The sequence below is a fragment of the Erpetoichthys calabaricus genome, chromosome 3 (assembly GCF_900747795.2).
Source record: "Erpetoichthys calabaricus chromosome 3, fErpCal1.3, whole genome shotgun sequence".
Lineage (NCBI taxonomy): Eukaryota > Metazoa > Chordata > Cladistia > Polypteriformes > Polypteridae > Erpetoichthys > Erpetoichthys calabaricus.
Genome location: NC_041396.2, coordinates 211,506,301 through 211,610,091, shown reverse-complemented (window position 1 = coordinate 211,610,091; position 103,791 = coordinate 211,506,301). Strand labels below are relative to the sequence as shown.

At 38.3% G+C, this 103,791-nt stretch overlaps 2 protein-coding genes across 4 annotated transcripts; both read right to left on the bottom strand.

The window, feature by feature from the left end:
- Positions 1-1,823: 1,823 nt before the first annotated feature.
- On the bottom strand, positions 1,824-61,406 carry fbxo25 (F-box protein 25). 3 transcript variants are annotated; one of them, XM_028797758.2, is made up of 11 exons: positions 61,299-61,406; positions 60,750-60,881; positions 34,893-34,996; positions 34,299-34,348; positions 34,114-34,206; positions 24,498-24,591; positions 19,686-19,870; positions 14,530-14,712; positions 14,083-14,226; positions 3,647-3,673; positions 1,824-3,138 (listed from the first exon to the last, which is right to left on the bottom strand). In XM_028797758.2, the coding sequence occupies exons 2-11, from the start codon at positions 60,872-60,874 to the stop codon at positions 3,049-3,051; spliced, it is 1,095 nt and encodes a 364-aa protein (XP_028653591.1). In that variant the 5' UTR covers positions 60,875-60,881; positions 61,299-61,406; the 3' UTR covers positions 1,824-3,048. The 3 variants fall into 3 exon arrangements, with proteins under 3 accessions (XP_028653591.1, XP_028653590.1, XP_028653593.1); XM_028797757.2 differs by having other exon boundaries at positions 61,233-61,395; XM_028797760.2 differs by lacking the exon at positions 3,647-3,673 and having other exon boundaries at positions 61,233-61,395.
- A 3,955-nt stretch (positions 61,407-65,361) lies between these two features.
- Positions 65,362-95,693, bottom strand: LOC127527101 (uncharacterized). Its single transcript, XM_051924734.1, has 2 exons — positions 94,806-95,693; positions 65,362-65,631 (listed from the first exon to the last, which is right to left on the bottom strand). The coding sequence occupies exons 1-2, from the start codon at positions 95,691-95,693 to the stop codon at positions 65,362-65,364; spliced, it is 1,158 nt and encodes a 385-aa protein (XP_051780694.1).
- Between the last annotated feature and the right edge of the window lie 8,098 nt (positions 95,694-103,791).

The window sequence follows — 103,791 nt, the reverse complement described above, 5'->3', positions numbered from 1 at the left end:
CTAGTCATTCATACAAGATCACATCCATGACGTACAACATACAAGCCCTTTGAATGTACAGGATAGGGGGAGACGGCCTGGCCTCCTCGGCTCTGACTCCTCACTAGTCCTGATGTTTACAGGATAAGCCCCCCACAATCATGTAGAGGGAAGAGCTGCTTAAAAATACAAATAATTTTATTCCCATTATTTGCTTTGCCAATTCCAAACCATCAGATAATTCTACTCTTCTAACATTTCTCCAGGTTTTTCTCTGAAGCTTTGCTTGTGGTTTGATTCACCAGCCAACAGCACTTCATTTCAAACCATTTCTGGCTTATCTAACTGCATATTTCAGATTCTGACTGAAGTCAAAAGTTTAGGAAAGAGTTTCCTTCTGACAGGCCTTCCATACCGATCATTTCTATGCAAGTAAAACTAGAATGGGGTCCCCAACTCCGGTCCTGGAGGGCCGCAGTGGCTGCAGGTTTTCATTCTAACCAATTTCTTAATTAGTGACCTGTTTTGCTGCTACTGAAGTTCTTTTGAATTCATGTTAACTGACCTGCTCTTGAACGCTCAGAAATCCTTATTTGTTTTTTTCCTTAATTAGCAGACAAATAATAAGGAAATACAAAATTAGCCAAATATGACCAGTAAAACCAGTGTCCTTCATACAATAACTGAAAATAAAGGTGAAGGTCTCAGGAATGCTGGTCTGCTCAAATCCCCAAAATATTTTAACAGTGCTCTTAGAAAAGAGAAAAATCAACAATTTTGGAAATGTCTGCTATTGCATAAGGAGAGCAGCAACAAGCCATGGAATTAAAAACGGGTTTTATTAACAAGACTTGGCATCTAATTAAGCAACTGGTTGGAGTGAGAGGCCCTGACATAGGTGGTCTTCTGTTGGCTCACTCACTTCACGTTTCATTTCTGCTTAAGGAAAGAAATGAATCAATTCAGAGGAATGATGAAGAAGTTCAGGGGAACAAATCTTAAAAGACAAGTAGATTGTAATTAATTAAAAAAAAGTTAATTAGCAGTGTAATTTAGAAAGGGGTTACAATGAAAACCTGCAGCCACGGTGGTCCTCTAGGACTGGAGTTGGGGACCCCTGAACTAGACAACTGCACACAAGATACACATGAGTCCATCGGATACAGTATGACTTAGATAGGACCTATTATTTACTAGTTTTGAAAAGAATAGTTCTTTTAAAAATGAAATGAAATATTTAAAGATATTGCAGTCTTCTCCAAAATTATCACATATCCCACTTTCAAGCTTTAAGGACTGTTATGAGGAAAAATGGGAAACATTTTATACACAATGGTCAGCACTGCTGCAGTGGTTTGCACCCCAATCCAGGCCCTGTCACTGTACCCACAATTTGGATCGTGCCTTCATGGGCCCCATCTTGAGAACGGGCATGTTAGATGGACTGGTATGAGCGTGCTGTGCCATGGGCTTGTGCCCACTGCTGCAGAGATAAGCTTGTCTAATGTTAATTATCAGGTGCAGGAAAGCAAGGGATGAATTAATGGGCAGATGGATGGATGATATCCGCTGATTTCTCATTCAGGTCGGATTTGTGTCAGAATAAACTTAATGCCATGTGACCCTGAAAGCATCTTTAGTTATGAGGGGGGAAAAAAGTTGCTCAACTAAACACGACATTTACAAAGAAGATATGACAGATTTTCACATAATTAAAGCTCATTTTTAAAAAACTGGTTAAATTGATTATTTTTTCATCATCTTTAACAGACGATTATTTTCGGCAATTTACATTCTCTCTCACTTGCTGAACGTATAGTGAATCTATTAAAGACAAGACAGAATTTGCAAAGAGGTACCTTTAATATTGTTTATAAAGAATAGAGTTAAATTTCCAAGGTGCTACAAGTCTCAAGCTCTCCTCACATACACAATATGTAATAATATTAAGAAAAAAGGAATGGACAAAAACATAAGAACCAAAGTAAATAATGACTGGATATACAAACAAAAAGGGGAAAAATAAAAATCACCTTTCACAGAGGCATACACACCACAGTACAATATTGTGACCACCATTTGGGGTCAGTTACACACGGTTAGGCAAAACTGTGGAGGCAGCATCAACATTTGACTAATAATGACAACATACAGTACAGCCATCATGACCACTATGTGCACACTTATGTATAACAATGTAATATCTCAATAGATCATATTTCAAAATAAATGTCTTTGTCTTACAAAAGATCTGAACACATCTGTAGACTTTTGCAGTTTTCAAACCCATGCCAAACGTCCCCACTTTCCCAGTTTAAATAATGTTTTACTTTGGTCATCAGAGCAGAACGAGGCCACGTCTGGGGTAGGGGTAACGTGGTCTCCTGCAAATCCCACTGCAGTGTTTCAACGTCCTTGTTATTTCGAAGCATACCAGGAATGGTTTTAATGCTTTAAGGTTTGCTTGCTATCGTTGCATTTTAAGTGGTTGGAATGCTGCTTAAAATAAATTACACAATAAACATATTACACAAAGGAAAATGAACAATGCTTTGTTTAAGGGTTTTTCTGCTCAACCGTAAGATAATAAAATAATAATATTACAATTTCATCTGAACACATCTGGTAAATGTACAAGTTTAGCATCTGAATGATTTACATTATCACAACAAAATACACAGTTGGGGGAAAAAAAAAGAATGAAAATTAAACCTTTTAAATATGACTATACTTCAGTCTAAGTGCACTCATATACAAGATTTTGCTCGGCCCAAGCTTTGCTAGAACTTTACAATGGTCAAGTCATCCATTTCCACACAGTAACCACTGATGCCCCCTTCAGTTCTGTACAAGAAGTTCTGGACTAATCTTCCTCTGCCTGTTCTACGACTTACTCTTACCATCACACTGCATGATTTTCATCTACAGTTTTTTGGAAAAGTCAGACTTATTGCACAGGTTACAAAACAAGCAACCAAAATAAAAAAAAAAATAAAAAATAAAAAAAAGTCGGACTCAAAATCATCAGCCAAACCCATGTATAGGCACAGAAAGGAACGCCAGCTCGGCCTAAAATTTAAAAAGGTCAATGAACTGCTGAGGAGAAACGGACATAAAACAGTTGCCTGGATCATTTGCAGTGCAAGGGTGTCCCGAATCCTAGAAAAGAAATATAAAATGTATCAACCATCTGTTAAGGGACATAAAAAAAAAAAAAAAAAGAGGTTTTTAATTACACAAAAAAAATAAAGTTGCTGAGAATGCACTGAAGCAGAGCAAGATAAATTACACTTTCAAAATGAAAAAGAGTCAGCTATACATACAGTGTCCATTCTGGAGACAACTGCGTACTGCTTTAATAAACATGCATGCATCCTCGAGTTAAAAAATTGATCTTAACGAAGAAAATGTTAGGCATCCAGAAAATGTGCATCATATTAGTAGCTCTTGCAAACACAGTGCTATTAATTAATAATTTCCGAACACACATATTTCATATTTGGCTGCCCCTTTGATTCACCTGCTTTTGCTGCCTAGACACAAAAGTCAATACAGTGTCTGCCTTTTAAAGACACTTAAGCAGGGCTAAAGAACAAACAGACTACTGTACTTTGAATGCTTACAAAAGTGGAAAACAGGAAAATTGCCAGGAAAATGTATGAAGTACCTTGAAGAATAAAGCAAGCTGGTGGTCCTTTTGAGGTGTCAGGAAAGAAGGATCAGAAGAAAGGGGAAGCATGGAGGGAAAACATGAGAGGTTAAGATTAGCAGGGGAGGGAAGATTCTGTTACTACTGCAGATAAGCAGAACATGCAAAGGAGGTGCCAGTGTGACTACATGACTTGAGCAGCTGAGGCTGGACAACAAAAGAGAACTCGCTGAACTTCTCCTAACATCACACACGGCCCCAGTGCAGGGTTGGCCTCTCTCTTTTAGACAATGAAGTACACACGAGTCAGACTATCTGAAACTGCGCCACTTGATAATCTCGGTGTAAGCACATGTAGCAGGGTAGACCAGCACTACCTTCTGTAGCAGTGCCCAGTCAACAGAGAAATATATTCCTCTAACTCAGGCCCCTAATTCAAGTACTGGAGGGCCCAGGAGGCCGGAGGTCGTCTTTCTAACAAGCTATACATTGCCAGGCCCACTTAATCCAATTTTAAAGTTGTAGGCTACAGCCTATCGTGGCAGGAAGCAACCCTGGAGTACTCAGCACAGACTACAATCATGCATACACACTGGACCAGCACTGAGAGTCCAATTAATCCACCTCAGGTGTCCTTGGAATGTGGCAGGAATGTTAGAAACGCCCCACGCAGAGACAGGGTGAACATGTGCAACCTCTATGCAGACAGCGTGGAGCGTCTTCTGGAGCCAAGAGGCAGAAGCAATTACCACTGCCCTACAAAGTCGTCCTTTGTTTTGAAACAAATATCATTCGAACAGGAAATGAAATACGACATTCAGACAGACACCTACATCAGCTCTGTCTGTAGTCCGAGAATGGTAAGAGCCCACCACCCTATGAGCACATGTTAAGACTTTGCAAAGCTGCTTGCTGCAGTCATATTTTGAAAACAAAACTTAAATCAAGCTTTACTTCTTTTTTTTTTGGCTTATTTGACTAAAAAGTAATATGTAACGGGCAAGGCAGCCATCAGTGGCACAGCTAATTTGATAACATTTTCATGTACATGTGGTCATTCATCATTAATTAAACTGAACCTAAGCAGTAAATAGTTAGTAGTATTGTCCCATGTGCAGTACAGTAAAATTCTTACTTGCATGCTCAATCAACATGCAGTACATTTCCAATCTCTGGCGTCACGTTAAACACAAAATAAAATGTTAAAATAAATAACTTCATTTTACTAAACAGAGATCACTTATCAGCTTACTTGATGCACTCTTTACTCCTCTTTCTATGCTCCCATTTACCAGAATTTTATTTCCATTATCGCCTTACATAAAATACATTTTCATCTCATTATTTTACAGTAATTTCATAATCTCAGCACCACAGCCATATTTGGCTCACAGTATCAGAGTCCTGGGCTTAAACCACAGCCCAGGGAATGGTCCGTGTGGAGTTCACATGTTCGTGTTACGTCTGTGTGGGGTTTCCAGCCAGAAACCAAAGACATCCAGGTTAGGTGAACCGAGCGAGACCTCTACACTTGCCACAAATGAGTGAGTTTGAGTGCCCTGCAATGGACTGGGCTTCAGGTCTGGTTCTTGCCTTCTGACCAAGCTCCCTAAATTGGATAAGATTAGAAAATGGATGAATGAATAAGATTTATCGGGAAATAAAATTACACAAAATAAAATGAACAGATTCTCATTTACTACAATCTGTGAAGAATAAAAAAAATGTAGTTTCCACAAGTAAAATATAAACAGTTCTGACTAAAGTAGAAAGAGAACAGACCACCAAATTAAATGACATGTTAATTATCAGCAAGAATTGGTTCCTAGTTAACGAGGCATCAATTAAAACGTGTAGATACTGCAGCCCCTCAGGAGCAGCATGGGAGACCTCTGCTCTAACGTGTCCAAAATTTGCTCTTCTGTCTCTTCTCAGCAATTACATTACTTGAGGTAGCATTTACGAGACACGCAAAGCAGCTCAATGACTTCTGATTTGCAGGAATATCTACTTCAGTATCTCCTAGACTAACAAAAACTTCAGCCTTATCAAGAATAAGCCCAGAACCACTAGAAAGTTTCTTCCTCATTACCTGTAGTACTAGGGTGTTGTACCGTGTTAGCCATTATAGATGTAGTGAGAAGTCAAGCAAAATGACTCCTTGCATATTGTAATCTTTTTAGTTAGCCAATAAAAGGTGTCATTTTGCATGATTCCTCATTACCTATAACGTAAGAACATATGGAAGTACGATGAAGCAGCTTTCATTTCAAACTCATTCATTTCTAGCCGCCCCAATTTTAATAATGGTACATGTAAAACTGCTAACACGGCACCAGTTCCTTAAGCACTTCAAGTTCCCTCCACAATCAGATATAAAAGGGGGCTGTTCAGAACTTAAATTCTTTGATTAAATCGAAAGAAGTCTAAAATATATTTGTTTTGAGGAAATAACAAGGATCTCAAATCTAACGATTTCAAGCACTTTAAATAAGTATGCTCCTGAAAGTGTCCCTTTAACACTAGAATTACCAGAGTCTATGAAAAAACTCGTAGATCCAGCCCACCTTAAAACCGTTCTCAGCTCTCTTTTGTCTTCTAAATGTGCCGATTAACACGAGCAGCACGCAGCCGGCTATTCCATCTGGGAGTGACTGATGTGCTGGAGTTTTAGAGTGGAAATAATAGATTGTTATTTGGAACACACGCAGTTCATGTGTGTTCTGTTTCTACAGTAATCTGTGTAAACACATTTTTAAAACAGAAACGTTTTTCATATTTTAGTAGTAAATGACAAAATGTAGGCATAAACTATATAATGTACGAAGCCTAAAGACCAAAGATCAAGTAAACACTTTCACAAAAGGTTCAAGGATGATTCAACAGCTTCCGTGGCGTAGCGGTAGTATTTGCTGACTTGTAATCAAGAGTCCCCGGTTCGATCCCCACTCACTGCTATATTTGCCGTTTTCAGTAGTCAGCTGCTCCTTTTGTTAATATTATACAGTACACACATACATTTGGTTTGCGTCTGTAACACACGGTGTGAATTTATAGGACTTGTAAAAGTTACCGTTTTTTTTACTTTTATTCTCTCTAAATCACGATCACGATACATACTACCTCACAAACCCCAGGGATCTGACTCTGTTATTTTTTATTTGAAACGGAATAACTGGAGATGTGAGTGGTGTTTTGAGACAATGGAACTGGACATTCTCTCATCTGGAGGGATAAAAACTGACACACAAATGCTGGCGAATCTGCCTTCTTCGTATCTCACCGTCACTTGATTTTTTTTATTCAGTTTTATTGAGTGTTCCTGCTCATGCTGAATTAGTGTGCACCTTATGGTGTATGATGTCAAAAAAATCTATGTATTATGTGTGGTCAGTTTTTCAAAACATTTTTTGGGTACTGTTTTCAAACAACTACTCAATAGCACTCTGCACATGTCATTTAAAATAAAAAAAAGAAATTAAAAGACAGAAAAACACCCATCATCCATAACAAACCGTTCAGTCTTAGGTTTATTATCACAATAAGCATGAATAACTCTTTGGCTCAATTTGTGACGACCACATCTTATACACATCCAATTTGAATCTATCCCCAACCATCTGAATCCATATCCCATATCTCACATAAGGCATACGGAAAGACCTTTGGCAGATGGTAATTGTAATATTCATGAATATCTCCACTAGATATTCCTTACAAAATCTAAAACCTGAATGGCCAGTTCAGATCCAGATTGTTCACTACATTCGCTACGAGCAATTAACAGAACTAACTTTCTACCTGACTGACTAGACTATAAGGCCTGAGGTCCGATGAGACTGTTACAATGTCAATCATTAGTCTAAGTCTAGAAACTGTGCTCTAAATAGAATTAGGGACCTCTTTGCCCTCATATTTAGTGTACATTGTGCACCAGTAGTTCTTAGCCTTCCTGAAGCTGCAATCATTAAGTGCAGTAGCACTACAATCCTCCCCTTGGCAGGTTGCTGCATTAAAGTGGAAATACTCTGGTGATGCTGTCTCACTAAGTTTGTAAATGTAGCCACTCAATTTCTGACAAAGTAGCTTTTCATTGTTTGTACAATTTAACTTGGTACCTCGCAACCACACACTGCTGCTAGTTTTACTTAAGAGGCTTTTATTCCTTTCCTTAATTATGCCATGTGTGTGTGTACACAGGGGAAAAAGGGCAAAGGCCATTCCCATACTAAAAAACAGAAGATAAGAGACTAAGACTTTACTAATTATGCTTAATGCTGCATATTTTATATTATAGAGATAGTAATGTGAAGTGGCTAAAAGTTGAGGTTTTTAATACATTGAAATATTAAATATTAATATAATGAAAAGGCTATCACTTCAAAAATTATGTCTGTGTCTATATGTGCTTGAGCGTTACGATGCAAGTCCTTGGTTGGAGATGACAGCATTAGCAAGGATAGAAACTTGCTGATTTGTGGCAAAACTGCTTTATAGAGATAATAGCTTCCAATTTTTTTTGTGTCAAATATACTTTCTTTTTTTTTATATATAAATAACATACAACTCTTCTTCCATTTCACTTCATTCCATGTAATATTATACTGGCCTGCAAAGCATTACTTCTTAAATGTCAGCCTTGCTTGGAGAAAGTCATGTGCTGAACACATCAGATTTTTAAACATAAACTTTAATTTAAACTTTCCAAATTAGTATTTAAAACATTTTTTCAAGACAATTGAATGTTGCACCTGTCTGATTTGTTCTTTCTTTTTTTCACCATTGGTGTGTTTATGTATCATACATTGTAAATGTGGATAGAAATAAAAATCTTGAAACTATAATGCCGGTGTGCAGTGTACTCAAGCACCACTACCATCCAAATGTAATGATTTGGGGTTTAACCCCTTTGACTCTTGATAAGATCTTAAACCACATGTTTATATGATCACCTTCAACCTATGTACCTCGAGTCTGAATGGTCCAGTTATGAACCTAAAGTTCAGAGAGGCAAAAAAGACGTTTGAGGGAGACACTTGGGGAAAATTGGAGGAACAGCTACCCTTTGTAGCACTTGGGATCTTAACACTAGTTGAAACAGGTCTGCACAAGGTATTCTACAGTTAGTACCTTTTACTTACTGTTATATATTTCTTCCTGTAACTCTTTCTTTGAATAGTTTTCATTTTTAATAGCGTTTAGCACAGATTAACTTTATGTGAAAGTGGATGCCATTTGCTATGACACATGTGACCATATGAATACGGCAAGTCATGACCAAGAGATAGTAGACACATACTGTTCATTGAAACCCATGTGTTGGATAGTGTGCGGTTAGTCAGCACAAAAATGATGAAAGTATTATTCCAAATAGGTGACAGTTGCTATGAAAAGTAAATATTTTAGTTGTTCCAACTGCATCACTGAGCATTAAGCTTACAACAGCTGCTATGGTATGCAACAGTAGTGGCAAGCAGCTTCATCTGTTTGTTTTTTTTTCCTCCACTTCAGAAGAAAATGCAACAAAAAAAACTAAAAACTATTAGTAATCAATGCTGTGTCCTTATAGTGGCAAACACAACATTTATTGTTTTGCTGAATATCACCAGGTTACTTTGCTTGTCACTTTAAATGATGCTGGAGTTCACTCAGAATGATTATAAACATATATATATATATATATATATATATATATATATATATATATATATAATATACAGCTACAAGGATGGACATGTAGCAATTTGCATTCACTGCCTTAGCCAATGAGAATTAAGCGCATGCCAAATTTCAAACTTTGTGACTGGAAAATGATTTTTTCTTTAAATCATGCTACAGTATGGATTACAATACCATCTGAACTGCCTCCATCACTTGCAGAACCCTCTCTGAGCTATTAGTTACTAGTTATATCTGCAGTTCCTAAATGTATCCACTAGATGGAGTCTGCAGACATTCTGTGTCCAACATGCAACTACCAATGCCTCCTCCTCCTCCTCGTACCACAACACTACATTAGTATGGCTTTTTGCACATATTTTTTTTTCTGTTTCATTATTATTATGAATTTTTCAGGAAAGCCTGTCAAATTTTCCTAATGCATATACGTACAAGGGCTATCTGTGGCTATGCATGAATGGGGTTTTTGCCTATTCTTCACATTGTCTGATTTTTAAAGAATTTATTTGCAAATTATGGTGGAAAATAAGTATTTAGTCAATAACAAACAAGCAAGATTTCTGGCTCTCACAGACCTGTAACTTCTTCTGTAAGAGGCTCCTCTGTCCTCCACTCGTTACCTGTATTAATGGCACCTGTTTGAACTCGTTATCAATATAAAAGACACCTGTCCACAACCTCAAACAGTCACACTCCAAACTCCACTATGGCCAAGACCAAAGAGCTGTCAAAGGACACCAGAAACAAAATTGTAGACCTGCACCAGGCTGGGAAGACTGAATCTACAATAGGTAAGCAGCTTGATGTGAAGAAATCAACTGTGGGAGCAATTATTAGAAAATGGAAGACATACAAGACCACTGATAATCTCCCTCGATCTGGGGCTCCACACAAGATCTCATCCCGTGGGGTCAAAATGATCACAAGAACGGTAAGCAAAAATCCCAGAACCACACGGGGGGACCTAGTGAATGACCTGCAGACAGCTGGGACCAAAGTAACAAAGGCTACCATCAGTAACACACTACGCCGCCAGGGACTCAAATCCTGCAGTGCCAGACCTTTCCCCCTGCTTAAGCCAGTACACGTGCAGGCCCGTCTGAAGTTTGCTAGAGAGCATTTGGATTGTCCAGAAGAGGATTGGGAGAATGTCATATGGTCAGATGAAACCAAAATAGAACTTTTTGGTAAAAACTCTACTTGTCGTGTTTGGAGGAGAAAGAATGCTGAGTTGCATCCAAAGAACACCATACCTACTGTAAAGCATGGGGGTGGAAACATCATGCTTATGGGCTGTTTTTCTGCAAAGGGACCAAGACGACTGATCCGTGTAAAGGAAAGAATGAATGGGGCCATGTATCATCAGATTTTGAGTGAAAACCTCCTTCCATCAGCAAGGGCATTGAAGATGAAACGTGGCTGGGTCTTTCAGCATGACAATGATCCCAAACACACCGCCCGGGTAACGAAGGAGTGGCTTCGTAAGAAGCATTTCAAGGTCCTGGAGTGGCCTAGCCAGTCTCCAGATCTCAACCCCATAGAAAATCTTTGGAGGGAGATGAAAGTCCGTGTTGCCCAGCGACAGCCCCAAAACATCACTGCTCTAGAGGAGAACTGCAAGGATGAATGGGCCAAAATACCAGCAACAGTGTGTGAAAACCTTGTGAAGACTTACAGAAAACGTATGACCTCTGTCATTGCCACCAAAGGGTATATAACAAAGTATTGAGATGAACTTTTGTTATTGACCAAATACTTTTTTCCCCACCATAATTTGCAAATAAATTCGTCAAAAATCAGACAATGTGATTTTCTGGATTTTTTTTTCTCATTTTGTCTGTCATACTTGAGGTATACCTATGATGAAAATTACAGGCCTCTCTCATCTTTTTAAGTGGGAGAACTTGCACAATTGGTGGCTGACTAAATATTTTTTTGCCCCACTGTATTATTATTTTATATACAGTATGTGTATATATATATATATATATATATATATATATATATATATATGTATAAATGTGTGCATGTATATATGTACAGTACTGTGCAAAAGTATTAGGCAGGTGTGAAAAAATGCTATAAACAAAGAATGCTTTCAGAAATATAAATAATGATTGTTATCAATTTACAAAATGCAAAGTGAGCGAACAAAAGAAAAATCTAAATCAAATCAATATTTGGTGTTCCTACCTTTTGCCTTCAAACCAACATCAATTCTTATAGGTACACTTGCACAAAGTCAGGGATTTTGTAGGATTCTAGTCAGGTGTATGATCAACCAATTATACCAAACAGGTGCTAATGATCATCAATGTCACACGTAGGTTGAAACACAGTCATTAAGTGAAACAGAAACAGCTGTGTAGGAGGCTTAAAACTGGGTGAGGAACAGCCAAACTCTGCTACCAAGGTGAGGTTGTGGAAGACAGTTTCATGTCATGGCAAGATTGAGCACAGCAACAAGACACAAGGTAGTTATACTGCATCAGCAAGGTCTCTCCCAGACAAAGATTTCAAAGCAGACTGGGGTTTCAAGATGTGCTGTTCAAGCTCTTTTGAAGAAGCACAAAGAAACGGGCAACGTTGAGGATTGTAGATGCAGTGGTCAGCCAAGGAAACTTAGTGCAGCAGATGAAAGACACATCAAGCTTATTACCCTTCGAAATCGAAGATGTCCAGCAGTGCCATCAGCTCAGAACTGGCAGAAACCAGTGGGACCCAGGTACACCCATCTACTGTCCGGAGAAGTCTGGCCAGAAGTGGTCTTCATGGAAGAGTTGCAGCCAAAAAGCCATACCTCCGACGTGGAAACAAGGCCAAACGATTCAAGTATGCACGAAAACATTGAAACTGGGGTGCAGAAAAATGGCAGCAGGTGCTCTGGACTGATGAGTCAAAATTTGAAATATTTGGCTGTAGCAGAAGGTAGTTTGTTCATCAAAGGACTGGAGAGCGGTACAATAATGAATGTCTGCAGGCAACAGTGAAGCATGGTGGAGGTTTCTTGAACGTTTGGGGTTGCGTTTCTGCAAATGGAGTTGGAGATTTGGTCAGGATTAATGGTGTTCTCAATGCTAAGAAATACAGGCAGAAACTTATCCATCATGCAATACCATCAGGGAGGCATATGATTGGCCCCAAATTTATTCTGCAGCAGGACAACGACCCCAAACATACAGCCAAAGTCATTAACAACTATCTTCAGCGTAAAGAAGAACAAGAAGTCCTGGAAGTGATGGTATGGCCCCCACAGAGTCCTGATCTCAACATCATCGAGTGTGTCTGGGATTACATGAAGAGACAGAAGGATGTGAGGAAGCCTACATCCACAGAAGATCTGTGGTGAGTTCTCCAAGATGTTTAGAACAACCTACCAGCCGAGTTCCCTCAAAAACTGTGTGCAAGTGTACCTACAAGAATTGATGCTGTTTTGAAGGCAAAGAAAGGGTGGTCACACCAAATATTGATTTGATTTAGATTTCTCTTTTGTTCATTCACTGCATTTTGTTGATTGATGAAAATAAATGATTAACACTTCCATTTTTGAAAGCATTCTTTGTTTACAGCATTTTTTCACACCTGCCTAAAACTTTTGCACAGTACTGTATATACAGTAGATCCATTTCACACTTGTTAAGGTTTTAAGAGGGACTATTACATGAGAAGACTGCTTTCTACAGTTATACAAATCAAACATGAAACATTATAGTTACATCAGAAAAAAGTGCCATCTGTGTGCTTTTGTAGCTGATAAAGTTTGTAGTAATTAAATAATTGTAAGGGTGCACGGTGGCACAGCAGTTAGCACTGTTTTCTCATGGATCCAGTACCCTAGGTTAAAATTTTGCACTTCCTTTCTGTCCACAGGGATTCTGCACATTCTCTCTGGGTCTAAGTGGGTTTTCACTTGGTATTCTTGCTTTTGTTTTTCTCACATGCAAAACTGGTTTCGTTTGCATACCGAGTATAGATGTGCATGATAAAGGGTCCTGCAATGGACGGACTACATGCCTGTCCTGTGCTGCCGAGATAAACTCCAGCTGCCATGGCTTTCAACTGGATTAAGTGGGATTGAAAATGATCTATTACATAAATGAATGATCTAACTATCACAAATGAATGACTTCTATACAAGTAAAGTTAAACAGAGATTCTGTAATACCTTCAGTGGTGGTTCAAAAGTGAAATGTACAGAAAAGAGCAAGTAGAAAAAAAAGTTTCATCTTAGTTTAAAATCTGCTCAAAAATATAATTTCCAAATTCTTAACCATATAATTCAAAACCTGTATAAGAATAGATAGATAGATAGATAGATAGATAGATAGATAGATAGATAGATAGATACTTTATTAATCCCATGGGGAAATTCACAGTATGAACAATATTACAAAGTAAATGCTAACTGCTTAGAATAATCTCGTATCTGTGTAGATTCTTCAGCACCAGTGTTATAACCCAGGTTCGACTCTCCCTTCCTACTGCATTGTAAACTAATGCTCTCATATTTAACAATGATGTTTAACTTTTTTGCTACTTTACTGATGTACCTATTGTTTACTGTATTTTCCACATCTATTATATATACCTGCTTTGCTTGATTTTTTTTTCTAGTAGTGCCTACTACCTACTATCAAACTTTGTGTAAAGACTTTATATTACGACATTTAAAAAAAAAATAAAAAATATTTACATAGAAATATACTGAATAATAAATGGTCAATTTCCTTTTATGATATGTGCAAGCATTCAACAAAAAGGAAAAAATGCATTACCTTCCAGAACAAAATGCTACAATGTCTGCAGAACTGCAATGTATCACCATACTGCTCCTTCTTTGGAAAGTATTTCTGAAGTGTGAAGTACATTAATTTCCAGTCCACAAGGCCCTTTTCTGATAAAACCAGATGCCTACAGAGCTAAAGCAACAAAATATATATAAAAAAAGTACATTGTCATAGCACAATTTAATCTAGAACAAATTCCTTTAAACAGCTAGGAAGAGTGAAAATACTTATGTTTTTATACTAAATTATGATTCATTTTTAAATTATATTAATTGGCTCAGAGGTGTTCCAAACTCCTGACAAACCTCTATGACTACACTCTCTCCTGATGGAGATTCAGGTATTATTTGGCATAGAGATACAGTTAAAAAATGTGCATAAAAAACAAAAGTCATACAGAAAAAAAAATTTAAAGCAAATAATTGTAAATCTTACCTGCTTTTCAGCAAAATGATAATGGCAAAGCTTTTTCCATAGTTGTCTGTCTTCACTGAGCATGTGCAAAGTTGATGTCACCTGACCCAGGTTAACAATATCCCAACCGTCAGAAAATTTGTACAAAATATTGTTTTGCATGTGGAGTGGAAGATCACTGAGTGTTACTCCATTGTTCACCTGCTGTAAACAAAACATCAGTTTCCATTTTTTTTAACATGACTCATTAAGTACATTTATTACATTTCTAATGGTACACTTCTTGCATGCACAGGGCAGATTCAGACCTTTGTAATGTTACTTTTTTTGTCATTTCCATACTAATGCAAGCTAGTGTATAAACATTTTCTTCACTTGAAAATATGTCAGTTTCAAAAGGTATTTTATTGTTCTGTTTCAAGTGACTAATGAGTTTTTAATGAGTATTATTTATAAGAGATAAGTACTCTGCAACATACATGTTCAAGACCAAGGTGGGACTAACATTTATGCATACAAGTTACTCCCTTTAACAAAATGTACTGTTCTTCTAACACAGATAACCATCAAATGCTTGACAGTTTTACCCCTTACCCAGCACAAGTGTCCAAAAAATGTGACAATTAGCCATGGTACCTTCGTGCCACATACACTAAACCACCTTTTTGTGTTTGCGCATGGTGTTCATCATGGGTTACCCATTAACATATACAGAACTCATTGCAATTCACCACAGTCATGTTTTTCCAGATTACAAAGTCATCGACTGGACAAATTGGCAAACAATGGAAAGATTAATCTGCAAATTCTTGAAACTCAAAGTCTACCTCCCAGGTTGTATTGTTAGGACTACTTTAAGGGACTGTAGTCATTCTGTACCAGAGGTTGCTGCAGTTGCCAAAGTGGTTGGGTTCAGAGAAGCATCAACTGTGATAAAATATGATGCGTAGTATAGAATGTACTGGGGTACACTATCTAATATATTTTTAGTCCCTTATTCACCATATACTATTTCTTCAATTAGCAATTTGTCATTTTTCACATACCCCAACTTACTCTCCAGAGAGCTCTGTGGTCTAAGCGCAAGGACAACTATTTGTAAAGCGCCTTTGGAGCAATTGCAGGTTAAAGGCCTTGCTCAGGAGCCCAACATAGTGGCACTCCTTCTGTTACTGCCAGGATTTGAACTGGCAACCCAGATCATTTCAAATTGGCATCAAAAGGGAGCAACTGAGTAACAGTGGAGTTGTAGACTGGAGAGGAGTGTTTACATATAAGGGTACAGCAGGACTGCACTTCACAATCTCTCCAGAAATGCCAAGGACAAAATGAATCTTTATCCAAAGACATTTCATTCTGGAATTTTCATAGTCCTGTTTTGGACACAGAACTTCGCAAAGAGGAAGGCTTGAAGGCATTCCCATTTGTGGTTTTCTAGGAGACATGCTGACAAGGTCTGGCTATTATGCAGCCTGGTAAAATAAAGCTAATAACTTCAGTGATTACAGATGAAGCTCCTCTACCTTTTGAACAAACTATTGTTATTTTCTTTCAAGTGTGACACATTAGGTAGCAGAAAGCTGTGTCTTAAACAACTCAATCTTCTGCTCTCCTAATCAGGTGCATGCTTGTGTGACATGATAATAAAACTGCAAAGTACTCTCTCTTCGAAAAGTAGAAAGACATAAGGCATGTACTGGACAGAAATGTGGAGTGCACATTTCAAAGGGTTAATGACTTTTGCATCATGAAATAGTAACATATTCTGAAAAGAACAGCAACAGCTATTACAATTACACAAACTCACATTTTTGTTTTTTTAAGTAATCCATATGGCATATAAGTAACTGAGGCTGCCTCAATGATCCAAGATACAGTCATATGTAAAAGTTTGGGAACCCCTCTTAATTCTTTGGATTTTTGTTGATCATTGGCTGAGCTTTCAAAGTAGCAACTTCCTTTTAATATATGACATGCCTTATGTAAACAGTAGTATTTCAGTAGTGACATTAAGTTTATTGGATTAACAGAAAATATGCAATATGCATCATAACTAAATTAAATTAGACAGGTGCATACATTTGGGCACCCCAGCAGACATATTACATCAATACTTAGTTGAGCCTCCTTTTGCAAATATAACAGCCTCTAGATGCCTCCTATAGCCTTTGATGAGTGTCTGGATTCTGGATGGAGGTATTTTTGACCATTCTTCCATACAAAATCTCTCCAGTTCAGTTAAATTTGATGGCTGCCGAGCATGGACAGCCTCCTTCAAATCATCCCATAGATTTTCGATGATATTCAAGTTGGGAGACTGTGACGGCCATTCCAGAACATTGTACTTCTCCCTCTGCATGAATGCCTTTGTAGATTTCAAACTGTGTTTTGGGTCATTGTCTTGTTGGAATATCCAACCCCTGCGTAACTTCAACTTTGTGACTGATGGTTGAATATTATCCTGAAGAATTTGTTGATATTGGGTTGAATTCATCCGACCCTCAATTTTAACAAGAGCCCCAGTCCCTGAACTAGCCACACGGCTCCACAGCATGATGGAACCTCCACCAAATTTGACAGTAGGTAGCAGGTGTTTTTCTTGGAATGTGGTGTTCTTCCACCATGCAAAGTGCTTTTTGTTATGACAAAATAACTCAATTTGTGTCTCATCACTCCAAAGCACTTTGTTCCAAAATGAATCTGGCTTGTCTAAATGATCATTTGCATACAACAAGCGACTCTGTTTGTGGCGCGAGTACAGAAAGGGCTTCTTTCTCATCACCCTGCCCTACAGATTGTTCTTTCTGCACATTGCGCTGAATTGTAGAACGATGTACAGATACACCATTTGCAGCAAGATGTTCTTGCAGGTCTCTGGAGGTAATCTGTGGGTTGTCTGTAAGCATTCTCACAATCCTGCGCATATGCCACTTCTGTATTTTTCTTGGTCTGCCAGACCTGGGTTTAATAGCAACTGTGCCTGTGGCCTTCCATTTCATGATTACAATCCTTACAGTTGAAACTGACAGTTTAAAACTCTGAGATAGCTTTTTGTAGCCTTCCCCTAAACCATGAGACTGAACAATCTTTGTTTGCATATCTTTTGAGAGTTCCTTTGAGGATCCAATGCTGTCACTCTTCAGAGGAGAGTCAAAGGGTAGCACAACTTGCAACTGACCACCTTAAATACCTTTTCTCATGATTGGACACACCTGTCTATGAAGTTCAAGGCTTAATGAGCTAATCCAACCAATTTGGTGTTGAAAGTAATCAGTATTGAGCAGTTACATGCATTCAAATCAGCAAAATTACAAAGGGACCCAAATTTTTGCACAACCAGGTTTTCACATTTGATTTAATTTCATACAACTAAAAACTGCTTCACTAAAAATCTTTGTTCGGAAAACACCCCAGTACTCAGATATTCCTAGGAAATGAAAGACATACCACTGTTATCTTTTTTGTTGAAAGTAGAGTAAATTATTATGCAGGCTGAGAGGGGTTCTCAAACTTTTTCATATGACTGTAGGACTGGGTGATAATACAATAACATTATTGTTACTGTGGAATAACTATTCAATAATCATGTGATGTGTGCTTTTTTTGATCATTTTTTTAGTCTATGAGGCTGCAGAATACAAACTGTTTTAACCCAATTCACTTTACACTGTAAAGCTTTGATTCTGCCCACATAATGACAGTATATGCCCCTGGATAAACAAAACTGTGAAAAAGAGGTTGTGTTATTTTACATGATGCGACAGCCAACAGATGGACAAATATGAAGAAAAAAAAAATTAGCCTAAGTAAGAGAAGACAATAAAAAGATCTGTCAGTTTAAGAAACAGAAAATATAGCACTTCTCAAATGAAGTTAATGGCACAAAAGACCATTGCTAAATTACTAAAGACAGCATCTATACTGAAAGCATTGGTGGAAAAGCGAACTGGTGAAATGCTGTCTGTGTCATAAATGGAGCAGATTATCGTACGTCACCTCAATCAAGCATTGCAGCAAGTATGACAGAAATGGCATCTTCTGCTCTCTTCCTTGCCCACCTCTTTCCAGCCCAGACAACCATAAACTCATTAATAATGATGTGCCACGCAAACGGACAGCCCCAGACCCAGGTAGAAATAACGGGTCCACTGGGACAAAAGATGTTTCATGTGGACAGACAGACATGGTAATCTCAGAAGGTAAATTTCTTATCATTTGCGAATGTGCCTTGAAAGACTTTAATTACTTTAATTTTACACAACAATCCTCTATGCTCTGTGTTGTAAAATATGTAGTTGGTATTCCATAAGAAAGTGGGTCTCTACTACAGTATACATGAGGAGACAGTTTGCACTGGATAACAGAAAGTCTCATCAACACCTACAGGAAATGTTATGTTAAATACTGCTAAAGGTAAATATGTTAAGTATAAGAATACTATGTCACTTTTCTATTTCTTTTGTTTGTTCATATGTATATTAATTTTTATTTATTTGTATAAAAAATACAAGTTTTGATGGACCCTTCTATGGATGTGTGCATTCTATTGCATTGCATTGTATTTTAATTGAAATTTCACACTTCAATTGATGAGTAACTACACCATTATTTACTGTATGTTGTAACAATTATCACTATTGTCCAAAAACATTTCATTTCTCATGTTAACGGTTTGAAGTTCTACTCCACTGTGGAATTTTCACAAATCACCCTTTCCTAGAGTAACTCTTTCCAGGCAAGTGGTGCCCGCGCACCCCTGCCACCTACTCCTCTCTGATAGTGTTTTAAACACAGCTGGTAATATTGCAAACCCTTGTACAGAGCAGCACAAAAAAAAAAAAAAAAAAAAAGTTACCTTGAAGTCAAATATATGACTTGCACCAGGATTTTGCAGCACTTTGCCAGAAGGACTTCAAAATCTAGATTTAAAGATTTATGCTTACTTATTTTGTTTATACTCACTAATATTCAGTTCTCTTAAGTTATTTGGTGCTGTGTATCATATGATAACACTAAGACTATTAATTTCTTCTGGGTTCAGAATACTATTCAAACTTAAGATTGCACTCACCCTTTCAGTCACAATGTTTAAATAAACATTAAGCCATAACACAACCATAACACTTCTTTTTTAACTTTACACTTTTTTAAAATAGGAAAATAAAGTAAATAAATACCTTAGGTATCTGTAGGTTATTTAGCTGTTGTTGCCAATTCAGTATTGTTTCCAAACGACAAATCCAAATATTGATGTTGCCCACTAACACAGATTTGCCCACTTCTCTGATGAGAATACAAAGAGTAGAACCCAGGTCTTGTAAGAGGTCTTTAATTAGTCTTGGGTTTTGCTGATCATCTAGAACTAAAACAGCCAAAAATTAAACTCTTACAAGTTTTCAAAATTATTGTTAATATTGGATTAGATAAGATTAGTTAAATTTTATTAACCCTAAGGAGAAATGTAGATGCTAACAGCAGCAGAAACATAAAAACAACAAAGATACAGACACGCAGGACAAATAATACAATCCATTAATCAAGGTGGCATTGTGGTAGTGCTACAGTCTCGCAGTAAAGAGATCATGAGTTCGTTTCTCGGGTGCTCCCTGCGTGGTAGCACTTTGAGTAGTGAAAAAAGTGCTACAAAAATATAATGAATTGATTTATTGATTATAATTATTAATAATAACTATATATTGTGCAGAAATTGCAAAATTAACTCAAAGACAATAGGAATCTAGTCTGAGACATCAGGAAGAAGCTCTGAATTGCCGATAGCAGTGGGCAGAAAAGATCGCCAGTGGTGCTTCTTAGCACACCACGGTGGAATAAGCCTGTGTCTAAAAGTGCTTCAAGAGAGCGTCTTCTGGCAGGGATGTGCAGCTACTGACTGGAAGGTTTCCAGTAGCTTGCTGCATATTATCAAGAGACTGGAGTCTCCTCAGGAAGTACACATATAGTGCCACTGTATTGTCAGACCAGCCCACTTTGCTGTATACGGGAACCCCCTGGTATCTGTAGCTCTGCACCACTTCTACATCCCCTCCTTTAAGGTGATTGGCCTCGGAAGGTATTGGCATGGGGGATGTATACTACCAACTCTTTTGTCTTGCTGATGTTAAGTTGTGGTGGTTCTCCCTGCACCGCAAGACAAAGTCTGATGCAGATCTCCTGTACTGTGACTCATCTCAATTATTAATGCAGCCAATGATGGAGGAGTCTTCTGAGAATTTCTGTAGGTTACAAGCACTGGTATTATACATGAAGTCCATTGTGTAGAGAGTGTGGGAGACAAGACAGTTCCCTGTGGTACTCCAGTATCACACACCACCATTTCTGACACACCGTCTCTAAGCCTCATAAACTGCTGTCTGTTGGTCAGGTAGTCCATAATGAAGGAGACTGGCGTGGTGGAGCTGTATCACGACTAGCTTCTCAAAGGTCTTCATGATGAAAGTAAGAGCACCTGACTTGAAGTCATTAGTGTCACTGGAGTGCTCTTTCTTTGGGACTGTGACTAGGGAATCCATTCCCGAAGGGGTTTATCCATTCCCGGGAATTCGGAAATCCCACATGTCATTCCCGGGTATCCTGGGCTCCCGGGAATGACACAGTGCACGGGCATCTCACATGTGAACGGTTTTAGAACGAGCAAGACTTATTTTTAATAAAACTACTGCAATATGTTGACACCAATAAAAGACTAACCTTAACTACAAGCAGTTCATGCTGTCATATAAGTACATGTATCTAGTTATTTGCGATAACAACAGCATAGAAAGCACAACGTGTCGAGCGTGTGGTCGTCCAGCCGAGAGCGCACCTTCGTGCAGAGTACGCCAGCCGCTGAGAAAGCACGCTCTGCCTCCACGGAAGTAGGCGGCACAGTCATCAAATACTGATACACTTGTTCTAAACAATGCCAGTGCTTGCCATTGCTCTGAAACACCGGCATTTCAGCTTTTACTGATGCATCCAGTTTCTTAGCAAAGATAATGCGGATGCAACAGACTGACGCATTGCAATTTCAAGTTCCTGTTCAAAGCTGTCAACAGCACAGACGTCAATGAACTCTGCCCCGTCCCGGCATTTGTGAGCTGCAGAGTGCAGACTCCTCCCAGTCCACTGTGCTCAGTCAGTGCAGCTGGTCTGTTGTTGACTGAATTAATCGGCAACACACTACACCGTGGGCCAAAAAACGGTACCACTTAATTATTTTCAACTATAACTCTGTTATTTCTTGATACACTTTTACACGCTATATATGTGAGCTTGGCCGTTCCCATTTTCCCGGGAATTACAGCAGTTTCATTCCCAGGAATGCGGGAATGAAAAATGTCCAAAGAGCCCGGGAATGGATTCCCTAACTGTGACAACACAGGATATTTTTCACAGCTGTAAAACCTCCTGTAAGCTCAAGGAAAAGAGAGAAACCAGGTGCTAAAGGACACCACAGAGCTGATTTCCCCCAGCTCTCTCCTCACCTGACCATCTGAAACGAACAGTCAAGAACGTGGAAGGAAGTTGGAGACCACAGGTGTAGGGGAAGTCGTGCTGAGTAGAGGTAACAGTTGGGATTCCGGAACCTCCACAGCTTACACAGACGCTAGCAGTGTTACGGGAGAGCTAGATTGACAAGAATGAGTCAATCCTGTTGAACACTGCAAAAAATGAAATCTTAACAATCCAGACAATCTTGAAAAGAAATAATAGATCTTGTTTTTTTATTTTAAGAATAACTGACTTGAGTAGATTTGTATGTGTAAGATATATAATCTCATTTTTAGAAAATTTAACAAGTTAAACTTTCTCACTATATTGGCAGATAATTTTGCTTGATTCTAATACCTTTTTCTTGTTTTTTATTTATTTTTTCAGACTGATTTTTTGCAGTGAAGTATACTGGTTCAGTTCATTAGATCTTTTCTTGTTTCCTTCCTCTACAGGTTTTATTTACAGCCTGCTTGCAGCTAGTGATAGTACTCATCCAGTACTCATCCAGTTCCACACTTCCTTCACATTGATCGGCTGTAACTTGTGCTGAAGTTTGTCTCTGTAGTTTGCACTACCCACACAGAGCTAATTCCTCAGCTTTGACTGCACCTGCTTGATTTCCTTCTTATCTCCAGTCCTAAAGAAAGACTCTCTTATCATTCAGTAGGGCTTTTAGGTATTTTGTGAACCATGGTTTGTTGGTGAGAAAACAGTGCACTGCCTTAGTGGGAAACAGTTTCTCTACACAAAACTTGATGTAGTCTGTATATAGTGGCTGAGTTCCTCAATGTCCTCATTGTGGAAGTAAAATGCCACCACAACAGCATGTGAAAACTCTCTTGGTATATAACACTAATTATCACTAGAATCCCTGGAGCCTGCGAAAATATTCATGCAAAAAATGCCAGGCCACCTTAATTTTACTCGCACCTCCTCATCACTGCGTTAATTGTGCACCAATATCGTCTTTGTTTTGCAATTGTGTCAATCAGCCGCAGGCAGGCAGCCTACTATCCCATCCCCCACCAAGGAAACTGAAGTCAGACACAAAATACTCACAGCTGAAGTCTTTATCTGGGAGTGAGGTGTCTGGAATTGTATAGGAAAATAATTTGTTCTTATTTGAAATAGATATATATCACACACTGACTGCAACATGTAAACTGAACAGTTTCTCTTTCTTTATTCTTTTATTCTTGAATAAAACCACACTTGTTTTGTTATACCTTTTGTGGAAGTGTTTATTTGCTATTTGGACTTCAGTCTTCATACATTAGATACTTCATGTGAACATTTTATTACTATAACCATATGAAAAACTTTTCTGTTTTAGTTATGTGTTCAACATTTCTTGTCTCGCATTTCCTGTCATCCTACATTTACACAGATCATTGTAGACACAAAAAACACATGGAATGTATGTATTTCAAATAGTGCTATATTATTTTCCTATACAATTCCAGTTGTGAGAATTTTGTGTCTGACTTCAGCTGCCTTGCTAAGGGGGATGGGTGAGAAGGCTGTCTGCCTGTGGCCAACAGACACATTTCCAAAACAAAGGCGATATCGGTGCGCAATTAACGCAGTAATGAGGAGGTGCGATTAAAATGAAGGTGGCCTGGCATTACAAATATTTTCGCAGGCTTCAGGGATTGTAGTGTTAAAAGATACAGTATAAAATATATGTTCCATGCATCACATGATATGGACTTAATTGCATACAAATTATTAAGAACATGTCCACTAATAATCATTAACTTGTAAAACAGATGTGCTAAATGCATACTACCACTTGTTGCACTGTTAAAATAAATATTATCAGGACCGGAGTAGCTAAACTTCAATCTTTGGTTTTATTACTTCAAGATAAAACTCTTGCTGATGTTGTCCACTAACATAGATTCACATATTTCTCTGAGAAGTACACAAAGAGTAGAACCTAGTTTTTCTCAACATTCAAGTAAATTAGGTTCTTGAAACCCAAATGAAAGAGAGAGAGGGATTAGGAGCTGGTGCTGACTGCCTTATAAATACTTTAGTTAAAAAAAAATATATATATATATACAATCTCAAAGCAGTTGTAGAACTGATACATAAAAATGTGCATAAGGGGTAAAGAGGAGTAAAATATGTGGATACACATTAAAGATGATTTGTAAGACAATGCTGTACCCAAAGCCACTTTGTATTTATAAATGCTTAAACTGTTATCTGGTAAATTATTAAAAATGAAATGCACTGTAAGAAAAATTTAAATACCAAAAAATTTTAAATACTGGCACTCCGTTCATGATTGGTTCCCACCTTTTACATTGTCCACAAAGGCGTTGGCTTCCAGTAACTATGACTGAGTAAGTGGGTCAGAAAATGGGTGAAAATTGGCAGGATAATTTATTTATAATATTACAATTTCTGACTTTAAAATATTTTTTTATTCATTTTCTCATTAATAATCAATGTTTTAAGTTTTTACATAATTGAACATAAAAGCTTACCTTTCCGAACTATTTTTTCCAAAATATTAAAATAGTTTTTTTGGGCAGCTCCGCTCAGGGATGTCAACTGGGATTTTGCTATGAGCTGTAAAAGCTGAAAAAGGGAACACATGAAAAAGCAGAAGATTGCTATCTTTAAATAAATATAAAAAAATATGTAAACTAAGTAGAAAGTTATATTGTATATGACGTGCTATTATATTAATACACACTGAAATGTTCTGCATAGCCTTCCCAATGACACCCACCCAAACTCGATAGGTCTTACTGAAATCCCAACCTACATCAACAGTTTTCACCTTTTTCTAAGGAGCAACCACATCAGCTGAAAAATATAAATACTCCAGCATATCTCCTGTCTACTCTTCAGTCTCTTCTCAGTGGGCCATACCTGTTAAAACATCCATTGGTGACTCCCAAACAATAGTCTTACACAAAAATACACAAACAGCTTCAACTGGCTTGTCTCAGTTTAGAGTATACACTCCACATATGGATTATATCACGATTCATCCTACTACAAAGTTTCCCTCACAACCCATATAGAAATCTAATTTTGGGTCTTGCACTGTTTGCACCCTCCCAATGTTGTTTTGTCCCCACAACCCACATTTCGTCATCAAAAGGTATTAGGAGAACATACTCAAATGGGGCTAAAAAAGTACCATCACTCACAAATATGCCACAGCAACTGTTATATTCTACGTTACAAAACGGTCCAATAACATCAATGAATATCACAAACATTAGTGGATACAAAAGGCCAATATTAAAATTACTTAACTTTATATCAGATATGCAAATATAACTCTTGCATTGCTAACAACAAAAGTGAAATTAGAGCTATATAATTTAACTCAAAACAAGGACTAGCTGTGGATGGGGATTAAGTCTATAACTGACCACAATATTACAGTCACACACCTGCCATTTTTAGGGTAGTCATTAGACATTAGTCATTAGAATTTCCCATTGGGATTAATAAAGTATCTATCTATCTATCTATCTATCTAGACATACTGAACATGTTTGTATAATACATAAGCATAATCACATTTTTGCAGTTAAGCAGAATATAGCCATTGTGGAAAATAATATAGAAAAGAATGCACATTCCTGGTGAACAAAATTCTAACTATGGCTACAAACGTACTCAAGCCCATTTTGAACACATTGATTGCTTGCCCTTCTGCAGTATGGAACCCTGTACTATCCATTGGGAAGCATGCGGAGACAGGAAAAGAAACTTAACGTTTGTCTTGTGGTACAGCAAGAACAACCCGGTTAACATACAACTAAAGGCACAAACCTTACTTTCTGAGAGAATAGATGTGACAATGTGTGGACATCTAATGTAGATTTCAGTGTGAGAACACAATTCTCATGGTCAGATGATAATAAATGTAGTTTACTCTCATGGCATTAATATCTTTTATAAAGCAGCATTAAAGGTGTACAGACCTTTAACAAAACACGCCTTTTACATACATATTTTTTAAACATTTAAAATGAAAGAATAAAATTAATACAACTTAAAAACTACAAAGTCTGCCAAATTTACCTGATGAATTAAAAATACTAGGCAGTTGCAATGAACCCAAAGCATAGAGTTACAAACTCTGTGTTTTGCCACTGAGATTAATGAGCAAAGAACACTTCCCCATTTAAAAGTTATGTTTCTTTTATTCCCTAGAAATTAGTGTTAGTAAGGTTAGGCAACTACTACGCTTCACTGAATAGCCACACTACATTAAAATGTCTCTCATTTATTACTAGTGTCTTAGTTTCTGTTTACTCGTTGTCCTAGCATTAGAAACCGTCAGTATTTTTTACATTTTGACTAACAAACCAGTCAGTTAAAGCATCTGTCCATTTTCTGTATAGTTTACGGTCATGGAAGGAACCTTACAAGCATCCACAGTTATGCATATAGGACTTTGGAATGTAAAAGGACTGGAAACACAGAGTTGCAGCAAGAAATACTGAGGCAAGATTCAAACTAATCAGCTACTTGGTTTATCAACACTGGCGATTGCTCCATTTGTTAATACCAAAATAAAGCACAAGTTCGCTTTGCAATTTACGAAGATCAACGTCAGACTATTGAAGAGATTTCTGAATTGACCTGTGTGTCTTGGAGTTCTTGCCACCTTCCCTACTCGTCTGATCTTGCTCAGTGTGACTTTTTCTTGTTCTCACATATGAAAAATGAACTCAGAGGAAAGGGTTTTTGTACCGTGGAGGAAGTCAAAGAAAAATCACTGCAGGCATTGGACAACATTCCTCTTCAGCAATTCCAAAAATGTTTCCATCAGTGGGAAAACCATTGGGACAAGTGTGTTCATTCACAGGGAGAATACTTTGAAGGAAACTAAAGTTTCAGTAAGTACAACTAATTAAACCAAATCCCCACCCCCACCCCCAATTACGGTCACTTTTGGGTAGGTACCCCCTAGTACTTCAGTCACATAATGTAGACATGAAAACACTTTTATTCATAGTTCCCCCACTTCAGGACACCGTAATGTTTGGGACGACTAGCATCACATTTATTTGTGATTACTCAGGTCTGTATCACTGCTTCATTCGTGCAGGCATAAGACACCTAGGATTGCTTCTACCCTTTGGAAACTATAGTTGCCATTGTTCAATACAAGGACAAAAGTTGTGCCAATGAAAGTCAAAGAAGTCATTATGAGGCTTTAAAATAAGAATAAATCCTTTAGAGACACTGGTAAAACCTGCGGATTACCAAAATCCAGTGTCAGGAATGTCATTAAGAAGAAAGAACACAGGGGGTGAGCTCAGTAATCGGAAGGGGTCTGGTAGGGCAAGGAAGACTTCAACTGTTGATGATAAAAGAATCCTCACTATGGTTTGAAAAACTCCAAATGCCTGTACGACAGAACAGAAACACTCCTCACGAAGCAGATATGTATGTGTCAGATACTACCATCTGCAAAAGACTTCATGAACAGAAATGCAAAGGCTACACTTCAAGATTCAAACCACTAGTTGGCCACAAAAATAGGATGGCCAGATTACTTTGCAAAAAAGTACTTAAAAGAGCCTGCAGAATTCTGGAAAAAGGGTTTGTGGACAGACAAGACAAAGATGAACCTGAACCAGAGTAATGGCAAGAGCAAATTGTGAGGACAAAGATTAGCTGCCCAGGATCCAAAGCATTCCACCTCATCTATTAATCATGGTGGGGTGGGGGGAGAGTTATGGCTTGGGCATGTATACTGGCACACTTAACTTCATTGATGATGTAACTGTTGAGGTGTACAGAAACATCTCATCTGATCAACCTCCAAACTCATTGGATGGCTCTTCATCCTACAACAAGATAATGATCCCAAGGAAACGCAGGAGTTTTTCAAAGCTAAACTTGGCTCCATTTTGAGGCCTCACAGAGCATCACCAGAGAAGATACTCAGCACCTGCATAGAAGGGATATGCAACAACATACTAAATATGACTACTTTAATGTATGTGCATCCCATTGCTATATCTTAAACATTATCAGGGCTCCAGACTGTGACTAAAATGGTTGCAAATGCATCTAAAAACAGGCTTTGTCAATTTTCATTTGTACTTAAGAGTATCAATTATTTCATTCACCAGGGGTGAACTAACTATACTGTAACAGATGCAAAAGAACATTTCTTTATTTTATTTATAAATACTTTATTTTTCAGCCATTAACATATGTGTCAGTATGGGCTCCCCTTTGAATATCTGTGAGCCGCATAAATGCTGGTTTATACACTTCACGCATCTGTGTTGGGGCGAGGAATACACAGCAAAAACAACATTAAATGTGCTAAAAATTCTGATTAAAAGCCAATTCTGAGACAAGTCCTACAACAGTTTGAGGGAAGCATTTGTGACAATGCAGGTCCGCTCCATGCTCCCATCCGACTGCTGGGAGCCCTGAACACAACACCGTCGGTAATGTCACATAGATGAGCTGACATATGAGGACAATTCTCAAATGAAGCCAAGGGATATTTCCAAAAGTGCCAATGTGCTTTTATTTCAAAACAACTAACAGTGTCCAAACAAAAAGTGCAGTGCATCACAGTTTCAATAAATATTCCATAAAAACAGTGCAAAGTGGGTATAAAAACAATTACCAATAAATAAATCCATTAAAATCCGAGGTTAAAATCAGAAGTTAAAATGCAGTCTCTCATATTACGATCTCAGCCCACCTCCGTCTCTCATTCTCCCCGGCTCACCCATTGCTCCCGCAGCCGGCAGAGACCCAACAGCCACAAGCTCCTTTCGGCCGACCTCCGTCTTGGCTTCCTTAAGGACATCACTGCCAGACAGTCAGAGGTCGGCTCTCCTCCCTTCATCCTTTGCACTCACGCAGTCGCTCTTTAGATCCCTCGGGAGGACACCTGCCTTGCTCACCCCACTCCAACAGAACATTCAGTAGGGTGAACTAGCCCCTAGAGTGCTACCAACAAACATTCCTTTGTGGGGCCCCAGGTAATGCTGTCTCCTCCTTATAGGTGGCCGGATCATATGTTCCACGACTGCTTTTCCTGTCCTTAAACCTCCTTTTCCTGTTCTTTGATTTTCACCTCGATCGATCTATCCATCCCCCTTTCCTGGTGCCGACACGTATATATACACATCCCCCACGCCTCCGTGGGCACAGCGCCTTAATCATGCGCCGCAGGAAGCCAATGAAGCAATTGAGGATGATCACACCCATACGTGCAGGTGCGACTCACTCCAACTACCTCATTAACTCCCAGCGGTCGTGCAATCGCGCCCACGGAGAACGAAACGGCTATACGGATTTAAAACCTTGCCTTTTTTTTTTGAAGCCACGGACCCGCTATACCACAGTCTTACTGACAAAAGAGCTTTATTGCACATATTTTCACAGTATTCTACATCTTAATGCTTGTTCTGCCTATTTCAGCAGCTCAATATGAATGTGGCTTTTCAGTACAGAGCAGAATAAAATCAAAAGTGTGAAACTCAATGTCTCAACCTTTAGTCACAATCAGCAAAGAAGGCCCATCACTTAACCAGTTTCCTAAGACCTGTGTAAAATGCTGGCTCACTTCAAACAAGACTAAAAGAAGACCAATTTACACAGGATTGCCCTCTGACACCAATACTCTGATGGTCAATGATACAGACTCAGAGCCCAAGTATAGTTCTTAATGATAGTAAACATATTTCTTAATGATAGTACATAGTCTGAAAGTTACCCAAATCATCAAAACAGACATAAAAGCTCTAGGGAAGGATGCACTGCACAGGAGAAGGAAAAGAATTATGTGCACACACATGGAGGTTAGAAAGGTAAGGGACTGTAACATTAATATTCTACACATTTGATTGTTTGGCACCTTAATCAAACCCGTCGACTCCTATTTTTTTTTCTTTTAGGAGCCAATAGTTCCTTATGGTGATATTTTTTGTTTGGAGCACGGATTATGCAGTACTGAAATGGTGTGGACCATGTACAAAAAGTGCTATCATCTCTATGTGGTGTGACGGCAATGTATGCAAATACCCTTAAATTAAAAGTCTGCAATGTGCACTTTAGTCATGTCTGAATTGTTTGATTTATAATTTTAAACTGTGGAGTAGAGGGATAAAATCAAGGAAAAAAATGTGTATTTACATTATGGAGGGCACTGTGTTAGCAGCATGAAGACAGCAATTCATTTTGATGACAAACCTCAGATTTGTCGACGCTGATACATGCAACACTCATTATTCATGGCCACATTTTCTCTGCATTGTGCCAAATTAAGTTGATGTTTTGGATACATCTCATGAATAATAACCTGTAATTACACCTAATCTACTCTAGTCAGCGTAAGAAAGATAATTAATATAATCATTTGCTAGTTATGAAACTAACTAAATACTATGAAAGTATTTTATTTAGAAATCTGATCAAATAAATTGTATTTTTAAATATTAATTAAGCAGAGTTAAGAGTCTGGTTTTGTTCTTAGTAGGCCCCAACCAAAAACACTGAGGTCCAATATATCAGGCCGAATGGGGGTCTGTACCAATGTACCAGTAGAACCTTCACCGATATTACGGCTAGAGCTGCAACAACTAATAGGCATTACCGATTATAATCGATTAGAAACGTTGGCAATGATCACTTTCATCAATTAGTTAATTACGTCATTAGGACAAGTATGTGGTGCCTCCCAATTGCGTCACTAGTTCATTCAGTTGTGAACACATTTGAAAAAAGGTAGACGGTAAGCAAGAGGCAGAAAAGACAACCCAGATGTTAAAAGCATTTTACTCTGAATGCACACAAAAAAAGGTTGGGAATTGTAAAATATGTAGATCTGATCTCATATGGCACAAGAGCACAAATATTTGAGCAGGAAACATATGGTTACAGGCTCTGTGGAGGAGGAAGACTTGCCATCATCCCAGTAAGCTGAATGTTACTTCAGCATTATGTGATAGAAATACAAAATGCAGTGTTTGCTAGGCTAAGCATAACGACATGAATTTTAGTTTGAAGTGAGGAATAATTGAAGTGAATCCTACAGCACATCAACCGCGAGTGAAAGGTGTATCACTCATTCCAACCCAAAAGGCAGGAACAAGGTGGGAAAATAAACACTTTTGCAGAGGTATAATGAAACAAGTGTGCTTTTATTCAAGAATAAAACTGAATAATAAAAAATTCAAGTGACAACAAAAAATACTAAGAAGACATGATTCACCAGCGTTTGTGTGTTTGGTTATACCCCTTCAGCAATATCTTTTACAGGTTGAAAAACTTTATACCGGCTGTTACAAAGCGTAAATGCCATATGGTAGTCTGATAGCGGTCACAGGACATTGTATTTTTGGTTGTCGGTACAACAAATAGTTCTGAGCAGGAGTCAGCCACAGCACCAACTGTGAGTATTGCTGCTCTTGTGAAATGAATGGAGATAAACGGCATCAACTCAGAGAGGGAGAGGCAAGTTCGTTGTACCATGTGAACGTTACTGACAGAATAAAAATGAATAATAAAAAAAAAAAAAAACAAGCGCTAAATTTTACAAGTAGCCAAAATTTGCATCAGGTGTTACAGACTCAAATCAAATGTATGTTTTTATTATATTATAGTAATAATAATAGCAGCAGCTCAATACTCGGAGCACCGAGACTCAAACCCGGTACCTTTGGGTTATAAGGCAGCAGTTCTTACCTCTGCGCCATTCGAGAACTTTTCCCGTACTAGCATAGCAACCCTAGTCAATAAAATGCATGTTAACCTGTGCTCTTTGTTGATTTCACTGCATGTTTTCATATCACAGACTATTAAGTCTTTGTCCAATACAATAACTGAAATTATTAAAACTATTAACTTTCAAAATTGCCCTCAAATAGCTGTGAGTTTAGTTGAAGTTGTCAAACAAAGGAAAGTTTCTCCATGTACATCAAAGAACACCCTGCCTTATACATTCTGTAAGATGTAATGTGTAAAGAAAATCTGTTTTTAAGTGGCCATAATTACATATTGACTGTTCCTTCCTAAACTTTTATAAGCTGTGAGAAAAGCTGTCAAACCAGTTATGTGACTCATCTGCTTGCAAGTGTTGAGACTGCTAAAGTTCATCTAGCCACATAGCTTCAAAACTAAGATAGAAAGCTCAGACTCTATTTTAATCACAAAATGTAGTAAATAATTATGTTGTTCATTATTTGTGAGAAGACAATGATAAATACATTTTGTCTTTAGATATTTTATATTTATGGGTGGTAAGCTAGTGAAGTGATTAGCAGTGCCACTTCACAGACTCAAATTGCACTGATGGTAGACTACAGTATCTACACATTCTTTCACTGCAGCTACTCCCGTGTTTTTTCCACATCCTCAAAGATGCACATTTTAGATTGAATAGATTGTGAGTGAGTGCAGATGTATGTGTGTGTGGACCCTGTGATGGGCTGGTGTTCCTGTTTTGAGCGCAGTCCAGCTGGACAGGTCCCAGCCCCTGTCAACCTGAGTTGTATTAAGCAGATCTCACAGATTAGGTCATTCTAATTAAGTAAAGTTATATTATTTCACTGGAATTACGATTCAGCTTGTTTTCAAGGGGGGATCTTGTATTTTCTTTAAATCCATCAGAAAACAGAGTTAAAAAAAATATTATGTACTACTATAGTATTCCATATTTATGAACAACCAATGTTTTTCTCCTTAATTTAAAAAAAAAAAACTGTTCTGCTAAAATCTGCAGATTTTGCTTTTTTGTTTTCTACAAATGACTATTTGTGTCTAAGTATTTCAAACAGTCACTGGTTCAGGCAGTTTGTAGAAATTTCACAACTTATTTTGTCACATTTACTGTGGTATTTTATAAAATTTCAGCAGGTAAAAAAAAATTATATTCCAGTCTTTCTAATGTTTGGATTTCTCCACTACAAATTGTCATTGGTGGATTGGAAATATGGAGTCTTTCACTTGTTCACTTGGAAACAGAGAAATAGATAATGGGAGTTAAAGGACAGTAAATCTCATATTTCAGAATGTCTCAGACAGCCAAGAAAAGATGAACAAATTGCACATGTATTACTAGGGGGTGGAAGGAATATGTGTTCTGTACAAAAAACTGTGCTTCACCAAAAGGCGGTATAATGGGGGAACTTGATTCCATGCAGTTCCTCTGGTTATTAATTGAGGTTTCTTAATTTACAACTTTTAACAGTCCCTATTACTCACATAAATGCTAGAGTACTGTCATATCCTGCTACTTTTGGAAGTTGTTTTTTTACTTTGCACAGATAAATTAGCATGTCACTACAGTTACGTAATTCAACTTGCACTTATTCTGTAGCTCTTCTTCGATGCTTGTCATTTACAATTTCTCAAATATACCTTAAGATACTCCCAATATCTATCACTAATGATTTTTTTGTTTTTGTTGTACTGCTAAGTTCGAGTCTACAGCTGTACTGTAATCTTGTTTGCTCTGTACAGTGCCACATGAAGATACCTGATAGATAGCGCTATATAAAAGAAGGGATTATACACGGAGAGTTGCCTTAATGGATTATTTTGTGGTTAGACTGCAATTGTCTGCGCCACTGTCCTTTTGACAACCACTGGAAAATATAAAGATCTTTATCGTTCAGAAAATGTTTCTGTTTTAATTCTGAAGTCTCCGTGATGAAGATTTTTTTTTTTTTTTACTCTAATTTTGATAAACTGTTTTCAGAATCCCATTCATTTAAAATTGTCAGTTTTACTTATTTAATACAGAAAACGGAGTTACTGATGAAAATATAATGAAAAAAAAAATTGATGACTGCTTTTGTGCTCCACTCCTTTCAGGCTAACATAGATTTATTAACACCAACTTCAAACAGACAACTGAGCCCTCATTTATTATTTGCCATATCAGCATTATGCTCCATAATATAACAGTTAATACAACTTTCCAAATAAGAAAAGCATTTCCTCTTTATCAAGCTCTTTACAAGATAATTTAATATTCTTTCATCAGCCATATCTGATATTCGATCACATTTGTATAACGGACCAGTGTACAGTAACTCGTACACTAAAACAAAGAAAAAAAATGTAAAGATATTCTCTAATGCAAAGTCTTACTTTAACAACATAGTTGAACCTTCGCACATCTTGTATGGCGCTGGAGAAATCCAAACGATTGAACGCTTCCCCTAATGTGCAATAACCATGTCTCTGAAATCAATAAACAATCAGACATGAAATCTTAAAAACAGATGTGGGTTAGGCTGTGATTTTTTTATTAGTTATTTCATTTGTTTACTTACTTCTCTGGTACTTTCCTTCTGAACATAAATCCATTTTTCTTGAAAGAAAACTTGAAATAAAGCAGAATCAAAATATATCAAGCTTTTTTTCCAAAAGAAAGAGTGTGAAGTATTAATACAATTATTCTGCAACAGGAAAGAGGAAGTCAACTATACTTGTAGTCACTTAAGTTAATATTTCTGGTGACATCATAGACGTCCTTACAAATTTGACAATTAATTGAGGTATGAGGTATTTTTGTGTGGTAATTCACAGTAAGGCATGATCTAAAGAAAACATCCTACTAATCCTAAATGATTAGTCTAAACCCTTATAGATATTGCTTTTAGACAATAATATATTTTATTTCATTCAACTAAAATGTAAAAATTTTAACATAGAGAGGAATATCTCTATATAGTTAAACAGCAGGCACTAAAATGCAGAGGCATCTTCTGCTCTAGAACTGTAAACCTTAAAAAAAACTTGTGTTGTACAGAAATGTTATAGCACATACACTAACAAAAATCAAACTCTGAGAAAGGATAGAGATAAAGACTGCAAAAGGTAAAAGACTGTAATATCTAAGCATGTGTACATAAAAATATGCTTACACTGTGATTTTGTATTATTGTTGAAGTGGTCCTTTTTTCGTTTTTTGGCTTCAATTTTGCAATCTTCAGCAGAAAACAAATTTTCTTTATTTTCAACTTGCAGCCTGCCACAAAATAATGAAAAGTAATTTCACTCAAGTATCATACTAACAACAGATTACAGTTTGGCAACGCTGCTATTGCATAAAATGACAAATGCAAAAAGATGCTATTTATTTCTGCAAATACTGAAATACTGAATAGAAACATTTATAATGTGATGTGTTCTTGGTGCGACACAGTTCTCATACACACCCATGATAATATACTATAAAATAATGTTTATACAGAGATTAAAAGCTGCCAGCCTCAAATTGTTGTGATTGTATTAAATGTAATAAGCATGCTGGTATGGCCAAGAAATGCTCAGTATGCCTGAAGCGCACACTATCACATGTCTGTATTTGAATTTTTCAAGAAGGATGCTGACATTTATTCAAGTGTTCAACTTGCAAATGGAAATGTCTGCTTAGGTACTAGCTGTGTCATATAATTGGTAAGGCATGTTAAAGGTCAACCAAATTAGCCCAATACTTGCCCACACCGCATCAACCATGAAGTGGAAACTGCTTCTATGTAGGGAAATAACAAACCATATTATATCTAGATCTATAAGACTCAAGTAGGCTCACAGTTTCTGTTTAAAGAGAATGTCCTATAGAAATAAATTAGCTAGGTAGCTAATGCTACCCAGCCTACTTCTGAGCAATTTAACAAAACACAGACAAAATTGTCCAGGATAGCATTAAAGTTACTAATGGCAACATGTGCAGCTGTGAATCACTTTTCACTCTGGAAAACTTTAAAACCACTACCCCAATCTACTTTTTAAGTTAGAAGGTAGAACTGATGTCAGTAAGGTGTGAAGTTGTGCTTGCTGGGAAAAGGATGTGCAAACCACTAGAATGGTTCTCAGCAAGTGAAAATCCCATATAAGACCACAGTGCCATTAGATAAGGCCCTGGACAAGGCAATTAGAAGCTGCAGGAGGGCATTAAGATCTGCAAAGTTACTGGGTTACTTGGTAGGGCAAAAAGGCAGAGGCACCAATTCTGAAATCAGATTGAAACAGTCTGGTGAGAAACATGCAATGTTCTTCCAAAATGCTAGGTGTGAAGTGACCCAAAAGGTCACTTGGTGAAAGGTGAAAGAGATTCCCAACTTTGTATATAGAGCACGGCTAGGCAAACTTTTTTGACAATGGGCCAAATTGTCAGACCTAGATTGTCAATATACAGTGGCCAATATGTTAAATCTAGGTGTGATTATGAACCCAAGCAATACAGTGCATATATTAATGACAAATATTAATTTTAAAAATTGTTGCTCCAAGCAGGGACTGCATTCTGAAACGTTTTAGTAAAAGCTATTAAGAGCAATGCTTAAACATCAGTAATCACAAAGAGAGTAAAGTGACTTCATTATGATATTGTTCTGTTCATTAACATGAAACTGCTTACTTCTGTACAAATGTTTTATATCAACTGATTCTATATTTGCTTTTAGCAATTTTCATTTGTAAAAAGACCTGCACACTCCTGAAGGTTTATAATATGGAAATGTCTTTTTCTTCAAGAAAACAAAGCATATATTTAAGGAAGTCCTAGAAAAGTTACAGAATACTTGTGAAGATAATTTTTTTGTACAATATTGAGAATGACACGTTTTCTGATGGAATGAATGCTTGATTTGCAATTACTGCTTACAGCAGGGGTGCCCATACTTTTTCAGCTTGAGAGCTACTTCTAAAATGACCAGGTCAAAATGATCTACCTACATTAAAAATGCTAATTTTATATATATATATATTATATATATATATATATATATATATATATATTATATATATATATATTAGAGTATACTTTATATATAAAATGCATGTTGGCGTACCTTGCATAACTGCATGAACCCTTATGGCACAATAACATTTATGATCACTACTTTACTCTCTGATGATTTGCACTAAATGGAGTCAGCAAGGGTTGCACAGTCCAGACAGTAGCTGCTGGTAGCCAGTCTCAAGCAGGCTTTCAAATGATCATCAGTCATGGTGGAATAGTATTTGGACTTAATAATCTTCATGTGGGAAAAGGACTGACTCACATAAATAAGTAGAGCCAAATAATGCAGTCAAGGAGGTAGCACATTTCCTTATGTTTGGGTACTTTTCCTCTGTGAGTAAGTTCCAAAACTGTCCATAAGCCCTGGACTTCAGCTGAATGTCAGCCTGTAGTGTCAAAATCTCATCCTACACTGTAGACAAGTTTTAGGTGAAACAGTGTTACAATTTTTAATGTGAGTGAATCAACCTCAACATCTTCCCTGAAAGGATAGCACATAAATGTAATGATTGGCTCGAGTAAAGCAAAGTCTTGACACCACCTGTCAAAGTCTGACAGACAATTTTCAATCTGCTCTGTGTAGCGCAGACTGTCAAGTTGCGCACACTCCTTCCATTGCGTCTCCAGCTCTGACACATGGTTTTGGACGTTCCCCAAATCATGGCACTGCAGCTTTGAGAATAGAGGTTGCATTTTTCATTTGAAAGAATTAACCAAGCTAATCATATTGGCCATGGTTTTGTCTTTTCCTTGCAGCTGTAAATTAAGCTCACTCAAAATGTTGGTCAGATTGGTACAAAAATGTCAAGTCTAGCAGCCACTGATTGTCATTAAGTTGCAAGTTGCTTGTGTTCTCCTTTATCTCCGGCCAGAGGTCTAGAAATCTCTGTAGAAATTTCGCCCTAGCCATCTGCCTCAACGAAGGCCTTTTTTATCATCTCTCCATCTTGGAAGGACTTTTTATGCTTAATGATGGAGTGACTCACCCGGAACGATGCTTTCTGCCTTTGCTTTTGAATTCAACCGAGTGAAAAATGACTGCTGTCCGATTAACTGCGATTTTAGTTCCCTCACCTTTCTCTTTCTCAGCTCGCTTTTCAGAGGGAAGTTAGTGTCATAGTTTTTATGAATAGTTTGAAAGCGCCTTTACACATTTTCCTTTCTTTAGAATAGCAATGAAAAGATTTACAGATCAGACAAACGCACTTCGATTGTGACATTGTGTGATTGTGACATTGTAACACATCCACAATAGGTGCCCAGTCGTTTTGTTATGTAATGACATATGAATGTCGCATAGGAATCAACTGCCCTGAATGTATAGCTATGGCAAATTATGGCTATTCTCTTTGCTGACCAAAGAGACGTGGCAATGCTTTGCTTAAGATCTTCATAAAGCCTAGGTACAATGACTTCACTCATTTGCTTTTCTTTTGGTATAGTATTAAGAAGTTCCAAAACCTGTTATCATTTGTCGAAAGCTATCATTGTCAAAAACAGCGTAGCGTATCATATCTTTACAGATTAAAACTGCTATGGATTGTTATTTGTTTTTGTTATTTTTTGGGCCCGAGATAAATTTTGTTTGGAGTTAAACACTGTCTAGAGTGTAGATTGTTTAGGTACTACTCATTTGGATGTGGACTGAGACATTTCTGGATGATGTCAAGATAAGTGATTTCTCATATTTGTTGTGTTATCACAATGCTTACTTAATTCCCGAGTTGCACAGCTTACATATGGCTTTGCTTTTATGCAACTGTGCTTTACCAGCACACTGCTTCATTCTAAAGTAAGTCCACATATCCGATTTAAGGGTTGAAGATGCTGATTTCAGTTAAGGACGACACAAGTTTGTGCGAAGTACAAGTAGTAAAGCTCTCTTTCCATAGAAAGCCTTGACAAGTGCATTAGTGACATTTACTGGATCAAATGCCAAAAATGAACATAAGCAAAAATCTGCATACAGTAAAGGAACAGAATAGAGATCCACTAGATTGATCTTGAGAATTGAAGAATCTATATTGAATCATTTCAATAAAAAATAACGATTAATCGTAAACATCAAAATTTTTACCCAGGCCTAGTGTATACAATATATGCTTTTTTTCTAAAAAATAAAAAAATTCCAACTGCTACACTTGTTGAGAGATTATGTGCCAAACAGTAAAATTTTGCAATGCTATGGAAAACAACATCTAATCTTGGTAATAATAATAATAATAGTTAGGGTTTTATTTATGTAGTGCCTTTCATACACTCAAGGACACTTTACAATTCAATACACACATTAACAAGACAGTAGAAATTACATACACGAAAAAGAATAAAACCCATTGAAAAGATATATGTTTTTAATAGAAGTTTGAAATTAATAATAGATTTTTCCTCGCAAAGGCTGAGAGGGAGAGAATTCCAAATTTTAGGGGCTATCATTCTGAAAGCTCTGCCACCCAGAGTTAATAAACTGTATTTAGGTATAGTGAGTAATTTAGCGTCCGATGATCGTAATGCACGGGCAGGAGTGTAAGGAAGCAGCACCTCCGACAGATAATGAGGGGCTAACCCATGAAGGGTTTTAAAGGTGAGAATAATAATTTTATATTTGATTCTTGAAGAAACTGGTAACCAATGTAAATCATAGGACAGGAGTGATGTGAGCAGATTTTTTAGTGTGTGTAAGTAAACAAGCAGCAGAATTCTGAACATATTGTAATATATTGATATATTTAGTCGGGAGGCCATAAAACAAAGCATTGCAATAGTCCAGATGGGTAGTGATGAAAGCATGAATGAGTGTTTCAGTATCTTTCACACTGAGGAAAGAATGCAGATGAGCAATGTTGCGAAGATGAAAAAATCTGTCTGTACTATTGAGCGAATGTGTGATTGAAAAGTAAGAAGCTGATCAAAGATGATACCCAAATTACGGACTGATGCTGAGGGTTGAACCAGGAATTAATGTCAATTTTTAGCCCACGAAGGGTAGAGAGGACAGATTTCGTACCAACTAATAAGATTTCTGTTTTATCAGGATTGAGCTGTAAAAAATGATCTGTCATCCAATGATTGATTTCCTGAATGCAATCAGTCAACACAACAGGTAATAATAATAATAATAATAATTCTTTACATTTATATAGCGCTTTTCTCACTACTCAAAGCGCTCAGGTGAAGATGTTGCAGTTGCATCAACACTTACATAAAGTTGTGTGTCATCGACATAGCAGTGGAAGCTCAGACCATACCGATGAATAATCTCACCTAATGGGAGCATACAGATGTTAAAGAGGATTGGACCTAGAACTGACCCTTGAGGGATACCTTGTGCGAGTGAAGTAGTGGCAAATTTGTATTCCCTAACGAAGACGTAATACTGGCGATCACTGAGGTATGATGTGAACCAAGAAAAAGCAGCACCAGAGATACCAATAGCTGAAAGTCTGGACAGTAAAATGCTATGGTTAACTGTATCAAACGCTGCGCTCAAGTCAAGACAAACTAGAATAGCGGTCATCCCAGTATCTGCGGTTATAAGTAAGTCATTGGCTACCTTAAGTAAAGCAGTTTCAGTGCTATGTAGGGCTCTGAATCCAGATTGAAAAAGCTCAAGCAGGTTATGCAAATTTAAATAATCATTGAGTTGAGCAGCAACAACCTTTTCTAAGATCTTAGTCATAAACGGAAGATTAGAAATTGGGCGATAAAATTTTAGCTGTATGGGATCTGAGCCAGGTTTTTTTAAAACAGGGGTTACAGCAGCAGTTTTTAAATCACTTGAAACAACACAGGTGTGGAAACTACAGTTGATAAAGTGAGAAATGGGGGCAGAAAGTTTGTCAGTGCAAGCCTTAATCAGTCAAGTAGGGGCAGGATCTAGGTGGCTGGTAGATTGATTTAATTTAGATATTACTTCAGCAATATAAGTTGTTGTTGTGGGGTTAAATTTTGAGAAATAAACTGTAGATTTAGAAGTATAATCAGTCGACAGAGATGAGGAATGGTTAGTAGAGAAACTTTGATATATGGTCATAATTTTTGACTGAAAATCGTCTGAAAAATAGATTACAGTGCTCAACAGAGAAATAAGGATTTTTAACAGCAGGTTGACAAAGTCTGTTAACTGTATTAAAAAGAGATCTAGGGCGACAAGTACCAAAGTCAATATGAGTGGAATAGTACTTTGAACATGCCGCCGATAAGGCACATCTGTATTCCTTCAGATGTTCAGTGTAAGGCAGGGCGTGAAGAGCCAGACCAGTCTTCTTCCAGAGCCTTTCCAAGCGGCGAACAGTTTGTTTCATGGTACACAGTTCTGTTGTAAACCATGGAGATAGCCGGGTAGTAGGAACAACCAAGGATTTAACAGGTGCATAATGATCCAAAATTTGTGACAATGTGGAATTATATAGAGATATAATCTGCATAGGGCAAGTCAACCCAGAAACATCATGGAGACAGGAAGCACCAATAGACATAGAAAAGGATAACAGATCAATGTTCTTGATATTACAATAGGTTATTTTAGATTTTAGACTTATTTTAGGGATGGAATAAGTGAAGCTAAATTCAGTCAGCTTGTGATTGGACATACCAATAACAGTACCGGATGTACAGACATTCTGCAGACCAGTGGAACATACAAGATCCAGAATATGGCCCTTAGTATGGGTTGAAAAACCTACATGCTGCACAAAACTGAAACAATCCAGTACTGAACGTAGCTCACAAGCAGATGGACAGTCAGAATCCACATGAATATTAAGGTCACCAAGTAAAGTAACAGCAGTAGACATGCCACAGACAAGAGGGAGTATTTCATAAAGTTCAGAGAAGAAATCCAGCTGCAGCTTAGGAGGTCTGTAGATTAATATAATGTGCAGTGAAGCTTTTCCAGTGATTTTAACAACCAAGTATTCAAAAGACGTAATGTTGTGAAAATCAACAGTGGTTGCTTTAAGACAATCACGCTGAACCACCACCAATCCACCTCCTCGGCCCATCAGACAGGGTTTAGACAGGTAATTGTAACCAGCGGGGGTAAGCAGATTTTGTTGTAAGTAATCACCTGGGGCCTCATGTATAACGCCGTGCATAGAACTCACACTATAACATGGCGTAATCTAGTGCTGGGCGGTATACCGGTTCATACCGAAAACCGTTTTTTATTTTTGTTATGATATGGATTTTTCTTATACCGCAACACCGGTTTAAATAGCCTAAACAACGTTCGGAACGTGGCACAGCAGGAAACTGTTTAAGGGGGGACTTTTTTCACTGCTACACTGCTAAACACGCATGCAACGGAGTACATGTGTTAGTGGAGGTATTGAGCGGTGAAAATGGACAGAGAACATTCTGAAACTGAAGCTGTAGCTGACGATAAAGTTGAAAATGATGACACAGAAGAACTGTTGCCAAAAAAAGGAGCCGCGTCTGTTGTCTGGAGATTTTGGTTTTAAAAAGTCGGATGTGGACCAAACAACTATTTACTGCAAATGCTGTTGAGTTAAAGTTGTCGCCAGAGGTGGTAACACAAGCAATTTGCTGCACCACCTTAGCTGCAAACATGCTTTGGAGTACCATGAATGTATGGCACTAAGACTGGCGCCCTCCACGTCCTCAGGTAAAAGTGAAAAAGCTAGAGGACACTCGAGTCAGACGTTACTTGACGCGTTTGCTAGAGGTTAGCCTACAACAAAAAAAGCCAGCGGTGGATCGAGATACCCAATGCCATTACAGTGATCCCTCCTCGATCGCGGGGGTTGCGTTCCAGAACCCCCCGCGAAAGGTGAAATTCCATGAAGTAAAAACCATATGTTTATATGGTTATTTTTATATATTTTGAGCTCTTATAAACTCTCCCACACTCTTATAAACATTTCCGGCACAGTTATACAGCATAAACCCTTTATATTTTCTAAGATATTAGGTAAGATTCATTGAAATTATCTTTGTAAACACTCTGTTTATATACTATGCACAAACATATGAATTGTATATCATGGAGGAGTTTTATTTAATACATAATACAGTTTTAAACACATTGTAATAATACATATTTTAACAAAAATAATTTTATATTTACTGTATATACAGTAATGTATTCGTTTTACTTACTTACCCAGTTATATTAGATATCGAGCGTCTCCAATATCACATATGTTATAGCCATTATGATAGACAGGCCACCAGCAATAAATATGTACAATGCAAGAAAAATAGTATAAAATGTGTGTACAGTTACACTAAACGTACATACATGTACTAAGTATGTAGAAAATTAGTTATGGGTACTCACCAACAGCGAAACACGTTGATGCTGAATGAGCAAGACGAGATACTGGCTAACGCAAACCAGAATCGAATGCTGCTCTCCCTCGCTGAGTCAATCAGCACCCAGGAACTTAACCGTGTGCTCTGATTGGGTAGCTTCTCAGCCATCCGCCAATAGCGTCCCTTGTATGAAATCAACTGGGCAAACCAACTGAGGAAGCATGTACCAGAAATAAAAAGACCCATTGTCTGCAGAAATCCACGAACCAGCGAAAAATCTGCGATATATATTTAGATATGCTTACATATAAAATCCGCGATAGAGTGAAGCCGCGAAAGTGGAAGCGTGATACAGCGAGGGATTACAATCAATATAGCTAATGTGTCAGTGGACAGAGATTGTTAACATTAACAGAAAGTGCAGTTGGTTTACAAAAAATATTCCTTTTCTAAGACATGTTCAGTGCAATAAAACTTTTGACAAGCACCTCTGGATATTTTACTTTATTTTAAGTCTAAATGCCTCTTTGGATGGTTGAAAATATGTTGTCAAAATTTTAGTTTAAGTTGTTTGCAAAATTTGTTCAATGAAATGGTTCTATATTTTGACTGCAACTGTCATGCAGTGTGATTCCTTCTCTTCATTAGTGTCACCTCCTTGAAAACTATCACTTTATGGCGCCATGCAAACCTATATTAATACTTGTGTGCACATTAAAATGTTTTTTTTTGTACAATGTACAATTCTCATGACAGTGGAATAGGTTATTCTTAGTCAGTCTACTGCAGAAGTTGCAGCGGAAAATGTGGTTTACATCCAATCATGCATGGGAAAAAAATACCGTTGAATACCGTGAAACCAGGATATTATAATATTATAACTGTAGTGCAAGTTTACAGTGAGGTAATTGTACTTATAAGTAAACAGTTCTACAAGGAGCACATGATGGACTGATTGAGTGCGTTTAGAGTTCTTGGGATGAAACTTTTTCTAAACCACGAAGTCCGTACTGGGAAGTCTCTAAAGCGTTTTGCCGTGGCTGAGTCAGTGTCTGCTTCATGCTGTATACCGATAATTCTCTTTCCGATCAGCTGCTGCTATGATTCCCCACTCAGATTCAGTGATATAAATACTCCCGAGTGGTGCAGTGAGAGTAATATGGAAAAAGATGATCTGCTGTGACAACCCTTAACGGGAGCAGCTGAAAGAAGAAGAATATGCAGTGAGAGTTACAACGCTAAAGCAGTTATGGTATTTGGAATACTATGGCTATTCCCTGGACCATTATATTGCTGCAGGTTAATTACAATCAGATGAATTACACTAATAAACAATATGCAGTTAGTTTCAGTGTATGTATAAAGCCGCGTCAGGAATGTGGAGCTAAGAAAGAAAGGGTGACCACACAGGTACAGTAGCACTGCTTTGACGCTGGGTGCCACCAGTCTGCAAAACCAAGCGGAGAAATTGCGTACGCCAAGGTATGAGGTACCGTGGAAATGTGCGAGGCTTTACGCCAAGTTTAGGTTTTATACATCGCGATTTGAGCGTGGAAACGTTCGTACGCAACATTTCTGTGCGTACGCACCGTTTATACATGAGGCCCCTGGATTTTGCCACGTTTCTACAAGGAACAACATGTCCAGTTTTTTAGAAGTTGATAAGGAAAGTAGTTTTATTAGTTACTGATCTGCAGTTCAGGAGCGCACAGTGAAGAGTTACGTCAGATTGTAATCCTTGGTTACTCCAGTCCGGAATTTGCGGCAGGTGTCTCAGCCAATTCATCTGCCTACTCCATCGTCTTGCGGATTGTCTTTTTGAGAAAACAGGTCTAACAGACCAAATCGTAGAAAAAGTGTCAGTGGATGCAGAGGTGATATTAAAATGACACCGAGAGGAGCTCCATGCATAAGCCGTAAGTCACAGTATCTAGTCTGGAGTGCATACGGTGGCGCATAATTGTGTTGTAGAGTAGGTAATCATCTTCATAAAAAGCAGTAACAGCTACCACCACGTCATTCAGAACCCATAAACTAACTCCAACTGAGCAGAAAACAAAGTCAGCTAAGAAAGTCTTAATCCTAGTCAACTAAGAAAGTAAAGACTTACTCACCAACCATGCTGGCTCAAGGAGTGTACAGGGGAGAGGGCTCGTGGAATATAGGCAGCGAACAAAATAAAACTTTACAAAAGGACCAGTATGAATCCAGTGAGAATCCGGCCATAAAACATAAAAAGCACAAGCAAGGCAGAGTACGTAGTAACAGCAACAAAGCAAAACAGAGCAAAAAAGACACCGGTGAGAAGCGGCAGCCAGATCGCGTACAGCATACTCATTCAGAACCGGAAGCCTCCTAGCTGATACACTGGGATACAAAAGAAAATTACTGTAATTCCAGGGTTGTACATCATACAATGTATTGGTTATCTTATATATAATTTGCCAGTATCCTCACTCACTCACTCACGTCCGTCCAAAGCCGAATGCGCAGTTGCCTTCTGCGCACGTCGCCTTCTGCGCATGTCCGAAGCTGAATGCACAATCGCCTTCTGCGCAGCTGCCCGAAAAACCTTACGAGACCGACATCGCGGCAGGCAGCGGATTTACGGCCACGAAAATTCAGAGAGAAAGGCAACTTCGACCAACATCGCGGCAGGGTCCGTCCGAAGCCGAATGCGCAGTCGCCTTTTGCGCAGCTGCCCGAAAAACCTTACGAGGCCAACATCGCAGCAGGTGGCGGATTTACGGCCGCGAAAATTCAAAAACAAAGGTGACTTCGACCATCATCGCGGCAGCCGGCGGATTTACGGCCGCGAAAATGCAAAGAGAAAGGGGACTTCGATTAAAGCTCTAGAGGCCTGAAAGGCGATTTCGACTACAGCTCCAGGCCTAATTACGCATTCATTCAATACACCTATATCAGGTTTGTGGTGCTTATACTTATTACTTACTATTCCACTCGTGCCCGTTTCATCTTACGTTGTCGAAACGGGCTCTTTGTCTAGTCTACTATAAAATCCAATTTTTTTGGAGAGAAATTCCTAAAATGCCCATTTTTGCTTTATTTAGTGGATACTGGTGTTTTAATTCATATAAAAAATCTCTATAGCCATTTGCAGCTCCTTAATTATATAAGCAGATTAATAGCCATCTATTTCTGTGTATATAATGTGTATGGATTAAAAACAAACAAAAAAAAAAACACAACATCACCACCTTAGGGCATAAGGGTTTTCTGTTACCCTGTAGCTAAAAAACACAACTCCAACCCTACTAAAGGAAACTTGACTGGACATAATCTTTTTTATACTGGGGTATGTTGGGGAAGTTGCATGAGAACAGCAGTTGCCAACAAAACTTAGTAAGTTATTCATAAAGACTGGCTGTAATCTGCATACCAGACAGGAGTCTCTGGAGGCAGTAGCAGAAATAAGGATGTTGGAAAAGCTGTTCAACATCTTTCTTGCTGTACCACAATAAGTCTGAGAATAACCTTCAACAGGATGATTCTACCATGGTGCTACTTAGACTGTGATTGGAGGACTTTCTTAGCAAATGTCATTAAATTTTATAGCATAACATTTAGCTAGACCATGCCTTTTCTGCACCTTTAAACCATAAAATGTAACATTCCTATACCTGTTTGTGTGAGTGCACTTAATAACGGAATTATCACTATATTCAAATTATTCTGCCAATAACAACAAGCTGAGCTAACAAGGCCTTCCTACCCCAGCAACGTTCTCCAGATCCTTCTGGCAAATACCCACATGCTCCTGAGACAATCAAGAAATGCCCCAGATCTTACCCCTCCTTCACTCTTCTCCCAGTGTTTGTAGTTTGTGTCTACTGCTATAAACACTTCATTTTTACCATGGGGAAATTACAGTATGTATCTACTTAGAACTACAGATATTTGTCAGAAAAAGATAGTGTTCTCTATTAAAATTTGTGAAAATTAGCATAGATTTTCAATACTGCATATTAATGTATATTTAAAATTACCACTCCAACAATTTATTTTCTGCTCTTTCAGGCAAAAGTATATTAATTATTCACAGTGTAGTATTAAGACGATATTTTGCTTCTATAATACAAAAATATATATTTATTTTTCCAATAAATTGGTGCCTTTTCCAGGTGATATTCCTGCCTGCACCCGATGCTTGCTTGAATAGACTTCAGCTGCCATGTAATCCTGCCCTGGATAAGTGATTTAAGATGGATGGAAATTTCCTGTAACTTGTTTCAAAATTATAGGGTTAAAGTGAAATGAAAATAATCTTAACATTAATCACTGAAAGTAAACACATGAATTCTTTCTTGTGTTATTTTATTCTAAAAATGTAGTCAGCTGGTATAAGACAAGAACTCTACAATGCATTGTAACACTGAAGTAACGACTGGTTTCCAAATGTACATTTTAAATGATAACCACAGGTCAGGTCAGGTACAGGGGACAGTATGCACTGGTAGAGTGTGTTGCCGGACCTACCACAAAATGAACAACTCGGGATTCTGGTTGGCAACCCCTCGGGCAGACACACGGTCCAGTACCACCCTCTGGAAATGATAATCTATCTTCTGCAGCCAGGTGTTACGTTGGCATGCCCTTGGCCTGGTCCAGGCATTCAGGTCCGCAACAATGACGATCCTGATCACCCTCAGGAAATTGCGCCACACGGCCCTAGTGCTGAAATTGGCACTCCCTCACAATGCAGGTAATGTGCCTCATTCAGGACTCCGTGAGCAACCACTCATTCGACACAAAGTCTAACCAGCAGCGCCCAAGGATTCTCTGAACAGACACAGTACCAAAGGAGTCCAGTCTTCGTCTCAGGTCACTGGATAGCGCCCATGTCTCACAACCAAATAGCAAAGCAGGAAGCACCAGAGCTTGACTAGATATTGGGAGCACCAAACACCCCTTTTCCAGCAACCTCATGACTCCCCCCATGCTCTCCCAATCCATCTACTGACTTCATAGGAAGAGTCACCAGAGATATGAATGTCACTGCTGAGGTAAGTAAACCTCTCGACAAGGTCAACACTCTCTTCGCAAACAAACACACTGCTGATGGCTGTGCCTAAGAGGTCATTAAAGGCCTGGATCTTGGTTTTTATCCAGGACACTCGCAAGCCCCGACACTCAGACTCCTTGTTCAGTCTCTTGATGGCTCCAATCAGAGCCTCCATTGACTCTGCAAACATCACAGCATCACCAGCAAGCTCAAGATCGGTGAATCTTTTTTCACCAACAGATGCCCCACAGCCGCTGGAACCCACGACTTTGCCCAACACCCAGTCCGTGCAAGCATTGAACAGAGTAGGAGCAAAAACACACCCCTGATAAACCCAGAATCAACTGGGAAAAACGCAGAGGTTCTGCCTCCACTCTCACAGTACCAAATTACAGGCCAGTCATGTTATCCAGCAACCTTCAGGGAATCCCACAAAGCCTCAGGATGTCCCACAGGGGAGCTTGATCAACTGAGTCTAACACTTTACCAAAACTGACAAAGAATGTAAAGAAACTGACGATATTTGTGTTTGCGCACCATGAGAACCCTCAGTGCCCGGAGGAGGTCGATGGTAGAGGTGAAAAATCAAACTGCACCGGCTGCTGGTAGATGAGCAAGCGATCACAGATGCTATTGAGAATGATCCTAGCAAGGACCTTATCCGGCACTGATAGTAGTGTTATCCCCCTGTAGTTGCCACAATCCAGACACTCAGCCTTCCCTTTCCAGATAGGGATGACAAGTCCCGTTTTCCAGTCAGCTGGGATGACACCCATCTCCTACATGGAAGCAAAGATTGGAGAAGTTCACCCCGGATACCATAAATCCCTGCAGCTTTCTCTACCCACAGCTGGTTCACAGTTAACTGGAGGATCAGCCTGAAGAACCGTGGACCCAGAGATATCCAACATCCTTGCCAGAGGATCAGCTTTAAATAGCTGCTCAAAGTAGCCAGCCAAGTGAGTCACAACTGCAGTGTTATCCGTAACGACCGTTCTATCAGTCACCCTGACTGCAGCTCTCTGAGGAACAGATTTGGATGTGCATAATGCTTTGATTCCTCTGTAAACAGAACTTGGGTTACTAGACCATAGATGAAGCATTACTTGCTCACAGATTCCTCCAAAAAATGCCTCCTTATCTGCCCTCAGAGCTCTCCAGCTTTGCTACTCAGTTCCTGGTACAGAACAGAGTTGCCAACAAGCCATGTGCTGCGACTCCTTCGCGATATCCAGAGTGCCCTGCGAGATGAAACACCTCCTTCTGGGGACACTGGTAACACCAACACAACTCTCAGCAATCTTCAGGGTCTTTTCACTGAATGTCACCCACAACACATTTGGATCGGGAGTCGCACTCAAGTCCGTAAGTTCCTCACACAAACTGCGTGCATACTCATCAGAAACAGCCTAATCTTGGAGTCTGGCCAGGTCCGGCCTCATTTTGCTAGTATATGGTAGCCTACTGGACCGAAGCTGAATCATCTGTAGACCCTGCAGTTTTGTAAGGGCATCCAGCATCTGCCCACGAGGATGTGATCGATCTCCTTCACTACACCACCAGTATTGGAGTACCAAGTCCAATGATGCGGCTCAGAGCACTGAAACCAGGATCAAGCGATCCACGGCCCCTGACCTTTTGCAAAGTCAAGGAACGTGGAGCCACTTTCACCACGGCCATAGGGCCCGACACAATCCTCATAGCCAGCCCTGTCAGTGCCAGTGGTTGCACTGAAGTCACCCATGACCAGAGGAGTGTTGCGAATAAATCGTCTCCCTCACCGAGACATCCCTCACCGTGGTTGGAGCAGACAACAACAGACAAGGCACCAAGAGAGTACTGTAATCTGAGTATCATAATACGCTCCTTGAAAGAACACAGGACAATAACAGCGAAGCTATTCCAAGAAAGACATAGCGGTTTTAGAGTCCAGAAGGGATTGACTAGGCTGCTTCCAGGACTAAGAATATATGCTATAAGGAAAGATTTAAGTAGTTGAACAGAGATTAAGAGGTAAAAAAAATGTTTAAAATTATAAAAGGAATTAGTACAGTGGATCCCAGCTGTCAATTTTAAATGATTTCTACAACAAGAACACAGGAATACTTTTGGAAGCTTGCTAACAGCAGATTTTGCACAAAATACTAGAGGTTTTCTCCAATCAAAGAACTAAAGATACATGTACTAAATCACCAAGCAGCGTCGTGGAGAGCAAGCCTTTATGGACTTTCAAATCTCGACTTGATGTTATTTAGAACAATCTAGGTGAATGGCATGGAAGACCTGCTGGGCTGAATGGTCTATTCTCGTCACATTTATTGTAATGTTCAAAAGTTAACAGAGGCTTTTGACCACCTACAGTTTAATACTCATACATTTTACCTTTAATATAAAAGAGAACTTGCCACTGTGGGTGATAATACAAGCAAGTCAGAACAATCATACATACCGTAAGCTACCTCAAGCAGAAAAAAGGTTTTGTTTAAATGTCAATAGCCATAAGGGATCACACTATTATATTAGTTAGGACATTGACAATTTGAGAATTTTCAGAATTCTGCAGTTGGCAAGGCTACAATCTACATAATTTCATTTGCTTTTGCATAACATAATGCTATTGCAAGGTATTAAAAGAATTTAATATACAATTGTTTAAAAAAAAAAAAATCAGGACAAAGTAATCAGGCATCAATTATTTCTTAAACTTCATTGTTTAACTCATCTGGTTATAGCCACAGTTCTCAACCTACAGTAGGTGTACTAGCATCTACCAATTAGAACTCTAGGCAACTCAGAAAAACAAATGTGCATGTGTGTGTGTATGTTACATACACAGGTGTGTATACATTACATATATATCAAAATATGGACATTTGTGAAAAATGTGGACTGTAGAATCTTAAAAGGGGTTTTCGGCAGCTGAAACGAAATCTGCAACCGTAGCACACTTGAACTTCATCACTCCAGCTTACACTGTTCCTACTGCGAGATTCTACTATTGTCTCTGCAACCTTGACTTGCTCTTCTGCTCTACATCTATCACCCACACCGTTCTGAAGTCTTCCACTGCTCACATAGATTCTGAGTGACCAGATCACTCTTATCCCCTACTTCCTTGAGCAGATCCATAATCCTGTGATTATGTCCTTCCTTTAACACATCACATGTCATATCATTACAGACATATTCTTTGTGTGTCAAAACATTATAACCCGAGTCACATAAACATCTGGCCAATGTGAAAGTTTTCAAATGCTACCTAAATAAATTTTATTTCAGAATGAATATATGAAATAGCTAACCTTGTTACCAACTTTAGACGCATGTGTGAATGCATGCAAGAGAAGCTGGATATTGCCTCATGCCCAGTGCAGTTAGAATAGGTATTGGCTCCCAACAACCCTAAACTGGATAGGAAAAGAATAGAGGTTTAGATGGAGAACCGTGGTCAAGTTTATAACAATTGGAGGATGAACACAAAGTCTTTATTTATAGGAATTATGTATGCCACTTTATTAGAGAAATAATAATCCACAAACATTTCAATTCACTCAAATGTGTGACAATAAAAGGTAAATCAATTGTGACCCACAGTTAATTTGGTTACAGCGTTCACTCCCTCGAAGCATACATGAATCGTGCTTTTATATTTCTCAGCTAATTCTGTAACAGGATTTATTGTGTCAATAAGTAAAGACTTTTACCCTTTTACCTTGTTTTCCCACTGTATTAAGTTAAAAAAAAAATCAGGAGTTTTAAATAATAGATACATTATAGAGCTTGAATTTGTGTGTAACATTGTGGATATTGTACCTATTACACCATTCCAATCACGCCTAGGAAAAATTAAGGTATACTTCTACAGCAGTTTATATTTACATACACTTATACATTCATTGTGTTAAACTGCAAATGATAAGCAAAATTAAACACTCAACTGTAATTCAATATTTCTATCAGTTGTTTGTGAGTAAAGATGGTGAAACGGTTGATCAAATAATACTGTGTTTACTGAATGTCCATGCCAATGTTATTTCACATAATGTCTAATATTTCTTACAGTTATTACTGGAGAAACTGCCACTTATATTTGTAAACTAATACACACAATCTATGAGCTAGTGATAAATCTATACTAATCTGGTAGCTTTGAACAACAAAAAACAATACATGTATGTACTTGAGTTTCATTAAAACTGTACAATATGTTGCAAAGTCATCTCAAAATAATTTATGGGGAACAATAGTAACAATTATACCAGTAAAAGATGCCTGGACGATGAAACAAAGAAGTAAATTGGTTTCTAACGACAGTAAACTTCTAAATATAGTCAAGCAGTATTACTGTAATCTTTTAAGACATGAGTCAAAGTTTCTACATGCCAGAAGGGGACTGAATCTCTGACCTTCAAAAAGAAAGGACATTAGGGCTAAGACACCATTAATCTGGGCAACTTGAAATCTTTACAGATCTCATAATGATTATGCATGCACTTTTTCTGTTTTGCTTCTAAATAAATTCAGTGATGAACACAGGACAATATTAAAGCTTTTTCAATTGAACAGAAATGGATTTGAATATTCTCTAATTATTTAATAATTTAACTGTAAGAGAAGGATAAGAATTTCATTTTTTACTATTTTTGTTCAACATGTTTGCTATAGCAGTTCTCACATAATTACTTCAAATGCCCAATTCACATTTCACCAAACATAAGTTTAAAAACATCATCACTGGTTAAACATTCCTGTTTTTATTTACCAAGGTTAGATGGTTGCCAAAACCCTCTACCTTTTCACAATTCTTTCTCCTTTACTCTCTGTGGTCCTTTGGAGTGAGTTATTCTTTTCATATAATTTCACACCATCTCAAATCACATTTTTCCCACCTCAATTAACCTTTTTATCCAGTCATTTTCTGTCTTTTGTAACACACAGCCAAACCACGTTAGCCCGTTTCTCCTAAGCGCAGCACTCACTAACTCCACTCCAAACCTTTCCCTTTTCTTCTCACTCTGTGACACTTCACACATCCAACCGATCTTTATCATTGCTGTTATTTCCAGCTTCACTTCATGCTCTGCCTTCATCAGCCATACCTCACACCCCTAATCATATTACTCTTCATAGAGCTTACATAAACTTTTCCTTTCAGTGACACAGAAGTTTGTTTCCATGCACCTCTCACCCTAATTATCAGTGCTGCACCCATAAAGCTTTCCTACTTTCTATAAAACAATCCAATTTTTAATATTTTACAGTTACTACTTGTAGGGCTGCAACAACTAATAGCCATAATTGATAATATTCAATTGTTTTAAATGTTGGCAACAATCATTTTTATCGATTAATTGCGTCATTAGGCTGAGTATATTGTATTGCTTAATTGCGTTACTACTTTATTCAGCTGTGAACGCATTTCAGAAAAGACAGACAGTAAGCAAGTGCCAGAAAAGACAGTGCGAGCTAAGACTTCCAGAGTCTGCGAGCACTTTACTCATGTCAAAGGGGAGGAGCACAACAGAACAGGAAAAATTCCAGGAAGCTTGGGGAGGAGGTATGGGCATGTAGTCAGAATGCTCCTGAACACTAGTCTGTACTAAGCCAACACTGAGACAAAACCCAGGGACTAACAAGAACTTATTTAGCAGTCACTTGCAATGCCTACTGTATGTGGATTGCTTTGCAATTACCAACCTCTGCTGCAGGTTGTAATCACAAGTTACAAACTGCAGATTGAATTATGTAGTGTAAGAAAACTGAAAAATAATGTCATTTTCAGTGCTATATAAAAGGCATTTTTCAAGGAAGTAGTAATGGGTTGATAACGTATAGATTTTCTGCAGCTATAGAAGTTACTTAAGCCTTGAAAGTTGACACAAACAATTTATACAGGTGTAACAACTTTGTCGATTATATAGCCTCACTCTGTGTAAAAGCAGTGCTGGAACAAACTGTGTTGCTACATCCTCTGAAGAATCACAGGCAAGTTTAAACCATATATTGGTAACATAAGGACAATAAAAAGGGCAACTAACAAAGGAAAATTGACAGACCATCATAACTCTTAAAAGTGTAAGTCCTTCCTTCAGACACATGGCAAAGAAAGCCAAGATATCAGTGAGTACATTTTCCAACACCACCAAAAGGGAACCTGGACAAGAACAGTTCTGGCAGACCCAAAGCCGTAACAAAATCAGCCGACGTGTTTGACAGCCAACAGATCGCGTTTCAAGCACATGTAGACTGTGCAATATCCATATCTCCAATTATTTGTTTATTCTATGCTTTAATTTCAGAATACATTGAAACTGGCAGTGGAGGCAAGCCTCTTTTTCTTATGTTTCAACTTTAGCAATGGCTTTCTTGCTACCACTCAAACTGTCAAAGAGGAGAGGCAATGGTTGATGATATCCTCCACCACCGATTGATTGACCACATCATCAGTGCAAATAAAAATCAACATCGGACTCCAAACACTTGCAGAATTTTCTTCAGTGCCTCACAAGAAAGTCTTCAAGCAGTCTTATTCACAGCAGAAGGTGTGCGAGATTCCTGCACTATGCAAAATGGCCTGTTTCCGATGCCCAGCCCCAAAAAAAAATGTGGAGATAGGGAAGTGGACAAGTTATCCCTTACACAGATTCCCTGTCTGAGAGATCACTGTGAATTGACAGTCTGAAGCACAGCTTGGCTAGTAAAGGTGACTTTACTCTTTCTTGAAGAGCTATTACGTTTTCTTTGAAAGCTTTAGGTAACAGGGCTTAGAACACAGACCATGGAACCAGATGAGCCGATGGGAGCTGGGCTACTTCTGAACTAACATTAGTGATGAGCCAAATTGAATTTGTTTCCCTTCATAAAAATAATCGTGAAACTAAGTTGTTAATGAACCAGCTAAATTTGTGCCAATGAGACAGGAAGATAGGTGTTAATTATACACATAACAAAAGATTACTGACAATGGTGCTACACTTCTCAACTCATCAAGCAGTGCCCTGTGACTAAGAAGAAGTAGTTTAATCAACAAGTCATGTACAAAGTTTGAATGGGAAGAGTGCAGATATATTTTGCAGCGTGCCACTGCCATGCTCATAGGCTCAGAGTGCCCATAATGTCTGGCTCTTTACATTGCCCTTTTAGGCAGCTCATTATCCTTAAAAAGAATGCTTGGTGTTGTCGCTCTTAAGGTGGTCATTTGCATTATGAAATACCAGTTCATACGAATGATCACCGACACCCAAGCTAATGCAACTTGTCAGCAATATGACACTTTTTTTTTTTTTTTTTTTTTTTGGCAGCATGTTATTTGCACGCATAAGAAATGGCAAAACGAGGCCATGATGAAACAGAATGAAGTAGAATTTTTTTCTTTAACGCATTCTGACTTTTCCACGGTACAAAGGTACAGCAGCTAATTATATGTAATTCACTACCATTTCTCCATTGCCTGACTCACCAGCACCTGCACACAGATGATGTTATTGTACATTAGCGAGGTTTTGAAATAACGATGAGAACTTTTAGTACACCACATAGCCCTTCTGTCAAACCTATACCTCAATGTCTTTTCTTCACATTTGAAAGCAAGACTTGCTATAGCTACAGACTAAAGTCAAAATTCACCTCTTGCCTATACAGCAAATTACAGTAAATCCAGGTCTTCATATTTGATGATGGTACTGAAGTGACTGGGTCAACCAACAATAACAACTACACTGTACAACATTAAGAAATTAGGTGACAGATCTGACAATGTGATGTAGTTACAATACTCTGCCCTTTAACATTACCAAAATTTCTGTCTTTAACACTGGAGCTGTCAACAATTACAGCTATGCTCTGCAGTACCTCTACCCCCCAAAAAAAGTGAAACTACAAATCATGACTCACATGAGAGTCTTTTTTAACAACCATAACATATAAGTAATTACTGTATTGTAAAGCTAACCTTAAGTAGGATTGTTATTACTATAGTTTGTCTAAAGTTAAGTTGGATATTGGAAAGTTTTATTTAACATCTGAAAATATTGTAAAGTTTATATTGAGCTTAGTAAAAATTACATTTGAGAAAGCAGAAGCATTCAGTTCTAGTCAGAAGCAACTCTGATTCTACTGCTTCAAATTATACAGTATAAAGACAAAAAAAACAACTACAGTATTTTGTTGCTTTAAAAAGAAGTGTGAAAATATTATGAATCTGAAAAAACTGACCTGGGGAGTACATTTCTAAAGTATGAGAAATGTAATTCAGCAGGGATGTTAAGGAGAGGCTGTCAAGCTAATAACAGCTTTGAAGCTGTTCACAAACAGGATTATGCTGTAACTATATTCACAAGACATTGCTGGACTTTCGTCAATTTGACCATAAAAGAAAGAGCAATTCGATATTGCACGTTTATGATGAATATTTGGAATTCAACCAAAGTTAATAAATTATTCCTAAGTTAAAACACAAGCCAAACAGCCCAAAATGTCAAAACTTACATTACAATGTTTAGAAATGTTTTTGGAATACATTAAACAATAATGCTGGCTAAATCCAGATCCTTCTCTAAGCCACGCAGAAGACCCAGAGTATAAGTGAATAAAGCCAATTCAATGACATCAAAACCTGCCATTTTTTTTTTTTACTCTTTGCTCGATCAGCTGCTGGCTTTCTGCTGCTGCCGTGCCACATGATCTGCTGCTGCACGCGCCATTGTGAAAAGGGGGCTGAACGCACCCCAAAGAGATGCAGTCGCTCCTCCGAAACCCTCTCTTAAACGGTGATACAATGGAAAACAAATAGTTTTTTTTTTTAACCTCCTCTTTGCTCGATCAGCTGCTGGCTTGCTGCTGCTGCTGTGCCGCGAGATCTGCATTTTGTGCGGCGCTTCAAATGTTTAAAAGCCTGTACAGCACCTGAATATTCAATCTCTTTTCGCTGTTCCATTATTTCACTGAGTAATATTTTTAGTTTGCTTGCGCTAATGCAATATTTACTCTCATTTTTTGAGACTTTTGAATTTTCCTACTTCCATTATCTCTAACCTGCTCTGCATGTGTGTCACGGGACTTGCTTCCAAAGGTTGTATGTATGACGTGACTTGTCCGTCTCACAGGAGGTGAAACTGTCTCTCTGTATCTCTTCAAACGATCAAGTCTCATCACAGGAAAAAAATCTTGTATCGTTGCAAGATTTTATTTTTTTTTTTTTTTTATATAATAGAGAGACAAATTTGTAAAGAACCAAAAACTATCATGATAGTACCAGGCACCAACCCGGAATAAGGTGTCAATCCACTGCACGGCACACTTATTTACACACAATGTCTTACGAATAAAGGGCCAACTGGAGTTGCCAATTAATATAATATGCATGTCTTTGGCAAGAGAAAATGAAATATCACGACAAATCATAACCAGAGATGGGAAGGATCTGCAAATTATACACCAATAGTAGAACCAAATCACTCTTGAGTCTGCAATAGTGAGGGAGCTGCAATGACCACTGCGACATTCTGTCATCCATAGTCAAATATTTCAATAAAAACAATAAATAACATTTTCAAAATAAACATTTAGGTTTAGCCATAAACATAATACAAATACTTAGCAACACGCAACAAAAACTTTGCCTTTTTTAAATAGTTAAAAAAGGCAGCCTACTCAATTATATTTTCATCTGAGTAATTATGCAAAGTTTCTAAAATGTTTACAAATGTAACAAAATAAAGCACACAAATTATGATGCCAATTAATTCCAAAAAATATATATTCAACAACTGCAGAAGCCAAAGGACAGTTAAGGCACTATTACAGTAGAACACAACTCGGTGATCATTGTTCACAAGAGTATCTACTGGGACAGCAGTGCACAGCTTTCAGCTTTATACCTTAATTATTAAGGTATTCTGCTGGACTACTTGTAATGAATGGTATTTCTCAAATAAATGTCACACCATCTAAAAGCTCAAATCACATTTGGTTTTCTCATGATTACACAAAAGATACTCTGTATTAAAATGTCTACATAATTTCTAAGTAACCTGCATGCACAGTAATTTTTTTATTCTAAAAATAAACTGATTATTGTGAACATCTTAATGTGAAGTGCTACTTTCTTTTTATTGATGTATGGAATAGAGTTTAAATGATAAATATTTATAATATAATCATAAATTACAAAATATTTCAGAGAGGAAAAATCCTTCTATTGTGTCTGCCTAATTAAAACATATTGAAATTAAAATCATATACCCATCAAATTACAAATCAGAATACCAAATTTCAATTAAAACTGCTCATCATCCTAATGACATCTGTACATCAGTGGTAGATATTCTTTCTTCTGAACATAAACTATCCATCCATCCATTATCCAACCCGCTACATCCTAACTACAGGGTCACGGGGGTCTGCTGGAGCCAATCCCAGCCAACACAGGGCGCAAAGCAGGAAACAAACCATGGGCAGGGCGCCAGCCCACCGCAGAACATAAACTATCCCACAGTAAAAAAAGTTTATTAGCTCAGGGTTTTCAAACAGGGGACTGTCATACTGCGCTTAGGGGTCCGTGGCAGCCCTCACAAAGTTAACATTCTAAAAAAAAATTAAAAAAAGATTATCTTTAAATTATGTAGTTTTTTTTTTTTTAATAAAGTATAACTCAAGATGTCATTTAATTAGTGCTTTAATTTAGTCCTATATCAAAGTAGTTATTTATTAGAGCTGCTGGTTCACAACCTATGAAATATGTAAGTAGCTCAGGTACAAGGAAACACACAAAAAGGGGAGAAATTGGCCAATAAAAAAAACTGTGGCTAAACCCATGTCCCTGTTATCAGCCATGCTTAACTTTCACAGTTCGACTCCATCTCACAGTGCTCCTACTGTGAGACTTCACTCCTGCCTTGCCCACCCCACTTTGTCTCCTTGTCAATGCCCACTGCATATGCTAATTGAAAGTCTCCATAACTTTACATTGTGTCCATTGTGACCCCACTTTCTCACTCCCCATGCATCAAATCCAATGGATTTTTTGTGAAAAAAACAACTTAATAAGTGAATGTTCTCTCACTCACTCCATCCACTCCCCAATAAAAAGTTTGCACAGCGTATATGTCTCCCAGGTATAATCACCCAACTCTACAATATTTTTAGTTTTTGTAATTATTTTTAAATGTACCTTCAATTTTATAACAGTTGTTGAAATTGTCAGACTAATGCAGAAAATACGGTATACAATGAAGAACAAAGATGAATGTTAACAATTATTAATAATAAAATACACTGATCGAACATCTCATTTTAGTGTTTCCTAATATTGATCAACGGAACAAAGCTTGTTTCAGACAGAGTGTTCAATATAAATAAATCTTCACTGTTCACTAAAATTATTTTTACAGGAACTGCGTAGCTAAAAAGCAGTCTTCACATTTAGGAGTTATTTCTCTCTTTTTTCACCTAAAGATCTATGTAACGTGTGAACAATTCATTTGATCTGAATTCAGGTAGAACTGTATAATTTTTGTAAATTAAAAGTATGGAAATATTAAGGTATTTTTTAATCCATATCAAACCACACTACTGTTCTTACACTAAAAAAAAAAAAGAATTTGTTATACATAAGAAAAACGGACACACACACAAAAAATCTATTAGTAATCACTTGGTAACTCCCACAATGCAATATTATGGATGGGGAACTAAGTTGTATGTGCCTAGTAAGAGTGCAACAATTAACAATTTAAGACCAAATAAATGGTGGCAATTCCAAAACATTCAATTCCTGGAGAGGTTAAGCCAAGAACACAGGTTGAAAACCTCTAGACTTGAGATAAAATACAGCATTTGATCATAAATGTGTTAATACTCCATTGTAGTTAAGTATTTACTTTTATTAACAGGTCTAATATTGTACAAAATAATGCTGTGTGACTACTGTTAGCAGTGACTGAGATCCAAGATCATGCTCTAATTCACAGAACTGGGGACCAGATGGTACAGTGCCTTGAATTCAAAATATTTGAGAACTCCTGTGTACCACACAGTAAAAATCCTGACCTAAGTATTAATTTAGACATTAAATAAACCCACACAGATGACTATATATTGGCAATGAAACAGATAGATAGATAGATAGATAGATAGATAGATATTTAAAGTGCTGGTCTTGATTGGCAACCCATTCAGGGTTGTATAAATTTTGCAGTATCTGTTACACCGCCCCCACGTCAAGAAATATGGTGCATTTTAAGCTACCTTATTAATCTAATTTGGCCCACTACGACTGACTGCACAGGCATCCCCTCCAGGCCTGGTTCCTGTTTTGCCCAAGATGCTGCTGGGATGGGCCTTTAGCAATATAAAAATACAGAAAATGAAATGAGAATGTGTGTTTAGTTGTTCAGATATGCAAGCCTGACATCATGCCTTAATAAACTATAGCTTTAATTAAACACAGAGGATAGGCGTCCTGTTCTCCTTTGTTACATTAAGTTCAACAAAACTTACGTTACACCGGTGCAACATTAGAAATTCCCCATCTTTTGTGAAAACGTTTAAATATACAACTACAGGGCGCACTCTCATTATTTATCCGTTTGATGCATTCTTTTTAACGAACTATAAAAATCAACTGACATCAAGCCCACTTCGCAGAATTTCACGGGATGGGGACTTTCCACTTACTCTTCCAGGTCTATGTCACTATTGTCTTGTATATCGTGACTGAAGAACTCGAAGCGCTTCCATCCGTCTTCGGTTTTTATCCAGCTCCATCCAGGTGACCGCCAGTCCTGACCCAAGAAGGGCATCGTGTGCCTAATAATGAGACAGACAAAGGGTCTAAGCAATATTCTAAGCGGCGAAGAAGCAGATAAACGTTGACAACGTAGCTCTTGACAACTTTAATTGGATAAAACTGCTTACGGGCACCAACTACGCGCAGCAAACCACTCAAAATTCAACTTTAAACACACAGGGCTTTTACCAGTTCTCGACTGTAGCTGGAAAACCCAGAAAGATTCAAATCAACTGAGCCATTGTAACAAAACCATCAAAATAATCACAAAATGATGACAGCGGAGGAACAGTGCCAAAACGCAGACAGAATGCGTACAACCAGTGATAAAACAGCATATAATAACTCGAGAAAACAAACGAAGCACTTACAGCGGCGTACGTTTGCAGGAATTTGCATGAAATAACACAGTATCCTTTTTGTCTTTTTCTTCTTACCAGTACGCATCCAATATTTCTAAAAAAGAGTCCTTCTCCCAGAATTATTGACGGAAGTAAACATTCTCTTATAATTGCATGTTAATCACCGCCTACTCTTAAGCGCTGATTGGTTGTTTCTTAATATCGACCGTGTTGCTGCCTGAACGCTGCATTTCTATTGGTCACAAAGACCATCAATCAACCCTCCATCGCAAGCAGCTCTTTGTCGTATGCTTTCTCGTACACGTGACTAGTAGCCTTGCACATGTCACTGTTTTGGTTTTTGCGAGTTGGGGGTAGGGCGACTATCGTTTTAGAAAAGAAAATACGTCGGACTGTGTTATAATTTACGTCGTTTATTCAAACATCTGTATGCTTAATTTTCCTGTTACAAGCTCATGGAGAGTTGCCATATTCGGGCGCAAGGTAATACACTACGCCAGTCATTACAGGTACACTGCTGCTTATCCTCAAATAAACTCGCTTTGGACAAAATGCAATTGGCAATTTAGCGAAACTCCAACAAGTGGGAAGAAATAGGAGTACATGGGAAAAAATCATGTAATCATCAGGACATCGTGCAAATCTACAAAGGGAATATCCAGAAGTGAATCGCTGTTAACGTTTACAGTTTGGCACTGTTTCACAAACTTTTGTTTTAATTTTGGTATCCTGTATTTTCATTCTGTTACTCACAGTAAGGATATTAAGTGTCAAATTCGCATTGCTAAATATGTATTGTTCAATAATTAATGTGTCTGTGAATTAATCTTTCCTTGGGTTTTATTACACTGTAGAGTTAACATATGTTCTAACAAAAAAAACAAGCGGGGTTTATACTTGTGAAAGTTAGTATCTGTCAATCATCTCTAAGACCATGGTTGCATCGCGTCCTATCTGTGTTTTTCTACAATCAATAAATCATAGTCCATCTTGATCTGTGGAACAGTCGTTGCTTTTTTTTAACAAGTAATCATTTAGGAAGTTCGTTTTTCTGCATCTGTTTTGTTTTCAGTCTTTGGGCTCCACTGAGAGGTGGACTTTTTTCTTTGCAAAGTTCAAAATGAGTTTTACTGGTAAGTAGAATAAGCAATAATATTATTAAAAAGAGAAAAACAAATACCGTACTGTAAAATTTTGTCTTTTTGTCTTAATTTGAATCAAATTCTTGTGTTTTGTCATGCAGCTCATTTATTGTTCAGCTACAATTTATGTAAATACTTTCTGTTTAAATCAAAGGGAAAGTAGCTAGTTGTTCTTTTTTACAAATCCATATTAACCTGTGTTTCGCTGCCATCAGTTCACTTCCAAGAAAATCATAACTCTAGCTAGTTATGATTTTCTGTCATTATTTATGTCATATATTCTCATGGTCTTGAACCTTTTGAACAATATTTACAAAACAACTCTTATTTTTTATATTTTTTCTAGCCATTATTTTTTACTGTTATAGTATCAGTAAAAATAATCAAGGAAAATGTAAGTGAACAAAATGTATGTGTGGCAGGTATGTATTGACAGCCCAGCAGTTAAATTCTAATCTGGCTTTTTGTTAAATTTGTGACTAATCAAATTGTTTGTCTTTTGTTTTCTGTTCTTGGTATCCATTTGTGGATGAAATTCCCTGAGGCTGGTGATGGGAAGAACAATGCTGAGATTCTGTCTCCTATGACGTCTGCACTGGCTGACTGATTCACTTTGTTATTTTTTATATTGTATCTTAGATACACGATAGAATTCCCCAGTAGGGACTGGATGGGCTTTTGGTCATGGAACCCCAGAGGCTTTTCTCCATTGGAGATTTTTTCGTTTCTCCACTGACCTTCTGACTGTTTAGTATAACTCTTTTATTTGATTGTTTTTCCATTGTTTCCATGTACAACCGTTTGTAAAGCACCTTGAATTATACTTTGTATTGGAAGGCGCTGTATAAATAAATGTTGATGTAGTGACATCACCTTTGATTTGTAGTGCAGTAATACAGTCTGTACATACAGACTCCTAGCAGACATGTTTTTGTCTTTATAAGTACTGTAGTACAAAACTAAAGTTTAAGTCATCTGCATGAAATAAGTAAGCAGTTTAAGCAGAAACAGTACAGTGTAAAATTCATGTTATGTCACCCAACTTAGCATGTCTTTATGGTGTTCAACAGTGTAACACACAAAAAGCCATACGATTTGATGTGATTTTAAGCAACTAACTAGTTCATTATAACAGCACATTTAATGAAGTTCATAATAATGCAAATGTTAGTCACTGAGAACATCTTTTCCTATTTCAGATTAACATAAAGTCATTGGCATCAATTATAATGCTTTTATAATGCGAAGTGGTGGCTCTGAAGCTAGGGATCTGCACCAGCAATTATAAAGTTGCCAGTTCAAATACCCTCCCATGAATGCCAGAAGTGTCTACTCTGTTGGGCCCTTGAGCAAGGCCCTTGACCTGCAATTGTTCCGTTCTGGGTATGACTTTAATCTGCATCCAGCCCTACAAGTAGGCCCTCCAACCTGCAGGGAAAAACTTGGGGATTAGTGGCAGAATTGGCAATCCAGCCACCATAAAAAAAAAAAAAAAAACCTCACATTGTTCCATTCCATCTGAATTAGTGTGGTGCTGAGGTGTCACCCATTGCATGGCTGCACTCGGGTCATAATATGAGATCTTGAGGTGGTTAGTCATGTGGTGGGTGCAGCAATGAGCTGTATCAGCGCATGCTCCTAACCTCTCCTCCCTCTCTTAAGATGACCTGTTACTGTTTAGTTTCCTGTCATGTGCTACTTCTTTGTTTCATTTAGTGGGAATACATTTTCATTTTTGTAGTGTTGTATTATTATTAGGGCGGCACGGTGGCGCAGTGGGTAGCGCTGCTGCCTCGCAGTTGGGAGATCTGGGGACCTGGGTTCGATTCCCGGGTCCTCCCTGTGTGGAGTTTGCATGTTCTCCCCGTGTCTGCGTGGGTTTCCTCCGGGCACTCCTGTTTCCTCCCACATTCCACAGACATGCAGGTTAGGTGGATTGGCGATTCTAAATTGGCCCTAGTGTGTGGGTGTGTTTGTGTGTGTCCTGCGGTGGGTTGGCACCCTGCCCGGGATTGGTCCCTGCCTTGTGCCCTGTGTTGGCTGGGATTGGCTCCTGCAGACCCCCGTGACCCTGTGTTCGGATTCAGCGGGTTGGAAAATGGATGGATGGATGTATTATTATTATAAGCAGTGAAAAATGTGGATGGACACAAACTTCATCTTGTGACACTGTGTATTGTGGTATTTTATTGTTAAGTATGAATTGTGAACAAAGAAACACCTTTTTCACATGCTATCTGGCTTCTTTTTCCTGATCTAATGTCAGTAATAGCATTTCTGCGTTATGCAGTATTCCAAGTTAGGGATGAAGGATGTTCATGGTTTGAAAAAGATTAATCTTGTTTAGAATGCACAAAATATGTAATGATGAGAAATTTAAGACCTTTTGCAAAAATCATTCTCTTTAATTTTATTTTTATGTAAGTAATAATAAACTTTTTATTCATTTCATTTTATAAATGCAGCTGGTAACACTGTTGCAAAGAAATGCAACACTTGAACCTCTCTTACAGAAGCTCCTTTCATACATACAGGATTATACCAGGAATTTTACAGTAAATTCCCATGTGTGAACAAAGCTAGGTCAAGAATTCCAGGAAAGTAAACAGCAAATTTTCCAGGTGAAAAACTTTTTTGATCCCCAGTGTTACCACAAGGGAGGTCACCTCTAAGCCCCAAACCACAGACACAATGTCACCCAGCACAGCTCAAGCTTCCTATAATGAACACAGCCAAAAAACGCACCGTCTTTTTTTTCCTCCTTCTACCCTCCTGGTGAGTGTCGCCCGCTGCCTTCTGACTCTGATTTGCTGAGGTGAAGCTGCAGGCTTCTTTTAAATTGGGTCCTTTGACTGCTTCCATTGTCACAGTATTGGTCATCCGGAGCACTTCTGGGTCATGTGGTGAACAGGGCAGTTGTTCCCCAGCAGCGCACAAGGACCCTGACATGGCTGCCCTTCCAGTCTCCAATTCCCTTGGATTACCCTGTGGGTGTCCTAACTAGGTTTAGCCCATAGGAACACTGTACCTGCCATGTGGGGAACTGAATTTCTCCCAGCATCCATGTTCACCCAGTCCCTAAATTGTAGTTCTCTCCCCACCAGAATGAAGAATATAAGGCGTTCTGGCTGGGATGTCTCCACTCCTGGTGTCCATCCTTTCATTATGGATTCCTGGTCAGGCAAGAAATCATCCTCCATTCTGGCTGGGATGCCTGTCTTATCTTCATGGCACTTACACCGGTAATATCCAGGGTTGGCATATACCTGTATGTGAGCAAAAAAAGAAAATTACTGTGTAAAGCACACAAAGTGTTGAGACATATTCACATGACGCTGAAATTCATGCAAGTGAACCAATCATAAAAACACCTGGAAAATAATGATTATTTTGCAGATTTTAAAATTGGGTATTTTCTGCTTATTTACAGTCATGTACAGTATCTCTTTTGCTGAAGCTGTTTACTACAAGCAAAAGACTGTGAAGTATCACTGAATCAAGGTGGATTAGGGCTTGAGATGGTAATTACACGTTTCATGGAAACTCAGTTTAGTAGTAGTCATCTGGAACAGTATAAAAATATAGTAACCTACATTTTAATATAATGCTGCTTCTCATGTCCTGTTTTTCAGTGTCTGATTAATAGTGTTGTTTGTCCCTGAAATGCATTTTTGTAGTTCCAGTAGGTGATATAAAATTAGAATGAATAGAACTTGTCACCTGACCAAGTGCTACTTAGCACTGAATGTTCTTGTAGGAAAAACAAAATTGCACATTGAAGTCATTGAACACTTTGAACACCTTTTAGGGTCCGGGCCCTCTTATATGGTACAGCAGGTTCAGATTTTGAACGCTCAAACGCTAGTAAATACCTGAGATAGTTAACACCATAACAGTATGTGTTCAGGCACCTTTCAAAGACAGACCTCTTTGCAAAATATTTTCTGACTGTTAAGGCTTTCTAGCCCTCTGGTATTCCCTTGGATATCTGCATTAGTACTAATCCATCAAGCAGTTTGATTGAACGGTAGTTTTTTTTTATCAAGCCTTGTGACTTCCTGTAGTACCAATCTTATTGTCCTGTACATAAAATTTTGTTCTATCTTGCTTTTTTACGTTGTGCATTGCAGTCATTGAAATTATATAATTGTATAATTGATTTTGTAAGTAAATTTAGTTAAAGGGATCTGTTAAGTAAATAATAATAGTGTGAGTAAAACAAGCATAAGAAAGTCTAATAAGTGCATCCCTGCTCAGTTAAAACAAATTCAATTGAAATCAAAGTTTACTTGTCAATAACGTTGCACACACCGCACAATATGTAGTGAAATGCTTAGTTGATAGAATCCAAGGCCGTGCAATGAATAATAATTTAAAAAGGCAGTAAACAATAATACACAACTTTATAAATATCACATAAATGTTAAATAATTGAAATAGTAGGCGTTACACCAGAACTGCAAAACATGTGCCAAATAAACAATAACTTCTAATCTTAACTAAATATAGGAGAATCAGCAATAAGGCATGATGTGGTTATACATCACAGATCTTTGTTTAATTTTTGGAGCTTTTTGAAAAGTGTATGGAATTTGAATGGATTTTGATATAGGGGAGCTCCTCTCCATCCAAAGTACTGAGAAATGTATTAAGCTTAATTAAGACCAGACACAGCCAGATGCCTGTGTCACAGACTCTGTTTAATGGCAGTGTACAGGTCTGCTGTGAAGGTGTAGCTGAGGTGGTGGTTATCCTAGGTGTACATCCCATGAAGACTAGGTTTAGTTTAGCTTTCATAAACAGAAGTAATACAGAAGCATCTTTATATCCTTCCATATTCATATTATGGTTTGAACCGTCATTCTGATTCAATTAAACATTGAGAAGGAAATAATAAATAAAGTATACTCTACACTCAACCATTTCCTTTCACCAATAAGTTTTCTTTCAGACAAATAAAAACAAATTAGTGGTCAAGCACCTTTAATAGTTCCAAATACCTTATCTGAATTGAGAGTTTCAATTATTAGCATTATTAACCAGGGGAATTATCATATCACCCTGATATGTCTGAATGAGCAAACATTGATAAATTCCTAGAATGGTGCATGGTGCACATACTCATCTTCTGGCCTAGGTAGTTCATCATGAGTTGATTGGTGACTATAAGTTTACCAAATCTAAGTGAGTGTAAATGTTAGCATAACTGTGTCTTCTCCAAATTGGGTTTCTGGAATGTACTTATTGATATGCATGGAAAGACTGTACTCTTTGTGACCAGAATTTTTTTTTTTTTGCTTTTTCACCATGATGATTTAAGGTCACTTTGCAAATGTAAGCCATTTTTATTAAAATGATTCATGACATGATAGCATGGTATAAAATCCTCAAGTGTAGTCAGTGGTTATTTTGAATTGGTAGGAATCCTCATAGCAAGGAGAGCTGTAAGTTTCAGGTCATACCCATACTTTGTTCAAGTAGTCCTTTTTATTCTTTTATTCTTTCACATTCCACAATTTAGGAGTGGTGGCTCTGAGGCTAAGGATCTGTGCTGGTATCCAGAAGGTTGCCGGTTCGAATCCCTGTCACTGCCAAAAGAGATCCTACTCTGCTGGGCCCTTGAGCAAGACCCTTAACCTGTAATTGTATCAGTGGCGCTGTACAATGGCTGACCCTGTGCTCTAACCCCAAGGGGTATGAGAAAACTAACAAATTCCTAATACAAGAAATTGTATAAGGCAAAATAAAGAACAAAAAAAAAAAATATATGCTTCTTGATATTAATGCTAAAGATTGTACCATATACAATACATGTTTTTTATCTCTGTGCACTCCAAGCAATTAACTGTCACTTCATAAAGGGCATATTATCAGTGATGAGTATAACCTATTTTTAATAAGGCTTGACAATGGCGTACTTAATAAAGTACTTTAGTGAATGATATGATCCATCCATTATGCAAGTTACACCCTGAGTCTATCTTCCTCTTGGCTATTAATTCTCTCACCATGCAACTGTTAATTTGATCCCTGTACTATACAACAAAATACTGCGCATACTATATGTATAAATAAAAGTGTAGTTTTCTGCACTTTCAAAAATTAATACTTTATGTGTGACATTCTATGATTGCTTAGTGAGAAGCATTAACAGAACAGATTTATAAGCAAACATAATGTTCTACAAACATAAAACAAATAACTTGGTAAACGTTAAAGATTTGTCTGCAATGCCTATGACTGCATTTTTAATTTCTTACACTTCAATTCATATTGTCTTAGATTAATGCACTTTACGTTGACATATATTAATATTACTTCATTATCATCAGTTTAACATCCATTTTGTATGTTTATCCAAGGTGGCCATGTAGAAAGAGTAGGTGTAATTTTAGCAGACCATATCTGGGTATTCACAAGTTTGTGCAAAGTGTAAATCTTTATGAAGTAAGATTTATTATATTTTGTACCTACATAACGCTTTCTAAACGCGCTTGAGCAAATTTTTATGTTATTAAGCATTTATTGGGCACAAATAAAGTTCTATCTATCTATTATTTAACACATAAGATATTTCTATACTAAATGTTTGCAAATTATTATATTGTGAATTTCCCCTTAGGATTAATAAAGTAACTATCTATCTTTTCAGCTCTATCATGTTCTCTGTAGCAGTCTACAAGATGACTTCCTGTATCATCTGTGTAAAATGGTGAAAACTTCCTACAAGAAGTACAATAACTAAGCATGTTTACCTTTGGATGAGCTCATCTTAATGTAAGGCAGAGGTATTTTTGATTGTGACATAGTGGCTTATACTCTAATTGATAATGCCTGAGGATATTTGTGACTTTGGGCTGCAAAAGCGTCTATTAACAAAATGTTTTTATAGTTTAGGAGTAGAGGAGTAAAAGACGAGTAGAGGGTCAGGAGTTTAAAAGAATCAGATGGGTAAGTCATTTTTAATGATATGGTGATGAGAGAACATGTTAAGGAAGATTGAGCTTCAGTGGAATGTGATTTGAGATTTACGTACAACTTTTAGAGGTAAGTTATTAAAGCTGAATCTGTCTTGGCAGCGGCCTCTGTCAGCAATCCATCAGTACATTTTTCCATACTGCTTCCTTTCTGTCTCCAAGGCATCAGATGCAGGTCAAGAGCTAGTCTGGGTGGGGTGCCAATTAATTGCACGACCCACTCATGCATATTCCTGCACACTCTGAGACAACTCCAAGTAACCTATTACTAATGGGGAAATCCCTTGTCAGAGGCAAATGATTGCATCTTGTGCACTTCATCATAATTGCCAACTTCCTCGACTATATGGAAGTGTGAAAGTAAGTTTAAAAATGTAAAATTCCTGTTTCCAACTTCTGTAGTAGTACTTTATACATGACAGGTGTACTTTTTGTTTTAAGCACAAAACACAATACTTCTGGTTTGAGAAATGAATTCATGAGAGCATACTACACGTGTAAATAAAAGATTTCTGCAGTTTCAAAAATTAATAGTTTGAAAGTGACACTCTATGCTTTGCGAGAAGCACTAACAGAATAGATCTATAACTAAACTTAAAGCTGTTCAGTATAATTTGAGGGAGAGGACTGCAAGGCTAGGAATCATCCTTGGAATCATTCTTGGATGGGTCATCAGTCCAATGCAGTTCGAATGACACTCATTCATATCCATACAAAAGGGCAACTAACCTAACACAGAGATCTTTGAGAAAAGGGAAGAAAACCAACACAGATTAGAAAGAACATGTGCAATACACACAGACTGTACCAGGTGCAGAAACCCTGACAACTACAACAGCCTTCCATTTAATTTATAACTAAAGCTCTTGCAAATTGTCACATTATAAAATATAAATTGTGAAGGTACAGAAAATATCAACATTAAAATGCCTAGCTATTTGAAAAAAGCAAGTGTAAAGGATACAAAATATGTACTTTTTATTTTAGTCAGTGTGCACGTGCTTAATGATTTTCTGAGAATACCAAACAAAAGTAATTAATCTGATTTAATGCCTGCCAGTTTAAACATTCAGTTGTATTTACTGTTTTCATTTTTGCTTCTTGTTTTCCATTGACATTTGCATACTGTTTTAATTATTTTTCTGGACCTTGAGGTGACTTTGTGAATTCACACTTATCAAACTGATAGTAGTTAATTTGATTGATATTTTAGTGAGGGACTTGATTGATATTTTAGTGAGGGACACTCAAGATAAAGACACATTTGTAAGAATGAAAAACACCTGATTTATGCTTAGATATTATATGATGTTTAACACATATAGATAAAAATAATTTATGAAATGAAATAGATTATTGATATGTTGTTCAATACAGTCTTTCTAGTTGGCGCAGTTGTTATTGCTTCTTTATTGCTAAAATGGCCACCACCAGTTCAGAAGTAAGTAATACAGAAAGACATGATTTGTATTTGTTCATTAATTATTCCTAAGTACTTTGTTGATGTAATTGCACAAATCCTGAAAAGTAATTTCCTAGTTTCATTATACACATATTGGAATAATAAGTAAACAGTATAATGCTTCATTATTTATACTACATATTTGAGTATTTATGACAGTGGTTATCCAGCAAGAAGAAATTATTCCAAAAAGATCTTCCATATTGTACATTTTAAAACCTGTGCAAGGCTGCTTGGTTAATTTAATTTACTTGAACAAAACAGCATAATAAAGTGAAAATTATTTTTTAATATTTCTAAAAAAAAAATTCTGTATAACATTTGAAGGGGAATAGTTGGTCAAAGGATGTACTGGAGAAACATTGGATGCTAAAAACTGACAAGTCCAGTATAATGTTGTGCTTATGTGGTCTGGAAATTTTCAGATTTGCCACCTGTGATGTCTCACCTTCCAACTACAGTATATTATGTTCAGGTGAATTTCTAGTAGGGGTTTTCAGAGCAACATGAGGTCACTGTTGGTTTGATACATGGTATGCATTAAAAGCAAGAAAAGACTAGCATACTATTGTCAACATCCATGTTTGTGGCTATTACAATCAAAACTTTGTGTGTGCTAGTTGATGAAAAATCTTTCTTGGTAGCCAGATATTTTTTCCAATTTCAGGTTGTAGTTGATGTATTAGGATAAGGTAAAACGATTATTTATTATCCCAGGCTTGACTGCAGCTTGATTTAATTTTTTGTCATTTTCTGCTTCATTTTCCATTCCTTTTGCTTTGTGCCTTCGTGACCTACCAGTTTCATCCACCTTGGCAGAACACCTAAGATAATTGGTATCCTGTACCTATGACAGAGGAAAAGGCAGGCTAGTAGGTGCATTGGTGGCCTGGCCGTTTAAAGGTTGATCAGAGTTTGGGACTTTGGGGAAACTGAAGACAATTACAGGAATCTTTGACCTGATATGCCTGTAGTTTTAGGGGCCCACACAACCCAGGAAATAATCCTGGGACACAGAAAGGATTGATAACAAGATGGGGTACAAAGGCTCTGACCTGTTAAAAAAAATCTTTTTATCTATCAAGAGTTGACTTGGGGTAAATTCACACTGGCAAAACAAAAGAATGTGAGAGAGATGGTGCCTTATCCTCACCTGTCTATCTCTTTCCCAGTTGTATCACAGACTTTACACAGTATAACAAACCACCTTTGTGTAGGTAGGCACACATGGAGCTGGAGAACCCTTCAACTATTAAAAGCAATGTAAGACATTTATTGCAAAGGTTAAAGGCAAATTCAGGAAGAGTAGGACAAGACAAAAGCAAAGTCTGGACGTCGGAACAGAAGAAGTAAAAATACAGGTTTTGCTTTCTACAGAGTCAATAATATAGTGAGGTGTTCTGATTACAGATGGGCAAAGTTCAAAAACCAAAACAATGTCCAAAAATCCTTGAAATTGAAACAAGAGATGGTGAAGACAGAATGATTTCACTTTGATAAAGTACACAGGTAGAACTTCATGCCCCATATTTATTTAATAGTCCATGTACCTAGCAGCACACCCAGACAGGAGGAGTCTAAGGCAAAAATTACCATGTGAAAGTAGTGAGTCCAGAGCAGATAGGAATACTAACTCCCTCACAAACTAAAAATAAAAGAAAACCTCCTGGTCAGTATATGCAAATTAAGATTGGATTTAGCAGGTTTGAAAATAACACAAAAATATAGCAATAAGAACGTAAGTTTAATGATCTGCTACAAGCAAAAATCCCAAAAGGAGGTAAATCATTCAACTAAAAACTCTGGGCCACTTATGAAACTATCAGTTATTTTGTTTAGTAGTTAAATTAAATCAAGGAGTATAACAAAGAAATAAAAGAGATTTGAAAAATGCAACAATTTAAGGGATTCAATAATCAAAATTCATAACTCAAAAAGAAAGAAGATACTTAAAGAAAAAAGAGCAAAAACTATAAAAAAAAAGCTAAATTACTGAAGTCAAACCCAAGCGAGAATTCAAAGTCCAAATGAAAGACAACAGAGATGAATTTAACAAATCAAGCCAAAGTCTAAATACAGAGCCAAAAATTCAAGAAACCGTAACTCCTAAACAAAAAGGTTGAAAAGTCCACAAAATTAAACAAAGCAAAAAAAGATCATGAAATGGAGCAGAAGAACATGACACTAGGTTAATGCCACTCCAAAATCTTGTAACAGGCCTGACCTGCCTTCTTTACAGGTCTTAACTTTTAAAATAGGTTTCACCCCAGGTAGCCAAGCCCCAAACTCAAACCTTCATAGGCCCAGAAATGGTGCTCATGTTTTTATATAACAAAAGTTAAAAATGTCCAGAATAAGCATGAGAGGAAAACCATGAACCTCTAGTGCCAAGGACAACAAAAAACAGTTCCTTTACATTTACAGTGATCCCTCCTCGATCGCGGGGGTTGCGTTCCAGAACCCCCCGCGAAAGGTGAACATCCGCGAAGTAAAAACCATGTTTATATGGTTATTTTTGTATTGTCATGCTTGGGTCACAGATTTGCACAGAAACACAGGCGGTTGTAGAGAGACAGGAACTTTATTAAAACACTGCAAACAAACATTTGTCTCTTTTTCAAAAGTTTAAACATGCTCCATGACATGACAGAGATGACAGTTCCATCTCACAATTAAAACAATGCAAACATATCTTCCTTTTCAAAGGAGTGCGCATCAGGAGCAGAGAATGTCAGAGAGAGAGAGAGAAAAGCAAACAATCAAAAATCAATAGGTGCTTTTTGGGCTTTTAAGTATGAATGTCAGAGAGAGAGAGAAAAGCAAACAATCATAAACCCGATAGGTGCTCTTCGAGCTTTTAAGTATGCGAAACACCGTGCGGGAAGCATGTCGCTTGACAAAGCAGCTGCAAGGAAGCCCAGCACGGACAGGAGCAATGTGAAGGTAGTCTTTCAGCATTTTTTAGACGAGTGTCCGTATCCTCTAGGGGTGCGAACAGCACCCCTGCTTACACCCCCTCCGTCAGGAGCAGAAAATGTCAGAGCAAGAGAGAGAGAGAGAAAAGCAAACAATCAAAAAATCAATAGGTGCTGTTTGAGCTTTTAAGTATGTGAAGCACTGTGCGGGAAGCATATCGTGCAACAAAGCAACCACAAGTAAGCCCAGCAAGGAAGGGAGCAATGAAGGTAGTCTTTCACCGTTTTTTGAGGAGCGGCTGTATCCTCTATATGTGCGAACAGCCCCCCCACTAACAATATATTTGAGGAGTTTTATTTAATACGTAATACGTGCTCTGATTGGGTAGCTTCTCAGCCATCTGCCAATAGCGTCCCTTGTATGAAATCAACTAGGCAAACCAACTGAGGAAGCATGTACCAGAAATTAAAAGACCCATTGTCCACTGCAACCAAACGAACCAACGAAAAATCTGCGATATATATTTAAATATGCTTACATATAGAGTGAAGCCGCGAAAGTCGAAGCGCGATACAGCGAGGGATTACTGTATACATTTATTTACAGAGAAGGTAATAACAAAAAGGCAAGGCAGGAAAAAGAAGCTAAACACAAAATTATTCTTTATACATTTTTCCCATCGATTTCTGAGGTCAAACACTTGTTTTAGTGGTATTTGAGGCTCTACGACACAAATGTGATGTTTATTTCTAGAAATTTCAATCACATAAAATACATTTTGTATTTTTAATTAGTGGCACCAGTTTTGATTATTGTTGTTAGGAACGCGGCATGAATTATGTCTCCTCATAGGTTGCGATCTTCACGTATGATGTGATGGAAGAAAAGGTTATCCGGGAATTTACTTCCTTATCCGAGTTTCAGATTCAGAATCTTTTCCAAACCACTCTTTTAAAAGTTTCTCAGTCCTAACATTTCCTGGTTCCTGGTTCTGGCTTTTGCTCTGAATTTTTAACCATCATTCTTATTTCTCATTTTGACTTTGTCATTTCTCAAATCTTTTCAGTTTACTGTTGTAACACGGCTAAAAAAGCTAAAAAATCTGAAGAGAATCACAGACACAACAAAATCAATATAAAACACAAAAGGCTAAAGCTATTGTGTGAACAGCAGCTTCTCCAATTATACTGCTGGATGCAGTCCCTATCTGAACAATCAGGTGGTCCTGCCTCCTTGGGCTCCACAAACAGGAGACAGGGAATAGAGCAAAAACACTACATGTGTTCTTAACATAAGGTAAAATAGTAAAATAATTATTATACACAGTATCAATGAAAATCATAATGAAACATAGACAAAATCCAAAAAATAGAATTCATAGCTGTGGTGCAATGCATTAGGGGGCCATGGTGATGCAAGGTTTTTGATAAATATAGTGAGGCAGCGCAAACACCATGAGTGTAGGTTTGCAGGAGGATAGCCATGTGACCGCGCAGAACTTAATGAGGGTATTTGGTAATTGTGAGTAACATGCACACAGGCAATTAGTGCAGATGTCCCTTATCAAGGCTGCGCAGGTCATTTGACACACTTACACTAACTGGGGATAAAAGGGGTCTGAGTGTGAGAGAGCAAAATAGTAAACAGGGGTTTAAGAAAGAAAGAAAGAAAGAAAGAAAGAAAGAAAGAAAGAAAGAAAGAAAGAAAGAAAGAAAGAAAAAGATCAATCATGGTTGAGCCAGGTACGGAGGAAAGGAGGCAAGAGGGTTGGGGAAGCCCCCTGCGGAGCGAGAGAAATGGCACTCCAGGGGTAAGATCACACCTGCTGAACATCAGAGAGGAGCAGGAGTGGCTAATTACTCTGGTGAAGTATGCTGAAGGATGGTGATGGAAAAAGGGTGCAGGGCTCAGAGGTTCCCATGTACGCCAAGGGATGTGGTGGAGACAAAAGTCGAAGGTATTTCCTTCTGCTGAAAAGATCTGAAGGGTTAGTAGAGGACATGGGTTCAAGAGAAGAAAGCACCAGGACTCATGATTCAAAGGAAAGAAAAATTAGCCAGTCCCAACTTCGTTTTAATTCTTGATTTCCACCTTCTTAATCTATTTATGGCTTTATTTTTTATGGATTTTAATCTCCACTATGACACTGTTTTTATCCTGGATTATGTATTTAATTATTTAGGAAAACTTTGCACTGTACTGTTTGCCTCTTTGGAATAAAACACAGAAAGCCCTTGCCTCACTCTTCTTGTTGTGTCCTCATTGCACTAGTAAATCCTTGGTTTAATGACTATCAATTTCCCAGAACAGGAAGATGCTAGAATTGCAGGCAACCAGGCATCAACATAGCACAACATACTAATTTACATTTGAAAAACAACAAAGCGATCAAATAAACAAAAAAATATATATACTTAAGCAAGTGCAACAACCCTGGCTGAAATATAACAAAAACCTAATAGAGAGCTTGAAGGCAATTGTCTAATCTGGGGTTGTGCCTCAGAGCTTTAGCAATTAACAAATTACCTAAATTAACAAGACACAGAAGGGAGGAAATTAAACTAAGGAAAGTTAGGAGGTAAAAACCAGAAGAATATCTTAAACTTAACTTAATAAAATCAGGGAAAACTCAATTCAAAACAGACAAAAAATAAAAAAACATTGTGATATTTATGGGGTCGACTAGATCGAGCTTCATTGGTTACACTTCTTCCTGCTTTGAACCTTTCTTCACTTCTGTACATTATTTGGTGAAATTTAGCAGGTTTCACTCCCAACAGCACCTTGTTCAACAATGGTGCAATCCAGCTGCGTAGTATCCATGTCCAATTGACCTGTGCTGTGCATGTTCAGACTACCCATAGGCCATCACACATCTGTTGTTTTGTATCAGGTTTTATCTGTGGTAGCTACTGCGTAATTTTTAAATTGCCTTTACTTTTTGATTTACTCTTGTATACAGCTTTGTAGTTTGCTTCAGCTTTCCACAGCCTTGTGTATGAAGTACTTCCTCTCTTCATTTTTTGAATGCATGTCCACCAATGTCATTCAGTACATGCTTCACTTTTTAAGAGAAAAGAACTCTGCTGGATCAATTTTAATGATGCCTGTAAGAATTTTGAAGACCTATATTACCCAGCTAGACCCCTTTTGGTCAAGACTACGGACGTTTAACTTTGGCACACCCTTCAATAATTAGTTGCTCTCCTTCGTACTTGGAGCCACTGTGCTTCTCTTTAAGAGCATGGTTACCAGAACTCAGGCGCAGCCTCATCCGCACATTATACATTTTGAACATTACATCCATTGATTTATATTCAACAGTTTTAACAGTATAACCTAATATTTTACTTGCCTGTTTTATTGCTTTTGTGCTTTACCTAGATGATGAGATTGCTGTATCAGTATAAACTCCTAAATCATTTTCAGAGGTTACGTGCTCTAGGTCAGTCTTTCCAATCTTGCATTTATAATGAACTTTATAATGTAGGAATGGAAGGATGGATTAATAAAGTTGTCACATCACTAATGTATACTGCTGTACAGTCTATAAATCTGAAATAATAATAATAATGGCAAAAGAGCAGGACTTTTTCTCTGTGTTATTCAACCTCTTTGCGCTCCTTGTCAATGGCTTCATTGCCCCCGGTTTGGATTTTTGAGAAATTGGAGGTAATATTGCCCAGTATCTCATGTGCAGGTGATGGATCCTCTGAAAATCTTTACCTAAAATGTTCTTCATGTCAGAGAAAGCTTAGAAAAGAGGGTAGAGTTACTTGGCTTACACATTCTGTTTTCTTCTTCACATTTTACTTGCAGTGTTCCTTGATGTTTTTTTAGTGTGGAGGTGGTCAGATATGCAGTATAATTTCATGTGAGTCTGTGTTGGAGGTCATTTCCTCAAACTGTCTGAGTAACAACACATCTGCTGTACCACGCATCCCGTCAATACACTGTATAACTGCAGGAAGCCCTCTGCAACCATAATGGCTTGATAAGTTTTGCAGACTGAAAGGTGATGGCAACTGTAAGATTTATTTACCTGCAATTGCAGGCAAATAAACCCTTAGAAGCTCACAGGTATAACTCAGGGTCTGAAAGTGTTTTTGCTTTTTTCAAATTACTTTGTTACGAACATTCATCATTTCTGTATTGTTGCATCAAGTATTAAAAAGGTATTGTGTTGCTCAAGATTTTTAAACATATTGGTAAGGCAAGCATTTTGCCAATATCCTTTGCCAAATACTGACATAATGCTGATGTGGATTTCTCAGGCACCCAGTCTATTGTTAATACAGGGTGGGCCTTTTGTGATTTTATTTAGCTATATCCCTGTTTCTGAGTTAATCCACATTTTTTCCAGTCCATATTATTTTAACCAATTTCATGTTTTGTCACTTCTCTCCAGCCTTATTGTCTGACTGTGCAAATAATATTTGTCTTCTAAGTTTGTGAAACATGGTCATTTTTCTCTTTCTAACTTTTTTGATAGCAAATTTAATTACTTAATATTGGTTTCTTTATTTTACCTCATTTGTTTTTTGATTTCTGCACTTTTTCACAGTTTTATTACTTCAGTTGCTCATTTTTAAACTCTTGGATTGAAGGAAGTGGAAGGATCCCCAAACTCCTCAGTCATTCAAGCCGTTCCTAAACCTGGAGTTACCTGAGCTTTTTTTGTGCACCTTGTGGAAGAAAACCTCCCGAGGAAGACAGGAATAGTTCAATCAATTAGATTTTTATTCAGTCCCATGTGAGTACCTGGATTCTACATTGCAAGGTAGAAGAGCAAAGTTACATTTTTTCTATTGGCTTTTTATAATTTCTTCTTCCTCCCCCTTCCCCTTATTTATTAAAAAAAACCATAATATCGTTTACTTAAGCATTTTATTTTATTACGCTAATGGGCCACCTGTTCTTATTTTTAGACCCTAAAGAAGGAAAGGTCATCTTTCCTGTGTCAAATAGACGCATTCCTAAAAAAACTGGAAATTTTCCGAGGTCAGCTTACTGCACCCTGTTTTATGACAGATGCCTGTATATATAACCTGCCATTATAGCAAAACGGCTTTGTCAGCTATTAACCCTAAATAGCTGGTCACCAGTTAATTTTATTTTCACAAACGTTTCATTACTTTTGTTTTTTCCTTTTATGCCCAGAGGGTTTGATTATTCTCAACCTCAGAATATTCTCTATTACTTTTGCTTGAACTTTATTATTATTTGGGTTTATCAAATCTCTTTGTTATATTGTGCGTTTTTTGTTGTTTTTGGGGTAGATACTCTTACCCCTGTCCATTTACACAGTATGTTATTCTTCCAATCAATTATAAATTTGTTCCTTTAATATACACTATTTGATTGGATTAATAGTAACCTGCCCCCCTCACTTCATTAGCTGTGTTTGAATGAAAGAAAAACAATAATTTATGAAAAATGAAATAAATAAAAATGCAGATATAGTAGATTAAACGCCATACAACATTTATGTTACTGTTAAAAACGAAAGACGTGAATGGGATTATGCAATGATGTTGGAAAGATAACAACCACAGTAATTTCTAATGTCAGTGTATAACTCTTTCTACCATCCATTAGCATATTTCCACATCAATCTCCTCATGGTAAGAAAACTGCTTCATTAACTACCATTAATGAAATGAAGTGTCATAAATTTACTGCCACATATGTATTTATCAAATGCATTGTAATATATAACCTTCCATTTTTAGGTACAACAATTACATTAAGGGTGAAAATTAGTGATGCTCACTACACCTTAATCTGCCCGTTACAAGAGGTTTGCCACAATGTTCAATTTCGGGTCAAATATACTGTATATTGATGGTACTGTTTCATCTGTAAGACATCTTTATGCAATTGATACTGTTCTTTACCGATCATTACACTCTGTTGAATTAATTTCAAATAGATGATGCCTCTGCACTTAGACTTAGACAGATAGTCCATAATTTGTTGTGCACAGGAACAGCTATTATTTAATTCCTTCCTTATATCTATGTATGGCTCACAGATGACACTTTAGATTTCACAAATTTGAATCTTGTGCATATACATTCAAGCAGTTTACAGCACAAAGCTGCACAACATGTGAATCAATAACTTTAGTGAACATATAGATAGTAAGAAACACACACCAGAAACTTAAAATACAGATTTTAAGGATATTGTAGATGCGTGTATTTATAACCATAACCATATTACTGCAATTACTTTAGTACTACATTTCGGCATGTAACCATGTATGTCATTTCCTCCATCGCCACTGTTTGTGAAATTTTAGATATTTTGGTATTTATTTACCATCACCATTACACTTGGCCAAGCATATGTTACTTGGTCTAAAGCTACCTTGAGAGCAAAAAGCTAAAGTAAAATTTCTTAATGCAGAAAAGCAAAGAAAACAAATTCCCAATGAAGTGTTTATTCAAAATATTGTGTGTAACAAAGTATTTTCTCCTTAAATGTTGTGTAATTCAATAAAGAGTTACGTTAGCATTCCCGTATATACATAACAAACATCTACGTGTACAAGTTACATGTAAACATAGAAGCATCAAAGTGTACAAATTATTTATTCACTTACTGTAAGAATTTTGAAGGCCGTGAGCGGTGTACAACTGTCCAATACTCCAGCCACCTATCCAAAGACAGCAGGATGTGCTGTTATGACTGGTGTTACCTTAACAGGCAGTTGCTTTCTGGTCCCTTTTTTGGTGCTGTCTTTCTTGTCCCGTTCATTTTCCTCTAATGCTCTACTTGTTGCTAAGATGCTTTGTTCCCTGTTTGGCTCCAAAACTGTTTCACATTCTCTCTGCAAACAGTCTAAAACAGTGCATATACTTTATTTCTGTATATTTTAATGCTAAAATATAGAATTATTTCTAGTTGTGACATTTAACATGATTATATTGTGAAGTCATTATTAGTCATGCGTTTTGTCTTGGTAGAGTAATATATTTCTCTACTTTCCCCTGTATTAATATGTAGCCTTTGTCAGAATGCCTCATATCTTACAGACTTCCCACTGTTTATTATAGTATATAACTTCTCCCCACCTTCCCTTCTACATTTATAACCTCATGCAATTAGGTGTAGTAAAAGACAAACAGGAGTTAAGTTACAATTTAAATAATGCATTATTGATAATATTCATAAATAATAACAATATGCAAAATACATTTGAATATTGGCAACCTGATAAATGCTGATGTGTAGTTTCAGGCGGCACACACACTTGTTATTTATTTAAAATGTCTCTACTTAAGTCCTCATTTTTGGTCAGCTTTCTTCAGAACAGGCCGAATGCCTGTCTCAATATGGCTGCCAAGCTGTGCTCTTCATTGTGTTGTCCTTTTCAGTTCATGGTGTGAGATGCTCCTTCATCATTTGGTCTATGGGGGTGTAATGCAAGCAAATTTATAGATTTTCTGTCCAACTCCTACAGCCAATAGGGCATCATGGTTCGTAAAGCCTTCTGATACAAGCCAATTCCAAACAGCCATACTTCACACCAATGGGGCAGAGAATTCATTTCACACTTGCCCCTGTGAAGCTTACCAGTTAGGTAGTCTGGCTTTCCTTTGTGGTTTGATTGAGAGACTCCAGCAGAGAAACATTTGCCAAACTTGTTTGAGGCACTTTCCCCCCAACCCTGTCGTAAAAATTACAAAGAACTGGTTCTTAAAAGGGGGGAAGGGGTTCTTAACCATCTAACCATTGCTGTTCTTATCAGTGATAGGCATTAGTGTTACAAGTTACCAATAAAGTCATACAAAATATTTATCAATTTATACGCAAAATTTCACACCACAACAACATGCAGAATGTGAGCCCTGCCAGGCAGCCATACATGCTTGAATTGACGGAGCATTACACTATGAAGTAAGCACTGAACAAGTTGTGGTAGGACCAAGCCTTTCCTGGGAGTTTTAACCAAGTGTGAATCAGATGCCAGTTCAGTAGTGCAGGTTCTCACACTGAGGCCTAGTGCACACTAAGATGGATCAATCTGAAAATATACTCTCTTTTTTGTTATTCATTAGGCCTTCCATCCACACTGAAACCATTTGACCATTGAAAACAAATCATTTTGAAAACACATTCCATTGTGAATACATTTCAAAATTCCAGGTGTCACAATAATCATGTGGATGGGGAAAATATAGCTTTTAAAAAAACTCTGACTTGTGATTATCATATGATCAGGCATTGACTTCAGTTTTGTTGTAATTTATTTTGTCATCTCATCTTTACTGTATCATAGTCTTTTCCAGGCTTCTCTGCATTAGCTGGCAGATAGTGTGCTTTATATTTTTCTGTATTTATTTTGACAGAACTCCCAGTCAGTATTTTCCAAGGCTTTGTCTACTTAAAAGTAATTGTACATTGTCTGTCCAGGCAAAAAGTCCAGTTTAGTGTTTTCTTCAGGTGCTCTTTGTTTTCATCACCATTTAAGCATTTTGATTTGCCTTGGCTTTCGCTCCATAAACAAACATTGTTCTTGGCTGAAAAAGCATGCACACCTAATAGGACAGATTTAGATGTTTTTGGGGTCTGAAAGACAATCTTTAGATGCTAGTGCGGCCAGAAAACTTTTAAAAATAAAACAAATGTAGCTGTGATAGTGTGGACTAAGCCTCAGCCTAGCCCACTTAACTTAAACCCACTAAAAGTATTCAGTGTCAAATGGAGTCAGAGCCTATCCCAGCATCATCAGGTGTAAAGCTGAAACTAACTCTGGAGGGGACGCCAATCCATCACATGCACATTTCTATATGTACCCGTGCTTGCTCATATAGGGACATTTAGAGTAACCAATCTAAATGGACGTCTCTAGGATTTAAGAGTACAAGATATAAAAAAAGCATTTAATATGGCAAATATAATTTTTATTATTGATCTCTAGAAGCATGCCATAATATTTATGTTCAGTACAGGACTTCCAAAAATTCCTATGTGGAAATAGAAATTAATCATTTTTTGAGCTAGTTAACTCTGTAGTCTCACATGCTGGTTTATATTCCAATATAGTGTGGAGTTTGTATGTCTCTGGGGCAGATTCACCTCATCTCTGGTTGTTTGATATCTTAAGTTCAATACACCTGGGACAGGCACAGACTCACAAAATCCCTGAAATGAATAACAAAGAAAATTAATGGATGGGCCACTTAGATAGATGGTTCACTCCTGTCTCTTTTGGCCAGGAACAGAAAGGTTAAAGGACTTATTAACCTAGATAAAGTAGGAGTTTGATTAAAAGGTGTAGTACATTGTTCAGCCACAATTATTCCAATGCACTTACTGTATGTGCCTTAAAATAAAACCTTACAATACAAAACACAAAATAAATGAGGAAACATGATGTTTTATAACTAGTGGGTGTCACATTCTATGTGTCAATTCTCCAGATTTTTACAGAATGTTAATATACATTAAAAAGCATTAAATTCTTTCCATTATGTTTCCCAATGGAGGGCTTAATGGGTTTACGACGGAGTATATGATGGTGACACATGGATATAATCATATAAACTGCAAAACACTGTGTGAAATGTGCAGTACTACCCAGCATCTTATCTATAACACTGTGACGGCCATTAAGATCACTGTATGCTGTTTCCATTAGCATTGTTTCCATGGGTCTGCTCCCCTGCATGCTAAAACACCTGAGACGTAAATTCTAATGCTTTGAATATAATTTCAGCTGTTGGATTTAATCATTTCACTGAAATAATAGGAATAATAGGTCTGTATAATCAAATAGCCAATGAGTCAGCTCACTTTAAGTGAATAGGTTTAATTCTTGTAATCCTGTAGCATACCTTGTTGTCTTACATTGCCTTTTTTATTATTTTTTTTCATTTGTAAAATGCCCTGTGATGATGGTTGCTGTAAAAGATTCCACTTAAAGCTGCTTTCTGATTTACCCTTCACCCACTAATTTTGTGATCCTGCATTAGTCTATTGCAGGTTTGTTGAGAGTCTTGGCAACACTGCTTGAAATGCAGGAACTGTTCTTGGCTTTGCACAAGTCCAGTAATGTAACCATTCATGCACGTGCACACTCTAGCATCCCATCAAAACTGGATGTTTCGTTACATGGATATTGAAAGATTATGGTAGGATATCAGAGTTTCAAGAGAAAATCATAAAATAAAACAAACGACTCGGAGAGAGACAGACAGACAGATAGAGCTGGAATTAGTAAACCCAGGACCCTGCTAGCTAGAAAGCAGAACTGCTAGCCACTGCACTGCCTCATATCCCCATTTAAATATAGGCATTATATTTATAGGATAATGTTAACAACATTTTTTAACAAGTTACAAATTATTTTTAGTATTTGAAATTCTTGCAGAACAATAAACTGCTTGGAATGCATATGAGTACAACATTGAAATACCTTTTTCTTTAATAACTGAACACCTTCTTTTGGTTTACTTCTGTGACTTACTATAATGTATTACAAACTACAAGCCAGGTCAAATACAAAAATTTAAACACCATATAAAAAAAGAAATGATGCTGAATAAATAGATACATTCCACCTCACTAATCTTGACTTTCCCCATATTTGTAGTAACTATATAATAGCTTTATCTTTTACATGGAACAATGAATGACTTGATCACAATGTTTGAAATTGTTTACAGCTTCTAGTTTGACTTCCCATTGTTAACATTATAGCTTTACTGTGCCATCCACCCATTCATTTTCAGCATTCTGTCATCCAGCTCAATGTTGTGGTGTGCCAGAATCTATTTTAGAAGTAATGACAGGAAGCAGCTCTATATAGGATGCCACTTCATTGCAGGGCACACACATCAGACACTCACGCTAGGGAAATTTAGAAAGTCTACTCAACCTGACAACACAGAGTGAGTTTCACTTGGTGTTCAGTGAAGCACAGATGGATCATTCTAACTCCATAAAGATGTGCCACAGTTAGAAACTGTAACATGCACTGCAATTATTAGAATGCGTTCTTGTTTATCATGGTGCCAGAGAGTACAGACATGCTTCATGTTGGTCGGCCATGCAAGTAAGAATTTAACTCTACTCTGAATATGTGACAATACCACTACAAATACTACTACTACTTCTACTTTTACTACTACTTACTTGTTTGTCAGGATTCTAACGGTCAAGGTATATTTGTCTTTATTTGGGAATGTTCAGTCTTAAATGCTTAGCAAGGCATTCTCAGACAGTTTTCACTATGAATAACAGTAAAATAAATGTTAATTATATATCAGTTGATATAATCCACTTATCAGTTAAAACTTACTGGCTATCTTGTAGCAAAGATAAAAACATGTACAGTTTGCTAGATCATAATATTTAATTTGTGTGTTTTATTTTAGTTTTTTTAGATGTAGCTTTTAAGTGACTAATCTGTATGACTAGAGGTCATAGGGGAAATTTGACATTGTCTGTGTTGTGTGATCAAACTGTTTAGTACGGTAACCAGAACAGCAGACAGGTGCAAATGAGCACATTTGAGTAGTGAGCACTATATAAATGTAAAGAATTATTTATTATTATTTATTAATAGAAGCCACGTGACCAATGATTAATATGTTTTTTTAAAGAAAAATAGGTCAGTGGAAGAAGAACATGTATTTCAAAAGAGTGTTAGATTCTGTGGGATATACAGATGTTACAGAGAATGTAAGAAACGGTATTACTAAAATCAGAATGTATATGTTTAACACTAGAATTACCAAAGCCTATGAAAAAACTCGTAATCCTGACCCACCTTAAATCCCTTTGCACCTCTCCGTCTGCATTTTTTATGTTGTAAATGTGTCGATCAGCACAAGCAGCAAGCAGCCTGCTATTCCATCCCCCCACCAACGCAGAAAATGCAGAAAGTTCTCTCAGCTCAAGTCTGTTTACCTGCATGTGAATTGCCTTTGGTTGTATAGGGTAAATACTATATCATTATTTGGAATACATGCATGTATATCATGCAAGGCTGCTTGCTGCTTGTGCTTATCGACACATTTACAATACAAAACAATGCTGACGGACAGGTGCAAAGGGATTTAAGGTGGGCCGGGATTACAAGCTTCTTCATAGACTTTGGTAATTCTAGTGTTAAGTTTGGGAAATCTAACCAGTGTGTATATACTTGTAAGAAAATGTGAAATGGGGGCATGGGACGTTAAGAGTCATGCATTTCATTGTTAGCTAATTAATTATATCGACTGATGCCACATCTTCCATAAAGTAGCCATTAAAGGCACCCTATAAAGGGCAGAATTTTAAAAAAAAGCATTGTCAGAGACATCATCACTGCCAGAAACTGAAGACATCTCAGATATCAAATTAGCCATTTACCAACCCTACGCTTGCAAGCATCACACCTAGCTTAAGAAGACAAAGACTTGCAGCATCTAAAGTTATAGCCACCTAATAAAAAGCTTGTGGTGTTATCCAGATTTGAATAGGTCAGGTTGTATGTTTTTCATTCTAATATTTATACCTGTTATTTTCTGGAAATAAGCATAAGAAATGATTGAAATAAAGTTTGGATATTCCCTCACTGAATTTGTCTTATTATTTTCTTACCTTTAGCATTAACTTATGAGTGTTGATATATAACGAGCTGTTTTCATTCAGTTTGAGTTCTTTCATGGGTAGTGATTTGAGTAAGGACTGGCAAAGCTGTGACTCTGCAAGGGAAGGCTTTCAAGCGTGGCCGTGGCTTCTGTTAAAGTATTTGTGCAGCCCTTTTCAGAGGTAACTGTCTGGGTTCAGAGGGCCACATCTGTGAATCCCAGAAGGAATGTCATTCTTGAAGCAGCTCTTGGCCTTTGCTATGGTTTTCTGAAGAGTAGCCCTTTCAGGGGAAGTGTCCCGGATGCAGATTGAGATATCTGTAGCTCGACAGGAACAGCAATAGGTTCTTGGCCTCTGTTGAGGTATTGTTGCTTTGTATTTGGTCTGTAGCCCAGCAGGGGCAGTGACAAACCCTTGGCCATTGTCTTATTTAAAACATGAGTGATAATTGAAGGTTAACAATTGTAAGTATTGCGGGGTATACAAATAATGCAAAGCTAATAATTTGAGCTTTTTCAGTATTAAATTGTCTACCAATATAAAAAGGACCTTCAAGGTTAAGATGCCTTTTGTGAACTCTTTTTTCGCAATAAAACAGTGTCTCTCACCTTGAGCCATAATACAAAATAATTTTACCTTTCTTTTAATTTGTTTTTTTCTCACAATATGTCCCTCCCTTTTATTTTTTTATTTTTGTAAAAATTAAGTTTCTTTTTAATACAATACCATGTATACATGCCATTTTTTAAAATCTATTTTCTGATTCTATGCACTGCATTTGCTCTGCTGCTGTCAATCAGGCTGTTTTGGGACCAGAACTACAGTGCTTTTCAGGTTGTTCAGGACAGGAGAATTTCCCCCAGGAGCTCCAGTGTCAAATTGTGTAGCTGTGCCAATGTAATTGAAACAACATCTCCAGGGGACAGATCCACAGAAGTAGGTGTTCTGGGAGTGTAAAATGAATAGAAGAATAGCAGTGAAAACTGAATCACAGAGTGGGAGTTGCATGCCCAATAGATGTTATGAATGGCCCATAGCTTCACATGGCCCCTAGCACTGTTGGGCTGCTTTGCCATTTTAAATAGAAATTCAGCTCAGGAATTGAAGGACACTTGGGACCACAAGGTGAGTTCTCGGACAAAAGCCACAGGGCTTGCAGAGGGTATTCCTGTCCCCTAAAAATGTTCCAGAGGTCAATCTGGAATAAACGGTAGGATGGGTTTTAAGAGTTCTTAAAGCTCGAGGATCCAGTAAACTTGCAGTTCGGAGATGTTTTGGTGGCAAGGGTTGAACTGATAGTAGGATATGACCTTAGATTCTGTATAATGTGAGTTTGCTTACATGAGTATTGGTGAAATGCATTTCTGAGTAAGTACTCTATGCAACTCAAGTGTTGGTTACAAGGGCCCACTGAGCAGCAGGTTAGCTGTTAAGCCTTTGCATTTAGTCCTTATGTTAACTCCCCCTTGTGTGCTTTACTTTTATAACAGATATACGTTTTTGTACTTTTGACCTTGTTGGCCCTTATTTGGATGTGGGGAACACCTTAAGCATTCTCTCAGTTGTACATACAGTACATTAGCCCACTGAACTAAGTGAGCCTTCCTAAAGCTGGATGGCAATTGATGGTGTCTGTCATATTTCAGAGTCCTCATTTTTTGTTGTAATCAGCTATAGTTAATTGTGAAAAGTGCAATTGTGCTTGGGAAAGCAGTTCTCAGAGGAGCTCTTATTTCAAGCTCAATGAAATTTGCGAGGAATGTTAACCTTGTTACTTGCCAACAGTCACATACAGTACACACGTCTCATGTTTTAAGATATATCACTGTTCACATATGAAATACTATATCTAAGATCATGAGACAGCTTGAGAACTGGCTTCTTCTGTAATCTGTAATCTAACATGCATTTTCACAGAAATGATGTGGTAAATCTGTTTACGTAAGAGATCAGCCATAACACACCTTATATAAGCAGTACATTTGTCTAAGACTATGGAACATGACGTCTTTGTAAAGAACAAAAGCACAGCACAAAGAGGATGATCTTTAAACCTAAAACGTAACAGTTTTTTTATTGTACAGCATTTCAAAGCAGAAAATAATTTGATCCGGTTTTATAATATAGTGACGGACACAGCTAGATTACGATTTAAGAGCTGCATTTTTTAAAATGAATCAATAAATCAAGATGTGTAAAATAAAGGCAAAAGTGCCTCTCTAAGGGCTACCTAACAGAACATAATGAGACCTGCAGAAAAGTAGAAAGACAAAATAAAGAAAAAAGCAGAAATGTGTTGGAAGTATTAATAACAGCAGATGTTAAGCAAACCTCAAAAGTATTTTTACTTTGGTGTGTGCATGAAGAATGAATAATTTTTAATGAAGCTCCCCAGAGGTTTAGATAATAAAGTCAATGGTGAGGCACAAATTACCATGGCAGTTAACCTGCAGTTCACCTAGATGCTATAAAAGCAGGAAGTTGCATTGTCTACCTTGTACCAATATAAATTAACAACTTGGAAAGTGATAGTTATAGAAAAAATATTAAATGGAATTTCAAGAAGTGTGTAAATGAGATGAAACCTGTCAAGTGTTTTTTAAGATAGCATATAAAATTCTTTTCATGGTCCTGGGAAGCTTTTAGAGGACTAGTGACACTTTAAGGATATAATGTTATTCACACTTCTAGGTGCATTCTAATATTCACAGCTCATAACTCTAATGATTTTTAGTGATTCCAAGGCATTGGGATGTATTCCAGCTGTTTCTTATACCTGCTAGTATGTTCACAGTAACTCTTTGTATGCCTGTTTGCATTGTCATTGTGGTATTTGTAGTATCCACTGGTGAAATTTACACATATGCTGAAACTTTGCATTCTCAACTTTGTTTTGTCCAATTTGTATTTTTTTTTTGGCATCTTGCATTATTAATGTACCTTAAGATGAATTTGCCAGTGTGGGTAATGGACTCCCAAATGGTAATGGTATGGCAAAAAACGAGCACTGCATATTTCACCTTAATTAATGTGGCCTTCTTGAACAGCCACAGCCAGATTTATGGATGGGGTAACCTGGGCTGAAGCCCAAAGATCTGCACTATAGAGGCCACAGAATTAAACAAAATAAGAAACATTCCTCCTGCTCAAGTCATCTTTACATCCAGTGCACAAATTGTGTCCAAATTGTGCAAAATACTGGCCAATGTCAAAAAGGACAACATGGAATCAGCCATGTACACTTTCTCCAAGCTGGGACCAGTGAACAACCTGAGATCCACCATGGCGTATAACAGGCTAATTCATTTGGCTCTGATGGTGCTTGACAGCAACTGGCTTCAAAAAGTGTGTCTATCTTTCTGCAGCAAAGAAATCCAAACAATGTAACTTTAAACGGCTAAGCATCTGTCTATGTCAATTACTTTGTAGATGTCACTTGGACTGTTGCCATATTGCTGTTCTTTTTGGGCTTTTTGTTGACTTTCAACAATCTTTGGTCAGTAACCTACTCCTAAAATTTAACATTAGGCCTACATATGAATATTTTTTGGGGTCCTCTCAGAATAACCTTGCTGGTTTACAGTATCTCTATCATTTTGTAGTATATCCGGGGCATAAGCAAAGTTCCCCAAGCGCCACCAGTTCAAAACAGATCTATGTTATCATGTCTTGCAGTCATTTCGCTTGTGTTGCTTGCCAAAGGATTTGGACCGCTTCATCCTATGGGGGAAAATTTAGAACACCTACTCGGTAAGGCAGAAGTAACCATTTTCTCCTTCTCTCCTTCAGTAGGCTGGTTTATGATTGACTGGTGTGGAAGAAAGAATTGTTGACCCGTAAAATGGAAGGAGTCAGAGTCTCACACCAGAAGAAATGTTCATAAGCTTTCTTTTATTGTTGCATACCTAGACTGGAGTGTCAGTAGCATGCGCGCTGACAGGAAAGAGTTCAGCTCTTTTATATCAGCTGATTGTGTGCAAACTTTACAAGTTCGTATAAAGGCAGATTAATGCATGAGCCTTTTAGGGCTTGAAATAGACGGCGGGTACAGATGAGTTCATAGCTTAGCTTATTCGTAAAACAGGAAGAACAGTTTATAAAAATACATTTCTGGTCAAGGCAGATTTTTTGGTAAAGTCAGATTCTTTTGAACTGCTCACACAGGTCAGCATCAGTAATATATGTTAAAGGTCACATATACAGTTTCTGAAAACTGTCAAGTACACATTTTCTTATAATATAAAAAGGACAGTTATCTGTAAACTGAAAATTTCCATTCCACACTCGACCCTTTTGAGCAGAAAAAAGAATCGGGTAACTAAAGGGAAACATTCTCAGGATCATAGACAAGAGTGCGTTCTTCATGGAGGAGGAAAGCCTTTGCCATGGTGTTGGAAAAAAGACGGGAAACCAGATGCCTGACTAAAGGAACGATGCAGCACAAAGTGAATAGTAACAAAAGGAGACCTATCGCGAGGGAGATACAAACTGATTGAAAAAGATGGGCCCAGGGGCCGAACCATGACGCGAACCATTCATCTAGGGGAGTATCAATCCCAGAGTTCTGTGACAATTCTAGAGAAAGGGCAGTTAGGCCAGCCAGGGCACGCGTGATGGAGCCATCAGGAGCAGTATTGTTTGGGATATATGTGCAGCAGGTATCTCCGAACATAGCACAGACACCTCCTTTTTCGGCTAACAACATGTCCAAGGCTAGGCGATTTTGCCAGGTCATAAGTGAGGTTTTATCTAACTGCTCATGTATGCCTGCGATAGCTTCTTTAGTAAAATTTAGGAACCGCTGCTGATTATAGTATAAGTAATTTATCCAGTCCACATTTTTGTTTATTGTGATCAAGGGAAAAATAGACTCGAAACCGGCGGCAACCTGGTCACGGGCTTTGAATTTGCTAGGTACACCTCTGGGCACCCCAATGGAATCAATATATACACCAGGGCCATGTAATGAAAAATTGGCGAGGGATACGAGGGATCTACGGATCCTATGAGGATGGGGGGTAGGGGAGGGTTGTTGTCCATGTAAGGGAAGGAGACGGAAGGGCATAACTAGTTGGACAAGGGTGCAGGCACCGGTCCAGTCTGGTGGAAGGATATCTAGCAATTTGGACCTTCGGCACATCCACCAAACATCCGCACGTGCAGTGACTTGGGAGGTGAACCAGGTGATGGAGATATCGGCTGGCAGGGAGGAATTTGGGGTAGGGTCGATGGAAACATTATATGTGACTGAACAATAAGGAGGGGGAGGGGCACCCAGGGGAACGGCAGTCTTGTTAGAAGAGACGCGCAAAAAACAGGTATAATTACCAAGGTAGGGTCTGAACATTGGGGAAGTCATGGGGGGACTGGGGGAAAGAGGGTGTGTAAAGTATTGCACTTAGTATGTATAGGAGAGGGCGTAGTGAATAAATAAAGAAGGCAGGGAAAGCCAGTAGGGTCAGAAAGGTTTGTTAAGGGAAATGGGGTAGTGCCGAGATGGGGGCGAGCGGTGGCACAAGCATAGCAATCAGACTGGTTTACCTGTCGGGCTGAATAGAGGATCCATTGCAACCAGCGGTTTTGGTCACCGTACCCGGTTTCTATGGAAAAGGTGGAATAAAGGGTAGTGATGTTCAAATAAGAAATGTGGGTTATGGGTTCATCTGTGTTAGTGGTGTTTGGAGGTGGGGTGTTAGAGGTGGCGACCGTCACCACAGTCCACAATATAGCAAAAGTCTACTCTCACAGTAGTAGTGATGCCGGTGGTGAGTGAAATGTTCGGATATTTATCGTTGTTAGCCAGTTTGGCCTGATAAAGGAGCCTGTCACCTCCCGTCCGCCGTTGCCCCCCAGAAGGGACAATGAGGTACAGAGTAAGAATTATCTTCAGGTTCGCCATGGTTTACAATGAGACGCGTGGATCCAGGCAGGGAGTCCTTCAACCTTTACCGCGTGGGGAGTGGACAGCAGGACTTGGAATGGGCCTCTCCACCTTGGTTGATGCCAATGTTTCCTCCGAGTATCGCGGACCAGAATCCAGGTACCCAATGGAATAGGGGAATCTTTAACAGGCGGGCTGTCTCTCCAGGCCTGCTGCACTTGTTGATGAACCTCTTTTAGGGCGGTTCTTAGACCTGTAAGACTAGAAAGAAGATCATTGTCTACAGTATGCAAGTTCACATTTCCCACAACCATACCAATGGGCATGGGCCGACCAGTAAGAATTTCAAATGGGGAGAGCCCCAATTGTCGATGTGTCCGACCCCTTAATCCCATCAGAGCTAAGGGAAGGGCATCCGGCCAAGACAGATTAGTTTGTTCGCATATTTTGGCTAATTTTAATTTTAGGGTGCCGTTGCACCGTTCGACTATGCCTCCACTTTGTGGATGATAGTTACAATAGTGGTGCACATTAATTTGGAGCCAGGTGGTCAATTCATTTATGACCGTATTAACGAAATGAGTCCCATTGTCAGTTTGTAATTTCTGTGGTATACCCCATCTTGGAATGATTTCTTTGACCAAAGCTTTTGCTACTGTTTTAGCATCGTTATGTTTTGAAGGGAAAGCCTCTACCCACCGGGAGAACACATCAACAATGACCAGACAGTATCGGTAGCCCCTTGATGGAGTTAACTCAATGAAATCCATTTGCAAAAGTTCAAATGGCCCCATTGGGTTAGGGGTGACGGCGGGACTTACCTGAGTGCCTTTTCCTACATTGAATTTCTGACACAAGGCACATCGTTTACAAAACTGATCTCCAAATTTCGAGAACCCAGTTACTTCCCAGGTTTTTTCTATGTCCTGTATCATGGCGTCCCTTCCTGCATGATCCAGTCCATGAGCTATTTTAGCCATTCCTGGGAAAGAAGCTTTAGGGAGGAAAGGTTTGTTAGTTTGTTTGTGGGTCCAAACACCTTCTTGAAGAGACCCTGCTTTGCTCCATTGTCTTTTTTCTGCGTCAGTGGCGGCACTCTGCAAAGAAACAACCAAGTTATCCATGTTCAGGTCCTGACTTTGCTGAAATATAGAAATCGGAGAGTTACTGTGTGCGGTTTCTTTTGCATAATAGTCAGCCAATTCGTTCCCTTTACTGACAGGATCCTGTTTTCCACAGTGTGTGCCTGGCATTTTACAATAGCCAATTTTGAGGGTTTGGTTATGGCATCCAGCAATGCCTCAATCAATGCCTGATGTTGTATTGGTTTGCCAGTACTGGTCTTAAAACCCCTCAATTTCCAGAGGGCCCCATGATCATGGCACACCCCAAAAGCATATCGGAATCTGTGTAAACAGTAATTTCCTTGTCTTTGGACAATTGGCAGGCTCGGGTTAATGCTATGAGTTCGGCTGCTTGTGCACTTAAATTTGATGGGAGTCGCTTTGCTTCCAGTAGGCGGTCCCCTTGGACCACCGCATAACTGGTGGATGGAGCTCCATTTTCCAGTCTTAGTGAACAGCCGTCCACAAAAAGTGTTTCACCTGAATTTAGAGGTGTTTCCTGTAAGTCTGAGTGTGGTTTACTTATACGAGTTATTTCTTCCTGGCAGTTGTGTGGTTCTCCGTCCTCACCAGTGGGAAGTAACGTGGCAGGATTGAGAGTCGAACATCTTTCTATAGTCACGTTAGACAAGGTACATAACACATTTTGATAATGTATTACTCTAGCGGCAGTTAAATGTGAGGTTTTTGCCTGTATTAAAATGGAATGTACGGCATGTGGTACTTTTACTGTCAGTGGACTCATGAGTACTATGTCGGTGCTGGCTAGAACGGCTTCAGTCGTTGCAGCCACTGCTCTTAGACAAGGGGGTAGGGCAGTTGCTACCGGGTCTAACTTTTTTGAGAAATAGGCTACTGGCCTTTGTTTATCCCCGTGTAGTTGTGTTAGGACTGCATTCATATATCCCCCCTTTTCGTCCACAAACAGAGTGAATGGACGAGAATAATCAGGCAATCCAAGAGCAGGGGCAGCAAGAAGAGACGCCTTTAAATCAGTGAAGGAGCGTTCAGCATCCGGAGTCCAGGTTACCCGGCCTGTCAAAGGCAGGTCAGGGGTATTAGCCAATGTCTGTAGTGGTTGAGCCCTTTCTGTGAAATTTAAAATCCATTGCCGGCAATAGCCTAGAATACCTAGGACAGACATGACTTGTTGTTTTGTGACGGGCCTAGGAAGATTTTGAATAGTGGTCACACGATCGGAGGAAAGAGCTCTCGTACCGTTAGTAATGGTGTGGCCTAAATATTTCACGGTTGTGCGAACCAATTGCAACTTAGCTTTAGAAACTTTATGTACATTTTCTACTAAAAACAAAAGTAGATAGATAGATAGATAGATAGATAGATAGATAGATAGATAGATAGATAGATAGATAGATAGATAGATAGATAGATAGATAGATAGATAGATAGATAGATAGATAGATACGTTATTAATCCCAAAAAGTAATGCTCGTGTGTCTTGTTCACAGGAGACCTGTGTGTCGCTACATACCATAATGTCATCTACATATTGAATGAGTGTGCTACCCCCTTCTGGCCAGAAACCCTCTAAATTTTGTGCAAGTGCTTGTCCATACACACAGGGTGACTCAGTGTACCCTTGAGGCATGACAGTCCATGTCCACCGGCGGTTCTGAAAAGTGAAAGCAAACCAAAATTGAGAGTCGGGATGGACAGGAACAGAAAAGAAAGCATTGGCCAAGTCAATTACAGAGAAATATCGGGCAGAAGGGGGAATAGTGGAGAGAATGGTAGAGGGATTTGGAACAATGGGAGCCCGAGGAAAAATAGCAGCATTGACTTGACGCAGATCTTGGACGAAACGCCATGAACCGTCAGCCTTTTTTACAGGAAGAATAGGAGAATTCACAGGTGAGTAAGAAATAGGAATAATAGCACCCCGTTTTACGAGGTCGGCATGAACAGCAGAAATACCAGCTTCCGCCTCAGGAGAGAGCGGATATTGAGCGCGATGCGGGCGGAAGGAGGATTTTGGGTGGATCACCAGAGGCTCGCACTGGGCGATACGACCATAATCATTTTTTCCCTGAGCCCAAAGAGAATCCGGAATGTCAGACAACCACGGGAAAGGAGGGATACCAACATGTAATAGGGAGTGGGCAGGAGGGGGAGGAGTGCAGAATGAGCGGTTGACATAAACAGTGGTGTAGAGGAGTACTTTCAAGATACGATGGTCAGGTGTATCGTAGACACCAGGCTTTACTGGGAGCCAATCAGTGCGTTGGAGACACTGTTGCACCCATGGACCTATGGAAACCCAAGTAACCTCGCATGATTTTGCTAAAGAAATGTGAGGGACAGATCCACCTAAATAGTAGGGTTGTTGGGTGTGATCAGGTTGGACAGCCACTGCGGCCATGGTGGAGGAAATAAACAGACATGGAATAAATAGGGATTCCTGGGGAGTAGCAGATTGTAGGAAGGATTCGACCCAGGGAATATCAACCTCAGAGGGAAAATACTGGGCTGTACAGTGAGCAATCTCAGGGACTCGGAGTAGGGGAAACACACAGGAGGGGAAGGAATGTAAAGCCATGAGGAGCATGGAAGTGGGGGTGGGAAGAAGGGTCCAAGCTGCAAAGGAGGGGCGAGGACGGGTGGCCTGATAAAATAACTTTGGGGAAGAGCAGTGAAAACCATGTTCAGTCACAGACATGGAAAGAGATAATTTAGACATGAGGTCACGGCCTAGGCGGCACGGTGGCGCAGTGGGTAGCGCTGCTGCCTCGCAGTTGAGAGATCTGGGGACCTGGGTTCGCTTCCCGGGTCCTCCCTGCGTGGAGTTTGCATGTTCTCCCTGTGTCTGCGTGGGTTTCCTCCCACAGTCCAAAGACATGCAGGTTAGGTGGATTGGCGATTCTAAATTGGCCCTCGTGTATGCTTGGTGTGTGGGTGTGTTTGTGTGTGTCCTGCGGTGGGTTGGCACCCTGCCCAGGATTGGTTCCTGCCTTGTGCCCTGTGTTGGCTGGGATTGGCTCCAGCAGACCCCCGTGACCCTGTGTTCGGATTCAGCGGGTTGGAAAATGGATGGATGGATGGGTCACGGCCTAGAAGGTTAACAGGACATAAGGGATTGAGGAGGAAACGGTGAGAGATGGAAGGGCCAGACAGATTAGATTGGACATGTAATGGGACAGAGACCTTAAGAACATGGGGTTGGCCTGAGGCGGTGAGGACAGTGGTTGTATCGTTCGAGGCAGGGACCTTTACTGTAGAAAGAGTTGAACGTGTGGCACCAGTGTCCACTAGAAACATAGTCTCTTGTTGATTAATATGCAGGGGAAGAAAAGGATCAGTCTCAGAGTCTGGAGTCAAAAGAGGAGAAAGTAAAGCAGAACAGTAGGTCCCTGTGGATTCCTATGGCCATCCTTGATTCTCTGGAAAACCAGGAGTATAGTCCTCAGAAGGGAACATGGGGTTGAAAGTGGGGTGACCCGGTTGTAGGCGAGGGTTTCCTTTATTCGGACAGTCTCGTCTGAAATGTCCAGGTTCACCACAATTGTAACAACAGTAGGGACTAGAGGAGGATTGGTTTGGGCCTGAGGCTTGGGCAAATCCTCGGCCTCTTCCTCGTCCTCTTGTTCTTGGACCAAACCCACGGCGATTTGGAGGACCTCCTCGTCCCCCAGTGTAATAATTCATTTGAGCTGCCAACAATTTAGCAGCAGTTTGGTCTTGTTTTTGCGATGTCTGGCGCTCTGCATGTTTTTTTTTTTTTTTTGTTCTTTGTTTCGCCTTATACAATTTCTTGTATTAGGAATTTGGTAGTTTTCGCATACCCTTTGGGGTCAGAGCGCAGGGTCAGCCATTGTACAGCGCCCCTGGAGCAATTACAGGTTAAGGGCCTTGCTCAAGGGCCCAGCAGAGCAGGATCTCTTTTGGCAGTGACGGGGATTTGAACCGGCAACCTTCGGGATACCAGCGCAGATCCTTAGCCTCAGAGACGCTTCACCTCCTCAAATGCAGCACTTTCCCATCCAATACAGGAAGTGCATATTTTACTTTGTATGTCAGATCTCAGTCCTGAAACAAAAGGAGGCACGGCTGCACGTTGTCGGTCGTCCACATTCTCCAAACCAGAGTGATTTGCCATCAAGTCTTGTACTCTATGTGCCCATTCATCTACTGTTTCATCTTTCTTTTGTTTTGCGGCAGAAATAAGTGACCAATCTGTGCCCTTTTTATATTTTCCTGCAATATTCTGTTTCAAAGTTTCCCATTGTTCCTGGAATGCGACATTTCCATCCACCCCGTCCCCTCGATGTAGAGCAGTATTCCAAGCCCAAGGTTGCCCATTTCGGGTACCTCGATTTACAGTGGCCCAAGTAGTGCCTAGCTTTCGTCTTAACACCTGCGTCCATTCCGCAGCGTTGGGCTTATACATACTATCCAACTGTTCCAATTGTTCCACAAATTTCAGTCCACCCACCGCCTTAGGGTCCGGCAGTTCAGCAACAACATCTTTCAATTCCTGAATGTCCCAGTTTCGATGAATCATAACAGTGGTGGGGTTTTGGGCATTCACTGCTTGGGCAGGGTTGTAGCGGGGATTGGGGACCTCTATTAGTGGGCAGGAGGTGGTGGGATCTGAGGATCTCTGGGAACTCGGAGGGACGGAAGAAACAGAGAAAACTGGGCCTTGGATTAGTTGTGCTCTGGTTCTGCGACCAACAGGGGTCTGACCAGAACTCGTATGAGTGGACCCTGAGTCTATAGGGGCATCAGTATCATCCTCTGATGAGTCACTTGACACCTGAGGGGCACTCGGGATTACTGGAGGGGCAGGGGGAGGTGGTGGTGGTTGGTAGGGTGGTGGAGGAGGACATATTACGGGATACATCGGGTCTTTATTGGGATCATTTTTCTTTTTGTTCCTGGCTGTTGATGTTCCTGATTCAGGGGTTCGGGCTTTCTGTAACGCAATTAATAACTCTTCTTTCTCTTTTTTATTCTTATCTTCACTAACCCTCAATAATTTATTTTGTTTCTGGACAGTCTCCAGATTTCGATCTTTAATGACCAATTCCCACCTGTCAAACATGTCCATCCGATATGGACCTCCATTACAACACCCCTGTGTATTTCTACACAGAATCTTCCTTATCTCTTGTATCTCATTTACTTCACCTGTGCCCTCTAGTGGCCAACGGCCCCACTTTGTTTATTCCACTTTTTACATGCTTACTTAAAATCTAAACCTGTACTTTTCTCGACTAATTTTCTCGGCGACCCCTTTTTCGGCGTCTGTTGATCCTCCAAAAATAATCCTTCCAATGTCATCCCCTTCCCCCTTTCCCCGGATTGTTCATTATTTTTTATTTTTTCTTTACTACTGACAGAACCCATTTTCCTTCAATGAAGATCTACTCTTTTCCAGTGTACACTTTATTCTTCTTTTTCCTCTTTAAGTTTCTATATTTCCTGTGTTAAACTATTGTCCCAGCCTTAAAACCTTATCGCCATATAATAGAACACGGGTTCTTTTCCTGGTGTGCCACGCACCTTAATGTCCCGTCAACTATTCCCTTAATTTTTATTCCGATAAGGATATCTAATCTTTCTTTCTGTTCAGTTTAACACTTATTTATATGAGTAGATTTTTCCAGGTCTGTCAGTTAGTTTCTATTTAATTTTCAATATCACCCAAAAATACCCCTACAAAACTCCCAAAATACCCAACGGTTCCCCCGGAGGTACTTACCCCAGTCTAGATATTTATGACTGGTGTAGTAAAAAGGAGACCTGTACTCTGGGACGTCCAAAGGAGACTCCGTTCACAAAAGTTGACCAGCGCAGGACAGTCCTAAGGTTTGCCGGAACTGATTTTTCCTGCTGTCGGAGCTCAAAGACAGTCTGCCGTCTGGGTCAGATCACCGGACCGAGTTCCGTTGAAGGAGTCAACCGATCGTCTTTGGTCCCATCTGGGGTGCCAAAAAACTGTGGAAGAAAGAATTGTTGACCCGTAAAATGGAAGGAGTCAGAGTCTCACACCAGAAGAAATGTTCATAAGCTTTCTTTTATTGTTGCATACCTAGACTGGAGTGTCAGTAGCATGCGCGCTGACAGGAAAGAGTTCAGCTCTTTTATATCAGCTGATTGTGTGCAAACTTTACAAGTTCGTATAAAGGCAGATTAATGCATGAGCCTTTTAGGGCTTAAAATAGACGGCGGGTACAGATGAGTTCATAGCTTAGCTTATTCGTAAAACAGGAAGAACAGTTTATAAAAATACATTTCTGGTCAAGGCAGATTTTTTAGTAAAGTCAGATTCTTTTGAACTGCTCACACAGGTCAGCATCAGTAATATATGTTAAAGGTCACATATACAGTTTCTGAAAACTGTCAAGTACACATTTTCTTATAATATAAAAAGGACAGTTATCTGTAAACTGAAAATTTCCATTCCACACTGGAAAATTCATTTTGGCAGGAAACATGAAGGTAACAAGTGTAAGAGAAAATGTTAAAAAACAATATACGGTATAGTTGTGTGTCTTATTAAAAAGAGCTTTACATTACTTTATCATGCACTCTATCTATGTGGGTTAGGCTTAAATAATTTCTTACTCATTTTCAGTCAATATACTCAATTGTTCTCAATTTTTACAATTATGCCAATTTAAAAAAAATACAAGTATTAAAAAATATTCTCTTATCAGACTAGACAGCCAGCACAGACTCCACTATAGAAAACCCAGGAGCAGGTAGGTGGCTAGTTAGCTGAGATCTCCAGAACTATGACATTTTGTTTTTGGCTTTCTCTTTTACAATTTTAAACTCCACCATTGTCAACTGGTCATATTTCGTCAGTTAAATAATAGACAGATACTGTTGATTTCCATTTTTGTTAATCAGTTTCTGCTTAGTTCTTCATATGTTTTCACAAATCTGAATTTGTATGGGTACCAATTCCTTATTTACTTATTATTATGATCTATAATTTTATTTTAACTGAGAACTGCTCACAGTGCTGTGCACCTACACTAAGGGAAAAGTGCTATTAAAAAATAAGCTGTATTGTATTGTATTAAAATGCTATAATATTATTTGCAACTAGAATTTAGCTCTTCTAAAAAAAGAAATTAAAAAATTGGGTAAGTTTGAACATTTCATGAACAAGTGCTGTTTTGAACACTGTAGTTAATAACACCACTAGAATATTGATCATGTGGGCCAAGTTCCATTAGATGAATGGTCTTCACCTCTGTACCCTTTAATAATCTGTTCATTGACTGACCGAGCTGCAGTTAGGGATTGGGTCTGACATATCCTTCCTCTGCCACATACATGTACATCTCTCTGTTTCTTGCTGAGTGAGTCACAATGAATTTTAGTCCTCTTTTCTATTTATTTATTTATTTTTGTTCTTTATTTCGCCTTATACAATTTCTTGTATTAGGAATTTGTTAGTTTTCGCATACCCCTTGGGGTCAGAGCGCAGGGTCAGCCGTTGTACAGCGGCCCTGGAGCAATTACAGGTTAAGGGTCTTGCTCAAGGGCCCAGCAGAGTAGGATCTCTTTTGGCAGTGACGGGGATTCGAACCGGCATTTATGTGACCGCAGAAAGATTTAAACATGGAAAAATAATTGTATACAATCAATAAACTTTAAATAAGAGTTTAAAGTAAAGGGTTCTGGCTAATTAACACAAATAAGAAAAAACTGAAAACGTTATTCTTTTAAAAATACAACCTTCATTTTAACATATGCAAGTCAAAGTCGTTATAACTGTGTGAGGGATGGCCGGCCAAATATTCCGATCCACACCTCCAGGCCGCCAGATGGAGCCCTCCCAGCAGCATGGAAGTTCCCCGAATTCCAGCAGGGCCTTATGGACATTGTAGTTTTTATAAACAACCCTGCTGGATACCATGGGGACCACAAGGAGCCACTGTAGGGAGGCTTACAGAGTGCTACATGCCCAATAACCTGGAAGTGTGTCCTGATCACATGACCGGAAGGAATGACGTGCTTCCGGGTTGAAGAAAAGGACTTTTAATCTGACCTGGAGGTGATGAGGACTCATTGATTGCAGGGCTGGAACCACTTCCGGGTCAGAGACTATAAAGGACTCTGGGAAACCCCAGACGAGTGAGCTGAGCTGGGTGGAAGGGTGGCAACACGTCTGGTAGAGGAGGATTGGTTATTGATTATTGACTATTGTGTTATATGAGTAGTGGAGGGTGCTTTGTGCACGTTATTATTATAAAATAAATAATAAGTGTACTTTTACCCGATGTTTGGAGTGGTACCTGAGGGTTCAAGAGGTCGATAGGGGCCTCTACTGCTACAACTGTCATAACAGGAATTTCCAAACAAGCATCGAGTTTCTTAGCCTGCCTTATCTTATGCATAATTGCAGAAAACAAGAGGCATTCCCAACCAGTTTTATGGAACATTACTTTTAAATGTACCTTAGTTACATTACTCGTTACCAAAAAAAAGAGAAACTAAATACTGTATGCTATATAATTACTTATTATAAAATCTAATGCATTATAAACAGTGCATTACGTTTTCTTCTTTTGAATTAAAAACTTTCACTTGCCAGCATTTGTTATTAAATCCTAAGCCCATATATGAACTTTATTGTAATAATTTTTTCATGTTTTCCAAATATGCTTAGTCCTTCATGTGCTGTGAAGAAAATAACATCCATCACCTTTTTCCATTCCCACCACGAACCCCCAAAGATTTGCAGTATGGATGTAGACCAATGCACCACCTGATCACACTTTTTCAAAACAACCATAGCAAGTAACAGAATTTAAAATGAACTGACAATTTATTTATAGGTTTCTGTTACTGGATTGCATGCAGCCCACTCTTTTCAACTTGGTTGTGCGATTGAGCCCTTGCAATTGACCTGTGTACTTGTCCACCTCATTTGCTTCTTGTCTTACAAGTAGTCACTGTCTCTCTGTGACCCTAAATTGGGATGAGTAAATGTATCCCCCTCAGCATATGCAGGATTAAAATTATACTTACAACTTTTTGTTCAGTTCTTTTCATTACACACATGCTTAAGCTCTTTCTAAAATGTCACAAGACAGCTGGAGCGTGCATGTGCACAATGTTAGACAGCAGCAGGCAACTTCTTTGTAAAAAAGGCAATACTTCTGTGGAATAATGCGGTATTTTTGATTTTTTTTTCTAGTAGTGTCAGAAATAAGTTTCTGTAGTAGCATAGTAATGCATATCTGCCTTTTATAAAGTAATGCCAGTCTTTTTACTTCAGTAAAGTTAGTATTGCATGAATTTACTTGTTACTTTAAAAAGTAATCTGACTATGTAAAGCAGAAGTGACTGGGAAGCACAGTACAGGCACAAATAAGGGTATTATCTCTTTTTTGTCTACTGCAGACCATTAGAAAGATGTCCCGCCAGATGACATCACTTCCGGCCCCTGACCTCATTTCTGGTCCCCTTCATATATAACTTCCATCTTTGTTAACCTGATTCTTTTCTGTATTGAGCTAATTACTTCTGCACTTGATTTTTTGGCTAACCCAAACCTTTTTCAGTATTTTGTATTTTTCTTTGAAAACACATTACCCCGAAAATTAGTCTCAATACGTCAGGTTTGATTGACCTAAGCCATTTAGCACAAGAGTAAACAGATGGCGATTTGGGAGAGATAGTCAGATAAGATCTTAATTGCTTTACTTTTGAGTCTGGAAATACAGAGTGAAGTCTTGGTAGTATTATGGTACATCTATGGTTACTGCAGTGGCATAAGTTTATGCTTTATTTAATCTTTGTGTTGTTTAACTATTATTTTTCATATCCTGACATTAATTATGTTTTTGGTTTTATTCTATATGTATTATGTTTATTTGACATGGTTGCTGTTTATTAAATATTTTTCATTTCTGTATTATGTGAAGTTGCTGTGTCTTAGTGTTCCTTGTTGTCTGCCCTGCCTCCTGTATGTGGAGGCTAACAGATAACTAATTAGGCAGCTAGGGTACTAGCTCCACTAATATTTAAGTTAAAGCTGAGGAAAACTCAATAGGTTTGACATTGAGTTTGTGATTTTGTTAAATGGTTTGTGATTTTCTGATTCTTCTCTTCTTTTCATTTTCTGGATTTGACCCTTGCATCATCTTTCTGGTACTGTTTTCTGGTTAGCGATTTATTGGAATTACTTGCTTTTAGTTTTTTCTTTTGGTAAACCTATTTTTGTTTCTTTTCTGGTCATGCCTTTGTTTTTGTTCAATGTCTTTTGAAATTTCTAAGCAAATATCTAACTATTAAATCTACTTTGTTTTGTTTTTGTGTAGGTTTTTCTTAATGGTTTTCCTCTTCTCTTTTCTAAGCATTTTGAACTGTTGCTATTTTCAAGCCTTTGGCCCATTTTTGGGCCTAGGAAGGCACAAAGCCTGTCTGTTGAGTTTGGGAGTTGGCTGCCAATGGTGAGGCCTTCTTTGGAAGCCAGACTAAAGTGAAGTTGTCAT

Bases quoted from the DNA above. Each gene is read 5' to 3' on its own strand.
- fbxo25 (XM_028797758.2), bottom strand. From the start codon at position 60,874: ATGCCCTTCTTGGGTCAGGACTGGCGGTCACCTGGATGGAGCTGGATA. The intron at 24,592-34,113 runs GTAAGACTTTGC...TCCCTTTTTCAG, and splicing joins GGTTCAACTATGTTGTTAAA to CTTTTACAGCTCATAGCAAA. The intron at 3,674-14,082 runs GTAATGCATTTT...ACACCTCAAAAG, and splicing joins GTAGCATTTTGTTCTGGAAG to GACCACCAGCTTGCTTTATT.
- LOC127527101 (XM_051924734.1), bottom strand. From the start codon at position 95,693: ATGGCCGCAGTGGCTGTCCAACCTGATCACACCCAACAACCCTACTAT. The intron at 65,632-94,805 runs GTATGTAGCGAC...GCTCACATACAG, and splicing joins AATATGTAGATGACATTATG to GTATATGCCAACCCTGGATA.